We start from the raw sequence: 144179 nt of genomic DNA, 5'->3' as shown, positions 1-144179 counted from the left end.
AAGTGATTTAGCGTTCGAGTACGACGCCACGTAGAAGCTGTCAGAGGTATGGGTAGATCTCTTCAATAGTAACTACTCTCAAGGTCTAGAGTATTGTAGAGACTTCCAGACCAAAGACCTGAGCTACTGCATTCAGCGTCTGAATGCAATTTCTAAACATTCTGATATAATATAAGAGAAACAGGTTATAACTATCTAAGAAGCTTAACTATACTAGCCTTTCTTGATAATAATTATAATTTAATAATTATTATAATTTACCTGTTCTTTAATTAATGTAAATACATTTGATTATTAAGCTTAGAACAATTAGATATGGTTAATATATTTTATATAACATTTTATAAACAAACCATACATAATTTAATATAAATAAGTTGAGAAATGCGTTTTCTATCCTCATTTCTAATTTGTTTGTTGGTAAATAGTACTCATCAAGAAAGGCTGTACTATAAATATCAAAAAAAAATCTACACACGAAGTATAAGACAATGTAACTACAATCTTATAAAGTAAAAGGTTGTCAACCCACCGCATTAATAAAGACTGACTTGAGTCCAAATACCCCGTACCCCGTACTATTATCATTCAAATCATGATAAGTTCCCAGACAGGACTGGGACTTTGCAAATGTCAGCAATTAGACAGGTAGAGTCGGCAAAAATAATGACAAGTATTTTTAATTTATTTTACGTCGAGAAGGCATTTGAGATTTAGTAAAATCCGAGTAATAAGACAAGGCACCGTCAGATAAAACAGTAAAAGCAAATAACTAAAGAGAAAAGAGAAATATTCCATTGGTATTCAAGATTGTTTCCAAAGATATAAACGATATTTTTATCGTTGATATTTCTTTCCTATAATAATAATTATGCGACAAAAATATTATTTTAGAACCAAGATAGAAGAGAATACTGTCGGAAGAAAAAGTAACATAATTCAGGTTCAAAGAAAAATTAATCAACAGACTACAAAAGAAAATATTCACCACGAATTTAAATATTTATATAATAGAAAATGTTTTAATTGAAAACTAGTCTTTGAACAAATTATTTTTTTGTATAGTACAAGACTTTTTGTTTCAAAATATATATACATTTATTTATTTTTTTATTTATTTTATTTATTTATTTAGGAAGACCAACCGCAGAACATTGTATCGTGTATACATATTGATTACATACGTTGTGCCCAATGGTGAATGTTCAACTTATTACAGATCTACACAACGTTTACAATATTTAAAAAAATATAATACAGCATAATTTAGCAGACTCAGAAGTGGATTACAAAAAAATAAGAAAACTAATGTCGAACAAAGGCCACTATTTCCTACAATATAAAATATATTATTTCAATCTATTTGTGTTTAATTTCTCCAAAATTGGTTCAGCGGTTAAACCGCAAATTAGTAACAATAAGACTTACTTTCTATATGACAAACACAATACCACTCGTATGCTTCTATATGACTAAGCAAAATAGAAGGTCAGTAAGAATTTAATTCATCATCATCATCATCATCATCATCATCATCATCATCATCATCAGACATATCCACGGCAGGACATAGGCCTCTTTTAAGTAGCGCCAGCCGGCTCTTTAGAATTTAATTAGGTATGTATATTAAGTTTCACTAAATCTCCTAAATTTTTGAACTTTTATTTGCGTCTAATTTTAGGCTTCTGTGGCTTTAACAGAGTTCAATTATTTTTTGTAAAAGTATAAAAAATAAATAAAGTTAATGAAAATTGGCCTAAGGCTTATGTTTACGTTTGAAATCAGTAGCCCAATTACTTGATTCATGTATTGTTAGTGGAAAACATTTATATTCTATCGGTACAACACCGTTAATTATACGTCTGGATTAACGAAGTACAACGATGTAGGATCTTTATATCGAGGCGTATGTGTAAAGTTCATAGCACACTATCAACCCAGACATAGATCGTAATCGCCTTGGTCTACAATGCAACTAACGATGTATCTCTTGTAGAGAAACAGACAAATGTCGACCAATGGCAGCGAAGCTATTTCAGTCCCATCTCTTTCACCCCTATGCAATGAAAGAGATAGCGATATTTCCTAAAGCGGCTCGGCGAACGCAGGTTGTCGGCGAGGTGATACTCGGGAGGGCTGACAAGGGCAAGCGTTGTAGAAGTGACGTGGGAGCAACGTAAAGGCACGAGTAGCGAACTGTCAGCGCGGCGAAGTCGAGCCTGAATACACTGTAATCTTTGGTCGAGCCGTGCGCATTGATGGTGAGCCATAAGCTTGTCCCGAGACGACCTGTGTGCCTAGTGGCAGTTTCCGATGTTTTCATACTGTGACTATCGCATTTGCAGTAGTGCCAATAGATGGCGCTGTTTCAATTCCTTAGATATTTGCGTTTACTGTTACGCGATTGTCACAGTATGAAAACATTGAAAACTGTCATTAGGCCAACTGATTGCTGTGCGCTGCAAAAACTGGAGATTCGAATATAAACAGTGCCGATTTCTTTCCGAGTTAATGTGTGTGCTATGACCCTTATCCATTTATCGACTATCGATCGATGTATGCTTTTGTCTTATGAAATATGAACGCGTATCGTATCGAGCCTATTTTGTGTTCTATTTTGACGATGAATTGTTCGAACAGATACCAAATAAGTCATGAGTTGTGCTTTGTGTTTTCTGTTTGTGTGAATAATCTGCAGCGGTAATTCAACGTTGTTTCCGTAATAGCACGCTTAGAATTCGTCCTACCTAATATGCTGAATACCTAAGTCTATGACCACTGCCTTTAATTCGAAGGGAGAAGGTTTGAATCAAGTCTAGAGCATGCACCATTGCACCACCAACTTTTCAGTTATGTGAATTTTAAGAAATTAAATATCGCGTGTCTACAACGGTGAAAGAACACTTAAGAAGAAAACATGTATAACGAACATTTTCTTAATTTTCTACGTGTCTGAAATTTTCCAATCCGCATAGGTCCAGCATGGTGGACTTAGCCGAACTCCTATAATTTTGGCAGGAGATTCGTGCTCTACAGAGAGCCGAATATGCGTTAATGATGATGATGACATAAAGTTGACGGCCTCCATGGCGCAGTGGTATGCGCGGTGGATTTACAAAACGGAGGTCCTGGGTTCGATCCCCGGCTGGGCAGATTGAGATTTTCTTAATTGGTCCAGGTCTGGCTGGTGGAAGGCCGTGGCTAGTTACCACCCTACCGGAAAGACGTATCGCCAAGCGATTTAGCGTTTCGGTACGATGCCGTGTAGAAACCGAAAGGGGTGTGGATATTCATCCTGCTCCTTACAAGTTAGCCCGCTTCCATCTAAGACTACATCATCAATTACCATCAGGTGAGAATGTAGTCAAGGGCTAACTTGTTAACAATAAAAAAAAAAGTTACCTCAGGCCTAGCTGTTAAAAGTAATTGTTGTACACTCCTAAATTATTATCTTGACTGATAGACGACACTATACAATTGTCACTTTGGTTATAATTTCTGCGTTCAATTCCCAGGCCAGTTCAAGTTAAGACTTCATCACCTTTTGATGATCGCTTTGATGCAGTTGGTAAGACTGCGTTCTACACCTACGCCTTGCGTTCGAAGGCAAACTACGATCAGCATATTAAAAAAAAAATAAACGACTATGCAACTAAAGACAAAATTTAAGTGGAACTCAAACTATTCGCTATCTTTTCAAACAATTCCGACCCCCGCTTACTTATAAGACGGTTGCAATTTAATTGACGTTTCGATTAAATCTCCAACTCCGTGCCAGACGCTGGCATTCCTGCCTCAAGCTATTTGACGTTCAGATGAAATATTGAGGCACCCGATAATTCATCCACTATTTTGAGGTTTGAAGAAATTTTATAGCTGGCTTTATAGGCAATTTTATACTATAGATAGTTTACGTGCCTACAAAATCACCGCAAAAAGTAATCCGAATACTTAATTAGCATATAATTAGCTACAGCACTGAGTGCGCAGATGTACAATTTTGTCTTTATTTCCATTATATAATTATGTATAAATAGTTTATACACTTCTTGGACACACAATTGGACATTGTAGACGATATTTAGATATTATTTGTTTTAATAACGTTCGTTATTACGCGACTAAATGAAATTAAGACAATTATACACATTTGTCCGCCTCAGTTTTGATGCGCCAGTGTATCTCTAGTATAAAATATCATTGTTTATAGGCTTTAGCTTAGGTTTCATCTCTATCAGATGTCAATGATGCAAAGTATCAGACTAATTCATTAATTTTGACATTTGCTAGTGGACATAATAAATACGAAATTTAGACAACTAGCTACTCTTAGTGATTCATAAGTCACGTGATTCCGTATTCACTATTATTCAATTGACCACAGAAACAATTTTCGGGTACTTACTAATTTAAGGCTGATCCCTTTACAGGTTAAAGTGAAAGAAGGATCTTCATACTTAGAAACAGGGAAATTGAATTTTTTAAAAAATATATATATTTTCATCGCTATGAAACCTAACCATTACTTAACCTTACCATGAGTAGGCGTTTATTCTTTAAAATTCAAAAAAATTAAACGTGTTACTGAGAAACAAGGGTCTTGATAGACCGACATAGAAAAATTTGGATTTATTAATTTAGATTCCGACTCAGAACCCTAAAAATAAACAAGAAGTCATAAACATTTTTTAAACATAAAGCTTTTTACAATGACAATAAAAAGCAAATTAGTGACCCCTGACAAGCCAGTGGTCGCAAAGCGAAACCTCCGCATTATTTTATTACATATTACAAGAGCCTGCGATAGCCAGACACATCTCATTATACAGAGTGCTGGAGTATTTCCCATAAATCTGGGGTTTTATTCTTTACCGAAAACTAATTAAAAATGTTCAAAAAACATGTGTTCTAAAATTAATATTTTCGGAGTAATATTTATATATAGATATTTCATAGATCGTAAAATTTATCCTATACACGCATCCTTATAATTCCGACGTAGCCAAACTTTAAAATTTTAAAACACAAGGATAGATAAAGGCGTGTGTTACATGGATAGACGGAATTATTTGAATTACTTTGTATGAAAACATAAAAAGTTTTTATTATTTAGTTAAAAAAAATATTAGATATGCAGTTCGGCTCCTATAAGTGGACTTCTCAACCCCTTGAAGTTATGCGAAATATTCCCAAGCACCCTGTATAATATGAAGGCTGAGAGATTTTCAGCCCATGCTCCTACCATTACCTTACCTTACCAGGTAAGTATCTACGGTAACAGGCTATGGAGTTTGACCCTGATGGCTTTGGTGGGCTTAGGACCAACTTCAGGTTTTCATAAAATGAAGTATGTCTGTCTGCTATAGGCCTTCTGTACATTACTCGAAGTAATCTCAAATAAATAGCAATTTCAAAAATCTCATCCAAATTTAATTTGATCGGCGGTAGGTCGCCTCACGCCAGTAATACCTTGATATTAAAAATTGCTTACGCAATAACATTTTATTATTTTATATTTTTTTGTTCTGTTTCTGCGGGTTTAGAGGAAGTAATTGGTTTTAGACGTCGAAAAATTATATTTGAAAAATGACAATATTTAATTCAAACTAATTTTTTACTATTTGATTTATTGTCTACGCCGAAAATAAGATTTGCCTATTAGAATAAAAAAAAAAACAAAACTAAAACCTCAGTATTTTATTTTTTATCTGTAGTTTTGGTTGGCCTGGCTGTATTTCAGTAGATAAATTGAAAAACACGATTGTCCTGCTTATGATCTTAACACACTCACCTGAGTTTCATAGTAACTAGAGGATGGTAAGATGAATGTAGAATTGCATTGTCTTCAGGTCTTTTGTTTAACTTGTTTTCTTTAAAAAAAAAAAACTAAAACTAAAACTCAAAAATTGCGTTTAAGATTAAGCATTCACCCTAAACTCATCTGAAAAAGGATTAAAAACTAAATAGTCTTAACTAGTTAAATACTTTTACCAGTACTCTAAGAAAAGCTAATTTACTAAAAGCATCTTAGTTTAAAAATAAAAATGAAAGAAAGAAGAATTGCTAAATGAACTAGACGAACCTAAGTTAAGCTGTCTTACCATCAATTCTGAGGAAATTAAAAACTATTATTCGAACACTCCTAAAAAGAAGGCATTTCTGTGTTCCACTATTGTGTAGAAATCTTTTTTATGTAGGGATGATCACAGATTTCTCCATCAATTTTGGAAAGATTATCGAAGTCTGATCAATTAGGAAAATTGAATTTGTTTAGATCACCATCTAAACCAATCTTGAGAGTGAGCTTCGGACCTTAAGTTTCCTATCAATAAAACATACCGCCAAGTGACCTGCGTTATGGTACGATGCTAGTATAATAGTATATTGTGGTAAGTATCTATTATATATATCTATAGTTTATTTAATCTCCTTTAAGAGTAGGTACTTCAAAAATATTTTTTTAATTGTAAACACAAAATATTATCAAGATTAATTCTACTAACAAAAACATTCAACTAATCCAGAAACAACCAAAATTCCAAGTCTGGTGAAAACTCAGCCTAAGATAACAGAACAAATTGTTACAAAGAAAACAATTGTACAAAATAATTCCACAACTGGAGGTAAACAGCAGTAACTGTGATCAAATTGTGGATATAGAGGGGAAGGGTGAAAAAAAGAGAAGGGAGAAGTTTTCTCATTCCGAATTCATTTCTCAACCGTGATTAAATTACTTGATCTGTGTTATCTGGTACCGTGATCGCTTTTCAAAGGGTTGTTTTGTCTGGCAACTTGATTATTTACCACAGTCAAAGTCAAATTAAGTTATCTTATTATAAACATTATGTACGCATTTTTATAAGCGTTATGTTAGGCTGAAGACACACGATGCGTTGCGGCGCCGCATCGCAAAGATTTCACCGTATCAGCGGGCACACGAGCGGTGCAGCGCCGCAACCTTGTTATGTCGCAGCAGCGCCGTAGCAGCGTTGGACAGTCTGTAAATCCTTGTGAAGTTGTGACGCATAAACAACTGAGCGGTGCCGCTCCGACGTCGCAACGCATTCACCCCTCCCCGCATCGTCTCGGTGATTGCAAGTCCGGTGCGGCGCCGGAGCGCATCGTGTAACATGCCACAGATACTTCTATGTAAGACTTCTATGTAAGACGACGCAGCGACGCCGCTCCGACGCCGCACCGCCGCTGCAACCCCCCCTTGTCGTCGTGTGATCGTGTGACCCCGCTCTTATGTAGCAAACTGAGTTTTTCAAACTCAGAATATGCCTGAGAAGAGCTCACAAGTAATTCAGCCAGGGTTTTCTAGTGACTTTTTTACAATATTATTTGACAGACAATTGGCCCACTTGAAGGTAAGTGGAAAAAATCAACTATACGAGTAAGTAGAGCAACACGTCCCAGGACATTCAAAGAACACGTCCTACAAGTGTCGCCTCGTGTCCATCAACCTGAGATGTACTCGTAGTTTTTAATAAGCCGAGTGTGCTTGTACCAGCTAGCATAGCCTTCAGAAATAAACAAAGTAACGCTGCTTGCTAGCAGAACTATAGGTGGCAGTAGTACGTCCTGAACGATACTATCACAAAAAGCTTTACCACTATACTTACAGTGGACAATTTCACGCAAAAAGAAACCCCCAAAGTAGCACGGTAACCCATAAACGCCGAAGTAAATCTAACTAACGCACTAATGGATCATTAATATTAATAAAAGCATCCGTATATGAACCATTTCCCACTCACCCCCACCGCACCTTCGTATCCCTTCTCACGGCTGACTGTTATACAGACGTCGGAATAATTTATCTTAACTCGGGTATTCCCCCCGAGGTATAGCCAAAGTGAAGCCACGTCTTTTAAATGCGTCGCGTCGCCAACGTTTGCGCTTGTGTTTAATTTCTGACTTAAATACGTCTGGTGGGGTTTGGTGTGTGCATCGCATTTGTTATACTGCGCGCATGATAAGGGGGCCCTACCAATTTTATACATTTTTTTAGCAAACTCAGAAGTGATTACAAAAATAAGAAAACTAATGTCGAACAAAGGTTATGATTCACAACATTTGTCAGGACAACTTAATTAACAAATCAAACTGTAACCAAAATAAGACCCTAGAATGGCAGAGAATGACCTTGAGTGAAGTCACGCACTTGTAAACTTTGTGTGTAGGGTTAAAGGATCCTTTGACTGTTAACAAACACTCCCCTTTTCCACTCAAGTCACTCTCCCCGCCTATCCCAAGTAACCCATAAAGAATTACACAACAAGAGATGTGGACGACTCGAACGCCACGATCACACTGAACTGAAGCCGTCCGTACGACGGGCGCCTTATATCGCAAGTCGTTGCAACGCGGCGATAACTACTTTTTTATTTTACCTACCGAAGCAAAGTCTACTGTAACTAGTTTGAACGCTAGAGGGTTTGACTTTGTTTGGTCATGTGATATGAAGACCAGATGACCATGTCGTAAAAAAGTGCCTTTCCATGGATACTGAGAAGTGGGGGAAAGGGAGACCACCAATAACGTGGTTACCGAAGGTCTGTAAGGTCCTGTCAGACAATGACTCAAAGGAGCGTAGCAAATGGCGCCACATGATTGGGAAAGCCGACCTTATAAATGGGACAAGGCGAGGTCGAAGAAGAAGAAGAAGTGACGGGTAGCAGCGACAGTGAGTGTACCATAATTTCGTAGTAGAGGTAACACCTCGAGGTCTCTGTTCTAAAGGGATTCCTTAAATCTACGCTTGTGCGTATGCTAAGTCGGTGTCGTGTTAATCTAAACCGTTACTATTAATGAAAGAACTGCCTGAAAAACCAAAATTTTTATGACATTTCTAAACGGCTTTTATTAGTACATAACCGAGTTAGCACGGCCTCCAAACTGATCAGCTGGTAGTTTTCTACCTATGGGTACGTTATTATGCTTTTGAAATCGGTTGAATTTTTTTCTCTAAAAGTTTGTTTTTGGGTGTTGATGATATGTAATCCACCATTATCCACTGGGCTATGGAGGGTTAATTGCATTCTCAAAGTCTTGCCAATTAACGTGAAAATTAGCCCTTATTTTCGGGATAACATTATACAAAGTCATTAATATTAATCACCACTATTTCCTACATCATCCCACATCGCGTACAGGCAGGTCCCCAGTCGGTACATCTTATCTTAACACGGGGATCCCGCAGGGACGTGGGAACTTGGAGCCACTTGTTTTGTTTATACATGGGTCTTGTCATATCGCGTTTCGCACGTTTAGTTTAAAATGACAATAAAATATCGCTCACGTTTTGCGATAGGAATATTATTTTGTGTAAGTAGGTATTGTGTGTCAGTAAATGTGTAATATTGTGTTGCTATTGTTTATTTATTGTATACATACAATACTCAATTGTGTAATAAAATATAAATAACTGTCTTGTTGACTTCGATTCCGTTGAATTGCCTTGAGTTGGAAAAGGTTGGGTTCAATTGAGGCTATAAGATACCGAGCTCAATTTTTTTCTATGAAATTTTAAATTAAGTTCTCTGGTATTACAACTGCCTTCGAGACGTATTGGACCTGATCATTATTATACTGATTATTACCATATTGATAGTGGTTATAAGGTTATTTTAGGCTGGTGGGAGGCTTCGGCCGTCGCTAGTTACCACCCCACCGGCAAAGACGTACCGCTAAGCGATTTAGCGTTCCGGTACGATGCCGTGTAGAAACCGAAAGGGGTGTGGATTTTCATCTTCCTCCTAACAAGTTAGCCCGCATCCATCTAAGACTACATCATCACTTACCATCAGGTGAGATTGTAGTCAAGGGCTAACTTGTAAAGAATAAAAAAAAAATGCTAACTTGCATTTGTCTGGACTTCATATACACTCACCTATAAGGAGGGAGGCCTGACCCTGTAGTAGATAAAAAACTTATAAAGCAAACACACGAGTGTGTTATATTATGTATCATATACCATCCATTAACCAAGAAATCCGAAAACAATCACCAACTAAAATAAAGGGAACACGAAATCATTAATCACAACGGAGGCGGCGTTAAAGAGCACGCAATAAGGCGCGGTGGAATTAATAAATCCATTATTACTCTGCTCTAACTACGGGGTTCTTTTTCTGTCAGTGACAACCCTGGATTTATTGTAGCAAGTGGTTAAGTAAGGAAGCTAATGCACCACGCGACCACAAACACGACCAGTGGCTGCATTATCAGGTTAACTAAAGAAACCATATGATTATCTGGTGGAAAAAATAACGAAATACTGGACAAGATACCGTTCTGGCGCAGGGTGGCCACCGTACCAGCACGAGATAAACTACCGGATATGACATCGCTCCAGCGAACAAGCAAACTCGACTAAGATGCCTCAGCCCTGAACGGGGCTGGAAGACATCACCGTGACAGCAAAGTTCCCCGCGCCTTACTCATATAATACAAGGAGGCCAAGTCTTGAGACCTGTATCCCTACCCGACACTCTCGGTAGGAGATAACCTACTGCATGAACATCGCATTGGCCTGGTCGCCTAACCTTTGCGACCAAGGTGTTTTGACCAAGGTTGTTTGGTGTTCTATAAATAATAAATAAATAAAAACCTTTTATTTCGACTCACAAAAGGAGTACTAGTGGTACTATGAGCGTTCACGCATTAGTAAATCAATTTTATCTGTATACCAAAAGTTCATCCATATCCGTGAAAGTTAACAGACAGACGTACAGTCGTACGTATTTATTATTAGTATTTATGGCTTATTAAATACATGTCGCAGTCAAGCGTTAACTTGTTTTTTTCTTTAAGCACTTTAGTGTGCATCTAAGTGAAAAATAGTGTAGAATAATAAATATATAGGGAAGTAATGTAAGTGCAAGAATTTACAAAGCGACCCAGTTCAGTCTCAGTCACTATTTCCGTGGCATCGCGGTGCGCGACCACAGAGTAGCTTCCTTGAGAGAAAACATATAATAGCAAAGTCAAAGTCACAAAAATACATAACTCAATCAAAATTATTTTTACTTTGGTCATTAAACTATTTACACTTAAGGTAACAGCTTATTAGTAGTAAAATGGTAAAAAATAATTAAAGTCAAAATATAACAGTACATCAGGTTACAATACTTATAATAGAATCGATTGCAGATGAGCAACAATGCAGTATAAGATCTAAAAAAGAAGATAAAATACATTATTTGCAGTAGGGTTATGTAATAATACTTACAGTTAATATATTAATAGTTGGTATATAATACTTTTTTGGTATTTAATATAATAGAGACAATAGACATTTAAAACAAAATCCTTTTATACTACGGCAATATTTCAGTATATTTTTAATTATATTTCAGTGCATGAAACGCTAAATAAATAAATGTATGTAATGTATATTGGTGTTTTTTTTTTTTTTTTTACGTTATAGATTTTTTTTTTACGTTGTAGATTATAATTCCCACTCATAATGTTTGAAACAGTAAATGACGGTAGATTCTCAAATTTTCAAAATTCAAAATTCATTTATTTCAAGTAGGGTCAGTTTACAAGCACTTTTGATACGTCAGTTGACTATTTGTAAAGATTCTACCACCGGTTCGGAAGGCAGATTCTGCTGAGAAGAAACCGGCAAGAAACTCAACAGTTGCTCTTTTAAAAAAATCATACAATAATATTATAATTTAAAATTGATGACAACATTACAATTTCTTATAGTTTTACTTCCTGTGTGAAGGTGGAAGCTGATCCAACGGCCTCCAAGCATCTTTATCATTAAGGAACTCATCAATGGTGTAGTAACCTCGAAAGCAAAGCAAATGTTTTTTAACACATTGCTTAAAGCTATGCATTGGCAGGTCCATCACAGTCTTGGGAATCTTGTTATAGAAGAGGACACCCAAACCTACAAAAGATTTTTTTACTCTTTGGAGACGATATGCAGAAATAACTAACTTATGCCCGTGTCTGGTAAGACGTGGGTTTAAATCTCTTTTTCGTTTGTACAAATTAATATTTTGTGTTACATAGATATCATTATGAGGTGTCTGTCCAACAGCTATTCTATGTAAATGCTTTGAAATGACTCTATGTTAGTGATATTTAAAATTCAAAGGAAGTACAACGTCATTTAGCATTACGTTGTGGGCAGGAACGGAATATACTTTGAAATATTATTATCATTACTTTTATTAGAATTTAAACTAAACTAGTGTTGTCCATATTTATTTATCATAACTTAATAAATATAATATTAACTCGAAGAAAATGTTATGTACCAGAAAAAATTTAATAGTAAAAGGAAAATAGGTAATAAGACACTGGGAACTTTTAAAAGTCGTTTATTCAAATATTACTTGTCTAGTTGTAATTTGTAGTTTCTATATAATTATTACTCATACACAGGTATTACAGTACATGTTTATTTTATATATATTTATTTATTTTATTTTATATTACAATATAATGAAAACATATTTATTATTTATATTTTATATTTATACATGTAGTATATATATAAATATACCTTTTTTTCTTTTGTTGCACTATCCCGCATTTAATTACATTAATTCCTTTATTCAAAGGTTGTCTGGCAGATATTTCTATAAGCAATAAGGCCTTTGCACATACTTGTTTTCTATGTTTTTTTTGTTTTCTCTATTGTTGTTTTTGTTTTGTGCAATAAAGTATTAATAAATAAAATAAATAGGTACTCTATCATTTGCTTCAAACTTAAAGTAAAACATTATAATCATAATTTGGAACCCTTTCCAAAGTTTTTCCAAAGTTTCCTAGTTACGCATATAAATAACTGATTGAAATGGTTTACAAAATGATTGTCAATTTACTTGCTATCCATGCACCCATCTACGAGTATTTGTTTGAGTCGTCTCGTTTTCGAGAGGATAAATATTCTATTATACCATAACTGTTTATGGTCATTTTGTTACATATACGGTAAATAAACGTAAGCTAATAATGCTATATTTCATGCTACCTATATTGTATTGAATTTTATTCATATCCATCCATTCCAGTGTACGTATCCTCAGGGATCTGGGCTGTTTCGTGTATGTCCCAATTATTTGTACGGACGTTTATTTGTATGGCCGAACACGTTTCATATTGCTTTCGAGTAAGTAAAGTTTCGTTTATCTGCAACATTTTACTAGATCATGTATTTTCAAAATACGAATATTTTTTAGTTTGAATAATTCAAAATATTAAACAGAAATCAAATTTGAAAATGTCTTTATTTACAAAATACATGATTCTACTGAAAAGAACTGGCATAGAACTTAGAATTGACTCCTGTTGTATCAATCTATACTATTATTATACAGCTGTAAAGTTCGTTCGTTCGTTCGTTCGTCCGTCCGTCCATCCGTCCGTTCGTTCGTTCGTTGGTTGGTTGGTTGGTTGGTTGCACGCTCTAATCTCAGGAACTTCTGGTCCGATTTGAAAATTTCTTTCAGTGTTAGAAAGCCCATTTAGAGAAAGGTTATATACCTACTATCACCGTATTCTTATGGGAACGGAAACCACGCGGGGGAAACTGCGCGGCATCAGCTAGTCTTAACATATAAATGCGAAAGTTCATCACGAAATCTCGGAAACCGCTTGATTTACAATGCTGAAATTTGGTAAACTACCACTACCTGTCGGTAGGGCCGGATTAAACGGGTCTAAGGGCGGACGAAGTCGCGGGCATCCGCTAGTATAATATAACGAAGCTATTACCCATTCCATACAGAAGTTTGGAAGAGGTCCATGTCCACTGTCCAGCAGTGGACGTCCATCGGCTGTCCACGATGATGATGATCAGCTGTACTTATTAATTTAGATACCTATTATACTTAAACTGGTACTCGTATACAAGACTCTTTGTCTTCAAGACATATTTAGGAATTAACAATTACTTCGTCCTTGCGGTATTTCAACAAAGTTTTTGTGGTAACAATAAAAGAGCGATTGTGAGACAGAGAAAGTTATTCATAGGCGGCAGTTATCACTTACTATAAACTGACGTGTTTGCATGTTTTCCTTATTTTTTTTTATAAAAATCTATTTCTTAATATAGGGAAAGGTATATTAACAAGAAATATCGAAAACAACTGGACGTACGAAGTTGACAAAGACGCACCGCCAAGCGATTTAGCGTTCCGGTACGATGTCCTTTAGAAACCGAAAAGGGGTGTGGATTTTCATCCTCCTCCTTACAAGTTAGCCCGCTTCCATCTAGACTGGCATCATCACTTACCATCAGGTGAGATTGTCAAGGGCGAACTTGAATTAAATAAAAATTTTAATAAAAAAAATTCAACCGACTTCCAACTCAAAAATAACCTAAACTAAAAAGCAAAAAATAACATCTTACGTATGTGCTACCTTCTGATCAGTTTGAAGGCGGTGCCAAGCCAGTGATGTTTCAATTCAAGCCGTTTAAATTACGTAATTTCTGTAGTTCTTTCAGAAATGGCTTTAATTAAAACACTGGATTGGCACCGCCTTCAAACTGATCAGAAGGTAGCACATAGGTAAGATGTTATTTTTTGCTTTTTAGTTTAGGTTATTTTTGAGTTGGAAGTCGGTTGAATTTTTTTTATTAAAATTTTTATTTTTTCATTTTTAGTGTTAGCATACCTATGGAGTGTGAACAAAAATTAATAAGCAATTAGCTGAAACGTTATTTTTTATGATAAGTCCCTAAAACCTACAACCCCAATTTTGAGAATACTACCTAAATTCATTTACAAAATTTCACTCCCCTTTTATATCCACTCGTATATATACTTTTATATCCTTCGTCTTCATCACTAGACCCTTAATACACTGACAACCCATCTAGGTGGAAAGTTCTCATCAATACTAATTTATCAAGTCCAAACACAAGGTAGCTACTGTGAACCGTCGAGGAGTTCTCTTCACTCTCGTTCGTCTTCATCACCAGACCCCTAATACAGTCACAAACCATCTAGGTGAAATGTTCTCATCAATACAAATTTATCAAGTCCAAACACAAGGTAGCTACTGTGAACCGTCGAGGAGTTCCCTTCACTGTCCTTCGTCTTCATCACCAGACCCCTAATACAATCACAAACCATCTAGGTGGAATGTTCTCATCAATACAAATTTATCAAGTCCAAACACAAGGTAGATACTGTGAACCGCCGAGGAGTTCTCTTCACTGGCCTTCGTCTTCATCACCAGACCCTTAATACAGTCACAACCCATCTAGGTGGAAAGATCTCATCAATACAAATTTATCAAGTCCAAACACAAGGTAGCTACTGTGAACCGTCGAGGAGTACTCTTCACTCGCCTTCGGCTCCATCATCAGACCAACTCCAGGCCTTCATAAAATTGTAGTGGTTTAAAATACCTTATGGAAACACTAACAAACGCACTAGCCGTCTCTACAATTTTCGAAAGTTCCCCTCGATTTCTCCAGGATGCCATCATCAGATCCTGACATGAAAAAAATGGGACCACCCTGGAATTAAACCCTTCAAAACAAAAAAAGAATTTTCAAAATCGGCCTATAAATGACGGAATTATCGCTGGACATACATAAAAAAAAAAAAAAAAAAAAAAAAAAAAAAAAAAAAAAAAAAAAAAAAAAAAACAAGACAAAGTCATGAGCGTCTACTTGTTTTATATAAAAGTTTAAACACATTGTCCGAAAATTGAAATTCCGAAATTGTATGTCCTCATACCATAGCGAGCGAAACTTAATTTGCATCCACGCCAATCATATTTGTTCTCCTACGTTGCGAATAACTTCGCATTTATGGCAAAAAACACTCAACGGTGCTCGTTATTTTTATTTTACGCACTCATATCGCCCTAGGTGCGCGATAACACTGCGAACTTGAGCGATACCCGATTCTGAGGTGCTATTACTGCATCGGTGTGTGATATACGCAAACCCAAACTAATCACACTAATATCACACTATCACACTAATATTATAAAGCCGAAAGTTTGTGTGTAAGTGTGTAGGTATGTTTGTTCCTCTTTTACGCTGCGGCTACAGAAGTGATTTGGCTGAAATTTGGAATGGAAATAGATTTTACTCTGGATTAACACATAGGCTACTTTTCATTCCGGAAAAATACAAGGTTCCCGCGGGATTTGTGAAAAACTGAATTCCACGCGGACGAAGTCGCGGGCGTGCACTAGTATTAAATAAAGTTTAAAAACTATAACCCGACTACGTAAAAAGGGGTCTAAAAAGAACGAATAAATATTTTAGATCGAAATAGAGAAATGCATAGATATAAAAATGGTCATGTGAGAGCCGTAAAATTTATATATGTCACCCGGGCTATTATTACGAATCTTTTGACACCTCATTTATTAAAATTGGTTCAGTAGTTTAGGCGCTACGATGGAAAATACATAGATACATACATACTTACATACATACATAAACTGCCAAAATCAATTGCCCTTTGTTTTGGGTAAAAAAAATGCGAATGAAAGTAATTCTGTCTAATGACTTTTGATTTAGTGGTAAATGGAACATAGGGGCAAAACCTAGGTTTTGACACTAAAATAAAAATGCGAGTGAAATATTATTTAAAAGTTTTTTTTTTATTATAAATAGACTTGCATTTGACTACAAACATGCCTGGTGTAAAGCAATGATGAGCTATAGGTTGGAGCGCGTTTGCCTATTCACTCTTTCCATGAAAGTGTACAAATCGTAAGCGAAAGATCGTTTTATGAAAGTCTGTTATATTGGAAGTACGAGACTATCGTTTCGTTAAACGTAACTGGGTTAATATGTTTTCGTCGTGTTCTTACAATTACTATTCTAATTGTTAGTATATGTTCTAATTTCAAAGTGTCTAATTCTACAAATGCTATAAATTTTCCTCACTCATGTCACCGTGAGTGCGATTACGCAGTAAACATGAGTGATACCGGATTCCGAGACGCCATTACCATATCGGTGTGTCTATCGCACTTGAAGAAGCGTTCTACGAGTATCTTCATGTGAGAAAAAAGCATTTATTTACAAAGAGTGAAGCTGTGATAGCCCAGTGGATATGACCTCTGCTTCCGATTCCGGAGGGTGTGGGTTCGAATCCGGTCCGGGGCATGCACCTCCAACTTTTCAGTTGTGTGCATTTTAAGAAATTAAATATCACGTGTCTCAATCGGTGAAGGAAAACATCGTGAGGAAACCTGCATACGAGAGAATTATCTTCATTCTCTGCGTGTGTGAAGTCTGCCAATCCGCATTGGGCCAGCGTGGTGGACTATTGGCCTAACCCCTCTCATTCTGAGAGGAGACTCGAGCTCAGCAGTGAGCCGAATATGGGTTGATGACGTTACAAAGAGTTTTAAATTTTTTAAGTGTATAAATGTTTAGATAATAATTATTATTGTAAAAAGTATATATTATAATTTTTTTTTAAGAATATTTGCCATATCTATTAAATATGACCAATATTCCCACTCCTTTCCAACTGGTCGGGAAAAACAGTATTAGGAGGAGGATATAATTCTATATACACTTAGAGTTTTAAGCTAAACCTACTTTTAATAAATTACTGTACGTAACGTAAACAATGCAATACCGCAATTTACTGTTAACGTAAGAACTTAATGCGAGTTATTATCGAAAAAATTAAATACCAAAAGTAAAGAATAAAATTTAAAATATATCGCACGACATCAGAATAGGAGCCGAATAATAAAGTAGGCATAAAAACTGACACGATTATACTGGTCAAGTGCTACGCGAGATGGTTTACGAGCCGAGTGAAAATTACATTCAGTTTACGATTGAGCCGGATCGTTGTACGGCGATGACATCAGTTTGGGGAATTGGCTTATATTTTCCATGGAAAGAATGAATGAACCATTGATAGTCATTAATTCTTGCTTCAAACATTTAACTTTTTAACTGCTACGTGAGATGTATTACACTCTAAACGGTTTTCAAGTGAGTCGAAACGTATGGTTATGACATCAGTTTGAAGAATTGGTCTTTATTTTCCATAGAAGAAATGAATGATAAAAAGGATGAACCGTTCATAATCATTCATTCTTGCTTCAAACATTTTGCTTTTTAATTGCTACGCGAGATGTATTACACATATGGTTATGACATCAGTTTGGAGAATTGGTCTTTATTTTCATAGAAGGAATGAATGACAATCAATAATTCTTGCTTCAATTATTTTACTTTTTAACTGCTGCAGCTACGCCAGATGCTACTCTACTCGAGTCAAAACGTATGATTGATATTATCAGTTCGGGGAATTGACCTATACTTTCCATGGAAGAATTGAATGACAGAATGAATAAATTCATCATCATTCATTGTTGCTTCAAAAAATTTGCTTTTTTACTACTACGCCAGAAGTTCTACGTAGCTGCTCAGTGATAAGATAGATGTAGATGAGTGTTTAATATGTTTTACTGTTATCTCAAAAAAAAACGTAATATTCTGATTGACTGTCTGTCGCTCTGTCTATATATCTGTCAAGCCATTAATTTTAAAAGTATTTTGTAAATCGGGTCGGTAGTGACATCCATTTATATTTTAAATAAAACAATGAAAATATATAACAATCAAACAGTTCATTAAAATAAAAGAAATATTTCTTTTCTTTTGAAAAGAATTAAGTCACAACATTTACCTACATTATGTTTTCACTACGACACGAGCAAAAAACAATGGTTGTCTTCACAAAAAGCGAACATAAACAGAAACAAATAAGGGTTCCGTTTTTGTACTACGGAACCCTAAAAACAACAGTTACGCATACAAAATTGTCGCCAACCCGCCAGGCCGTGGAAGACCAGGAGCGGGAACGAAAAGTCAACAAATTGCAATTTGTATGATAATGAAATGATAACACATGCCGTGACGCGCTCATATTTGGAGAATTGTTTCTTTTTAAACCGTCTACTGTCACGCTGTAATGACTTTATCAAGAACTAGCTGACGCCACGCGGTTTTACCCGCGTGGTTCCCGTTCCCGTAGTAATACGGAGATAATATATAGCCTAAAGCCTTTCTCGATATATAGGCTATCTTACACAGAAAGAGTTTTTCAAAGCGGACCAGTAGTTCCTGAGATTAGCGCGTTCAATCAAACAAACAAACTCTTCAGCTTTATAATATTAGTATAGATTCTCGTCTTGTTATAGACGCAATAATACTATTACTACCACTTTCATCATTAACAACCCATATTCGCTCACTGTTGAGCACGAGTCGCCTCTCAGTATAAGAGGGGTTAGGCCTTAGTCTACCACGTCACCGTTTGAGACAGGTGATACTTAATTTCTTAAAATGTACATAACTGAAAAGCTGGAGGTTGGACCGGATTTTAACCTACGCCCACCGAATCGAAGGCAGAGGTCATATCCACTGAGCTATCACGTCTTCACCACCTTCTCACATCTGTATTAAATACAGATGGGAGAAGGTTTTATTAGGTGTAAACTGTTTTAAATCCTTAATAATAGTTAATAATGGTTATTAATAGTTTTACCAGGATTTACCAGGCAATCTCCTCGCCTTACAAATCCCTGTTGTTAGTCTCTTTTCGTTCAGTATCTTTATGGTCTAACTTTAAAAAAAATATAATAGCCCACTACACATCGCACATTATAGTGTTGAACATTGTTTGTACAATTCAGTAGTGTGAGGGTTTATCTTGTACTTTTATAGCTTTTTAATATAAAAGAGTCTAAGTTTATAACCACCTACAACTAGAAATTCTCGGCAAGCGAGTTCAAACATAGGCTGCATATCCCACCCTACACATACCATCAAGCGTGATTACACCCAATTAAATATTCTATACAATATATATTTGTAAATATTGTACTTTTTTTTCTTTACAAGTTAACCCTTGACTACAATCTCACCTGATGGTAAGTGATGATACAATCTAAGATGGAAGCGGGCTAACTTGTTAGGAGGAGCATGAAAATTCACACTCCTTTCGGTTTCTACACGACATCGTACCGGAAAGCTAAATCGCTTGGCGGTACGTCTTTGCCGGTAGGGTGGTAACTAGCCACGGCCGAAGCCTCCCACCAGCTAGACCTGGACGATCAAACCCAGGACCTCCGTCTTGTAAATCCACCGCTGCGCCACTGAGGCCGTCAACATATTATTGTATAGAAAAGGATATAACTTTAATCTCATTCATTAATTAATCCCCATTTATTGCAGTTCTAAAACGGTTAAAAAAGGTTATGAGAAAGCAACCTATTTACTCGTAGGATTTATTTTTTAAAACTTTTTAGAAAAATAATTTATTTTATAATTAATAAAATAAGCACCCATGGGCAAGGTACCCAATATGCTGGCTATTACCTCTTTGGATGGCAAGGCTTATCCTTTGGGCCAAATAAGCGCCAGGTCTTAGGTTACCTGACTGAATAAAATTGTCAGACATAGAATTGAAAAATGGTTTGGTATCTGATGACCATGGGTCTAAGGTCTCAAAAGCAAGCGCCGCTAATACATGGTCATTATATTTATAACTGACTATTTACGACTCTTACAAAATTGAGCATATTTAGCAGTTGCGCCAGGCGTTTGGGAAGTGCGCCAGATTTTATCTATACTTATAATAAAACTGGTCGAACTCTATACGTTTGTTCGCAATTTGAGATTTTACTTAAACCATTTGTAACAACGTTAGCGTGGCATAAAGGACGACAGCGCCATCTAGAATTTATACTTATAATACCAATTCAGTACATTTTGTACATTCTGTACATTGAAGATATTTTAAAAATTTTTGTTGAGAGTCATTATAATCGATACTGAAGCTAAAAATACATTTTTTTTAATTTTTTGTCTGTCTGTCTGTCTGTCTGTCCGTGTTTTTTGTTATTCGGGCATCTCGCTGAAACTAGAGAATGAATTAAAATGAACTTGGCACGGTTTAAGACCATAATACGGAGACGGTTTTAGGATACTTTTTATTGCGAAAATAAAATAAGAACGGGTGAATTAGGGGTTGAAAGTTTGTATGGAAAGTCCTTTATTTTTAGAGTTACAGTTTTAAAAATTGGTTCATAAATCATAAAAAAAAGAAATATAATGTAATTCAATTTTTTTTTAATTCAACCCTTAAAGTGGTGAAATAGGGCTTGAAAGTTTACATTGTTTTCACGCGGATGAAATCGTGGACGTCCGCTAGTTAATTATTAATTTAATATGCTGTGAATTCTCAGATTTAATTTATTTTATTAAAACAGTTTGAGCATTTTAACAAAGTAGCACGGAACAAACCGTGTCTGTTTACTGCACGTATGACGTCATATTGTGTTTGCGCAGAAGTTCGGAATCGACTGGGGACTGGCAAAGTAAATGCAAGTCGCAGGCAAACAAACAAATAAGCGACATGCAACTCTGGGAACACTTTGATCGTTATTAGTTCCGGTGAAAGTGCCTTGCAGGACTGAAATAAGTTGTGTTTCTGGAAAGCAGACTTGTGAATTAATTAAATTAGAAATTATATTCTGATAATGATATAACCTTTCCACTGGAAAAAAGTGAAATATAATTTGGTAAAGATATTAAATACATAATATTTATAGGAAAAATATATTTTTTTTAATATTTGCCATGTTATCTTTTTGGAACGAAGTTCCTTATCGCGCTTTGGGAAAGGGAGCTAGACGGAAAAAATTAAGACCAAAATGTTGTAACGACACTTTTTACCCGACTGCGTAAGTAGGAGGGCAATGTTTTTGCTGTTTTTGCTATATTTGTAAGCCGTGACCTGAAGACAGCTGGAATGAGTTCCAGGGCCCTCAAAAGGCCCTCCGACCCCAAAAGGCCTCCCGACCCCAAAAGACCACCCCGAGCCCAAAAAACCCCCAAACCTATAAATATAAAATCCTAAACTTAGCCGTGCTTCAACTACTTACGCCAATGAGGTCGTTACAGCTTGGCGAATTTGTTCGTAACACACTCGATGGTCCGTGCGGGCCGGGAGCGTGTAGCGATGAACGAAAAACCCACAACTGATGCACCTCACTTCCCCGCACCCACGATTTCAAACCCACACAGTCTTTCCCCCCCGTCGCCCGCATATCATCAACGAACTTGCCAGAGTATAAAAGCCTTCATTCAATATTAGATTGACCATCTACTTCACCAGTGTACTATTAACCTGCTATAAAAAAAAAACGGTGCTACTCTATTCAAATGTCCCATTTCAACAAAAGGTTTAAACACGTTCAGTATGTCAACACGAGTGTACGTTCGCGTAAAAGCCTTGGACGAGGCGGATATTGGCCGGGTCGACCTTTGCGAATACTTCCTGTGGCTCATATGTACCCGTGTTTGCATTGACGGGGAAATATCTCTCTATACGACGAGATACATTTAAATTGTGGCTTAGGAAGCAGCCATACTTGGCCCTGTGGACATGTGGTAAGTCGATTCTCTTTCTACAATCGCAAACGCTTCGAAAATTAAAAAAAAATTTAAGACATTTGCTATCTTCAGGTCACGTGACCATGTTATCGATCGGATCTTTCATTCCCGTACATTATTTCGAAACGTTAGCGTGTGTAGAGAGCCGTTTAAATTACACAATTTCTGTGGTTCTTTCAGAAACGGCTTTAATTAAAACATGACACTGGATTGGCACCGCCTTCAAACTGATCAGAAGGTAGCACATAGGTAAGATGTTATTTTTTGCTTTTTAGTTTAGGTTAATTTTTGAGTTGGAAGTCGGTTCAATTTTTTTTTATTAAAATTTTTATATTGCTCTAGCTATAAGCTATATATTTAGAATTGAATATTGTAGTGTGTGACACTGCCTAAAAATAAAGATATTTCTTTCTTTCTTTTCTTCTTTCTTTAATTCTTTGGATTAACAAGCTCCGTTTCCAGAAATATAAATATTTTGACAGTGTTTTAATACCTAAATCAGTTAAACATTAAAAAAAGTTCTTTACATAGTGTCACTATGGTCACTTGAACACCTAATAACTATGTAAGCATGAGAAAAATAAAATTAATGTTTAACGAAGGTCATTTTGACCTCATTTCTCTTCGATGAACAATATCATTACAGCGTGTCACGAAAATGGACAACTTAAAGGAACAAATTTCTTTAAATATGACCTCGTCACGGCATGGGTGTTTTCATTTCATTATCATACAAATTGCGAACGGTCAATTTTCCTTGTTTATTATCTATTATACTTACCTACTAATTATTATTATTAAAAAGCAAAAAGTCTAGTTTATTCTCAACTGATAATAAACTAGTTTATGTTTTTCATATGTTTTTCCATACTTATTATCTTCCAGTGAAAGTTCCAATAAAATCAGTTCAGCCGTTCCAGACATTAACACTCTGGACAAACAGAAAGACAAACTATAAGCACTTGAAAAACACATTATTTTTAAATCACAAACAAACATTTTAACTTAATTTATATGTAAACAAAAAATAATAATATTTCCTCTTTATTTTGAAAGTTGAAAATAAAAAAAGCACAAATCAAAGTGCTAAACTAAATCATGCTTGATTTAGTTTAGCACTTTGATTTGTCAAACAGTATATCAGATGAGCTAAGACACAAATAACGCGCCGAATTAATTAGGAAAAGTATACTAAATATTCCTTTCGAGGTTATAAGTTCCTAAAAGAAATTGAACGACTACAAAGAGCATTTTAATAATGTCAAAAGGGATTCCTGATAACCGCTTGAAGGTTTCTTGTCTGAAAACTCATTCCATCTCTTAATTCGTTCTAGATTGGATTAGACGCGTTTAATGCGGCTTAGCAAAGATCTAACGCTGCTAGACGCGACTGGAACAATGTTTATGTATTTAATAGACGACGCTAAGATATGAAATATAAAAAAATCCTTTCTGCACTGTGTCAATATAAAGAAAATATATATTGAATATTTTCCTGCAATATTCAACATCTATTTACTGTATGTAAGTACACTGGTACATGTTGAATAGATAACCTCTATTTTAGAGTCGCTTAGAAATGAGTTTTAGTGAAAACCTGACATGCAAAGGAGCTACGAGCATGCAAACACGGAATGTGATCCACATTAACGTGTCACGCTGGTATAATTTATTGTTAAATTATGGTTAATTTGATGTAATGAATAATAGGTAAATAATTTCTTTACACCATTGTCACATATTTAGTTATTGAAAAACAACATTCGTCAAGGCTGCATAAATGTCACGCTGTCGGCGTACTGTTCAATAATATAAGTATAAAACAATCATAAAAATAGTTGAACAAAATGATTGTGTGAACTTGCTTTAACCGTTAAAGCAAAATGAAATGCATGTCGATCAAGTGTGCGCGCTTATTGAGTAATCAAGAAAGTCCCAACTGAGCTATAGTGAAAACAGTGCACGCAGCGGAGCTGAGAGCAAGCAAACACGCGATCACCGCTAGCGTGTTTGCTATCACGCTATAATAATTTAGTGTTAACTTTATAATTATAGTGTCTTTGAGTCAGTAAATTATGGTTAGTTCATTTTATTCGATTTAATATTGTCAAATACTTTGAGTAGGTAATTATATAAAAATGAAAGTCCACCAAGAATGCATATTATGCCATGCTGTTGATAAATAGTATAGTTGTAACGCAAAAATAATATAATTTACTTAAAAATAATCAAAAAAGACGGTTCCAGCGAGGTAAAATCAACGTCAATCGCGTGTGCGCGCTTATTGAGCACTCAAGAAAGCCCCAACTGAGCTGTAGTGAAAACAGCGCACGCAACGGAGCCGAGAGCACGCGAACACGCGATCACCGCTGGCGTGTTCGCCGTCACGCTGTAATAATGTATTGTGGGAATTGTTGATCAATGACGCGTGAAATCGGGGCATCGATGTTTCACCTCATTTCGTATTCATTTTAATTTAAACGGATATTTTTGTATTATTCCATACCGATTACGGTAAATAATGTTATGCATTATTGGGAAATATTTTGGCTATACTAATCGAATTTTCGAAACGCAAAAAATATTTTAAACGCTTTTGTTTGTTTTAGAATTAAAAAATATTTGCATTTTAATTTTTTTGCAGAGGTTTTTGTGATAGTGCTCGTTACTTCTGCTGCAAAGCAGCATTGCTGTGTTTTCATTTATTGAACGGTAATGCACTTCAGATTAGAGCTTTGTTTGTGTCCATCAACCTGAGGCGTAGGTGTTAAGCCTGTAATCACACCTAACTGCAGGCGCTAGGTGTTGTGCCTGTAATTAGGTGTAATACTCGTCGTCTCAAGTTAGTGGACGTAAGGTGAAACTTTGTAAGACATATACTTGTGTATACCACTACATTCAAAACCATACTCCTCTTCTGAAATTAAGAAGACTATACAAGATACCTAATTGAAATAAAGTGAAATAAATATGATAAATTGAAATGACGTTTGTTAACTCGAAAGCCAGTTTGGGCAATGCCCTTTTACTTCAGTTTTCTGAATTTATTATTATCATAGACATATTTTTAGTGAGTATTTTAAACATTAAACAGTTTATGGTTATCACTGAGAGATCGTTTTGTTTGGAAGTCCATGCAAGAGGCCTATGTCCAGCAGTGGACGTCCATCGGTTGTTAATGATGAAGTCCTTTAAATAATATTTAATAATATAGTAATAATAATAATTTACATAAAGATAGAGAGCCCTGATAGACCAGTGTGGATATGACCTCTGCCTTCGATTCGGGGGCGTAGATCCGCATCCGGTCCAGGACTTTTCTGTTACACGCATTATAAGAAATTAAATATCACCTGTCTCAAACGGTAAAGCAAAAACATCGTTAGGAAACCTGCATACCTGAATTTACTTAATTCTCTGCGTGTGTGAAGTCTGCCAATCCGCATTGGGCCAGCGTGGTGAAATTAGCCTAAACACTCTCATTCTGAGAGGAGACTCGTAGTTGACAGCGAGCTGATAAGGTGATGATAGTGATTTAATATAAATAAAATAAGTAGGCAGAAGGTTATACATAAAACTTCATTATGTTTACAGTAGAATACCTTCATTATTATTTTACCTTAGAAATAGCATTGAAAGGCTTGAGTTAATGAGATGCGAATCCTACGCTAAAACTATTTATAAATGAAAGCTTAGTTTTCGCAGACTAATCTGCGATCGCGTGGAAGCCTTTAAACGGATTTGCAAAGAGGGATGATTTCTATCTGAAATATATTTTCCATTAAAGTTAAGACAAGATAAATGTAGGGGCAATTTGCTATCGATTTAAGGTTAGATTGAAAAGGTAATCTTAAAGACAGACAGGTAATAAACGGTATTAAATTTGTAATTAGCGTGTTTTGTTCTTCTAAGAAACTTCGGCCATTTATTACTATTGTAATAGCATCACTGAGTCCTGTCAACAACATGACGTGTTAGTAAGGCCTCATTCGCACAGGAGTTTTTTTTACGGACGTTGAAAAAGCGTTCAAATATAGTATGAAGTTAAATGGTAGGTATTTTTCCAACGCCCAAAATTGAAAATACAACACTGCTCGAAAAAAAAACGTTGTATTTTAAAAACGATGTCTTGTGAAAATATACTTGGGAATGCATTTATTGTATTTGATCGGTTTTTTAACATCCGTTAAAAAAACTCTAGTGTGAATGAGGGCTAAGTGAATATTAATTAGTGAGGTTTATATCACTTTTGATTTGACATCCTGTTCGCCGCGATAACTTAGAAGATACAGAAAGTCTTTATTGCACAGGATATACGTACCTACTCATACATACCCACTACAGGGTTAGGCTTCCCACTTTGTATGAGATGCTTTATTAGACCCACCACGCCTTTCATTTTAAATTATTTAACGACCACTAACAGATATATATATCTTAATACATAAATGCGAAAGGTTTCATTGATTGAAAACCGCTTGATGTACAAAGCTGAAATTTGGCAGGGAGGTAGTTTATAGTTAGAAGGTATCTACTAAGAACGGATTTTGGGATAGGGCTGGATTAAAGTCGCGGGCTAAACGTACTTTACTTACTCTGGGGCATGTAACATCACACTCTTCCCAACTTTTAATTCGTTTAGACTACAGATGTAAGCCTTACCTTAGACAATTGTATACGAGCCAAAATAAAAAACTAAGTGTATCTATTATATTATGATATATGTATTTTGTAATTATTTATCAATATAAATGTGAAAACTTGCTTATTGACAAAAACAAGATAAGTTTAATTTTAAGTAATAATATTATGTAAAGCTGTTTGCTTTCCTTAATAAAAAAAATTAAAAAAAACTCTGGTCAGAGAAGGTTTTAGTCTTAGTTTTGTTTTTCAACCACGAACACCGTCACACAAGATTCTTACATGATTAACTATAACAGTTTTTATCCAATAATTAAACCCAAATAAGGCAAATATCACAGGGTCCACTAGGCAAAAGGAGAGTTGGCAGACCTCAGAAGCGCTGGACAGATGACATTGCTCAAGTGGCTGGTAGGGATTGGATGAGGTCAGGACGGGACAGAGGAAAGTGGAAACTGCTGGAGGAGGCCTATACCCAAGACAATGGGATTCATGCAAACGTAATATAAAAAGAAAAAAAAATCTATTAAAAAATTGTATTACTAATTTGTATGAAATTAATAAAGACTTTATTATTATTATTAAGGCAAATATCAATTATTCAACGCCTCTCCTGCCTTTAATGTCAGTGGAAAACGAGCCTTATAATTATTTTGTAGCTGATTAGTACCTTCTCTCGCTCAAAGGAATCTGCTTAGCAAGTTGTAAATCTTCCCCTAAAAGTCCACCGTATAATATTTTACTTTGCACAGTATAAAGTAAACTCGTTTTATTTACGAGGCAATAACAGTAAGTTTGGCCCTTACGCAGGCATTGTATTTGCTTTGGCTATGTATTATAGAAGGTTAGAAGGTAAAGATGTTATCCCACTGTACATATTAGTGGAACTAAGGAGAGAAAGTTTTATATTTAGTGTATTTTTTTTTAATGACATGACAGGTTTTAACGTCGTTTATATTTCTCAAATTTTAGTGTTTAAATTTTATTATACGTCGATCTATATAGATATCTATACTTATAATAAAACTGTAAGAGGTCAAATTCAGTACATTGAAGATATTTCGAAAATTTTTGTTGAAGGGCATGATATAATCGATACTGAAGCCAAAAATATTTTATTTCGATTTTTTGCCGTCTTTCTGTGTTTCTGTCCATGATTTTCTTGGTCTGGCATCTCGCTGAAACTACTGAATGAATTCAAATGAAACTTGGCACGGTTTGAGACCTTAATAAAAAAAAGTCAATGGATACTTTTTATTGGGAGTTACAGTTTTAAGAATTTGTTCATAAATCATTAAAAAAAATACGATATGTGATTCAAAAATTTTTAAAATTCAACCATCTTCTTCTTTCTTCTTCATTATTCTGGGCCGTTTCCGCACTTAGCCATTTGATTGGCCGTTGTGCGTGGGTCCCTCCGGTGTAGGTTCCCGCTGGATTTATTCCATCCAGCCGAGCTCGCTCCAGAAGCTTAGCAGGCCGCCCAGGTCGCCGATAGCCTCATGGAGTGTCGCTGAGGAGCCAATGTAGGTTGCTCGTTGTTCCGTTACGCCTCTGCAACTGAGCATAACGTGTAGCGGTGTCTCGTCCTCCTCCATGCAGGCTCTGCACAGAGGACTGTCTGTCATACCTAGAATTGAAAGGTGTTTGTTTAGTGGGCAATGACCTGTTATGAGGCCAACTACTGTTCTCAACTTATCTCGTGGAAGGTTCATAAGTTTCTTTGTTAACCTTGGGTCGGGGCTTGGAAGTGCCTCCTTTGTATGTCTACATGTGGTTATACTGCCCCATAGTTCAGCGTGGGTTCTGATGGTTTGTTTGTGCAACCATGTTTTGTATTCACTGAATGGTATGGGTACTATTGGTTAAAAAAAAAAATAAATAAATAAAAAAAAAAAAAAAAAATTCAACAATTCAAAAGTGGTGAAATATGGCTTGAAAGAACTGAGAACGTCCTTTGTCTTTGGTTAAAAAGTACATAATCTGTTATGTTTAACATAACAGATTATGTATGTATCAATGTATTCAGTTCGTCGTTTTACGCACCGTGCGAAACAACCCTAAGGCTTTTCATTTCATTACTGTATCCGCGGGTACCTGGCGCGATTTGTAGAGCCTTTTGATGCGATTAAAAGATTAGCCCTTTGTTTTAATTATGAAACAAGAAATTAAGCTTTTCCGGCCATTTTATACTAAGAGCTGTGTCATGACGACCAAATTTGTATTTGAATTATGAATCAAATGTAAAAATTAATGTTTGGTTTTCACGAACCAAAAACATTTGCTTACAAAAATATACAACATGAGGAAAGACAAAAATATACGCAGTTTAGTGAATTACAAAACATTCTGAAAAAACATTGAAAAAAATTAAATGTCACGTGTCTCAAACGGTGAAGGAAAACATCGTGAGGAAACCTGCATACCAGAGAATTTTCTTTATTCTCTGCCAATCCGCATTGGGCCGGCGTGGTGGACTATTGGCCTAACCCCCTCTCATTTTGAGTTCTAAAATGAATATTTTCGGAGTTAAAAATATTTCTTTTGTAAATTGACCTTAAATTGTGTGTTGTATCGCATCCTTATATTATGACCTACAAGTAGATTATAACTTCTTTCGTTGATAAATATCATGAAGTAGCTTACTAGTGAAGTGTAGAGTGTCAGTTGCAATAAATCTCCTCGATATCGACACTACGATTATGTATTTTAAAATGCAAGAATAAATTAAGGCAATACATGGATAGTCGGAATTATTTGAATTACTATATAAATGAAAAAATATTTTTTTTTTTTTAGAAAAAAGATTAGATTTGTACAATGGCTCCTATAAGTAGACTTGGGCAACACCTTGAGGTTATGGTAAATACTCCGCAACACCTGTATATAAGCGGGTAAAAACTCTGTTTGTCGCCTCTATTGTTTGCTTGTATAGCATGAAGGTTTTAAACCAGTTGATAACCGTAATGTAAAGCATGTAGTCAAAATCCCTGATTTAATTAATTTTCTATTTGGTAAACATAATCCCCAAAGTAACAGGGTTCTCAAAGTATTAATATCTTTTACACAGAAAAAAAGCTTTTTACGGGGAAAATATTAAAAAATTTAATGTCCATTTTTCCGTTCTCGGGCGAGGATGGTGATAATATCATTATAAAGAGGGTACACTTTATCGAGTTATTATAATTACATTTGTTTTTATAAAGTAGAACGAGCGAGATATTAGAATACTAGTACATTTCCTCAACGTTTTTTTTTTTATTTATTACAAGTTAGCCCTTGACTACAATCTCACCTGATGGTAAGTGATGATGCAGTCTAAGATGGAAGCGGACTAACTTGTTAGGAGGAGGAAATCCACACCCCTTTCGGTTTCTACACAACATCGTACCGGAACGCTAAATCGCTTGGTGGTAGGTAGGGTGTAACTAGCCACGGCCGAAGCCTCCCACCAGTTAGACCTGGACCAATTAAGAAAACCTCAATCGGTCCAGCCGGGGATCGAACCCAGGACCTCCGTCTTGTAAGTCCACTGTGCACACCACTGCGCCACTAGGACTACGAACCTAAGTCAGACCTAGGATCAGAATCCAAGAGCTCGTAATCTGAAGCGACTTTAGGTAACTACTGGGTCTACAAGACAGGTCAATGAACTTTAATATTACTAAAACACATGACATAATTTATATAGATAGAGCTAAATACGTACATATAATAAAGTTGGTCGTGTGGTATACGAGTAGGTCAAGACACGCGCTACGACAAACACCAAGTTAACTTCGGGTTCTGGCCTTTATGTAACGGTACAAGTGTCCCGAATAAACATCGATCTTGTACACTATTTGTTTTACTCCGAGCGCTGCAAATAAACCCTTGGTTCGACGTACACGAGCGGTTTTTAAAACGCGCAACTACATTTTTTTGGAGTTTACTCCTTAAGAATCAATTTTTCATTTAAAGCCCACGGTATGAAAAAAGTATAGGCAGTAAATATCGTTGAACGAATGACAGCGTGCGCAACCTATTATTTCCTATACCTTTCACTTTCAGGCATAGGTATAGAGACGTACATAGTGTATGCTGCGGGGCAACATACATCTATTTAGACAGTCGATCTGAAAGAGTAAACTCCATTCGTATTCGTATAACTGGGTTACCAGGTAATAAAAATTTCTGAGGTTATTAAAAGTTGTTACTAATCAGCTGTTTTCTTACTGATGCTTATTTATTAGTGAGAAGAATCAAGATGAACCTATTCACGCAAAATTAACTTGATAGTAATCAATTGTAAAAATTTTCCACGGTTCCTGGGCTAATACGCCCTGTAGAAGAAAACTTCTGATAACGTTAAAATGATTCTTCTCAGTTTCCTTCACTAACGTCAAAATTATAATAATAATTTCTCATGACATCTCATCTATAGCGATAAGGCCGCCAATTGTAAATTAGTTTTTAAGTTAATTTCTTGCCTGTTATTATTATTTTTGATGTACAATAAAGTATATTTCATTCATTCATTCATTCATCTATGACACAAAATGAAACTTAAATGCTTTTAACTTGTTTTCAGTTTCTGAAGATTAAGAGGGAGTTGAAAATTACAGTCAATTTGCTGGTAACTAACGTATTTAAATTGTAAATGATTTTAATGAGTAGGTATAGTTAGTTATCTTAAATATGCCATCACAGATTGTTTGATATATGAAATAGGAATATTCATACATTCATCGTTTTTCCATGTTTCAACAGGAAAAAACAGCGTATTCAAAGGATTCCAGATGGTTTGTATTTTTTCGTCACCTCTAATAACCATCAAATCCTTGACAAATTAAACACCTAAACTTACATAGGTACATAATTTTTGCGTAACCTTAACAGTTTACGCATCACACTTTTCGGAAGCTCACATAAGTTTCACACACATAGGTTTTTCCGTTTTTGCCACATTTTTCATTGACGTTCCACTCCTATATTTTACAGTACCGTAATGTTAAAGAGCTAATAAATAGTCGTTAATGTAACGAATATTTTTTTATTTTATTATTAAACTTTGAAACGCAGGCAAGCGCTTAAATAAACGCCCGTCAGCGCAAACCAAGTACTAAACTCAACACACGCCGATCAAACAACCATTCCTCAACTAACAATATTGCGCACAGCCACTTAATCTGCCGTCGGAGACTCGTAGCTGATATATGTACGAATTCTTTGTTCATCCAGTTTATTCAAATCTACTCTAACTAAATTCAGATCTATTTTTTAAAGTTTTCTACAATGTTCATCACCGTGATCGGGCTTACATCTTAACATACGAATTTGACATAATATTTTGAAAATTTTGAAAAAAAATTCAAGGTTATGAAATTAACTAAAATAACGACTTTTATGCTATATATATTATGTTCTCTTGGGAAAGGAATGCCAAATTCCTTTTAACATACAAAGACATAGATTTGACATATTTTGAAAAAAAAAAGTCGTTATTCTAGTTAAATTTTCCAGTTCCAAGCTTGAATTTTTTTCAAAAATTCAAGCTTGGGAAATTAACTAGAATAACGACTTTTATGCCAAAAATTGCTTCCATTATAACAGAAAAATTTAAATGGTGTTGCAATATTGTGAGCTGGATCAAAGAAAATTATTTATAATATATATAATGCACAGCCAGACAAAGATTGACGTCATAATTATTACACCTCTCTATTTGAGTCGGTTGTTAAAAATCATTTTAGTAAAGACCTGATACTCTTACACTCATCACCATTAACAGCCGATGGACGCCACTGCTGGACATAGGTCCCTTGCATGGACTGCCAAACAAAACGGTCTCGACCCGCGAGCATCAACCTGCTTCCTGCAACCCGCTTGATATCCTCGGTCCACCTAGCGGTGGGTCAACCAACATTGCGCTTCCCAGTGCGGGATCGCCATTCCAGCACCTTGGGACCCCAACGTCTTTACTCTTACACTGCTGAGCCTTTATTAACCAAACATGGCTAATAACCATAGCAAGGAAACTGACTTTCAAATGAGAAAAACCACATTGAAATCGGTCAATTTCACAAACAGATATCGACGTCAAACTACCTTTTTTTGCTTCGGTTGTCAAAAACACTCATAACTTACATATTTTCACTCCAATACCGAAGCGTGGTCATTTTTGGTCGAAGTTTGGTCATTTTGAAGTAATTTTCATGAAGATTTATGAAAATGACTTCAAAATTACCAAATTAGCTTGTACGTGATTTGATATTTCCGTTTAAGTTAATATCTTCGGGTCCGGCATTGGATACCATAAAGCTTAGCGTCTGGCACCGTGATGTTTTATACTTGGTTGCTTGAACATCTGTGTTATGTGTAACTGCAACCTCCGCCACCACCACCAACATGAAAGCCTGCTACTTACTTATGGTAAGAGCATTACCAGACATATTTTCAGATTTATAAAAGTACTAGCTGATGCCTCGCGGTTTCACCCGCCTGGTTTCAGTTCCCGTAGCATTACAGAGATAATATATAGCCTTCCTTCATAAATGGGCTATCTAACACTGAAATAATTTTTCATATCGGACCAGACCTGAGATTAGCGCGTTCATCCAAACAAACAAACTCTTCAGTGTTAAAATATTAGTATAGATTTTAAAACAATTCAAAATTTAAAATTAGTGCATATTTAAAACGTGAAGGTGACAAGTTGTAAAGACTCTACCACCGATTTAGAAAGCAGGTTCTGCTGAGAAGAGCTGGCAAGAACTCAACAGTTGCTCTTTTTTTAAAAAAAAAAAAAGTAAAGTTAGTCTGGACATCACAGTCACTGGCATTGTATAGCTAAGTAGACAATGAGAACTTTTCTTATATTCACAAGAATTTGGAATTTATTGAAGACGTCGAGGCTTTACTCAAGTTAATAACAAAGCAAGCCGAGGTGCGTGCTAGTTAGGTACAATTGTCCACAATGCAGCGCCCAACGCAATCTCTATGAATTATGGATCGCTCATTGAAAGTAGTATCTGAAGCTACCGGGTACAGTAAGCCTATCAGCGTTGTGATTGCGAATTCCATTACATACCTCCGTTGAACTACTACTATTGGAATACGAATGAATAGTGAATAGAAAACAACATTTTTAAGCCTTAATACCTCAACGGTAAGCGTGCTGGACTCACACTGAGTGGTCGTGGGTTTGGTTCCCACTAAACTTTTGTCGTACCCGTCCTTTTGTCGTACACAGTTTTTCCGACTTATCGGAGGGGAATGAGAATATTGGTCGTCGTCATCAACCCATATTCGGCTCACTGCTGAGCTCGAGTCCCCTCTCAGAATGAGAGGGGTTAGGCCAATAGTCCACCACGCTGGCCCAATGCAGATTGGCAGACTTCACACACGCAGAGAATTAAGATAATTCTCTGGTATGCAGGTTTCCTCACGACGTTTTCCTTCACCGATTGAGACACGTGATATTTAATAACTTAAAATGCACACAACTGAAAAGTTGGAGGTGCATGCCCCGGACCGGATTCGAACCCACACCCGCCGGAATCGGAAGCAGAGGTCATATCCACTGGGCTATCACTGCTCTCGAATAGAGATTATTGGTCAAAATATTAAAAAATATGGCTAATATTAAAAGAAATAATGAAATTTTTAGTCCATAATTCGAGGAACATTTGTGTACGTAGTGAACGCCCTTGACTTTATCCGAGTGGAAATCTTATAGGATAGACATATTACCACCATATTATAACCATATAAAGAGAAACAATTCCATCGTATCGTTTACGCAGCGCAAGCTCTCCAAAGGAATAATATTTCCCATTTTGGTACATTTTTCACTGTTCCTATAAACATACATAATAGATACGCCAAACAATACTGTTTCTTGGCAATCAGCTAATAAATATCCCTTAAATATCGTTCTTGAGGCACATTTTTTAAACACTTCGAAAAATGATTTCAAATCAGTACGAAAGAAAATTCATTTGTGAAGCGGCTCTTCAAAGCAATAATTAAGTTAAGGTTAAATCTTTAACAAAACAATATTTTAACAACGTGTTTTATTCCCTACATTACACCCTGCTAACGAGGGTGGGTCGAATTGACCAAAAGTTAACGATTATCATTAGGCGTTAGTTATAGTATCGACCCACACACTTAACTGGAGGAAAAGCAAAGGGTTTATTTAGTATCGCCTTGTCGGGTCATTTATTTTATTAATGACTCGGGCTAGCTATATTCAATCGCTGTAGATCACTGTGTAACTTACTATTAAATAGAAATATACTTACAAAGTAAGTAGAAGTATACTACTATATAGATTAAACTTTAAAGGTTTCTTATTTAATGATTTATTTATTTTGCTATTATCCGCGAAAAGTCGGCGAACCAAGGTCGAAAACGACACTTTGCAATTGCACGTTGTATAGTCAACATCTCCTGAGGATGCTCCGGTTTCGGGGTGAAACATACGTAGAGAGTATTTTGTCGGTCCTGGGTGACGTTGTCGCATGGGTTCGTCGACTTTTCGCGGATGATAGCAAAATAAATAAATCATTATATAATCATGATGAACTTCCGCAAAGTAACGCCTGCTTCTATCCAATATTTAAAGGTTTCAAGCACAGAGTAGTCATGAAACTAAATGTCTGAAGATTTAATATATAAATCAATGCCACTTTCCGTTATAATTTTATAGCTCAAGAATGGGCTCTCCTATCCAAACCAAATGTTGAGGCTTTATTCGAACTATTGACTGTGGACCTGGCTGTCGAACTCGTCAAGCCATTATTCTTGCCATTATTCCGCATTGGCATGATTAGTATAGTTATTAGGATAAGTTAGCATAAGTTACCATTGTATTAGTTCTCAATAAAAAAATATTTGATTTTAAATAACTATACTTCGATTTACAAGAGTAAGGGAGAGCGACGTTGCGATTTTCATTGACAAAATTGCAGTTGAATTTTGCAACTGACACAGCAACGAGATGTATCTACCATCGGTATTTAGCGGTTCCGGTGCCCTTTGAAGATGAATTTTGTATTAACCTAAACCGAGGATTGGGGCGACGAACTGACCAACTTTGATTGGATCCATAAATCTCTGTACTAGAGCACGCCGGCCTAGAAATGTATGATAGGATCCAATTTACGTATAGGTAATATTCAACGGGCCAAATACTGATGTTTAAAAGCTTAGAACTGGATTGAGAACGTTGTTCTGAACCGTTCTGTTTAAATTTTTACTCAATCTTTTTGGTAAAATTGACTTGAGCTAGACTACAATCATGCCTGATTAAAAACTATAACGTGGTGTAAGCTATAACGCATTTGAAAATGTCTCATTCGCAACTTATTATTATTAAAATTTAACTCAAATTACAAATAAGTACAACGTTGGGACCCAAGGTGCTGGAATGGTGACCCCGCACCGTAAAACGCAGTGTTGGTCGAGCCCCCACTAGGTGGAGCGAGGATATCAAGCGGGTTGCAGGGAGCTGCTGAATGCTGACGGCTTGAGACCGTTGTGTTTGGAGGTTCATGCAAGAGGCTTATGTCCAGCTGTGGACGCCTATCGGCTGTTAAGGTAAGGTAACAAATAAGTATAGACACGGAGTACATACACGAGAGAATGCGCTGCATTTTGCTTTACAGCCGTTCTTAATGCTTATTATATATTTATTATTGCATAAATATCTTTTGTGTTAAGCGTAGTGCAGTGACACAAGACGTTCTTCTAGCATAGCCTGCAAATATTTCTGTCATAGTTAATGAATTTTCACTTAATAAAAGCTTTTATTAATCAACGAAACACCATCTAAGGCGACAACAAAATTACCTCTACAACTCGGTCTTTTAGCCATTTGTGTAAATATAATATACATAAAAATATGAACTGTCCCTATATTTCTGATATATTTTTGATGACGAAGGGTCTGTCAGTAAATTGACGGAATTTTCTCGAAGGGTATTGGGAGCCCGCTTGAATACACAATGCCCGCACCGCTGACGACTTTAGCATATTTTCCGTCTAGTCACTCAATTGTGTTCAATAAACCTATTACCTACGCGTTACCATGCCGTGACGAGAATGGAATAGTTTTTTTTATTATTTTACATTCAATCTAGTGGACGCCCGCGACTTTATCCGTGAGTACAAAACCATTAATTCTTTTTCCTTTCTCTCAGTATTCTTAGCCTTGAGTGGAATGCATCGGAAAGCACTCAAGCTGTGCGTATATACATTCTCACGTAATGGTGAATGTTACAGAATCAAAAGTCATCCCTTGAGTCCTTTTGACGGCCTCCGTGGCGCAGTGGTATACGCGGTGGATTTACAAGACGGAAGTCCTGGGTTCGATCCCCGACTGGACCCATTGAGGCTTTCTTAATTGGTTAATTAGTCTGGCTGGTGGGAGGCTTCGGCCGTGGATAGTTAGTCAAAGACGTACCGCCAAGCGGCTTTCCGGTACATCGTGGAGAAACCGATAGGGATGTGGATTTCCATCCTCCTCCTAAAAAGTTAAACCGCTTCCATCTTAGATTGCATCATCACTTACCATCAGGTGAGATTGTAGTTCTTGACTAACTAACTAACTAACTAGCTAACTTGTATAGATTAAAAAAAAAACTCGTTGCAATTCTCTCATACATGTAGATGTCGCACAACTCACAAGGCACCACGTGACGATGTTGAGACATCATTTTCAATACACGTCACTCGCAATTCCTCAGCGAACAAGCGTAGTTTCGGTACATTATGGGTTTTGTATAGGCCTTCCCCGACGTATTGACGAATGAACGAAGAAGATTGATCGTCGGCATGACAAACGACCATAGCCGGCGCACGCACGCCGCCGCCATTAGGCTTTGTATCTACCCAATGCAATTAGCTAGGCTATACTATGCACACTGCATAATGCGAAGCGATTGAGATTGTGCTTTATACGTAACAATTTAAAAAAAGTTTTTCTATTTTCAGTTCATTAAGCAGTCGCACACCCCCCGTCCTTTTTTTCATTCACGGGCGCTATTTTGAATATTTATATAACCCATGTCAATACCACAATTCTAACAAACTCAATGACACCTCATATGTCAAAATCCGTTCAGCCGTTTTGGCTGTAGGGCTTGCCAAAGAAATGGACATACATACACACACACACTAAAAACATACAAACATACACACATTCATACGCTCAAAAAACATTACTTTTCTTCTGGCGCAGTCGAGTAAAAACGGGATAGTTATTATTTTGCGCTAATACGATCTTTATTATCATTAATTTGTTAACTTCAGATAAGTACCTCTATACATCATTGTTTTACGCTTATACGATCATCATCATTAACAACCCATATTCGGCTCACTGTTGAGTACGAGTCTCCTCTCAGTCAGGCTAACAGTCCGCCGTACTGGACCAATACGGGTTGGCAGACTTCACAAACTTACAAAGAGAATTAAGAAAGTTCTCAGCTATGTTGGATTCATCAAGTGTTTCCTTCACCTTTTGAAACACGTAATATTTAATTTCTTAAGACTTAACTAAACTTATCTTATCGGATTCGCTGGATGCAGGTGGCTCAGTATCGTGATGTTTGGAAGTCCTTACAAAAGGCCTATGTCCTGCAGTGGACGTCCATCGGCTGATATGATGATGATGATGATGATGAAACTTATCTGATATCCTCTGAGCTAGCACGAATGAGCACACTGCGCATGTGAAGAAATATAAATAAGTTATCTTCAAATATTTTATTAACATCTTTAAGAAATAATACCTACTTATATTATTGGTAACCCGTTTTTCTTGAGCCATTGGAAAGCTTCATTATCAGTGTGTAAAATAAGCTATGTTTTTATAACCATATTTTCACGGGAACTAGAACAGGACCCGCTAGTATATTTATCGCTTCTCCTACTTCAGTGTATCGCATACCTTATACTATTCCTATATCTATGTATAAGCGAAAACGTATTAAATACATGGCTACATATGTTTTTACCAGTGTATTGGAAAACCTGACAACTTCCTCTTATGAGCATTTTTTTCCCTCGGGAAAACATTTTTGTCAATATACATTTAATATATTTGCTTGCAAATTGGCTCTAACTTTATTTCATTCGGAATAGGTTTTTTTTTATTTTTACCTGATGTTAAGTGATAATGCAGTCTAAGATGAAAGCGGGCTTACTTAGGAGAGGTTTTTTTTATTAATTTATTCTTTAAAAGTTAGCCCTTGACTGCAACCTCACACGATGTTAAGTGATGTGGCGTCTTTGTCGGTAACTAGCCACGGCCGGAGCCTCCCACCAGCCAGACCTAGACCAATTAAGAAAACCTCAATCAGTCCAGCCGGGGATCGAATCCAGGACCTCCGTTTTGTAAATCCACCGCGCTTACCACTGCGCCACGGAGGCCGTCACAAAACACGGTGATGTTCTGTTTCTAAAAATGCACATAACTGAAAAGTTGCAGGTGCATGCCCGGACCGGGTTCGAACCTACGCCCTCCAAATGGAAGGCAGAAGGACCTTTCTACTATAACCACTGGGCTATCACAGCTTCACATTAAGTTCACTTGACCTAAATAAGTATTTAACTGTTTTGTCTATAAACTTACTTAAGCAAGTTTTACGCAGTCAAATGCCACTGTGGCGCTTTTCCAAAACTTTGGAAAGCTAATATCACGGGAAATGAAGGAAATGAGGCGAAACTTTACTCTCTAGTTTTGTATTTTGAGTTTGTAATGATCTGGCTAACTGTAGTATACAAAAACTCGACTTAACTCGACAGATGCGTTGTCTTAACCGATCCTTGGTTTACTTAATTAATAACTAACTGACACCGCGCGGTTTTTCCCGCATGGTTTCCGTTCCCGTAAGAAAACGGGGATAAAATATAACCTATAGCCTTCCTCGATAAATGGGCTATCTAATACTGAAAGAATTTTAAAAATCAGACAAGTAGTTCCTGAGATTAGCGTGTTCAACCAAACAAACAAACTCTTTAGCTTTATAATATAAGTATAGGAGTATAGATTCATTAATTATCTTAACAACCTACAAAACCAGGCCTCCCTCCTTATAGGAGAGGGGATATGGGACTTAGACCCACCACGCTGCTGCATAGCGGGTTGGTGGGCTCAGTGATAAAGTTAACTTTTTAACGACCACTATCAGATGTTAATGATAGTGACCAGAATCGAGGCTTCACGTGGCTTTCTCGGAGGCACGGCACCACAAACATCCCAACTCCGAGCTGAGAAATTTAACTGAAAATTTCGTAGAACAAAAAAAAGATTTTGATGGCCTCCGTGGCGCAGTGGTATGCGCGGTGGATTTACAAGACAGATATCCTGGGTTCGATCCCTGGCTGTGCTGATTGAGGATTTCTTAATTGGTCTAGGTCTGGCTGGTGGGAGGCTTCTGCCTTGGCTAGTTACCACCCTACTGGCAAAAACGTACCGCCAAGCGATTTAGCGTTCCTATACGATGACGTGTAGAAACCGAAAGGGGTGTGGATTTTCATCCTCCTCCTGACAAGTTAGCCCGCTTCCATCTTAGATTGAATTATCACTTACCATCAGGTGATATTGTCGTCGAGGGCTAACTTGTAAAGAATAAAAAATAAAAATATATCGTTTAAATAACTGTATGCACTTGAGAAAACACTTATCTTGGAATTGCAGACAGACGATTCAATTTTATTTTTATGTATTGATATACTGAAGTCATTAATACGAGCTCTGACATCAAGATCTCATTATGTCTAGAATTTGTACGGAAAATTAATGAGATACCTACTTGTATGAAGGTAAATCATTATTCGAATTTAAAAATGTGTGGTTTTAAATCATTAATGTTTATTTTCATTCCATGAGTGATGGCATTCATAGAATTAAAATAAACATTTTTAATTCGAATTCATAGATCATTATAAAAAGTATTTTATTCCTTCTGTGGATCATCAATGCTTTGATACGGATTTTATATTATGTTTTAGTTTTTTTTTTTTATTCTTTACAAGTTAGCCCTTGACTACAATCTCACCTGATGGTAAGTGATGATGCAGTCTAAGATGGAAGCGGGCTAACTTGTTAGGAGGAGGATGAAAATCCACACCCCTTTCGGTTTCTACACGGTATCGTACCGGAACGCTAAATCGCTTGGCGGTACGTCTTTGCCGGTAGGGTGGTAACTAGCCACGGCCGAAGCCTCCCACCAGCCAGACCTGGACAATTTAAGTTCCTGCAGGTGTCATTTGTGAATTTATATATGTTGTACTTAAGGCGTGTCCACACATAGCGCGGCAAGTTCGCGCCAGCAACACGCGGCAATCGCGACATGCAACACTTGGTATTTGTGCGCGTCGGTCCTCCAAACACAGCGCTGTAGCACTATTCTGTAACGATGTTTCGAATTCACCTCTATCTCTCTCTGTTTGAAACGATACTAAAGACTGAGAAAGACTACAACACTAGAGGTGATTTCGAAACTCGCACTTGCGAGGTAAACAAAACATAGGTACAAAATAGCACAGCTGTAAACGCGCGCGGCGTGCCACTCACGATTTCCGCGCCATGTTTGGACACGCCCTAACTGTATGTGTATGTGTATATTATATAACCTAAACTATTTAACGAATTTCTACTTGAAAACAGTAACTATAATAATCAATCTTTTTATATATTATATAATGTATAAATTAACAGTCCACTAAAGGGACAAGCAAACTTCTTTATAGAAGAGGGGATATACTTGTAGAGCTTAGACACACCACGCCGCCCCAGCGCGGATTGTATAAGGGTACTTCTTTTTTCTTCTTTCCTTGGACTTTTCCACACTTGGCCACTGAGGTTGGCCATTGTACGTAGTTCCATTAAGTTCTGGTCCCCACTGGAGTCACTCCAGCCAAGCGAGCTCGCTCCACTCCATGACCGGTTTTGCCGGACCTGATCATTTTTATTTCTAAACATGATCTCTGAAGCACAGACGTACTTACTTAAAACACCAGGCTGAGAATTTCTCGGAAGAAGAAAAGATTATTGTTTCACTGCTTGACCCAGGACTTGAAATGGCCTCCTTATCTGAAGCTATTGTAACAACGATGCAGTTACCTAAATAATATTCTTAATCTTACCTGTTGTTATAAGAATATTATTACTTTTAATCAAATGTCTGGAAACCTAGAAATTATTCCTTGAACCGAGCAAGCAATTCTAAATTGAGTTTTTGTAGGTATCAGGCTTCAGTGTCTAATTATACCTTTGAGAGAATGTTCTTCTCCGAAAATACCCAGGCTCTTTAGCCATGTGGCACACCAATTCTCTTTCTACAATCGCAAGCGCTTTGAAAATTAAAAATTGTATGGTAATGACATTTGCTATCGAAAGATCGCGTGATCAAGCTATCGATCGGATCTGTCATCCCCATACATTTTTTTTGGTTTTTGAGGCGTTTGTAGAAGGAGAATTGATGTGACACATAGAAACAGGCCCTTGCATACTCTCCCCTACATTTTTTTTTTTAAGTAGCCCTCGACTACAATGTCACCTGATGGTAAGTGATGATGCAGTCTAAGATGGAAGCGGGCTAACTTGTTAAGAGGAGGATGAAAATCCACACCCCTTTCGGTTTCTACACGGCATCGTACCAAAACGCTAAATCACTTGGCGGTACGTCTTTGCCGGTAGGGTGGTAACTAGCCACGGCCGAAGTCTCCCACCAGCCAAACCTGGACCAATTAAGAAAATCTCAATCAGTCCAGCTGGGGATCGAACCCAGGATCTCCGTTTTGTAAATTCACCGCGCATACCACTGCGCCACGGAGGCCGTCAAAAATAAAAAATAAAATCATCAAAATTAGTGTTACAAAAAAGGGTACAACTGTTCTTCCTTAAAGGCCTCAATAAAGAAATACAAATTGGTGATAATATTGAAACATTAAATAGCATATCCATATCCGCGGCGACGCACGCTCCGTCATAATGATAGATTACCGCCGCGCTTGACTGACGACTGTTTATTGAGCCATTTGGTAATACATTATTCAATATTACTGAAAATATTACCATAATACATCAATACATCACACTACTACCCTGTTGATCCTGTGGTAAACTTGTGCGGCTCTGGATTGTGAGGTTTTAAATAGTAATCTTAGGTTGGGTTTTAATTACTCGGTTATTTTCATCAAGGTATTATTGGTGGTTTGTGCTTTATCCATATTAAGGTTTAATGCCCGTAAAATGACCACGCTGGGCATGCGGGTTGGTCATTCGCAGGGCTGGATTTTTCCGCACCGGTGTCGCTGCTGCCCGACTGTTGTCATTTATAAAAATCCAGCTACTTAGGAATGGTTACACCGCCATTAATCGGTCGCCAGAGCGAATCGCGAAGCTGAAGTGGCAATGGGCAGGCCACATAGTTCGAAGAGCCGATGGACGTTGGGGTCCCAAGGTACTGGAATGGCGACCCTGCACCGGAAAGCGTATAGTAAAGTAGGTATTACCGTAAAACCGCCAGCCAGCTTCGAAGCAACATGGTGGTCTAAGTCTCATTTTCATCATAAAAGGCCTGGCTCTGCTGTGGTTCATAAAAAAGGGCCAGAAAAATAATTGTCAAATCTATACTGGGTATAACTATTCGTATGTTAGAGCTATTATTATTAAAAAGTTCCTGGTTCGAAATGAAAGAAATCCTGTTAGACAGCCAAGTAATTTACAAAGTAAGTTTATAATTTTAAGTAAGCGAAACCGAACGACACAGTTTGTCAAGTTAAATAACAGAACTATTTAGACTTGGAACAGGAACGTCCATACTAACAACAGTGGGTAGGTGAAATGTGCAAACGCTGCAAGATCCCAAGATGGCAGCTGCAAGTGACGTCACAGGTCAACTCTGCACAATAATCCCAACTGTTTCAGCGACGCTCTACTGTGCCTCGACCGCAGTGTGCTGTTGCTGCACTATCCGTGCACTTCTGTTAAGGACGAATGGTTTAAACTTTAGGAATATATATATATGGATTACTGTTCGTCGTATACACACAATTAAATCTAGCCAGTCGTTGATAGGCGAAAGAAAATAAAATGGGACTACATGTTTAAGTATGTTTAAAAAATATATAAACACGAAAATTTATATATTCTTAAAAAATATTAATTACTTTAAAAAGCTTGGAAAAATACTACAAGCTCCCAATAGTAATAACTTATTATATCAAATTCTAGCACATTCTCTAAGTATTAACAATAATAAGGAATCTAAAAATTTTACTTAATAATAATAATTATAATAATAATAATTGTTTATTTGCAAGAATACAACATTCCACTAAATTAATAGTGTGCAAATATAAAAAAATACAAATAGTCACAATTACCAAATTAAATGAAATGAGATTAAGAAAAAGATAAATACAGTCACAATTACTAAATTAAATTAAATGAAATTACAAATAAAAAAGAAAAAATAACACCAATAGTCATAATTACCAAATTAAATTAAAAATGAAAATAAAATAAAGTTACACTTGCAATACAATATACAAAATTCATTATTTTTACAATTAACATTTTTACAATTATTATTTTAATAGTTCTTCGACATTATAGTAGGTTTTACTTATCAACCAGTCGTATAATTTTCTTTTAAATTGTGCCATAGGTAAGAATTTAATTAAGATGAAAGAAACCACAGAAGTGTGGTCAGAATTTTACTAATCATTTATGTTTACACAAGCAATTTAAGAATGCTTCAGAAGCGCTTTCTTCTGTAACAATGTTTTATAGCATTACCTGACATGAAACTCACATAGTTTTCATTTAAATTTCATTTATCTTTTCCTATTATAAGGTAAAAAACAGATATAGATAAAGGCAAATTTGACGCTCACACTATCAAGTTGTTAAAACATCGAAACAGAATACCGCAATAGGCTATAGTGTTTCATGTGGTGTACAGAGGGCCAATACTCAGAGGAGTGGATGTCAACCGGTGGATGGTAATAAAATTAATGAAGAAACAACCTATCTAAAATACGAGTACAATACTCGGTTGTATCTAATGCGACGACATTACCTGGAAGATTCAAGCTGAGTTGATACTAACGACGTGGCGAGTACATTTTGTATAGCATCGCTCCATTCCTGACATTTTGAACGTAATTGAAGATACCACCAAGGTAAATATTAGTAGAAAACTTACGATGCATATAAAGCAGAGAACCACTGAGGTTATCATTAGTTTAGTGGTTAACTAAGTAATTAGTTATATTGGTTATAGCCCAGTGGATATACCTCTGCCTCCGATTCCGGAGGGCGTAGGATCGGATCCGGCCTTGGGCATGCACCTCCATCTTTTCAGTTGTGTGCATTTTAAGAAATTAAATATCACGTGTCTCAAACGGTGATGGAAAACATCGTGAGGAAACCTGCACAATAGAGAATGTTCTTAATTCTCTACGTGTGTGAAGTCTGCCAATCCGCATTGGGCCAGCGTGGTGGACTATTGGCCTAACCACTCTCATTCTGAGAGGAGACTCGAGCTCAGCAATGAGCCGAATATGGGTTGATAATGAGGATCACTATGACCCCCTTCATATATGATATTTTTTTATTTATTTTTTTATTCTTTGCAAGTTAGCCCTTGACTACAATCTCACCTAATGGTAAGTGATAATGCAATCTAAGATGGAATTTCCTTTCGAATTCTACACGACATCGTACCGGAACGCTAAATCACTTGGCGGTACGTCTTTGCCGGTAGGGTGGTAACTCGCCACGGCTGAAGCCTTCCATCAGCCTGATCTGGACCAATTAAGAAAACCTGAATCGGCCCAGCCGAAAATCGAACCCAGGACCTCCGTCTTATTAATCCACCGCATACCGCTACGCCACGGAGACCGTCCTGATACCACGTTTCATCACGCTAAACAGATCCAGATCAGAATGTTGGGTCCAAGCTCCATTTTTTCTAAATAATTACGCATGTACCCTTAAAATAGGCAAAATGAAAATACAAACATACAAAATATTGTTTATTATACATAAGAAGATATAATTTTCCTTATTAAAAAGTTCCGAGACAAACGAACGGAGCAACTTTAGCTTGTCAACGTAAAATAACATATGACACCATAAATTTATTACAGAACTTTATACGTCGCTTGTCTTAATTGTTTATTCTGGTAATTTATTGTGCCATTATAAATATTAAGGTGTACTCCCACATACCTTTTCTTGTTTGCATCTTATAAGAGACTAGCGGACGCCCGCGACTTCGTCCGCGTTTATATCAATGTAAACTTCAACCCCTATTTTACCACTTTGAGGGTTTAATTTTAAAAATTCTTTATTCATTATATTTCGTATTTTAGTTACGATTTATGATCGTAACTAAAATACGAAAGGATAATAAGGACACTTTCAACCCCCTCTTCTATTTTTATTTAGAGTCAAAGAGTACCCTATGTTTGCTCCTTGGTCCCATTTAGCATTGCACCAAAATTCATCTTAATCGGTTCAGCTGTTTAGCCGTGAAAAGGTAACAAACAGACATACAGACAGACTTACTTTCGCATTTATAACATTCATTTCAGAGCTTAGATTTTTTTAGCTTTTATGTAAGTAAACTAAAAACAAAGCTTAGACTCGAAATAAAAATACTGCTGCTGCTATTTAAATCGGCGGGCTTAAGCTTTAAAATCGTCTACTGTGTATAATATTGTATATATATTACTACTGTATATATAAAAAATAGGCAAAATAATACTCATGACCGCTGGCGCAACGTACTCTACGAGGCACGGGGTCGCAACACCTTCAACTTCCCAGTTAGGCACTGACACTAAAAGCATATCGAAAAAACATGCTCTATATACGAATAGACTCAACATAATGGGGTCGTAATAAATAGTTTTATATATTTTATTATGTTAGTATACACGTCCAGGACACGTCTATGAGAGATTGACATACCTATTATCTAATAACAGCGGGTATCTTGGGCCTACAGAAAACCACAGGCCTAAGCTAGTTAACATTTACCTATAAATATGATGATAAGTGCGCGTCAACCCTTACTTTATACAGTTCGTACGACAGTTCATTCATTTTCCACACACGTCAAGTTAATTTGGAAGTTTTGCTAAAACAAGACAGAGCTGATATCAAACAGAGATCGTCGGGTGGAATATTAAGTTACGTTTTGTTAATGTTTATGATTGAAGTACAGACAATTTTTTATCTTCTTTTTATCTTTCAAAGGGCTTAGAAATTGTATAATGCTTCGTATATTAGGTACGTGATGCTGCCCGTCATTTTGCTTCTTCATTTTGATTTTTTTTTATTCTTTACAAGTTAGCCCTTGACTACAATCTCACCTGATGGTAAGTAATCTAAGATGGAAGCGGGCTAACTTGTTAGGAGGAGGATGAAAATCCACGCTCGTTTCGGTTTCTACACGACATCGTACCGGAACGCTAAATCGCTTGGCGGTACGTCTGTGTCAGTAGGGTGGTAACTAGCCACGGCCGAAGCCTACCACCAGCTAGACCTGGACCAATTAAGAAAACCTCAATCGGCCCAGCCGGGGATCGAACCCAGGACCTCCGTCATTAAATCCACCGCGCATACCACTGCGCTACGGAGGCCGTCATTATAGCCATTAGCCTTTTTGAATGACTCTCTACTGTTAGGCCTTACATAAGAGGGGATAATATGAAACTTAGACCCACCACACTGCAACAACGCGTGTTAGTGGGCTAAAAGTAACTATGTTAAATACTTTAACAGCCACTATCAGTTGTTAATGATGGTGACCAGCAGCCTAATTCACTATATTTGACGTATGCTAGTTGACTTATACGAAATTGAGATTCTATGTAAAAATGTCATTCGGTGCTTACTGGTGGATATCACACAGTAGGTAAATGATAGGTTGATAATAAAGACCAAAATAGTGAATAGGCCTGCAGAATCGACGGCAACAACCATCTTCCCAACGTAAGGCTGAGAAAATTTACTGATTATTTCTCAGAAGCAAGGCGCAAGATATGAACCTCGGACGTCACTTTCGGTTTCCCACTTCATCATCAAAATCAGAGTCAAAGTCATCAATAGTGGTTTCCCACTTACAACTATAGAGAAAATTAAAAAAAATTGTTAGTCGCATTTTAATGGGTATATATTAGTATTCGTCCCATTAGAAATGAAATCTATTCACTAAAACTGGGTACCGTCACGTTTCATTTGCATCGAGAAATTGCACTGTACTGCAAATATTTTAATTAATTTCAAAAAAAATGTGATATTTAATAGACTTACCACAGCAATGAGATAGATCACAGCATCACACCTACCAGATTTATGAGCGAATGTATATTTATTCAACGGATATCGGATTCAAACCACCAGGGCTGGGCCCGGACGTATAAATCGCCGCCGCCTGCAATAGATAACCTCCTTGCCGACATAAATTCCCGGTAAATAATCTTTGTTATTAGTACTGAGTCTGAGGTTATATCTTGAATTTGGGGCTACTGATGCATTAGTAATACAAGACCTAGTACTCCTGCGCTACCTCATCTTCATAATTTTATTAAGGCTAAAAGATTTTCGGCCCACAACTTAATGTAAAGCAATCAAACCAATAAAAACCGATGGACGTCCACTGCTCGACATAGGCCTCTTGTACGGACTTCCAAATAAAGCAAACTCGAACCGCGAGCATCCAGCGGCTCCCTGCAACCCGCTTGACTTGACTACTTGCTTTGCAATGGAAGTCGATAAATAATTATGAAATTGCATTGTAAAACTGAAAGATATCTTAGAAAGGAAGCGCCTTACAATACCATTATAGTTTTAGGATTTTATAATTTCTAAATTGGCTCAGGTCAGGCTGTAGCTAGTCGCGTAGAAACGTCTACTCTCTTAGATCTTCCATCTTAGACTGCATCATCACTTAGCACATGTGTGATCGCAGTCTAGGGCTAACTTGTCAAAATAACGTTCATATTTTTTTCCAACTCGCCACGAACATCACAAATTTTGATCAGCAGGTCAGCTATAAATATCACAGAGTTTGAGCAGCAGGTCATGAATTAATATTTTGTTTCTGGGTCCAAAAACTATAACCATACTAACCGGACGCCCGCGAATTCCTCGCGAATCCCTCGGGAATCATGATTTTTTCCGAGATAATAAGTGCCTATGTGTTAACTCAGACTATAATCTTATCTTTACTTTAAATTTCAGGTGACGGTTCAGTAGCCGAGGCGTTAAAGAGTAACAAACATTCATACCGTCAAAATCATCAGGTATTCGCAAATCTCAGGAATCCATGGGTTTTTTTCGGGATAATAAGTAGCTTAAGTGTTAATTCAGAAAAAAAAATAACCAAATCGCATTAGTAATAGTGGCGATACAGAGTAACAAACATCCAAACAAACATACATCTATAACTTTCGCAGGATAGCATGATCATCAACGCAGTTCAGTTCGAGCTAGCATCAAAGAATGTCGTTTGTTAAATTAATGTTCTCTATTTCGAAATATAATCTTACATAACTATAATTCTTTGTGACCTGACCGCGAAATTTAATTTAGCAAATGTATATGCGACCTTTGGGGAACAAAGGCTTTCCTTTATCAAATTAGTTCCATTCAATTTAATATGGCACGCATCGGCATTGGTTTCTTTAATACAAAAAGAGCCTTTCACAATTATTTCGTACTAGCGGACGCCATATGGTATTACGGGGATAAAATATAGCTAATGTTTATCGCTGATAATGTAGCTGATAATGTAGTGATATGATAATCTAATTTGGCAAAAGAATTTCTTAAATTGGTCTTAATTTTACCTGTATTACTTATCAAAATGTGGAAGAAGTTGGTACATTACAGCATCATACGAGGTCACTAGAAAGGAGAATTTATTAAACTTATACGGTTAGAAAACGCATCACATTATGTAAAATATAAAAAGAATCGTATAGATCAAGTATTAACCCAATTACTTTTTAGATTAGTTCATAAAATACGAGTAGGTACACCTCTATGGTATGAGTTTAAGCGGTATGCAACAAAGTGTAACAAGTCAGAAAAATATTTTTTTTGAGATGGATATTATTTTCTATGGGGGTCAAAAATAGTTTACAATTTACAACAAAGTTTAATTTGATATTTCTTCCGTACATGTAAAATTATTTAAATACAGAGCCATAGAGTCGTTTAATACTCATAAAAAATATTCTTATCAAAAACTAAGTTGTTATTTATTCTTGTACATTCAAATCAAATTAATATATATATTTTTTTTAATTTTATAAAAAAATAAACTTTGTATTTCTACCGATGTCAATATTTTTACTACCTACTGTACGATATCGCTACAAGGATAATCGGTAATTGCTGTCCCTTTTTTTCACGTAAACGCAAATAATTCACTTATGACCCTTTAAATCAGGGGCCCACATTAGCATAAGAGACGTGGGACCGTCTTCCATGTATACCTCCTGAATAAATTCTGCTAAGCTTAATCTAAAATATTGAAGGTTCGCCTCGAACGTTGCTATTCCAAATTATATTAGTTTTTGTTCCAATAACATTAGATAGGTAACAGAAATTGAGCGCATATTTTATACGTTTCTGAATAAAATTGAAATTATTAGAAATGTAAATGACCGAGTGCATTTTATTTTTATGCTTTTCCAGATTATATTGGTGTTCTAGTTTTGTATCTAGTTGTTGCTAGCGATTTCACACGCAGCATATTCTCATAATTTCTCATCATCTTCAGCCTTTTTTGTGCCCTAATTGCTAGTCTAACCTATTTCATTTCCTATTATTATTATAAACGTAAATGTTTGTATGGGTGTTTGTTACTATTTAACGCCACAATTACTGGACCGATTTAGCTGAAAGGAGATCATTCACGCTCCATACATTTCTGGGCTCTTTTTTGAAAGTGCCGGCCAACAAAAAAAAATGGCACGACTCGTTAGAATTAGCCATTTGGAGCAATAGCTAATATGACATAAAAGTTGTAGAAGGGCTCTGAACCAAGTTATACAGGTTCGACGATTCGTTATTTCCATACATTTTGTCGATTTTTAAAAGTGCCCGCCAAGAAAAAAAACTGATGCGTATCGTAAGAACTGCCCATTTGGAGCAATAGTTAGTATGGCACAAAGATTGTATTTCTAGTTTTTTTTTCTTAGCGGGCACTTTTAAAAGTTGACAAAATGTATGGAAATAACGAATCATCGAACCTGTATAATTTGGTTCAGATCCACCTGACAACTTTTATGCCATATTAGCTATTAATTCAAATGATTAGTTCTAACGATTAGTGCCATTTTTTTTCGTTGGCCGGCACTTTAAAAAAGGGCCCAAACTGAATGATCTCCTTTAAAACGAAGATTGATAAAAAGTAGCCTATTTGTTAATCCAGGGTATTAACCCTGGATTAACAAATAGGCTACTTTTTATTCAGGAAAAATCTATGGTTCACGCGGGATTATAAATGTTTTAATGTCAGCTTCTGCTTAGATAAATAATTATTGTAATGGACCATGGCAGATTTTTTTTTCTAATAGTGTAAGTTTTGCAGGTTCTTAATGGGAACTTCATCAATTCACCGAGGGTTAATAAGGTGACTTTATAGGCAGATTTACTAGGTCTAGATGATCAATTGTCCAATGCAGTTTCTTCTAATTTTTTACGGTAGTCTAAGACCATAACAAGACAAGAAATGTGTAATGAAATTCAAGAACCAAATAGCGGCGTTATCTCGCTAATAACTACAGAAGGTATTTATATTCATTACCTTGTACATACATTCGATTCGGTAATTAAAATATTTAAATTAGCAATACGGCGTGTTAACAGTGGTACCGCAGATATGAAATTAGCATTCATATTGGTAACGCGTCTATCGCTTAATTTATTCTATGACACGATGAATATTATGCAATAGCCAATTTGTTAGATCGCTAATAGTAACAGATAATGACTTTTCATTTTTAATTATATTTTTATACAGTCACATAAAATAATTATGTATTTTATACAATCCACGAGCATTCACTAGTAAAATTATTAGGTACTAGCTGATGCCGCGCGGTTTCGCCCGCGTGGTTCCCGTTACCGTAGGAATACGGAGATAATATATAGTGTTAGATAGCCCCTTTCTCGATAAATAGGCTATCTAACACTGAAAGAATTTTTCAAATCGGACCCGTAGTTCCTGAGATTAGCGCGTTCAATCAAACAAACAAACTCTTCAGCTTTATAATATTACTATAGATTGTCTTACTCTCATTTCTGTCTTACTCTCAGTTGGATATAACATGAGTAAGTAAGTAGGAATAAGAAAAGTATACAAACAAATGTGCTAGTATGCCCTAAACTAATATGCGGAATATAATAATTTGCCTTTGCAATCATAACGGCTCGTAGAAGCTTTTACTAGCTTTTACTTTTATTTACTTGACTTTTATTTTTTGATGTATTTAACACTCATTCGCACAAGATTTTTTTTTAATTTTTAACGGACGTTAAAAATTTACTTCAAGGTGTTGACGAGTCCATTTATAGGAGCCGAAATGCATAACTAATATTTTTAGAACTAAAACAAAAAACTTTTTATGTTTTCATACTAAGTAATCCAAATAATTCCGACTATCCTGTGATTGTATATCCGACTGTGTTACATACACACGCCTTCATTAATCCTTGCATTTAAAAATACGTAAAACTTGGCTACGTCATAATTATAAGAATCGTATAAGGGACACAAATTAAGACCACACAAATTTAGTCCGAAAATATTCATTTTAGAACACATGTTCCACAATGTGTTATTTAATTTTCTTTGAAGAATATAACCCTAGACTTATGGGAAATACTCCCAAGCACCCTGTATATGATCCTCGAGCTGTATTTAATGGCTCTGTTATCGTATCACAAGTACAACTATTGTGGTCATGCAGTCCAGTTTTGGTACGCTTCTGTATACAGGCGGCGCCGAATTAGCAAGTTCCTGTGAGCCAATCAGCGGTGTCGTGGACAGTAACGAGGAAACTTGTGTAGTTTGCGTGTTCGCTGTTCCGGATATAAATTCGGACTCTACGTAACTAGAGTTTTTGTTCTCGTGTTGGTTTTTAACTGGCTCGTAAAAAATGTTTTCAATTTATTGCGTGTATTTTTTGGTGCGTGTTTTTATACAGGACTATGATAATGAAAAGCTGAAAACAAAGTATTCGACCCCTCGATAGGTGGAACGATGACATCAAACGCATGACAGGGAGCTACTGGATGGTGGCAGCTTAAGACCGTGGTGTGTGGATACCTTACAAGAGGCCAATGTGCAGCAGTGGACATCTGTCTGATGATGATGATGATGACGATGGTGATGATGATGATGATGATGATAATGATAATATTGCTAAATTGAGTCTGCGTTCGTTAACGTTAAGTTCATCACCATTTTAGTAGTATCTAGTAGAGCTTTTCGTGAGAAAACTCTTTCTCAAAAGTACTACGGCCATGCATTCTAAAGCCGACATTGTCATAATCCAGTCTGAAGGCTATGATATAAGTAGGAAGCACCTTGCGCGTTCCAGGCCCTGCGTATTGTTACTCTGCTTTTATACGTAGGTTTTTTACTGGCCTTCAAGTGGGTCTTCTGTTTGTTCCTTCAACTGTCACAGTAAATAGACCTGAAAACAGCGCCCCAACCAACCTATTTACCGACCGACAATTGGATGATTAATTGTTGTCTACATAATCCAAGCTTATTTTAATATTTGATCGCAAGTTAACCCTTAACTACGACTGTGATCTAACCTGGTGTTTACTGACTTTATAACTTTTCGGCGATGTTTAGTGACTTAAAAATAAAGTTCACTTGGAAGAGGTACAAAGTTATAGCTCTGGCTCCGGCGTAGCATCGTGCTACGTTAACACTAGGCGCTTGGTGGTAAGTCTTACCCGGTTAGGTTTCTAGCGGTTTCTACACGACATCATACCGAAACGCTAAATCGTTTGGTCTATGTCTATGCCTATGTCAGTAGGGTCCCATTCCACCAGCCAGACCTGGAATAATTAAGGAAACCTCAATCGGTCCAGCTGGGGATCAAATCCAAGACCTCCATCTGGTACATCCATTGCGCATACCACTGCGCCGTGGAGGCCGTCAAAAACATAAACTCTATGGATCCATAATTACAATCTCGCCATGAAACTCACGAAGCAATATACCTAATTACCAGTATATTTGTCATCTCCTGTTTTGTTATACGAACAAAGTTTTAATACCTGCTTACAGCGAACTCGGCGTTATAACTAACATTAGCAGCGTGCTGTACTGTGGAGGTATTATATGAACTTCTCTTTGAACCTGACACCGGTAATTACATTTCCTTTGTCAAAAGTTTGCTTTTTATTTCCTTTTGCCGTATCCTTTGTGGGACTGTAATGAAAGTGTGGAGAGTTCTTTAGTTTTTTTATGTAGAGGTATTAACTGCTTTATTATTCCTTACCTTACCTTACTTACCTTATCAGCCGATAGACGTCCTGGAGTGCTGGACATAGGCCACTACGATCTAAAGCCGCCAGCATCCAGCGGCTCCCTGCAACCAGCAGGGGGGTCGACGAATACTGCGTTTCCGGTGCGGGGTCGCCATTCCAGCACCTTGGGACCCCAACTTCTTCCATCGGTTCTTCGAACTATGTGGCCTACCCATTGCCACTTCAGCTTCGCGACTCACAGAGCTATGTTGCATATCAATGACTTTGGTTGGTCTGCGAATCTCCTCATTCCTGATTCGATCATGCAAAGACACTCCAAGTATAGCTCGCTCTATCGACCGCTGAGTGACTTTGAGCCTTCTAATAAGGCCCATAGTCAGAGACAAAGATCCGTAGGTCATCACTGGCAACACGCACTGTTCGAAGACTTTCCTCTCGTTAGTCCAGTGGTTTGAATCCTGGGTCTGGCTATAGAGATACTGAATTCGTTTTAGAAAAATTCAGTACACAGCCTGAAGTTCGGAATATTGTGAAATTACACTACTGTGCCTCGGAGACCACGTTAAACCTGGTCCCAGTTACTATCATTAACATCTGATATGATAATTAAAGATTTAACATTATCACCCTTAGCCCACAATCCCGCAATCCCGCATTGACGCAGCGTGGTGGATCTAAGTTTCAAATCATCACTCATGTAGGGAGAAAGGCCTGGCTCTGTAGTGAGCTATTAAAATACGCTAATAATAATGATAAGTAAGGGTGCAATATACAACCCAGCTACGTTGCCTGCCTGGTTAAAAATATTGGATGCAAAAAACTTAAAATGAGCATACGTTAGGTACTTAGATAAAACTTAGACTATAAGACTGCTAAGCTGAAAGATGGACAACGATCAGCGATCAGATTCTTCGGGTAGCTAATAAATAAAGTAAGTTCAAAGAAAATTCATAATATCGCCTTACCACGAAACTCAAATATTCTAAACTTGCTGCCCCACATTCATGATATACGAATCACGGTGCAGGAGATAGCGGTTTCCATCTCTTTTATTAAAGTACACACAATTCTTCACTAACAACCCACATTTGGTTGTTGAGGCTCGTCCTTATCATATACATAATACTTTCCATGAACCTTATTTAGATTACACTTTGGACTTTTCGATCGATCTTAAGTGAAAATAATATTAATATCTTCTGTTGAAAAATCATTTAAAAGCTTTTAGCCAACGATAACAACCTAAAGGAATAAAATATTTTTTTTTTAATGGAACCATTTTCGGTTCTATTAGTGTATTCCATATGGCGCGCAGTTTTTATATAAAACTGCTCCAGTGATTTATATATATATTCACTGTACCAATAAAAAATACCATTCCGGTTATTTATATTTATAGAGACAAAGGCCGTATATTCGCATGAAAAGCCTTGTGAACCCAGCCTTCTTCTTACATTGAAGTTGATTTTCGTCGTAAGTATTAAAAAACATAGTAGCGATTGCAGAAATTCTCCTATACTCTCTGTTATCCTAATACTTTTTGATGCTTTTGCGTTAGGTGACGATTTCTGTTTGTTCACTCTATAGACCAGCGACTTTGCTCGAAAAATGTCTTTAGTTTCTGACGTACCACAATGTAAAACTGGTATCAAAATGACTGTTGTGATAAACTACACATGATATAATACATTTTTTCGGATTTGACAGCTACTAAGCCGAATAAAAAAAACGTCGTTCCAAAAAAATATTAAAGAATAATTCGACCCGCGTCCACTCGCACAGTGCGCTAAGCTTGCGGTCTAAGCTTCTTTACTAGCTATGCTCGTGTTCAGCGAGGAGGGTTGTTTGCGCCGCTATTATGCGATGTTTGCTCCTACTTTTGTCGAAACTACCCACGTGTACAATGTAGGTTTTTGTAGCTTTTCGCGTCAATGCGTGGCTTTTGTTCCCGTTAGTGAGAGCCAAGACAAGTGTCTTTTAAAATACATGGCTAACTTTAAGCGTTAATAACTCAACATTTCTTCAAGCTAAATTTCTCGTGGTCTAAGGTAAAATCCTCATTTTCAAAATACAAAGGGAAATATTATTCTAAACGCAAATTTCCATAAATAAAAATGTTTATTAGACTTACTTCCGAGGTTACCTATTAAATTCCCGCGTTTTTTAATTATTAATTTATTTTTCTTTTCAAGTTAAATTTCGAATCTAAAGAGTAAGCTCCTTAATAGTCTAGCTATCTATATTCACTACAGGCCGTAGTGAATCCAGGATATTTAACCTTCATAGCAGCTCCATAAACATGATGCATTTGTCAAAACTATTGAACATTCCATCAAAGTTAACTCAATTAATAATACTTACGAGTAGGTGTAAGTAGGTATGTGAATACGCTATGCTTCACTCTAACTCGCTCGATTCCTAAACCTACGCACATCGCGCATTGCCGCAGAGTGAAAAATAAAACACTCGCACACTAGAACTAAAAGTGCCTGCTTAAACCCTAGTCTAACTAGATGTGATATGAATAAACTATATATAGCTAAGAGTTATCTGAAATAAAACAAACAAAAGATGAAACTTATCCTATCTGACAATACGGCCTTTTAACTATATCCTTTGGGATTCGATAAGAAAAGGATCAACCGATGCTTTCGCTGTTTATCAGTCGACCTAACTCAATAGAGTCAGTCAAGCTTTCTTCGTGTAAACGCAGGTCAATGTGCTGTTATAATCGCTGACTTTTTTTTTAATCGCTCACTCGATGTAGTTTGAAAGATAAAATCAATTAAAAGGTAAAAGAGATAAGTGGGAGACCGTTCGCGGTCGTCTTGAAAAACCACAGCTTTCAATGTTTCATTACTTACTCCTTAAATATTCCTGTGCTAATCGAGCCGTCAGGAATAAGTCGGGATGATGGACTTTTTTTTAAGTTTTTTTTTATTGTTTACAAGTTAGACCTTGACTGAAATCTTACCTGATGGTAGGTAAGTGATGATGCAATCTAAGATGGAAGCGGGCTAACTTCTTAGGAGGAGGATGAAAATCCACACCCTTTTCGGTTTCTACCCAACATCGTACCGGAACGCTAAATCGCTTGACGGTACCCCGTTGCCGGTAGGGAGGTAACCAGCCACGGCCGAAGTCTCCCACTAGCCAGACTTGGACCAATCGGCCCAGCCGGGGATCGAACACAGGACCTATTAAATCCACCACGCATATCTCTGCGCCACAGCGACCGTTAGGTCAAGTGTTAGTATAAAGCAACGCCATCTTTCATAAATAGTACAAATTACGTAATGATTACAAAGAATGAACAGTGTAGCATACACAGCGCTATTCCGGGTAACAATATTGAAGTTGTTGCCTCTTCCTACAGATGTCGCCAGTTCCTCAAGTGGTCCGAAAAAAAAACGTCATATTGTGGAGAACCACAGAACAAACTACGCTAGAAGCTAACGCTTGTGCGGAGGACAAAGGAACTAATTTACCAAGAAGGAAATAACGTAGCCATCGTCCTTTTGGAAGTGATACTCTTAATATCAAATAAGAAATAAAATAGCAGCGAAATATCGTGTATTACTTTTTTTTTCCAAAGATGTCACATATCAGTACATTATTTTCAAACATAGCAGTAATTGCATGTAGACAAAGCTTTTCTAATTTGTTACAAAACGACTTTAAACCACGATACTAATAAATTAAACTTTTCATGTTGGACGATTACGATGACTTTTCCATCAAAGTACAACATTGTCATCCGACATTATGCCTCAGCGTTAAATGGCTGATCGGCTAAAAGCTAGTGTGCGCCTGTCTTTAAAAAAGGCTTTAAATTATTAAATTTGTAAAAATTGTAAGAGTAGATACCCCGCGGTTTAACCCGCGTGGTTCCCTTTCCCATGGGTATACGAAGATAAAATATAGGCTAATAGCTAATAGGCTATCTATTAGTAAAAGTTATCACCTAGTACCACCCTACCGGCAAAAACGTACTGCCAAGCGATTTAGCGTTCCGGTACGATGTCACGTAGAAACCTTAACGGGTGTGGTTTCTATCCTCCTCCTAACAAGTTAGCCCGCTTCCATCTTAGATTGCATCATCACTTACCATCAGGAGATATTGTAATCAATGGCGAACGTGTAAAAAAAAAAGTTTTCATAATGGGTTCCATAGATCCAGAATATAACCTCCCAAATGCACACACATATGAATAGGTTGGTCCTTAAATGAAGATAGCTGAAATGAAACACTAGTCCTCAGAAGTATAAGTTATAATAAAAGTTCATATAAGTAAATTACAGCATTTTTAATAGATATATAAACTAGCACAGTGTTCGAAATATATAATATCAGATTGTGAGCATAGTTATTCATTTTAAAAATACAAATAGCTTACTTCTTCGTATTTACGACTTGCATTATCCGAAGATGGGAGTGATTTACTGTATACGTACGGATCATACATCAATTCTTCCCCTAATTGCTGTGCGACCCGTACTAAAATGACGATGATTTTTTTTTAATTAATATGCTTTTAATGAAAGATTACAAGTTATTACGTAATAGATCTTCTAATTACACGCTTGTGCGCATTCCGCGAAGTTCGTTGGTCTAAGCTTCAACAGTGCAGAGAAGCCTTACCACTAATGTGTGTAAATTTCCCCGATTTTACACATCACTTTACATTAGTAAGGAAACACTAAGGAAACAAACGAAAGAAACCTTAAAATCGATTCACAACTCTCTCTCATAGAAATGGTATTACGAAAAGCTAACCTTCATTCGGATTAAAGCTAATATTCGAAAGTCTTAAATGTACTCAAAGCGGCATCGAAGCTTTCCATCTATTAATTATTTAATTTTTCATCCATCCTAAATCAAAAATTCAGAACACTCCCGTCGAAGGAGGTGGTCCCCGTAAATAAGTTTTAGATCTAATTGTTTCGCTTACTTTAGAACTGTGACCTACTCGTAATTAAACATCTAAGGCAGGGAATCACAAATCTAGCACTCTTACAAGGATATTCGAAAAAAGAAGACCAATTAATTAACGCTCTAAAACTTAGTTTAAAACTAGACTTTAAACTATCGACCTACGAAATGCTGAAAAGCATTATCCATTGCCAAAAAAGCTAAAATTCTTCACTCGTTTTTTTATTTCATATTCTAATTCATATAACTCTAAGAATATCGTTGAATTTAAGTGCTCTATACTTATAATTATAATATAAATCGTGTCTAATTTTTGAATCAAGAGTAAAGACTATCTGTAGATAAACTGTTATTATAAATCTATTGTGTTTAATATATTATTATTATTTCTTTTAATTTACTCACTTATATATTAATGTATGACTGACAAATTTCACGCATTTCAATTAGAGGCACTTCTTATGTGGCTGAAGATAATTTAATACACATACAAGAGTGCACAAACTTATTGCTATATAAATGGCAAAAAGTCTTAATTTTTGTATTTTTTAATATAAGCTTAATATAATGTCGAAGTTTATCACAAACATTGTAAGCTGTTGGACTGAAATTTGTTTCATAACAATGCGTGGATTTTCCAGTCACGTTTTATTTTTAAAAATGATTTTATACATTTCTTTGCCTTAATCTTTAATTTTACCCAAAGCATTTGTCTCTTTTTATTATACTTAAATATATATTTTGGTTGACGATTTGTCACTTTTTGTTGGAACTATCGCTTAAGCTAGCGCCTAAGACTCAGGAGCACGTATTTCAACAGTCACTGATGTTGGTCCTTGTGCTGTGGGAGATCTTAATGTAGCAGATCTCAAGGATGTCGCAGAATGGCCACTACTTGCTCTCGATCCACGCCTTGATCCTAAAGTAGAAGGAGAAGTTAAACAAACACATAAAAATAACATTGTAATTCAAACACATGCTCAGCTGGAAACCTTGTGACTAGACATGCTTCAAAATGTTAATATGAGAAGATTTCCTACTAAAACCTCAAACCAAACTTTTTGATGAACGGGTTGAAACTATCTACAAGTTAGTCAATCATAAGCTATTCCAGCTAATCAGGTATAAAATGCGGTCCTAATAGTATTAGTATAATAATATATAGAAAACTATTCTTATTTACATGGGGTTTTTAAAGTTCGTGTATTTTAGAGTGAAAACTTTTCATCTATTCTATCTTTTATATAAATAAGCTAGTAGTTACGCTTTTAATAATATAATTTAAAGAGATTCATGCTTCTGCAGGTAAATAACTACTTATCTTTGGTTCTTTTGCCGTTTAAAAAGAAGTGAAAGCAAACCTTGCGTAAGTTGTAAATTAAGTTTTGTCATCATTTTCTTTGGGCAATCAGAAGTTGACTTTGAACTAAAAAATAAAATTGAGCAAGACAAATTATAATGTTAATAGCATTCTTAATGAAAATCATTGTATTTGATTATATTATTGCATATATTGGAATTACATGCATAAAAATTGTATTTCGGTCAAACGCAAACAATGCAAAAATAAAATATAATCCAAGTAACCTGAAGGTTTTCGGTGTATCTGATGGCTTTGGTGGGGTCGTGCTGTCGATAGATGAAAAATGTATGAGTAAAGGTGATATATTACAAAATAGCGAACACAACGACATATATAGTGATAAAAGAGATAACAGAGATCAAGAGAGTAGGAGAGAAACTCATATAAACAAAAAAATAAGACACTTATTTAAAAAGAGATTGAAAAACATTATATTTTTAAATAATTTGAAATTTAATTTGTATATTTAATTAAATTTACTGTAAAATATATTACAAATAATTTAAATATCATATTTTGATCATAATATAAAAACATAAATAAAAGCACAGCAATATAGGCAATATGAAGCCAATACAAAAGGAATTCAGTAAACAAAATCATAAATTCATGAGCAACATTTAGAGATAGAATAAAATGAAGTTTTAAGTATGAAAAACGAAGAGAAAGTAAGAGACAATATAGAAGGTGAATACCAGGGCTCGGAGAATGTGGTCTCAGCTCCTGTTGACTCGCCTGCCTTGATGGTGGACGCATGCTTACGCGAGATCCACGACGATCCTGTAAATTTAATACAAACGTGATATTGTAGAAAATATATTAACTTCTTTCTTAATATATAAATGCAAAAGGTTTGAAATTTGTCAGGGAGGTAGTTTATAGTTAGTAAGTATCCACTAAGAACGGATTTTTGATAGGGCTGGAGGTCTAAGGGCGGACGAAGTCGCTAGCGTCCGCTAGTTAAAAATAAATGAAAGGGAAAAAAATCAATGGATGATAGTGAAAATATAGTTAATCCTCAACCAGTAATGGAAATACAGACTCAGAGCATGATTCAAATAATGATAGAGAATCAGAGATTGAAAAATTAACAAATATGTCCTGAACATTCGTGTTCACATATTTTTTTAACATGGATGAACATTACCCCGATACCAGGATCTTGTCCTTTGTCGTGTTACTTCATGTTTGTGTGTGTAGACTATAAATGCAAGATGCATTTTTTTGTGTGACGTAGTAACAACAATCAAATGTTTCACCTGTCGAGATAATGGAAAACCGTCGTCTATAACATACACAGTGCATAATTTGTACAATTTGTTCTATTATACGAAAAAATTGTACAATAGGGTAGACAGTAATGCATAGTTAAAACTTGTAGACAGTACTGAGCACGACCTTTAAACATAAATCATGAAAAAAAGAGAGAAAGAAAAAAACATTTATTTCTAAAATTATGCCACATTTTACACCTTAACACTATTGTAGTGCCTGATACCTAAACCACTTAGGCAAGTCATAAACCAAAAGTAGTCTAAGCATCACATTTGGCATTTTGGCAACCTCAGTAAAGGATCCAGGCATTGTGCTGCATGTAGCAAGCAAATATTGGACATACAGCGTTGATAACCTTGAACCAGGTGACACCACGGAAATGCGTAGTTATATAGCGACATAAACCTATTAAGAGTCATATGCCATTAATTATACTGGTAACCAAACCTTTCTGACGGTAAAACGGCCATGATCTTGGTAAGTAAATAAATTTTTAGGGTACCTGAGAATGCAGAAGCTTAGAATCTCGCAGCAACGACACGTTCATGAGGCGAGGGTTGGGCGTGTTGAAGATTGTACGGTTCTCCCTCCATCTCGCTCTGAAGTGTAACAAGATTAACTTCATTACTACAATTAAAAGTTAAAGAAATGAAAAAATACAAGGCTTGCTTTTCATTTTAAGATAAATCTAATTACACCTAATCATCATCATCAACCAATACAGGTACTTCTTATAAGAGGACATGCCGTTGAAAATGCACCTAACTGCTTCAATGCAAGGACAATGTTTAAATCAATATGGATAATTCACTATCAGATGGTAATGATACTAACCGACACCAAAAGCTTTAACCTGTTCAAAATTTTATGGAGAATTTCATAGAAAAAAGAAAAGCTCACATCAGGACCTCGTAATCCAAAACTTCACCATTAGACCAAAGTAGAAGGTTTCGCCCAGCTTGAGGTTAAATTGTGGTACTTGCTAGGTACCATTAGAAGTTTTTTCATAATATTTTTTTCCATGGTATGCTTATAAGGTTGACGCCTTAAGACTTATTGACTGGGCTATTGTGTGGTATACTTTAAAGTAAGCAATTTAACTTACTTGCTAAACAAACGGAGCACGACGCATATAATGACGAACATCAAGGCCATGCCGACCAACACTCCGATCATCGCCGGGTCCAAAGTCCTTATAGGTTCATCGATCTGCTTTACCGCTGGAAACAAAATTCACAAAACCAATCAAAAATCATATATTTTGTTAAATGAGCAAGATTCGTTGTTAAACGAAGGAAACTACTCATGGTCACAGACAGAAACATCTACGACAGTGACTACCTCAAAAAGACATACGTAACGCTCTGCACTCAGTCTAGTCAGATTGTCCATTAAATTATCAAGTTTTGTTGTAAACAAAGTAGAATACTTACGATGTCATACGAATTGACGACATCGATTATCTCTTGGAAGCATACGGCGCGCTCATGCTCTTTCCTGCACTCAATCATCTGCATAGCTTCGTCACATTTTTCGTTTCGTTAAATAAGCAAATTTCGTTGACAAACAAGGGTTTCGTTGACGAACCCTCCGTCGACGCTCAGTTTAGCGACACACGCGTCTAGAGGCACACGCAGCGTTCGTTCCTGAACTAAGTCTAGTCGAATTGTTCGCTAAATGAGCAAGTTTCATTGATAAAAGAAGGAGAATACTCACGGTTACAGACGAACCCTCCGTCGACGCTCAGTTCAGCGACCATTTCGTAGAGACACACGCACCGCTCGTTCCTGCACTCAGTCATCCGCACAGCCTCGTCGCATTGTTCGTTAAATGAGCAAGTTTCGTTGATGTTAGCCGCTGAAAACAAAGCACGAAACTTAGAAACTGTTGTAGGTTAACCACCAACATAACTAGCTACGACATTTTTATTTGTAACTAGCGACACGTCGTCCTCCTGAAATTCTAATTTTCAAAAATCCCGCCGGTATGATTCGATTCAGGTTTTCCGATATAAAGAATACGTTTAGAGATAGACATAGAGATGTTTTTTTTATTCTTGGCAAGTTAGCCCTTGACTACAATCTCACCTGATTGTAAGTGATGATGAAGTCTAAGATGGAAGCGGGCTAACTTGTTAGGAGGAGGATGAAAATCCACACCCCTTTCGGTTTCTACACGACATAGTACCGGAACGCTAAATTGCTTGGCGGTACGTCTTTGTCAGTAGGGTGGTAACTAGCCACGGCCGCAGCCTCCCACCAGCCAGACCTGGACCAATTAAGAAAATCTCAATCGGCCCAGCTGGGGTTCGACCCAGGACCTCCGTCTTGTAAACCGACCGCGCATACCACTGTGCCACGGAGGCCGTCAAAACCCAATAACGTCCTCAATCTTCCAGTGAAAGTGTCATCAAAATCATTAAAATCAATTGTTTGTGTTTATCACAGTCATTTTAAATCCACAGAAAGAATCTTCAATTTTATTTATATGTATTGATATCTACTGCCTACTTCTTACTATTAAAATATTAGACAAACTTTTACAAACAGAAGTTGTCCTTCAAAATACCTTCTGTAAATAGTAAACGATACAATAGAGTTCAACGACATTTAATAATTGTAAATGCATTTGGGTATGGTATGGCAGCAGTCAATGACTTCTTTTCGCGGAAACTCCGATATTTTCTATTATTTCTTTTGATAACTTTGTACGTAATTACACTTGATTGTCTGTGTAATTATCTACAATACAAAAGAGTGTTCACTGTGTACGTATTAAAACTTGAAATTATTTAGTATTCTTGATTGAGCCAGCGTGGTGGATTATTAGCCAAACCCCTCTCATTCTGAGAGGAGGTCAGGCTCAATAGTGAGCCGGAAATGGGTTGCTAATGATTATTCTTGATAATGATGTTCATGTTATAAATTAGTAGAGATAATAGTGATAAATAACATAGTACTTTACCCGCTTACCGTATAACTTGGTTGTATGTCCAAATCTAAAATAAATGAATTAAAAACCGTGGCAAACTTTCAAGAGTAAAATGTACTGTCACCCGCACCTTGCTACAGCACACGAGCTATAATTTAACTAATTACAATCATCATGGCCTGAGCAAGAACAGTTCATTTAGGAAATTTCTGTGCTCGCTACGCCCTCATTTTGTTTTTCTATAAAATTTCCTGTTTTTTTTGTGTGTACACACTTTCTTACTTTTCAAGTAAACATGATTCTCGTTTTTCAAATGTGTCATATTTTTTTAATTTGCCAAAGCCTCAGCCTTCAGCTTTTTGGTATGGACGAGAATAGTTCGTAAATTATCATTCACCCTCCCCCTCAAACCTCGCTCTCTATCTTTATAATTGCAATTTGATAATTTTTGTTTGAAGGAAATTTATACGGAACTAGCTGACGCCGCGTGGTTTTAACCGCGTGGTACCCATTCCCGTAGGAATACGGGGATAAAATATAGCCTTTCTCGATAAATGGGCTATCTAACACTGAAAGAATTTTTTAAATCGGACCAGTAGTTTCTGAGATTAGCGCGTTCAACCAAACAAACTCTTCAGCTATATAATATTAATATAGATATCAACATTTTTCTGTTCAACTAGGTTATCCAATGTAAAATCATAGATTGCACAGCGCTTCAACCGGTGACGTGAGAAACTACAACCGGTGCAAGTAATAACAGGTTTATTATCATTAAATAATTGTCATGTAGACACTATAATGGTATAAAATGCCGTAGTATATTATGTATAACCCGCAGTGGACACGCGACGTTCCACTTTGAACGCTGCATCGATCCGGTGCATTTTTAGTGTCCTACTCTATTTTAATACACGGCTAAACCGGGACATATGAACTGAATAAAATTGTTCATTAATATCGTTCGTTCTAGCCACAAATTATCAATAATAGGCAGATACGTACGGAATACGACGGTGTCTTAGCCGCTCCAAATATAAAATTCAAAAACGAATACTTTCTCTAGTCAGTACGACAGGAAGCGTCGCATTAACTTTCAATAATATCCAAGAAAAATGGCGTCTTATGTTGTTAAATATTTTAAAAACTGTTCACAAAAACTTAAGAAATCTATATAATAACCACAGGTACATAATAAAGAAGCCTGCCTTGGGTCGAGAGATCGTGGTTTCAATAAGCAATCCCTAACCACTGGATCACGATCGTACCCAGCAACTATTAACACAGTTTTTTCTACTAATTGAAGGGAAACGGGAATAAATATAATAAAAAACGGCAAAAAATAATAATAACAATATACTGTCGACTAAAAAAAGATTTTTGAAAATTCAAAACCTTGTTTGGTTCTTCTTTTGAATTTTCAGAGCTTTGTGTAAATTTCTACGTTTTAATTTAATATATAGTTTGACAACACAAAAAGCAATTCAAATTCATCGTAGTTTTTGTACAGATAGATAAAACCAAAGTTGCATTGACTTTGGTTGGTTGGTCGGTAATGTGTATTTTTATAATGAATAAATGCATGGCTATAAACATAATGATGGCAGAATGAAGGACACAGGCCTCATTTCTCTTACAAGACGGCAATTCGAATCTATAACGAATGCGTGTAGACGTACTTAGAGTAAGTAATCCGTAGCCTAGACCCCTTAAAGTAGGTGTAGTGTTCGTGTATATATACACCGGTAGTGGGGTAGTGTTCGTGTATATATACACGAACACTACAGTAGGGTTCCGTAAAATAGGATTAAAACTGGACGCATTTTTTAGAATTGATCATAATCCTCAATTAAAGTAAACATTTAAATTAAGATGCCTCTTATAATATCCTCCAAATAATCCATTACATTATTTCCAAATTAATATTTAAAACCACGTTTTCCCTAACAATCAACCTTTTACGCTTCAAAGAGTCGGCTCAATTTTGTTGAAATGATCGTTTTGTTCATCCCCTAAGAACACTGTAAGAGGAAAACCAATTTAAATTCAGATTTAATGTTTCGAGCCGACTTTGAACAATCAACGTCTTACTGTTTTGATGTGATGTAATTTGAGTGAGCTGGTACAGTGTTAAAATCGACGGATCATGAAGTTTTGGGTTCGATTCCTGTGTTGGGCTATAAATATAATAAAGAAAATAAAAAAAACGTCATTATCAACACATATTCGGCTCACTGCTGAGCTCGAGTCTCCTCTCAGAATGAGAGGGGTTAGGCCGATAGTCTACCCAATGCGGATTGGCAGACTTCACACACGCAGAGAATTAAGAAAATTCGATGTTATTCGTTCACCGGTTGAGACACGTGATATTTAATTTTTAAAATGCACACAAATGAAAAGTTGAAGGTGCATGCCCCGGACAAGATTCGAACCCACACCCTCTACGGAATCAGAGGCAGAGGTTATAATCGGTCAAATAAAAATATTGCTGGTAATAAAATTACGTCCAAAATTCCTCAGTGCCTGAAGACGAAAGTCTTCGAATAGTGTGTGTTGCCAGTGATGACCTACGGATTCGAGATTTGGTCGCTAACTGTGGGCCTTATTACGGGTTTAGAAGGCTCAAAGTCACTCAGCGGGTGATGTAACGAGTTATGCTTGGAGTTTCTCTGCGTGATCGAATCCTAAATGAGGAAATCCGCAGACGAACTAAAGTCACTGATATAGCTCAGCGAGTTGCGAAGCTTAAGTGAGTAGGTCACATAGTTCGAAGAGCCGATGGACGTTGGGGTCCAAAGGTGCTGGAATGGACCCCGTACTAGAAAGCGCATTTCTGTCTATTCCGCAATTCTGTGGATCTTCTCATTTCTGATTCGATCATGCAGAGATACTCTGAGTTCCAACGCCCGTTGTGCGACTCTGAGCTTTCCTATGAGACCCATAGTCAGCCACGAGTCGTAAATCATCACTGGCAACACGTACCTACTGTTTGAACCTCATTTTATAAGGGCTGAAAATTTGAAAGAGCCTTAAAAATGGCTCTCATTTTATTCTATTTTCGTACATACTCATACATAACTAAAATTAAACTCCCATTTTCTGCACTTAAATTCACTGCTACTAGTAGTTCTTACAATAAAAAGGCTACGATAAAAATTAAACAAAAATTGAAAGCTGTGCGGGAATCAACTTTTACGACGGCTTAATTGAATTAAGCTGCATTTTATAGCATTTCGCTTGTGCGATACTATTTTCATTATTAATTTGAAAATGAGTTTATTAAAAAGTTTTACACACTCGGTGTAGAGAGTATTTTCTGTTTTAAAATTGTAAATGACGATACAGAAACTACCTTGCCTTGTACGTACTCTACAGGACGTATAATTCTGTAGGTACATGACAAATGTGCAATTTAAATAAAAAGTTAGCTAATAAATAAATGCAATTGAAAATTTTGAAAAACCGTCATGAAAATATTAATTATATTCTAGATCAAGTCATCAATATTTTATTTAAGTGCGCTTTAATTTGAGACCTACACGAGTATATTTGCAGACTTTCGGTTATTTTTCCCCACTTTTAAACTTCAAAATTTTTTATCAAACTTTAAGAATACTCGCACATAAGTCACATATAATACAACATATGTGGCTTATGCGCGAGTTGCATAATACAGAGAGAGTTTGCATAAAACAAAAAAAAACTAAATTAAAATCGTTTCATCTTCGGAAGCTATGTTGCCACAGACAGACAGACAAGTCAAACTTATAACACCCCTCTTTTTGTGTCGGGAGTCACAAATACAAAACGGGACGCATATTACCTATATTTAGGTACAATGACTCACGTATACTTAAGTTAATTCTAAAACATTAGATGATTTGTTACTGTATTTTTTTCATCAATTTTCATTTTATATCAAACTACTTACAACTGACATATACTTATTTGCACTTTAGATAATATTTCAATAACTAGATACATAACTTTTATATGCTACAAACGGGCTTCTTATTATGTCCCTGATATACTCGTAGAACCCAATACAAAATCTCTCGGAATTCTTTATCTTTAAAATATTTCCTTCCTTCAAAGATACATCATTCAAAGCTTTATAAATGTCCATAGCCTTTTCGTAACATAAAAGCCATATGAAAGGAGCTTATATCTATCTCGTACGGGTACGTCTAAATAATGATCGACGATTTTAAAAGCTTTCCAAAATTCGTTATGCATTTAACTAACAGCTTTCAAAAAGTACTAAAATAAGAGAAACCAGTAAGATTTAGACGACTTCTTTGGCGTTGGTAGCGTTGTGGTTCTCAATCGCTCAATCAATCAATCAATCAATCCAATCAATTTATATGCAGATAAATGCATGATATTATATATACAGGTGGTCGGTAGATGTAGATGGTAAATGTATCTTGCCAATTTGGCATGCAAATTATTTATTAAGTATGTATTATTAAATTAATTCAAATGACAATTAAATCTCAACAAAGAGATCCACGTTAATCCCGTCAACGTTTTTGTAAACAGTTTTTGCAATATTTAAAAATATATTTAACGGACTACAAAAAAGGAGGTGGTTCTCAATTTGACGCGTATGTTTTTTTTTTTTTTGGTGATTAATATTGAATATAGTATTATATAGTATTGAAAGTTACTGATGCGACGCTTCGTGTCGTACTGACTCGTGAATGTATTCGTTTTTGAATTTTGTATTCGGAGCGGCTACGACACCGTCGTGTTCTCTCTATTTGCCTATTATTCTTTATTTTGTGTAAGAAGCTTCTAGATAGACACTCACGTTTGCCACACTTGTCGACGTGGTTGGTGGCCTGGTGGTCAGGGTGGCAGCGGCAGGTCTTCAGCACCTGGTCGCACACCGACCCCGCGAACCCGCAGTCCAGCACCGTGGAGCACGTGTCCCCGTACATCATGGCGCCGCGCTTTGATGGATCTGCATACATTATTTTTTTTTATTTATTTATTTATTTGTAATGCCAACAATGACAGCAGAAAACATTATATATAAGTGAGTTAGAAAATTCTTACTACTGCAGCCATCTTTTACAGGCATTCACAGCACTGCAGAGTCCGGTTAAAAACTTAAAGTAAAAGATTAACCTACAATCTAAAATAATTTACCAAAAATTTACAATAGTAATAAAAATAAAATAAAATAATTAAAATGTCAAAATCAAGAAAGTTTATAATATTACTTAAAATGTCAAAATGTCATTACATTACATTACCAGTAACAATGCTTTAACTGTCTTGTTTGACTTTCATTCACAGAAACTATTGTAGGTACGTATAGATATAGTTGCTATGTCAATTTGAAGCACAACATATATGTAACAAATATGTAACGCAGAGGAAGTGGTGACTTCCAACTCGGATGATCAGGGCCCGAACGCGAAAAACATCCGGCTCGTACGTCGCTCACACATACGTGTAACATGCCAGCAGAGATACTGCTTAAAATATAAAATAAACCAAACACCAAAGTTTTATGTTCTGCGGTCTCAATCTTAACGTGATGAGCTCAACAACGCGTACACCAACACATATTATATGGTGTAAAAATAACGTAATCATTACATTAAACATCAAATCATTGCCAGCCTATATTTTTGAAACAGCCAACACTTAAGAAAAAAAGAAAACTGGGTACCTGAAGCGGCGCCAACTACCAACGCGACAAGGGTCGCGTTGGTAATGCGACCAACGTCCCGATCATCTTTTCCTGATAATTCAACACCGACTAAACGCACCGGAGGTGGTGACTTCGAGCTCGGCGCGAGCGCGAGTAGTTCTATGAACGTGGCTAACACCCAGCTCGTATGACGTTCACACACACGCGTAACATGCCGCAGACATACTGTATGCTACGTAACACATACCAAACGCAGCGGAGGTGGTGACTTCGAGCTCGGCCGAGCAGGGCCCGAGCGCGAGCAGCTCTGTGAGCGTGGCTAACACCCAGTTCGTATGCCGCTCACTGACACGCGTAATATGCCAGCAGACATACTGTATGCTACGTAACACCTACCAAACGCAGCGGAGGTGGTGACTTCAAGTTCGGTCAAGCAAGGCCCGAGCGCGAGCAGCTCTGTGAGCATGGCTAACACCCAGCTCGTATGACGCTCACACACACACGTAACATGCCAGCAAACATACTTTATGCTACGTAACACTTACCAAACGCAGCGGAGGTGGTAACTTCGAGCTCGGCCGAGCAGGGCCCGAGCGCGAGCAGCGCCGCGAGCGCGGCGAGCGCCGCCCGCCTCGAGCGCCCGGCCCGCATGCCGCTCACACGCCCGCGTCACATGCCAACAGAGAACCTGGAAAATAATAGAAATACAATGTAAAACCTTATTTTAGTACCTGTTGTTTTGCTTAGCAAAAGACACATGTACTAAATGTACATACTCCGCGGCAGGTAATGTAGCAAGATGTGCTCGAAGTATTTTTGCATGATCGAATCGGAGATGAGGAGATCCGCAGAAGAACCAAAGCCATCGAAATACTCGTAGCTCAACGAGTCGTGAAGCTAAAGTGCGAAAATGAGCGAGGCATATAGTTCGAAGAACTAAATGACGCTAGAGTCCCAATATGCTGGAAAAACAAGTCATTTCCAGATACCGAGGATTTGGTCAACAACTAGGTGTATGCGGCTAAAGACTATGTTTGGTCCTGCAAGAGGCCTTGTAATGGACGACCATCAATAAAACAAAATATTTTTTACATAAACGAATCCATTAAATAAAATTAATCCATAAAGTTTCGATATAATTTTATATTTCGTTTTAATTTATCTTTATAATATTATTAGATAGTCAATTTAGTTAGGTAAATAAATAATATTTAAAAAATTCTTGAATCACATTATATTTTGTATTTTTTCTATGTTTTATGAACAAATTATTAAAACTGTGACATTAATTGTGTTTTGTCCAAATTAAAGTTTCTGTTATGTCATTGATATCTTACTATAATGATTGATGTTCATACCCTCGCATTCCGTCGAGTCACGTACTAAATTGTAAATTACGGTAATTATTCTGTTCTCATTTCAGCATTTTACAATTAAGAACCACTTACACCGTAGATATTATATTTTCTCCTTATTCAAGCTAAAGACAAGCTGTGATCTATATAAAGCTTGCTCGTCGAGCAAATTCAGCATTTTTAAAAATGAAATAGCTCGGCTGGAAGTGTTTAAGACGCTTAACCACCCGTGCCGGTAGCTTTTAGCATTCATGGAACGTTCAAAGTTAAGAGGCTTAGCAAGCTAAGTGGGCGGAATGACGACGAAACGAGCTATACACCCGTTGCTCTGATTTAGATTCGAGAGAAGGCTTCTCGGACTTTTCCGTCATCAAGCGCCTATACATCAATTTGATCAATGTTGATCACTCAAAAAAAATATGCAGGCATACTGTTACTATCGCGTTTACGTTAACGCGATAGTAACAGTATGAACATATTGAAAACTCCCACTAGTCACTCAGATCGTAGTGATACCGGTGATATTTTAATTATTTTTACGTGTAGACGCAGTGTTCGATTAATTTTTTCAAATAAATATTGTTTATGGTGAATTTCATTTGTCACAACGAAAAATGCAAGGTCCAGCCGGATTTTAATTTGCATGACAGTGTGAATGACCCAAAAACTTAGTCTGTTTGTACGATGCTCACTTTCTACTACAAACCGAACAAGTTGTCATATTTGATTTTATGATACTCGTACTTATAGTTTGCAAAGTTACTAAAGTTATCTTAGGATTGAGATAATAAACCCACACCCATATTTTCGGAAAACTTAAACAACTTCCAACAGTCCTAAATAAACCTTCTTCGAGAGTTTCGAAAACTTTGATTACCTGAGATTTACTTTTACTTGCTTGCACGCTGTGACTTCATCCCAATAGATTTATTTTTTAAGATCTCATGGGAATTCTGATATCTGAGATTAATAATATCATATTATAATTTATATAACGTTGATCTGCAGGATATAAATGTGCCAAATTTCGTCAACAACAGAAAAAGAGGTTACAAATAAACGAACAAAAAACATTATACGCGACTGGTAAAGAAGATACAAAATATTCTCGGATATAAAGCAAGGCAACTTAACTAATATTGCAAATGCGAGAGTGAATTCGTTTGTTTCACACTAAACCACAAATCAAATCTAAAAAAATATTTTACTAATGGAAATCTATGTTACCAGCGAGTCACATTAGCTACATATTTTTCTTATCTTCGTATACCATTAACGGGAATAAGGTCAATTAAGTGAGTCAAACCACGTAATACTAGCAGAACGCCGCGGTTTCACCCGCGTAGCATCCATTGCCGTACTCGGAATACGGGGAAAAATTATAATCTTACTCGCTGATAATACAGCTTTCCATTGCTGAAATTTTAAAATCGTTCCGGTAGTTTCGGATCCTATTCGTAACAAACAAACGAACAGTCAAATCTACCTCTTTATATTATAAGCTTAGGTAAAACATATATAAACAGAGGTATCCAATATTAAATATTAAAACACTAAAGAGAGATTCTCCGTCCATAAAACACATCAATAAAGTTTCGTTTATGAAGTTTGTTCAACCCTGGTAACAGGGGCGTAAAATTTTATAGCAAATTCATCTATTTCCCATTCGAGATGAAGTTGTAAATTTTTATTTTAATAACTGGCGGACGCCCATGACTTCGTTTTTATTTTTATATTATAAAAAATAACATATTTTTTGAGCAGTGATTACATCATCATCATCAGTCAGCCGATGGACGTCCACTGCTGGACATAGGCCTCTTGAATGGACTTCCAAACAAAACGGCCTCGAGCCGCCAGCATCCAGCGGCTCCCTGCAACCCGCTTGATGTCTTCGGTCCACCTAGTGGGGGGTCGACCAACACTGCGCTTTCCGGTGATTACATTTACACAATATTTTAGTTTTTACATACGAGCCAAATGAGCTTTAGACAAAAATGTTAGTTAACAATTTATTTAAAATATTGGAGTTAATTGTTTAGTACGTCAACTAACATTATGATGTCACAAAATGGACGACAGCGCTTTTGACGTTTGGAAAATTTTAAAATAGACAAGATTTTTAAATAAGGTTTTTTAAGAAATCCTTAACTTTTATTAATTGATATCGATATTTTTCAGACCCTTATTCTATAGCGACCAATCTGGAAATATCGTCATCAACCCATATTCGGCTCACTGCTGAGCTCGAGTCTCCTCTCAGAATGAGAGGGGTTAGGCCAATAGTCCACCACGCTGGCCCAATGCGGATTGGCAGACTTCACACACGCAGAGAATTAAGATAATTCTCTGGTATGCAGGTTTCCTCACGATGTTTTCCTTCACCGTTTGAGACACGTGACATTTAATTTCTTATAATTTCTTAAAATGCACACAACTGAAAAGCTGGAGGTGCATACTCAGGACCGGATTCGAACCTACACCCTCCAGAATCGGAGGCAGAGGTCATATCCACTGGGCTATCACGGCTCTCTCTCTCTGGAAATCTGGAAATATACTATTTCAAAAAAAAAACAATTATTAAAATTGGTTAAGAAATGACGAAGTAATGCGGTAACATACATAAAAAAAACATACGCGTCGAATTGAGAACCTCCTCCTTTTTTTGAGTCGGTTAAAAAACTAAATTTCACGCTAACGAAGTCGCAAGCGTCCACTAGTACATAACATGTATCTAGTTAGCATTGAACTGCTGACTCAGCGTATAAGAATTACGAGTAGGTACTTGTTTATTGAAAACTCTGTTACCTTTTGTCTGATGTCTGAACAATCGCGACTAACTGCCCCTAACGACCTGATTTCGTCGATGCAAGTCACGGTTTTTCAAACAAATTGTTTTTCACTGTCAGAAAGTTACACATTTTTTTCTCATTCAAAATGATTGATTAGTCAATTACGAACGGCTCAGCGATTTAAGACTGAGCTAGAGATATTGAGATTAGAGAGATAAATTGAGAAACAAAGTATTTTCATTAAATTACTAAAATAGTAAAGTAATTTTACTACAATTAATTACAAAATGGACAAACTTAATTAAGTATATAGTTTATTTCAAACAATGCATTTTATTTGATTTAATTATTTTATTAATTCAAGTTTGTGACTTTTTTTTTTTAAATAAACTTATTTACAACAAAAAAATAATAATTGTGCAATTTAAAGGAATGCCTTGAGGCAAGACTGAATTTATGACCCAGAGATGCATTGTACGAAATTTCAAAAATGCACTGCCCTTTATTGAAGAAGATTATTTTTATTTTGTTCAATTTGCACAAATTTTGCCTACTCTAGTCAGACACCTAATGCACGCCAATGTAGTGGTCACAACAGTTTGTAGGAACCACAGTCGGCCAACAAGACCCCGCCTTACCCCAGCATTGATTAGCAGGGGTTTCCCGAGCGTGACACACGCACGTTTCAATTATTTTTATTATACCAACTGTTAAGGCGCGTCTACACTTACGAGTCGAGCTCGTACAGAGCACAGGCCAAGCATATTCGTGCATTGTGGACTGACTTACGAGCGTCAAGCGAGCATGTGCCGAGCGTGTGGCATACTCAAGTGTGTTCCGCAAATGTGACGAACAAATACATAGTAGACGTTTTTAGTGTCAGACTCTTCACTCGAACCAAACATCATAAAACGTGGTTTGAAGCAGATATGATAAGAAATATAACATAGCAGCAGCTGCAATAGCAAATTCTTCAAAATATGGTTACGAGGAGCGAGCACACTGCAGAAAGCGACATCTGAGGACAGAATCACTGAAGACTTTATACGTTATACGGTCACAGATGACTCTGGCTACGTTCGTGCTGTAATCATAAGTGTAGACGTGCCTTTAAAGACTAACCGAGTTCGAGTTGGATCAAACAGCCGCGGTTAATGGTCAATAGGTAGCAAAGGAAAGCTTCTTTCTCTTACAAGCTTTTAGCTTTATAGGGGTGCTTAGTTTTAGGAGATTGACCGATTATAGCGACGGGGGTTACTATATTTTTACCACATTAAGTTGTAATTCCCGTGATAGCCCTTTGGCCTCTGCCGATTCCGGAGGGTGTAGGTTCGAATCTAGACCTAGGCATGCACCTCTAACGTTTCAGTTATGTGCATTTTGAGAAATATCTCGTGTATCAAACGGTGAAGGAAAAACATCGTGAGAAAACCTGCATACCTGAGAGTTTTCTTAATTTTCTGCGTGTGTGAAGTCTGCCAATCTGCATTGAGCCCGCGTAGTAGACTATTTGACCTAACCCTTCTCATTCTGAGAGCCGTATATGGGTTGACAATGATGAAGTTGTATTTCAAGTCAGTTCAAGAAAGCACTTTTTATTGGAGATTGGTTCTATTTTCATTTCTTACAACTAGTATAGAATGGTCTATGGCCAATTGCTAACCAGAAAGGGTAAAGAATCAGCTGGTTAGTAAAAAATTTGGATGACTCGCCTCCGCCCAACGTGTATCGATAATGAGATATGTCAGCTGCTTTTATATCTGTAATTTAAGAGCCTTATAGCATATCTATACCAATATTATAAAGAAGTTAAGTTTGAGATGTCCTACAACATCTCAAACTTAACTTCTTTATAATATTGGTAGTCCCTGGATCTAATTTTGAAAATTTCACTAATACTATATTTTATGTGGGTGAAACCGCGGGGAGTGGGCTAGTCAATAATAGGAGTATAAAAGAAGACGTAGTGCCTAAAAATGTTTATAAGAAAGTTTTTCTAAAGAAAATATTTGTGCAATAAAATGCAAAAACTACACTAACCTCCCAGCACCTAAAGCAAAGATAAAGGGAAAACAAAAACATTCTCACCTAGCCGCTATAATTATGTACATACAAAGTAAAAGAGGGTATACACAAGGCATTGTTCCCACCTACAATCAAATATGGCCTTGGCTGAAATAATTTTCCAAGTGAGTTTTGAAATGTGTTATTATTCACTCCGAGTTACGCTTGACACACAAATAAAATGCGCAAGCAACCGGGTTGAAATAATTAGCCCTGATACAAATAAACTTGCTAAGTAACTATGCCTTCGTGTTGTTACGAAATATAAGAAATAACTGCCATACTTTGACTAGTATAATCATTGACCTCTTATAATAAAACGACGCACAATCATGTAGAAAATTTCACTTAAAACTTTAGAATTATTGGTAAAGAAAATTATACCAAAAGGCATTTAAATATAGTCTAATATTCAATAAAATTCCGAATTCAGAGCAAATTCAACCCTAAGTATAAGTTTAAATTTGCAAATGCGACTACTTGAATTGAGTGCCAAGATGTTGTGTTTGGTACTCATTGAGAGGGGACGGTTTTTGGTCGCTGATTGTGCATCCACTTTTTAACAGGAGGTCGATGAGGGTAATATAATAATTGACAGGTATACGAAGCGGCTTGTAAGTTAAATACCTTGTCGCTTTGTTGTCAGCCCTTCTTTATCATTTGGCTGACGCTCTCCGCGCATCTCAACTATATTACTTTGGTTTTTTTACTATGTGCACTGTGGCATGGCGCGGGTGACAGTTGCCTTATGACGTTCTTAATACGTACTAATATTGCGAATTGCAACAAACTTTCAAGAGTAAAACGAACTGTCACCCGCACCAAGCGCACGAATGGTAGGTTTTAGTGACGTACGATAATATGTCTCACAAGTAGCCATAGCAACACGTTCAATCCATTACAATAGCCTATGAAACGGTTTTGCCCATCCCCGTCCATGGCCTACCGTAACCATCCGGCAATTTACTTATAAAAAAAAAACTTGATAATTCTACTGCAGTAATGAAAACATTACAAAAAAAGATAGCTACAACATTTTGCGACATTTTTAATTTTTCTCCATTGGGGACAGGCAAAGATCGTTGACCATACAGCCTGAGTGATGAAAAAAGTGTTCTTTTCTTCAAGAAATATACTTTTCAAACAAATTACCTATTTATCAAGATTATTTATACATCCTAGGGCCTACGTTGTATTAGCCGGAGGGCATTCCCCTTTTACGGAGCACTTTTGTTTATAGCTGTGCATACAACTGTCATTTTGATTCAACTAACCTGGGTATCTCCTCTTGTGATATACTCTTCAGATTGAATAAGATTTGATTTGATTATAAATTGGTAAGAAAATGGTTGAGTAGTATGAACTTCTAAAGTCATGTCAAACTCGAATATCTTGTGACAAGCACGCCAATCATTTGTCTATTTATTTCTCTGTCTACGCTTCAAATATACTAGACCTGCCTGTCAGTTCCAGTTACTATGAAAGCCTTCCGATTGATGTCAGCAATAGTAAATCAAGTTAGTTCAAACACTAATATTATAAACGCGAAAGTTTGTGTGTATATTTGTTCATCTTTTACGTTGTGGCTACTGAAGCGAATTGGCTGAAATTAAGAATGGAAATAGATTTTACTCTGTATTATTACATAGGCTACTTTTCATCACGGAGGTTCCCGCGGTATTTGTGAAAAACTAAATTCCACGCTGACGAAGTCGCGAACGTCCGCTAGTTTGTAATAAAATGGTTCAGTATTATGAACTCTAGCAGTCATATCAAAGTCGAATATCTTTTGACAGGCACGCCAATCATTTGTCTATATACTTCTCTGTCTACGCTTCAAATATTCTAGACCTGCCTGTCAGTTCCAGCGACTATCGAAGCCTTCCGATTGACGTCAGCAATCGTAAATCAAGTAAGTTTTAATTAATAAATCAAACATCACACAACATTGTACCTCGGGCAACTCATGCATTATAAACACTGGATCACGAAACAAGCCTAACCAAATACCTAGTGTTAGTACGTCACACAAAGTTACTGTACGTTTGTACATCAAGATTGAACCGTTGAATAAATAATAGACTATATTTAGCTAATGACATTTTACTTAATGTGGAAGAAAATTGTTGTTACTTTATTAAATTAGAGGGTATCGGGTAGGCAAACCACGAAAGACAGAGCTATATTTTAACCGCTATTGGTCGACAATTTATGTATTTCTCTTTACGAGATCGGAAGTATCAACTACTGAAATGTGTGTTTATGCCAGCAAGCAATTTTGCTGTGTTTCGATCAGATTAAATTAAATTATTACATAATCCTGACCATTCAAAAGTGCTTGTAAACTAAACCTAATTGAAATAAATGAATTTTGAATTTTTTTGAAGGGTATGCCTCTTTCTGTATATTAGGCTTAACACATATTTTTCAGGTTGAAGGACATGGAACTTTGAAGGACGTGAACCTTACATATCTAATACCTTAGTTTTATTGTTTATACGCTATGATTTTCCAACGTCCGTCAATCTTATAAATCTACAAAAACGAAAGGTCATGAAATATCGAAAACTTGACGTACAGAGATGCAAGGCAGGGAGGTAGTTTGTAGTAGTAAAGTTGCAAGTTTGCGAGAGAGCCGGATTAAGGGGGTCTAAAGGAGCTCGTGGGCTTGAGCTAGTTATTATAAAATACAATAGCTAATTTCAATTCCGGGCTTCTGCGGAACAGTTCTTGAAAAGAAAAACCATTTTTGATCGGGTCAATAGGTTAGGTAAACGGATGTTTGGTGGGCAGTCTATCTAGATGCGTCATGAGTTACGTTTCATATATGATGTAACGTACGCTGGCCGAATGCCTGAGCTGGGCGGAGCTTGTGATGCACGTGGCAACAGTGGGCGGGTCGCATCCATGCCGGCGGTCAAGGATAAGCTAGACCAGAGGTTCCCAAACTTTTAAAAACAAACTTGCATTTAAACATGCGCATGAGGCTTTACACCCATGCCCAGAGTTTGTAGCCAAGTAGCACGTCGATTCTATTTCTACAAACGTTAACGCTTGGAATACTAATAAATTGTTTAAAATGCAAATAGATTTTATTCTGGATTAACACATAGGTTACTTTCATACCATACAAAAATCCATGGTTCCCGAGGGATTTGTGAAAAACTAAATTCCACGCGGACGAAGTTGCGGTCGTCCGCTAGTTAGTAATAATTAACACACCAAGAAGCCGACGTGCTTATGCGATCGAAATATACCTGTTTATAGTAATATAAATATGTATATATGTCGTCCACATGAGGCTTTATCATGTTAATTTTCCTCCTTGGTAATTGCTTTCAGGATAGATGCTTAAATGCGTTTGCCCGGAGATAGCTTTAAGCACGAAGCTTAAAATTTCAACCAAGCGAAAGAACAGTACTTAGAGTAGAAACAACAATAGTCGAACGGGCAATTGTTGAACTTAAAAGCTCTCGAATTTGAATCCAGCTTCTGAGCTGTGAAGCTTTTGAAACTTTGAAAATCTATAAGTTGGGCTTTAATATCTGACAATTGATAGTCACACCACTCTTTAATTAATATTTATTCAGTTATATCCAAATTGACCATGTTTAATGTTTATAATATTTACATAGGGATCATTTATTAAATTTTTAGGCTTTAATTACTTCATTATTAAATTGTTTTAATCACTTCGTTTACAATTTACAATACTTAATCAAAATGCGTGATAGCCCAGTGGATATGACCTCTGCTTCCGATTCCGGAGGTTGTGGGTTCGAATCCGCCCGGGGCATGTACCTCCAACTTTTCAGTTGTATGCATTTTTAAAAATTAAATATCACGTGTCTCAAACGGTGAAGAAAAATATCGTGAGGAAATCTGCATACCAGAGAATTTTCTTAATTCTCTGCGTGTGTGAAGTCTGCCAATCCGCATTGGGCCAGTGTGTTGGACTTGGTTTGATTGGCCTGACCCCTCTCATTCTGAGAGCAGATTTGAGTTCAGCAGTGAGCCGAATATAGGTTGATAACGAATCAAAATATTTTATTGACGATAGGTACTTTATGGATTTTATTAAATACTATAACAAAACCCTGTGGTTTCACCAAAGTAGCTCCTATTCTCTTGGGAATTCGGGTATCAAATATCTATTCGCTGAAAGTGTAGCTACATATTGGTAAATCATTTTTTCAAATTGTTTAAGTAACTATAGTTTTAGAGCCCAATCAATGCAAACAATCAAATCTTGGTCGCTAACTAATATGGGCCATATAAAAAGGCTCAAAGTCACTCAGCGGGCAATGGAGCGAGTTATGCTTGGAGTTTCTCTGCGTGATCAAATCAGAAATGAAGTGATCCGCAGACGAACCAAAGTCACTGGACAAAGCTCAGCTAGTCGCGAAGCTGAAGTGGCAATGGGCAGGCCACATAGTTCGAAGAGCCGATGGACGTTGGGGTCCCAAGGTACTGGAATGTCGACTCCGCCCAAGGAGGCGCAGTGTTGGTCGACCTCCCACTAGGTAGACTGAGGACATCAAGCGGGTTGCAAGAAACCGCTGGATGCTGGCGGCTTGATACCGTCGGGTTTGGAAGTCTATGCAAGAGGCCTATGTCCGGCAGCGGACGTCCATCGGCTGATAATGATGATTATAATGAATCATCATCATTATTAAACAACTTTACTCTTTGCATTATAAGTATAGATTTTTTTTTAATTTTGACTTTTATTTAAATTAGCTATGGTGTAAATGTAGCAGGTACTTTGAAAAAATGTTGATAAAGTTACGTGAGTTTTACAAACATTTTTTGTTTCTCCAATGTCGTTTGTGACTGCATGACGCAGTATTCATGACGTCACAACGTGACGAGTGGCAGAAGTTTCCCGTGACACGGGAGAGAACAAAAGCTCGCAACTAACAAAGTGTTTAGAGTGCTACCAATTTATCCCGAAAACAGAGAAAGCGTGGCAGAGAGTTTCATCTAACTATTTTTTAACCGAATTGAAAAAAGGAGGAGGTTCTCTACTCGACGCGTATGTTTTTTTTAATGTTTGTTACCTCATAACTTCGTCACTAATTTTGAAAATTCCCATTTCATGTTTATGAAAATTAGTTAATTAATTATATGTTAAAACTAGCTGACGACGCGCGGTTTCACCCGTGTGGTTCCTGTTCCCGTAAGAATACGGAGATATTATATAGCCTATAGACTTCCTCGATAAATGGGCTATCTAACACTGAAAGAATTTTTCAAATCGGACCAGTAGTTCCTGTGATTAGCGTGTTAAATCAAACAAACAAAAAACTCTTTAGCTTTATAATATTAGTATAGATGAAAATAACGAAATTGTCCGTACAGTGGCGCTTTCGTTCACTATGCTAGGACACCCAGACAAAACAGAAGAATAAAACCTTTTTAACCAAATAATTTAACATTAATTTAACAATTATTTTAGTAAACCCCAATGTCCCTACACAGTCAGTTCAGTAGAATAATAAACTTGAAAAAACAAAAATAAATTAGCCAATATCCAAAAATCCTGGAAAAAAAAACCCTGACTGAGTTCTAATTGATATCATCAAAGTATTCAAAAATCAAAACTAAACACTGAAAAATGTTGAAACCATTAAATAAATTACATTTTTTAAATTTCGGTTTAAAAATTCTACGTAAACAGTAAGTAGTAAAGGGGTATTAGGAAAATTACCAACACCATTATCACTCCCCTGGGTATCCAGTTTATTGGGTATTACCATTCATATCCATTAACTTAATTTACAAAATAATGCTAATCACCTAAGCACCGATTTGTGTTTAATTTATGAAACAATTAGCGGTGGTCGCCCATGACTTCAATTTAAATCAATGTAAACTTTCAACCCCTATTTCACCACTTTAGGGGTTGAATTTTAAAAATTCTTGAATCACATTATTTTTCGTGTTTTTATATGATTTATGAACAAATTATTAAAACTGTAACTCTACAAATGAAGGACTTTGCCATACCAGCTGTCAACCTCTATTTCACCCCTTCTATTTTTGTTTTAGGTTCGAAAAGTACCCTATATTTTGCTTCAAGATCCCATCTACCATTGTACCAAAATTAATCTCAATCGATTCAGCCGTTTAGCCGTGAAAAGATAACAGACAGACAGAATTACTTTCGCATTTATAAATATATATTAACTGACTTCGAATCATAACTTCCCGGGTTTGTGTCCTGTAGTGCTATTATTTACTGACTTTTTTATTTTCTAACTCAACAGTGTGAGTCTCGAGCTTATCTCTTTCTTTCTGTTTAACAACATTCTAAAGATAGATAGAGAGACAGGCGAATTGGAACCTCAGACTGTCAGTACTGTCGGATATGAAATAATGGGATGTTGTTGTTGCCGGTCACTGTCATTAAAAAAGATATATTTTTTTTAATATTTGCCAATTTTTTTTAAATAAAATCAACCAATATTCCCGTTATCCTTCAATAAGTCGGCAAAGACTGTGTTAGGAGTGGATACGACAAATAGACCAGCGGACCGGGATCGAACATTCGACCTCTCGGTGTTAATCCCGGCCCCTTTACCGTGGAGTTATTTAGACTTGGACTTGGTGCTGTGCACAAGGTGTTTAATTAGGGTAGGCACTATACGTAGAAATGTGTACAAAATGGAAAGCTCCACCAATGTAGGTCCGTAATGAGTCCTCAGGGTATGCAGTGAATTTTTGGATCTATGACTGTTTTGAGTAGTGTGGTGGATTCCAAACCAAACCTCCTCTCATATAACGACATTATATTTATTAGGCCTTTATTAGACTTAAAATAAACTGATGATAATGATTTTTTTAATTTGACGGTGAAGGAAAAACATCGTGAGGAAACCTGCATACCAGAGAATTTTCTTGATTGACGAGTGTGAAGTCTGCCAATCCGCATTGGGCCAGCGTGGTGGACTATTGGCCTAACCCCTCTCATTCTGAGAGGAGACTCGATCTCAGCAATGAGCCGAATATGGGTTGATAATGATGAATGTTTCTTTAATATCCTTAGTCCTTAGTTAGGTTGTATCAAAAATGTATGTCGTCTTGAGACCCTGATTGCGTTCATTATTAATGAGGGTTAAATTGCACCACTGGATGCGGAGTTGGCTAGAGACGGGAACAAAAGGGAAAAGTTAATGGCTTTTCTTTAGAAGATAACAAACACAGACAGAGAGACCTGCTTAGGATATAACAAAAGAGACTGGAACATAAATAGTATTATGAACTGTGACGTTGCTGTCTGCACTATTAGTTCACATTCGCACGAGAGTTTTTTTAACGGACGTTAAAAAAGCGTTTAAATATAGCATAAAGTTAAATGACGGTCTATTTCCAACGCCCAAAATTGAAAATGCAACACTGCTCGAAAAAAAGTGTCGTGTTTTAAAAACACTATCGTGTGAATGTATAGTTAGGAATGCATTTGTTGTATTTGAACGCTTTTTTAACATCCGTTAAAAAAACTCTCGTGCGAATGAGGGCTTAGATTTAGAATTGTATATTTAATGACCTCTCTAGCACCTGGTAGTTCTGTGGTTCTAAACATTCAGGTTTTTTTACTTTAGAAGTTAATTTTCAAATTTTAATCATATTTTAAACAATCTTACTGATTTTCAGCTTAGTGGGGATTTATGTGGCGTTGAATGTCTAAATTGACCGGACTACATATACCTACATGCGACTCCGAGCGTGTAAAGGAAAGTCCTGTATGAACAACGTACAGTTTTGCCCATGATACGTAACAATCAACATTAATCGTCGCTGGGTCAGTTTTTCGGATAAACTACAAAGGAAGTTGTAACACAATGACCCCTTCTGTGATAATCCAACATGAAACATGTAGAGCCATTCAGCCACCTTTTTTCTCTAGCTAGCAAAATATAACGTCTTTAAAAAACAAGGCCTGAAGTAAAAATATACGTGACATTACGTATATTTTGAGAAGCAAATTAAAATTTAAAATCCAATGCAAATGTGTTTTTTTTACGCTCATATCATAGGCAACACACGCATATACTCGTAAAAGAAGCTTTTCTTAAAATTGGTGGAATACAAAATTGTAATTCTGCACGTTGCCACACGACGAATAAAATATCAATGTTTTACCATACAACTCTTCCATGCAAATTGTAAGTGTAGATGGAAGAGTTATGAGTTTTTTCACTGCAAGAAGGGTCGTTTTTCGCGCGTATCTTGTTCAATATATTATCTAGCCAGAGCCACTGCTGACCGACAAACTTGTTTCTTGCTTCAAACTGCCATCCAAATTGCCATCCAAAATGCCATCGGGCTTATTTCCCATAACTTCAAGTTGACAAGACCACTTAAAGAAGCCGAACTGCATAACTATTTTTTTTTAACTAAAAAGAAACGTTTTGTGTTTTCATACAAAGTTATTGAAATAATTCCGATTGTAAATGTAACACACGCCTTTATCTATCCTTGCATTTTAAAAAACGTAATCGTAGTGGTAAAACTATCGATATCGACGAGATATTGCAAGTGGCATTCCGCACTTCACTAGTAAGACTTCCATGATATTTATCAATGAATAAGTTTGGCTACGTCATAATAAAAGTATGCGATATACATGACACATTTTAAGATCTTACAAATGAAATATTCATTTTAAAACACATGTTTCTTAAACAGTTTTAATTAATTTTCCTTAAAGAATATAACCATAAAGCTATGGTAAATACTCCCGTGCATCCTGTATAAATATTATATCTTTGAACATGGCTGCCAGAAAAATCATAAACATGAAATTAAAAGTACTCGGTCTGGAAGTGATTGGTCTCTATAACTATAATACCGCCTTTGCACAATATTAAAAAAAATCAGAAAAAATTACAACTTTTTTATTAGTTACGCTTAAATTAACAAAATATGAATGTGTTCTTACATTGCTAGTGCGATGATTGTTAAATATAAATCTGAGATTTTTACTTTTTTGGAGTTCTTGGAAGCTTCAAAATATATCCCTAGAAAAACATCAAAATACTAATTGCTCTCGTTAAACAATATTATACTATACGTATACGTATAGTATAATATAGTTACTTAGGTACCTCTCTTGAGTCACTCATATATTATAATGATTATAAATATAAATTATGAATAATTCTGATTATAAATATATATAATGTTATATGTTAATAGTTTAATAGTACGAGTAAGTCTACAGACGACGGGGCGACGTTGTTATGTACTGTGTTAATATGATTCTGTAGACATTATGTAAATCTATTTAATTGTAGGCTTCTCAAATTGAATTCGTTGGGAATCTTCAAAGCCTTTTCAATTTTTCAAAAACGACATTAATTATATTACTCAAAAATAATGTAAAAAGTAATTATATTAATATGAATAATGTAAAGGCAATAAAAAAATACGTATGACACTCGGGGATTGCCGATTCAACTCTCAACTCAATAGCTCAACGGTAAGAGCAGTCGGACTCATCACCGAGGGGTGGTGGTTCGATCCCCGCCCCGTTGGTCTATTGTCGTACCCACTCCTAATACAGTCTTTCCCGACCATTAGGAGGGAAATGGGAATATTGGTCATATTAAAAAGATATGGCAAATATTCCTTTAAAAAAGAAAAAAAAATATTTACATAATAGTAAGAAGGTTTTTATGATTTATTTTTAATTTTTTTTTTGTCATTGTTCCAGGCATGGTTGGAGCACCCGATGTCATCAAGCCCTCTGAGAAAGTCGAATCATACTCGCCTCACGTCAACGGCAATCCTATATTCACTATCAGCGGTGAGTGATCACCACAATACATAAGCTAAGCCGTGATAGCCCAGTGGATATGACCTCTGCCTTGCGATTCGGCCCGCAGGATGCACGGATTTGTCATCATATTATTTAGATTATGTGTTTCTTTTTTTTAATATTTTTGTTTATTCTTTAGGACTTCAATTCCGTGTGTGTATTAAATAATCTAAACATTTATTATAAAGATGTAAAATTTGATTGTTTGTAACGAATAAGCTTTGAAACAACTAGACTGGATTTAAAAATTATTTCACCGATTGATAACTAAATTATTAGCACGCTCAAAAAATATATTCTAACCACTATATACCTTTATTAATATTGTACTGTTTTAATTAAGGTTTTCAGATAATTACAATAGTACAAACCCGATATTTGCGCGAGTTAAACATTGATTTAGGAAGGTATACATGAGTATTGAGTATGTGATTGACCTTAGAGACTCAAACTTAATTATCACACATCAACATCCTTTCATGACCCGTATAGTATACAAGCGGACGCCCGCGACCTCGTCCACCTTTAGACCTCCTTAATCCGGTCCTATCATAAAATCAGTCCTTAGTGGACGGATACTATCTAATAACTACCTCCCTAGCAAATTTCAACTTTGTACGTCAAGCGGTTATCGAGATATCGTGATGAAATGATCTTTCGCATTTATATATTGACTTTAAGCCTGTCTTTACCCCAGGTTTGAATCTGGGGTATGATGGGGGTAAGTCACCAACAAAACCTGAAGGTATGCCAACATGGGATGGAAAGGAGCATGTTGCATATAAAGCTAATGGAGTATAAGGAAAATCCGGAAAGCCACTGATTTAGCAGACGTTTTTAAAAAGTTAAAAAGGCTGAAGTGCCGCTGGACGGGACATGTACTGAGATTCACAAAAGGAAAATGGTCCAAAGAGGTCATGCAATGGTACCCCAGAGATGGGAAAACGAGGCAAGGACTACCACACAAAAGATGGGAGGACGACCTGCCGAAAGTATGTCGAGGAAAGGCCAGAGACCGAGTAGAGTCGCAAAGTCTGAAGGAGGCTTATGTCGCAGGACAACCTGACTGCTCTGGTGTATAAATTAAGTAAGTAATAGTTGTAAATATAACATATGTATTCAGTAGTCAGAGAATATAGGCTATTTTTATAAGTATAACTTTATACCTAATCCTAGAAAATCATTACTTTCCTGATATAAGGTAGTCCTTTAGGCTGAAGAAATTTTTGCCTTTGAAATTCTAAATCTAACATGCAAAAATTAACATAAAAATGTACAGGTATTTGAAGCTAAACTCAGAATATCTCAATACCATTTGTGTACCCTAGCTTGCGTGTTGCATTACATGATGAATTTGAATTGCATCATTCTGTCACACTCTAACATATTTCATTTTTACATGTGTGAAAGAGACGTATATTTACCAAGTCGCATCCAATCAAGTTTTAAATTCAAAGCTCATTTATGAATAGAGTATACGTATAAAAAGATATACGGGTATATATGAAAGCTTTTACCACGACCTATTTAATCTATCTAAAAAGGAGATGCCTAGAATAAAAAGTAGGCTTTTCTGAATGACAAGTAGTGCAGGCGATGGAGGTAGTTTTTTATGCAAAACATGATAGAGTGCTGTTATTTTAAGTATAGACCAAAAATTTACAATACGGATTTAGTCTATTTTTAGGACATTTGTATGTCAGATATACTGCCCCGTGCCATTTTGGGTCATAAAACATTCTTCTAGCATTTTTTGGGTTCGAATGCACTAGTGTATTTTTTTTCAAACTAGTAAGGAACGGCTTAGAAGTCGTCCGCTAGAAAACGAAATCAAAATCAAGGAAACACATTTTCATGAAAAATCATCTTGAATAAAACTCTCGACCACTTTTTAATTTTTAGGCATGGAATTTCAAAGTATCTATTATCACATTATTACATCTATCAGACAACAGAAAAATGATTCCGAGAAAGAGAAGATAGAGAAAGAAGTCCGAGAAGAGTTTTTCTCGGAATTCTTTATTTTTTTTTTATTTTTTCTCTTTGACGGTGGTGAATCCATGGAATGCTAAGAAGTTTAGCTCTCTAATTCTCATCTCGTAAAGAACTTTCATACAAACGTTTGACCCCTGTTTCAACGCCTGTTATCTAAGTTTTGCGACTAAAAGAAGGCCCATGTTTTTCTTCGAGGTCCCATTTATCATCAATGTAATATAATATTTAGGGATTTATTTCACCTTGCAGGATCACATCATAAATATATACAAAATTCAATAACCATACGTCCATACCATTCGAACTTAAATAGGTACAAACGTTTATTCTGCTAGGCTTAAATAAAAAAGCTTAATTTAAATCTTACTACTTAAAATAATCAAGCCCTCCTAACAAAACTTTGCAGAAGCATTGTATATATCAAAGTATCCAACATAACAATTTCTGCAACTTCAAAGTCACATAAAACAGCCATACACAAATGCATCAAGTTATTTGCACATTAAAATTGGTTCAAACGTTGGCTCCAAGTTGGTCAAACGTTTGCTATAACGTCACAACTTTTTTAGTTTAATGGGGTAACCTCACGCTTCTACACGTCTTCTAGGCGCCGCGCACTGCGGTAATGGAACCACGCATGCGTAGTTTTCAAAATGGAATTTAAACTCTAATGTCATGGTATTTAGGTTGGTTTTAGATTACGGTGCAATCGAATAACATGTCACTGAGGGAAATTCCGGGAAGAAAAGCACTTGATTGAATGCAGTCTCGTGTTTGGGGTCGTTTACGCCTGAAATTTTGTTTGAAACTAATCTAAATAATCTTGGTATTATATTATGTTAATAAATTTTAGAACGGTTCAAGGATAAGATTAAGTTCAAATTAGCTTTTGTAGTTTGAAACAAAGTTTGAAGATAAATTTTTATTTGTGTTGCTAAAATTTATAAACTATAAAGATGCTCATAACAAAACTGAAGTTAAAACTTATTTTCCTTTTCCGGCAATATTTCCGTTTAGTCTATATTCTCTGAACTGAAACTTTTGAGTTAGTAAATTTGAACTACACACGAATTTCAAGAAACAAGAAATAATAGATTTTATTTTGTCGCAGAGTGAAAGAGAAATATAGTATACTAAGTAAGTAAATATTTTTCGTCGGTCCTTAAGGTGCGTGCGTTAAATATTGCCAGGTCTAGTTGTCGGGGTTGGCAGCGGAATCTCCCACCGGAGATTTTGGACACCCCTTGCCCCGCCGTTACCACGACCGCTACCAGAGCCAGAAATAGTGAGGCCACCGGGGACTAGGGGCTGTTTGTTTTAGGCTGTATCCATAAAAGGTTGATGCCCAAAGAATGACCACGCTGGGCATGCGGGTTGGTCATTCGCAGTTCTAGACTTCTCGCACCGGTGTCGCTGCTGCCCGACACCGGTCTGTGATACTTATGAAGTCTAGTTGAATTGAAATGGTTATACCGCCATTTTTCGGTCACCAGAGCCTCGTCGGTCCATCTGCAGGGTACACCACGAGCAGATGAGCACAACTAAATATATTAATTGGTGATAAGAAATATATGATAGACTAGCGGACGCCCGCCCCTAAAATAAGCTTTTATAATTGACATATTAGACGACTAAATAACTGATGAGTGTGCAGGCAACCTTTACTTTTGGGGAAGCAGATAAAAAAAAATATAGTAAGTATTTAATACTATCCAACCTGCAATTTGACTAAGTATAGTATACGCAGTGCGTCAATGTGAATATTTTCTATTATTTATTTATTATTAATGTTATTTAAACGGGTACATACCACGATAAAACGACGAGATTTTTATTGTCGATATTTCGACCCAGTTGCATGGATCGTGGTCACGACGTAGTGAAGTCAGCTGTTAGGCGCAGAATCGATCTACCCTCTTTCTTGTTCTTTGTTGTTATTTAATATCCTCATTTAATATCAGATGAGGGGATATATTTCTTTTGCTGGATCTCGTACGAATCTTGGGGATCGAACTTAGGACCTCCGACTTGTAAATCAACCACCACTTTTTTTTTATTATTTACAAATTAGCCCTTGACTACAATCTCACGATGTGATAAGTAATGATGCAGTCTAAGATGGAAGCGGGCTAATTTGTTAGGAGAAGGATGACAATTCACACTTCTTTTGGTTTCTACACGACATCGTACCGGAACGCTAAATCGCTTGGCGGTACGTCTTGGTCGGTAGGGTGGTAACTAGCCGCGGTCGAAGCCTCCAGCCAGACCTGGACCAATTAGGAAAATCGAAGTAGGCTTAGTTTACAAGCACTTTAGAGCTTTGTAACTCGGTCAGAGAGGCATAATTGTGCCACTTACCGGTTTTAGATTTTTGTGCCGTGACTCCCAGTCTTGATTATAATTCTTATAGCATTCGAAATTTAACAAAAAAACACATTAAATCTATTCACGATAACTGGATTCCGAGGCCTAATTGCACTCCACTAATGCTGTATTAGCTAAGAAGTAATTTCCCCTCTAATTGATTAAAGTGCGCTAACTAGGTAAGGGGTAAGTTTATTATCCCTAATCAGATTCTATATACGGCTTCCTATCTGTATGCATCCTCAATTATATGGCTTTGCTTATAAAGCTGAGCTAAGTAGTTAAGTACATAATTAAATTGATTACTTGTATAGGTAAAAAATGAATTTCTAGAGAATACAGTCGTTATCAACCCATATTCGGCTCACTGCTGAGCTCGAGTCTCCTCTCAGAATTAGAGAGGTTAGGCAGAAAGTCCACCACGCTGGCCCAATGCGGATTGGCAAACTTCACGCAGAGAATTAAGAAAATTCTCTGGTATGCAGGTTTCCTCACGATGTTTTTCTTCACCGTTTGAGACACGTGATATATCTTAAATCTTATCTGAAAAGTTAGAGGTGCATGCCCCAGACCGGATTCGAACCCACACCCTCCGGAATCGGAGGCAGAGGTCATATCCACTGAGAGAACACAGTGAACTGTTCGAAATAAGTCCATGTACTTTTTCTAATAACAATTAAAACGTGCTCGAAGGAAGAAAATTTGCTTCTTATACCGTTTTTTTTCAATATTTTGTATTTTTAACCGACTTCCAAAAAGGAAGAGGTTCTACGTTCGGCTGTATGTATGTTTTTTATCGTTTTTTATTTGTTAAAGTAAATGAAAAATAATGAGTTAATACGTTTCAAACTTGTATCCGTTTATTGTTCTTTAGAAGCGAGACGACTTTACGGGAGTTTAAGTTTTATTTTTATGGATCTACTTGCACTTATTTTAGTTCAATTTAGTACTATCATGTGCTGAAAAATAACTTGAGCGTTGATTTTATAAAAAAAAAATTCAAAATTCATTTATTTCAATTAGGCTTAGTTTACAAGCACTTTTGAAATGTCAAAATTATGTCATAATTTAATTTATTGTAATGGTGGTAATAATAGTGAAAAACTTAAAATTAAAGATACGAGGGTTCCAAACGTGCCTTGGTCCGAGAAGCACTCACAACAAACTCAGCCAAGGTTTATTATATTATTATACTTAATAAATACACCGTAAAATTTCAGCTAACTTATTATATTGCGATAATTTAGTAGGCCTTGATGTCAGCTGTCACCATGGAGTATGTCGAACTATTTACTGAACACCCTGTATAGATAACACCCGGGACCGACGGCTTATTGCTCTTTGAGGCACAGAAGTTCGACGGCCTCTGTGGCGCATTGGTATGCGCAGAGGACTTACAAGACGGAGGTCCTGGGTTCGATCCCCGGCTGGGCTGATTGAGGTTTTTTAATTGGTCCAGGTCTGGCTGGTGGGAGGCTTCGGCCGTGGTTAGTTACCACCCTACCGACAAAGACGTACCACCAAGCAATTTAGCGTTCCGGTACGATGGGAAACCGATAGTGGTGAATTTTCATGCTCCTCCTAAAAAGTTTGCCCGCTTCCATCTTAGACTGCATCATGACTTACCATCAGGTGAGATTGTAGTCAAGGGCTAACTTGTAAAAAAAAAAATTTTCAACGCTTTTTGTCGTCTAGGTTATCCTTTACATTGTAAAATGATTCTTGAATAAGCTTGGGTCTATTAGTTCATTTTCTGCTATACATTTGATATTCAGAATCCATATCTAATAACTATTACTGTTATTCTAAACTGGTAATGTTATTCAAACACAGTTTCATATCCATACTCTACTGAAGCAACCGAACACCTTAATGGATAGTGTACCCGGGACACCCCTGTCACCAAAATTGACCGGGAAAGTAAACTTTTCCCTGTCTATTTGGAATTCAGGCCGCAAACTTGATACATATCGGTTAGTATATTAAGTTTACAGTTCATAGCAACTTTTAAAAAGCACTTTGTTAAAGTAAACATTCCACAATAAGTTTTGTTTCATAAGGTTAGGGTTAGGGAAGTTTGTGTAAAGCTTATCTAACAATTGTTTAATAACTGGTCCAATTGTTTACCTATGTGGTTTAGGTCCTGAATTCGAGTCCTGGGCCAACCTTGATCTTTTTCTTATGTTAAGAAAATATCATTAAACATTTATCGTGAGAAAACCTGCATACCTGAGAATTTTCTTAATTTTCTGTGTGTGTGAAGTCTGCCAATCTGCATTTGGACAGCGTGGTAGACTAAGGCCTAACCCCTCTCATTCTGAGAGGAGACTCATGCTCAATAGTGAACCGAATATGGGTTGTTAATGATGATGATTTATCAGTCCGGTGTGGGGCAGTTGGTGTATACACCAGTGCCTCGGAGAGCACTATAAGCCCTCTCTCTATATTTGTCGTTATCATAAAAATCTGATAGTGATACTCATTAAAGTAGCATGGTGGGTCTAAGCTCCATTTTCCCTCTCCTATAAACCTGCCTGGACTGAGTGGGTCATTAATACTATAGGCTACTTATGATGACGTATTCGTAACAGATAACTCGTATATTATAAAAGCTCTCTGAAAGGAACCCATTGAGGTTGACGTAGGTGAAAAAGTTACCGAAAAAATATCCAATTTTACGCTGAAGAAGTAGCGGATATCCGCTATTATAAGAAAAAATCGGCTTTGAAAATACAGACTTTAGTATATTAGTGTCACGGTTTTGGTTTTTGTTGAACAAAGCGGACTTACAGTTAGGTATAAGGCGTGCCAGGTCAAGCACAGCTTCTTAATGTTGCTTAAAATTGGCTGAATTCCATATTTTAGATAAATAACTTCATCTCTACCTACTGGAATATTTTTCTAGAATCTCGAACCAATATGTTGTTTTCAAGTAAAACTATCTAGGTTTGATTACCTGTTATGAGAAATTTCGGATATACATAGATTTCGATACATACATTCGATGGTTCTGGGGCGTTTCTTACTCTTTCACTCAGAACGGATTAACAGATTGTGATGAAATTTGGTATACAGACATACAGCTTTAGGATAGTATGTTTACAAACTGTTATTTTTGTCAAAAATAAAAATATTTCTAACATTGTATATATTCCGTTTTTCTAATATTACTTACTTAAGGCCTCGGTAGCTCGTTGTAGGAACTCGACCTTTTATGCTAAGTAAAAAGTACATTGTTTCCAAAATACTTGTTTACTTATAAAACTAAATTAAAAATCATAATATCTAATATATTGTGCAATACAGTTGCTGTTCACTTAATAAATAAATTGAAAAAAAAACTATTTTCTATGCAAAGTTATCGTGTGAAACGCTAGTACGATGTGAATCATTAAGCTATTAAATTATAACGATTATTATATGAATCGTTAGAACTCGGATAATAATAGTTTGCAAACTTATGTTCGTGAAACGCGACCGAGGAGCAAACATGAGTAATGGATTCACAGAACTAGGTACCATATTTATTACAACCAGTGGCGGACTTACCCTAAAGCCCAGTAGGCCCGGACCTAAGACGGCCAGATGTTAGGGTCGGCCTTTTGTGACTAAAAATATGGGAATAAGCAATGAATAAGTCACAGTAATTTCTTTATTGCCACAACACGTTGAGATTAAATAACATGTCAGCCACGACACGAATTTCGCTAATTAGTCTTTCTATGATAGCCACAACGCGTCGTGCTCGTTTTCATTAGAGCCATAACACGAATTTCGCCATGTGGATTTTTTACTAACCACAATGCGTAGTGAATGTCTATCTAATATTTGGGCAAGAATGTTACAGAAATCTTCAACCAGAAACACCGACATAGTATACGAAAAGTAGTGAAATAAAAGCTACTAGAAATACTTGGTCGCGTTAAGTTTTGAAGAGCTTTCGTTTCTCCAGACAATAGTGAGGAGAGCCAGCCAATCGAAATCGATACAAATCGACACGCTCGACTACTACCAATGTAGACACGTTTCAAAGGTCGAATGAGCTTTTCATGAAACCTGACCTATTGCAGAGTGACTTTGATCTTTTTTTTAAATTGGCGCATTGTTTTTGCAACTTAAGAGAAGTGTTTGAAAAGGGGAATGTTTGTTTTAAATTAGTAATTTTTTTTTTTTTGTGAATACATAAGAAAACAAAACATTTTGGAAAACTGCAGTAAAACCAGAATTGAGCCCAAGTCTTATACAGTGGAATTCATAGACGTTGTAGGGGCACCCCAAGGGGATCATTCACCCGCTGAGTGTCAAATTCTCAAACAAATACAGGTTAAATTCAACACTCAGCAGCAGAATGATTCTCTGGGGGTACCCCTACAACGTCTATGAATTCCACTGTTAAACCGTGCGTCCCCTGTAATTCTGACTTTTTTTTTAATTCGTTACAAGTTAGCCCTTGACTACAATCTCATCTGATGGTAAGTGATGATGCAGTTTAAGATGAAAGCGGTCTGACTTGCTAGGAGGAGGACGAAAATCCACACTCTTTTCGGTTTCTACACGGTAAGGTGGTAACTTCCGGACTTTGACACCAATCATAAGCCCGTTTGAAGAGTGTGTTTAAGGGTTATCCGTTAATTAGGTTATCTGGTGTCACCACCCCATCGTATTGCAAGACAAGACGAATTTTCATCTCTACGAGTATGCCTTCCAATTATCTAAGACTCGTAAGTATTTAAGAGCGAATGTGTCTTATTTTGTTACATACTTAGTTTTTAAGATTTAAAATATATAAAAATATTTAAAACATATAAAAGAAGATAATTTGTGGTATAATATATATATATCTTAAACCACTTATATCAATTTAGTTGCCTTATATTTTAATCTGATGTGTATTCTGTCTAATAATATATATCCTATAATATTATAAAGTAATTATTTAATGCATTCTCTATGTATTTTCATAAGCTTAAGTAACATCGCATCTCGCGTTTTAGCGCGAAAATTTAAATTGTTAATTAGGATGCATTTCAATGACACCTGCAAATGCATTTAAAGCTACCTGCAGGTCTATTCACTAATTTGACATTTATTAACAATCTATTAAAACTAACATTAAATCAATTGAGAAATGTCATCTTCCTAATGTATGATATCTACGAAGTAGGCATCGAATGACATTTGTTTCATAGAATCTCAATTTCGTACTAACGTACGTTAGCGAAATAGCCTGCTGGTAATAAAAATCATTAAAGAAACATGATTTTATGGTCAATAAGTTGATTCTCCACCTCTCGTCTCCAATAAGAGGAAAAGTACATTTTTTTATCACTCTTCTAGTGCAAGATACCGATATATGTTACTTCGCTGGTGTACCAAAGCGGCGAAGTAACATTTGGGGCCGTTATTTTTTTCTGTAACCAACAAGCTTAACAAACAAGAAAACGGAAAAGCAAACCAATTATAAGTCTTCAAAAAATATCATAAAACTCAGGCTGTATGGTCAACGATTAAAAATGTCGTAAAACGTTATAGCAAACTTTTTTTTATAATGTAATAATCTATACTAATATTATAAAGCTGAAGAGTTTGTACGTTTCTTTGTTTAATTGAACGTGCTAATCTCAGGAACTACTGGTCCGATTTAAAAAATTCGTTGAGTTTTAGATAGTCCATTTATCGTGGAAGGCTATAGGCTATATATTATTCCCGTATTCCTACGGGGACGGGAACCACGCGGGTGAAACCGTGCGGCGTCAGCTAGTTTCATTATTAAAGTAGAATTATCAAGTATTTTTTAGATATAAGAAAATTTTCGGGTGGTAAGGATAAGTCTGGGCCGGTGATGAGAATTCCCCTTTATCAAAAGTTTCATCACAAAGCTTACTTTTTTTTGAAACTTTACAAGTTAGCCCTTGACTACAATCTCACCTAATGTTAAGTGATGCAATCTAAGATGGAAGCGGGCTAACTTGTTATGAAAATCCACACCCCTTACGGTTTCTACACGACATCGTACCGGAACGCTAAATCGCTTACATACCACGGAGGTCGTCAAAACTTACTTACAGCGTAACTGTAGGTACTTGTGAATACATCTCGTGACTGGTGTAAAGTGAAGATATCTATCGATTGCGCCTCATGCCCCTAACGACGCGCCGCAGCTAAACGATACTAATACATAAAAGACGAGCATTTCCAATATACTTTGAATATCATGTTTGACAGACGAATCGCATTTACTTTTATTTTGTTTCATACACATTGCAATATGACATCTCATTTATTTAAAAGAACAATTCTTGTACATAAAATGTTACTTTTTGTATTTTTATATATACAGGGTGTAATTAATGGATAATACGCAAATGGTAGATACACTAGCTAATTATCTAAGACCAATTTGAATAGTTTTCCAAAAATTTAGAGAAAAAATTAAAAAAAAATTGCTGCATATGCCCTGACAAAATTTATCATGCCTCATGTGCTAGGAATTTCACCAGCAACCTCAAACACACAGCAATGCTTCTTAGACACAAATACAAGAATGGCGGCACTTTTCCGAATGACGTCACAAAACTACGAAAAACTTACAACAAATTTAATTGAACAGCACATTAATCTATTATATACTAATCTATTATATATAAATCTATACTAATAATATAAACAGGTAAACTTTGTAAGGGGTAATCTCTAGAGCTACTGAATCGATTTTGAAAATTCTTTTAGCACTCGAAAGCCACGTTATTTGTAAATGTCATAGGCTATATTTCATCACCATATTCTTACAGAAACGGAAACTGTGCGAGTGAAACCGACGTCAGCAAGCAATTAAAAGTTTGTTAAAGCAAAATGAAGTGAAATACAACTGTACAAGATGTTTTGACATTTGTCAGTTGGTGCTGGCGTAATCATTAGCATAATATTAAATTCTCTTCGGGCATAACACAAAAAGGTCGCTTCGTAATAGAGGCACGTTTATACTTTATTTTTATTCTTGTAGGTAGGTATTATAAACTCCTGGAAATATTTTGGCACTAAATTTACACCGTTAGATCATCTGCAAAGAAGCAAGTTACGTGTACCTACTCTATGAAATCGATTAGATTTTAAATTGCCTTTTCTCATTTAACATCAAGTTACCATTTAAATGAAAACAGTTAGAGACAGAGTATATTTGATAAAAAAAAACATACATACAGCCGAATGTAGAACCTCCTCCTTTTTGGAACTCGGTTAAAAAAGTAGTTTTCAACCTATATAGGTCATAGATTAGCAACCCATATTCGTCTTTCTGTTGAGCACAAGTCTCCTCTCAGAATGAGAGGTATTAGGCTGATAGTCCACCACGCTGACCCAATGCGGATTGGTACACTTCACACACGTAGAGAAATAAGAAAATTCTCTGGTATGCAGGTTCGTCACGATGTTTTTCTTTCATCGTTTGAGATACCTACGTGATATTTGATTTCTTAAAAAAAAAATTGATTCCGACGTTGATAATCTCCTTCTTTTTTGAAGTCGTTTAAAAATGCACATAACTGGAAAGTTTGAGATGCATGCCCCGGACTGAATTCGAACCTACGCCCTCCGAATCGAAGGCAGAGATCATAACCCCTGAGCTATCACGGCTCATACATTACTTACTGTAGGTACTACTGTACTACTGTAGGTATAGTCTGGCAAGTTCGTTTATAACACTCCCATGATATGCGGGCGACAGGGGGAAAACTGCGCGGGTGTAAAATTGTGCGTGACGTGCATCAGTCGTGGGTTTTACATTCATCGCTACACGCCCCCCGGCCCGCGCGCAACATCGGGAGTGTTACGAACGAACTTGCCAAGCCATAGGTACTGAAACGCTAAATGTCTTCGAAAGTGTAATAACACACCAAAACCGAAAACACCACCAGACTTGACCTAAACCATTTTAGAAGAAAGTAAAAAACGTACGTATAGACGATTAATTATCAAATTAGACTATTTTTTGTTTTAGGTAAAAAATATTATACAATTTGCTAAATAAAAGATGGTAATAACAACAGTGGAAGACTTAATCCTTATTATTATTAAGTCTTCAATTTACGTCATAAATATTTACAGCATCTAATATAGTTACTTAGGCAGAATGTATTTATAAAATTTTGGCATTTTACCAGTTTGTATACGAAAAGATTTTTTTACCTGGCTTCTCGGCCTTTGGGAATAAAATTAGCATTTATATGGACCTAAATACTTATGATAACAAACGCTCATGTTGGAAAATTAAGCGATGAGGGTAATTTGTTGAATATTAATATAATTGTCTCACAGATTAAAAAGTAAAGTTTCAAATGACGGAATCACAGTAGGTACGCCAAACAACTCGAGGACTCAGTTAATATTAAACACCAGCCGAAACGCCGCGGTTTTACCCGCATAGTTCACGTTCGCGTGAGAATACGGGGATACAATATAGCCTATGACATTAAGAAATAACGTAGCTTTCTATTGGTAATCAATTTTTCAAAATCGGTTAAGTAATTCCAGAGATTAACCTCCTACAACTTCACAAACTCACAAACTTTACCTCATATAATATAGGATATAGATTAATATTAAATATCAAAATTGCATTGGAGTAGCATAAAAGATATAATCCTCTCTCCTACAAGACCTATAAAGGTCCATTAAAAATAGGCTCACCTATTTATTCAGGTCCATCAAATATAGGTCACAATACGGGGATACAATATAGCCAATGACATTCACAAATAACGTAGCTTTCTATTTATTGGGAAACAATTTTTCAAAATCGTTTTCGTAGATCCAGAGATTAACCCCCTACAACTTCACAAACTTTACCTCTCAAAAAATTAGTAAATCAAATTGCATTGCTGTAGCATATTAGATATAAGTCTTCTCTCCTACAAGACCTTTTCCCCGATAAGGTCTTAAGGACTTGAATTAAAATTTTATAGACTTGAATGAATAGGTGAGCCTGTAACCTTTATTTAATAGAGGTTTACACCAATACCATCGTAAACATTTATTTAATAAAGGTTTACACCAATACCATAGTAACCCTTGATTTAGTAAAGGTTTACACCAATACCATGACAGGTTTTTCTCTTCTTTTCTAACTTAAATATTTTGCAATGTCGTTGAAAGCCCTGAAGCGCCCTATATTTGAGAGTAAACAAAGTTGGCCAACATCAGAGCCCTATCGGCCCATCAACATGTCGAAGTGCGAACCTCTAATTAGAGTGGAGCGATCGTCGAGGAGCGATAGCGCAGTTTCCGCTGCTCAATCAATACATCCGCTGACTACCCAAAACACTTTCGATATTTTTAGATACACTAATAGCCGCTGGCTTTTGTTATTGGCTATTCAAAATAATATAGCTTCGATAGCTCTACACTTAAGACGCTGGACTCAAAGGAGCCCACTCTTGTACCCCGTATAATTAAAATTTTAAAAATACAAGGGTTTTATTGAAATTTATTAAAGTGAATAAATCTAACTAAATAAAAAGAAATAAATAAAATTAAAACCCAAGTTAGTGAAATATATCAAGATGGCGCCCTTAAAGCAACTACAAACGTCAAATCGATCATTGCATTGAAAACGTCATCAATCTGCCATTATTACTTACCTACAGTAGTGTTGCGTTTCTTGGGAAGAATGAATATTATTTCGAAAGAATTCAAAGATCAAAAGAAAAGAAATCAAAAATAGTTTAAAAAAAAAATTTCTTTTATTTCAGCCAGGGTATGACTGATCCTGGGCTACATACAATTTTGGACCACCTTTGAGTGGGTTCGATGTATGTTGGACTATTGCTGTACGTCTGCTCAATCAATTCATCTGCTGATAATTCAATCATTTCGAGAGATAGGTTCAATACATGTTGGACTGTTGTCGTACCTACTCAATCAATCCATCTGCTAATCATTCAAAGGAATTCAAGTTGTTGTACCGGCTCAATCAAGAATTATATCCACTGATTATTATTTTAAGCAATTTAATAGAACATTATGAGAAATCCGCGGATTATATTTAATTAGTACATAATGTCATATTATTACCGTATCATCTATATAATTATAGTACCTATGCATATATTTTTATACAATTATGTGTTTATATTTTTGAATTCCCGTTCTACTCCAATTACTCGTAAAGACTGCGTTAGAAGTGGGTACGACAATAGTCCAGTGAACTACCCCTCTAATGTGGAGCTATTAAGGCATAAGTAAAATCATTGTATTGTATAATACGGTGTATGAAAATAGGTAAAGGTACCCGTAGTCATGTAAAATACAACTTGTCAAGTCAAGTCAAATTAAAGTTGAAGCGAACTTGCTAAGCTACTCTAAAATTTACTATCACAACTGCCATCGTCTGCATTTTAACATAAACAAAATGGCTGCCTGTGGCAATAATTAAATTGTCATAACACAGGTAAGGGGGGTTTTAGCGCCTGGCAGTGACTGGCACGGTTGGGAGCTCGATACAACTTATCTACAAAATGCGGGGGCGACACCTAACTTGCTGTCGTTATCCTTGGAATGGGACTCGTGTACAAAATATTCTTCTGTTTAAAATGTTTACCATGTTTGGTGACGATCAAGTCACACAGCGAGCGATGGAAGGAGCTATGCTCGGAGTATCTCTGGGTGATCGAATCAGAAATGAGAAGATCCGTGATGTTCGGAAGTCCTTACAAAAGGCATATGTCCTGCAGTGGACGTCTACCGGCTAATATAATGATGATGAAGTTAAGCGATTATGGCTGCGACAGATGACGTCTACCTAATGAGTGTGACCAAAAATTGATAGTGATACCCAGGTATTGGGTATACTACACCCATGCATCTTCCATATGTATGTATGTTGGCAACTATAGAGTTTAAAGTAAGGTGTATTTATGGCAGACGTCCACTGATCCCCATCGTACGTGTTGGACTGGACGCATTGCATCAAAACTCAAAAGGATTTTTAATTTTACGGTAAATTTAATCCGTTGCGTACGAGATATAAGGTGAGGAGATTCCAATCGCCCAAAGAGAAATTTACAGTTGAAAAAGAAGATTACAAAAACAAATACTTTTTTAGTTTTGTAATAGAATGAATTATACAAAACCATACAATGGTTAAAATGTAAAACTATTTTGTAATCGAAATTACTTTGTTATTTGGGCTTTATTTTTATATTTAATTATTTTAATTTTAATTATTTAATAAACAAATATGACAATGTGACAGGTAAAAAAAATTAAGATTATAATTAAACTAGCTGACCGCGCGCGGTTTCACCAGCGTAGTTCCCGTTTCCTTAGTAATGTAGGGATAAAATATAGCATATAGCCTTCCTCGATAAATGGGCTATCCAACACTGAAAGAATTTTTCAAATCGGACCAGTAGTTCCTGAGATTAGCGCGTTCTATCAAACAAACAAAAAAACAAACTCTTCAGCTTTATAATATTAGTATAGATTAATTTCAAGCAAAAATACTTGAAAGTAACTTAATTTAAAAACAAAATATTTTACTTAATCTCTTGATATTCTTCCGTATCAGAAGATAAATATTTTTTCAACATAAAACTTCTTGAAGACCGGCGATCTTTGTTTCATCGTGCCATTTTATAAACTTTTCGTTGAATAAACTTTTTATTACTTAGCTGAGCTTTTCGAGGTCGAGCTTACTGAATAGCTGGAGGGTAAATAAAAGTGTTTCTTGGATTATAATATTTCCGGGTACAGCTAGTTATTTAAAAATATACAAATATATCAACATAAATCTGTATAAAGGTAGGTGATGTCCGAAAACTTATTAAATTTTATATTTTTATATGAGTAGGTACTTCTATACATATATAAAATAGTGTAGTATTTTCGGAGGAACTTGTAATATGTTCGGCTGTATATTGTTTACCGATGTCTCTGTTAATTGAAGACCAATTCTTTTTTATGTGTTAACTACTAAAAAAATAATCCTAATGTTTTGCTAATTATCAAGGTAGAGTCCAACGTATTAGATACGAAATATAGTAAAATATGGGTACAAAATTATTTCAAAACGTAAATTATCACTAGCTGACGCCGCGCGGTTTCACCCGCGTGGTTTCTGTTCCCGTTAGAATACGGGGATAATATATAGCCTATAGCCTTCCTCAATCAATAAGCTATCTGACACTGAAAGAATTTTTAAAATCGGACCAGTAGTTCGCGCGTTCAATCAAACAAACAAACAGACAAAAAAACAAACAAACAAAGCAACAAACAAACAAACACTTCAGCTTTATAATATTAGTGTAGATGAAAATTTCCGGCACTTTCGGAATAACTAAAATAGGGGGTTCTACATTTATGTTAATTTGACTTACAACCACTCATATAAAAAGTTAACACAGAAGCCTAAAAAAAAGAGACATACACTCTCGCACAAGTTCATTTTGGACACCCGCGGTTCATTTAAGGTCCTTAAGAAAAGACAATCACAAACAAAAATAGGTACAGATACTCAAAAAGACTAACAAGTAAACACAGGTGAGATATCAAACTAAACTGCTAAAAAAAAACTACAAAAAATATGTTCTCATATTTATACGTCCGACAAAATTGTATCCATTTCATATATCATCCACGAACTCTCGGGACCGAATGCCTTACATCGTAGATATGATTTACTCCCGCAGGAGGAATGTCTAAACGTGTATGCGAAGTCATTTTGCAAAAGTGCGGTATACATTCCTGAATGTTTCTCCCAACCTGCGTCGACTATTGGTTGGAAGGAAAACTTGTATCACAAGCAATTTCAAGCAAGTGTTTGCAGCAATTTAGGGGAACGACTTTTGCTTGTCAATTTATGAAAAGATCATGTTTTGATAAGTTGGATTTATTGTATACCTGATGGCTTTTTGCTTTCGTTTTGGGGTACACCTCCAAATCCTGTTTCCTATAAAGCCTGGCCCAGAAGTGGATATTAAAAGCTGAGTATATCAGCCCAGACCCCCCTGTAACCCACGTCCCTATGTCATAAAATTCACTGTATGGACCAGACTCGTAAATCTATGGTATGGACCAGTGGCCAAGGATGTAATTTAAATGAAGGTAAGCCGCAAAACATGCAAAAGAAAATGAAATAACATGAAGCGTGATACAAACTCCGGTTTCTCATATATCTAGATGGATTTTAAAGGTAACCCTGTGGGAATCGGTTTGCGTGAACTCTTTGCCGCTGGTATGGACAAATTTGGCAACTAAAAATGTCATGGCTAACTTAAAAATTACTTTCCAGGGCCAGTACCCCTGTCAGTGAAACATCAATTCTCTTTAGCTACAAACGCTAACTCTTCGAGAACTCATTGTTTATAGGTCACAAAATCTGATATGGTATTTTCAATATTCGAATCTTTAGCGTCTGTAGTAAGAGAATTTATATGTAACTTGGCTACAGGTTCTGATTAGAAACCTGTTCAGATTTTACACTGGTTCCTTCATACGTAATGTGCATTTTGAGATTAGGCCGAATAGACACAAAAACGCGGTTAAAGATGTGAACAATAACTACTAGAACTGATATGCTCTTGAATACGTTGAACAGAGGAATGCCAAGTAAAATTAAATATAAATATAATTGCTCATCATCCAATCGCCCAATTAGCTTTGGAGTAAATAAAGGCTTCGTAAGTGACATAACCAAGAGCAGAAATATGACACACAAATTGCCACACTAAAGTGGCTGTAAGCTTTACGAGGGCTTTGACATGTCACACTCATTTATAACTGGGAACGAGCTAACGACTTTACTGCCCGGAGTGTTTGGGACAGAAGTTATAACAGCGCTTCCAAACTTGCTCTTTACGTGGTAATGCCTTCTGCAATATCAGCGTGCTAATTTTAGTTATCCAATTTTTAGTTTAGCTGGTGGGAGGCTTCGGCTAGTTACCACCTTCCGACTAAGACGTACCGCCAAGCGATTTAGAATTCCGGTACGATGAAGTAGAAACCGAAAGGGGTGTGGATTTATCCTCCTCCTAACAAGTTAGCTCGCTTCCATCTTAGATTGAATCGTCACATAACATCAGGTGGGATTGTAGTTATGGGGTAACTTGTAAAGAATAAAAAAAAACCCAGATAAGCCGTTCGTTTGGTAGTAAGTATGCTGGTATGTAATATTTATCATCCTTAGAGAGTTTCGCACACTCTTTATTTCAATAATGATAGTGACTTTTCTGAAGTGGGTGTTTAGCTCCGACCATCCATCATACTGCTTTAACGTAGATTGGCAGATTTAAAATGATAATATTTTGACTCTATAGCGATCGTTAGCGATGTTAATAATAATGACGTTTTCCGCCAACCCGTATTAGAAAGCAGGAGCGGGTCCAACCCCCATATATCTTCTCCTATAAGGAGAGAGGCCTGCCCATCTAGTGGGTCGTTAAAATAGGCCGATATACGCTTATATAGGCTGTTAATGATGATGATGATGATGATGATGAAAATGTCCATTAGGCCAATCAGAGTATAGCGCGAACTATGCAAAGAAAAACATTTTCATAAATAATGAGATATTCAAAAGATTTTCAACAGATTTGCTCTTGAAGCTTCAGTTAATAGCTTTATTTACTCGCTACGGAATACAAACGAGGGTCGTTAGGTGTCATAGCTTTTAACTCTGGCGGAGGCGAAACTTTGTAATTAACTGGGATGTGTAACTAAACTAGATTTAAGTTTAACTTTAAATCGAATATTAAATTAACTGAAACTACGATGATAGAGATGCAAAATGGATACCAGAACTGTACACTAGTATAATAATAACATGTTTGGTGTTATTCTAGTATGTGTGTCTAAGAGCCGTGATAGCCTCTAGGATTTGACCTCTGCCTTCTGGAGGGTGTGGGTTCGAATCCATACAGTCCGGGGCATACACCTCCAACTTTTCAGTTGTGTGCATTAAAAAAAAAATACGTGTCTCAAACGGTGAAGGAAAACATCATGAGGAAACCTACATTTCGAAATTTCTTAATTCTCTGCGTGTGTGAAGTCTGCCAATCCGCATTGGGCCAGCGTGGTGGACTATTGGCCTAACCATCCTAAGAGGAGACTCGAGCTCAGCACTGAGCCGAATATGGGTTGGGTTAACGACGATGTGTATCTGTTGGACCAAGGGTTGGATACAGAAGACAGTTATTCTTGAGAAGAGAAGGTTCTCTCGGCACTCTGGAGCCCTGACCACCGGTTGCTTGGGCACTCAAATGTCCCGCAGCGGGAGAGTGATTTTTTTTATAAGTTTTTAATAGTGTTTTATTTTTTTAAATATTAATAACATAGTTAAAAAATATGTTTGTAAATAATCTTTATACTGTTTCAATAATAACACTATTACAGAGATGATGATAGTTTTTTTAATTATACATAAATTAAAAGTATGCTAATAGTAAAGCAATTTTGTGGAAGTAACAGGGTATCTGCGATCACTACTTTCGGATCTACAGGGATTAAAAAAAGTCAATTTTGCAGCGCTGATGCATGGATCGCTAAAAACGCCCCATACTAAATGAGACTAAAGAATGACGTCGTCGCTGAAAGAGATCGTTAAATTTGTATAGGCGTTCAAACAAAATTACAAATATCAAACTATGAAAAATGTTACATTGTATGTAAGGAAGCTAAAAATGTATGAATTTTCACCTTAATACGTTAAAAGGTTATTAATTAATTTTGAAATTTTATAATCTATTGTATTTTATATACATCCAGACAATCTTAGTTTTTTATGTATTTATTAGTTAATATTGACCTTATTTACCCCAATGTCTCAATCAATATATTGAAACACTGTCTACATCCCTATTCAATAGGTACCACCACTATTTCTCATAATTGGGAAATTTAGAGATGGTTTATAAGGTTCCGTGACTCAAAAGGAAAAAAAACAGATCCCCAAGGTCACTATATTCTCTGTCTCTCTGTCTGTCAAGACGCTTTTCGGAAATGCTGGAGGTATCACGTTTAAAGTTTAAAGAGGTATCCTCAGGTCTACGATCCCATGAAGTTGTGAAAAAATCAAACTTTGTACTTATTAAATTTACGAAAAATAAGATATGGCTGTTTATACAAAAAAAAACGCATTTTCGACACTCTCAAGTAAATCAAAACTTATAGTTTACTTCCCTATGAAATTCAGGAATTTAATTTGATTTTTCTTATACTCAAATTTCTTAATAAAGTAAAAATTAAAAAATTTTGTCAACGTAACACAATCCATTTTAAGCTGCTCTGTTTTCCGAATATAAATGTATTCAGAATCAAGACTAATTGCTTTTTCTTGTAAGTCTGTTCGGAGTTAAAGCTTTTTATGCTGTTCTGGTATATTTTGTGCTATTGTTAATTCAGAAAACCATTTCTCATTAATTGTTTTCGAGCAAAAGTGTTGTTTACTTACTTTTCTAGATTCTCTAGAGTTAATATTTTTGAACAAAATATTAAATAATTGTTTTTCGCAGAAATAATAAATAATAATAATTTAACAAATTTTACAGCTATTAAAGACAAAAAACCAGGTAATTGGTAAAATGGTAACGGTGGCACGATCTCAAATACTCGTCCCTTTGCACACTCTCCGAAATATTGACAAAACTTCCGGTGGTGGTCAACACTTGGAAATTTTACCAAAAGGGTGTCTTGCAGAGCATTGGTAAAATGGTGGTAAGATCTCAAATAGTTAATTTGCAGTCCGAAAAATATCCAAAAACTAACAATCTTCCGACTGTGTCAAAACTGGGAAGTTTTACCAAAAGTAAGTAATCCCTATATCAGTGACCTTTTTAAGTAATTATCAATGAGAAATTCTGTAGCCGTACGTAATACGTAAGTTAACAGCACTCCAACATTATAGACGTAGAGTCAGCGACAGCCAGACCTTCGTCATTTTATAAAAGCTGAAAGTTTGTCAGCTCATGCTCTTATTATAGTTGTGTACCGTAACCAACTATGGAATTTAGACCTATGGGAGATAGCAGGTTTCAAGGATCCAGACCCTCAACCGCCTAAGTTTAAAGTATATTTTTTATATTTTTATCATTTATCGGCATAATATAAAGAAGAAAGAAAGAAAGAAAATAAATTTATTCAAATCTAAAAGTTACAGACAGTCAGTACCCTATCCTTATGACAGCATGTCTGTCTGTAACCCTTAAAAAGAAAGGGTGTACAGCTCAGCATAAGCCGTGCACTACATACAAGCATAATACACGGCGCTGATTTTCAGCTGAGACCCGTGTGACGTCACAGCTTATAATTGTACAAATAAATTGACATTAACTAAATTAAATTAAAATAAGCAGCAAATATGTGTTACATTTTAAAAATATATAATTACTAATTAAACTACAGATATAATGTGATACTAGTATGTAATGGAAAACGACAATGCAATTTATATATATACATTTATAATGTTATGAAGTGTATGTATTTATTTATTGAGAAATGATATCCAAACACTTGGCTTAGTTGCAACCTTTCGCTAGAGACCCTTGAAGTTTCAAATTAAATAGTGTTTTTTCGGAAGGTTGCCGCAAAGCTAAGTGATCGGCGACTGGGAATATAATTTCTCTTATTATAGATAGATAGATAGATATTCTTTATTGCTCACCACAAAAACAAATACAAGTGAAATAAAAACATAATATGAAGAGATCAGCATACAAACGACGGCCTTATCGCTAAGTAGCGATTTCTTCCAGGCAACCTTCGGTTTAGGAAAACTTAAGGACATCAGCAGGTGGCGTAAACAAAAGTAACCATAGTATTAGTAATACACATACATACAAATAATTTACATCCTAATACATAAACAATATAACACAAATACCTACAATAATGAATATAATACATATCAAAATATACTATGCTATAATATAATATATTATGCCGAGTAAAACATAAAATAATGACACCTTATACTTAGACGGTTGAGAGTCAGAACCTGCTACCTCCCAAAGCCAATACGATCCAAACTCGATAATTGGCTACCGTACTTACTTATGATAGGAGCATGAGCTGACAATCTTTCAGCTTTTATAAAATGACGAAGGTCTGGGGTTCACAGGCTCTTAGGCTATTACATGTACACTTTCCGAAAAGGTAAAGCCCAATGTACGTGACGTGACTACACATGGCTTATAACTACGGCATGTTTGTTGGAAAACTCCTATCCCTGGAAAGGCTTTTCCGTTTTTCCTGTTTTTAGAATCACTCCAATTTTCAGATGTGACTTTTATCATCATTTTTTTTCAACCCCTGACGTAAAAAAGAAGGGTGTTATAATTTTGACATATTTGTCTATCTATACTAATATTATAAATGTGAAAGTGTGTGTATCTGTCTGTTTGTTTGTCCGTCTTTTATGGCAAAACGGAAAGACGGAGATAGTTAAAAGGATGGATTAGGGTAGAGTAGGAGTAGATTAGGGTAGGAGTAAGGTAGGGTAGTTAGTAACGTTAGTCAAAGCGAAACTTGAGCGGGTCCGTTAATGTATCTATGTGTCTACGTCATCGTAGTTTCTAAACATTAAAAATTTCGGTTTTTTTTCTATAATATGACGTAATTATATCTAAATAAAAATTGAAATTATACTTAAATAGACTTACGAGCACTTTTAAAAAGTCAAGTATGACTACGTGTACAGATTCTACCACCGGCACTGGTTCAAAAGACCTTCTAAAGTTTTTCTAAACAACTTAACTCTTAACTACTGCAAGGCAAAAGTCTTTTTACTGCTACAACAGAGGAGGATTTCAAGCTTGACAATACTTCAATACGGGTTAGCGGATTTAGGGCACCTTCGCACTAATGCAGTCAGCCGCAACCCGCACTATCCGCGTAGTGTGTAAATCAGGCCGCAGGGCTCAGAACTACTGGAGCGGTCAGTCGGCAGCCCAATTCATTATCATCTTCATACAAATTAAAAAGTTCACCAAATCTTTCTGTGTTTATTTATTTCAAATCATAAACACCTAACATTGCAGCATCGGACTGTCTAGTAAAACACCAAATCGTCGTCCATAGTTTGCCACACCTGTAATACGTCATGCCGCTACGAAAGGTCGCGCTCACTGTGGCCACCCCATGCCCCGCTTGTCGCGCCCGCCTTAGGCCCTTAGACACCGCGCATTCAGAGTGGACGCACAAGTACCCATATTAGATTACAGTCAGCCGCACGGCTGGCCGCATTCCGGCTAACCGCATAGTGCGTAGGTACCCTTAGGGTGGTAATGTTTGACTCTCTGACGATCACTATCAGATGTTTATGATAATGACTGCGACCGACGGCTTTGCGAGCCAAAGGTCTGAGCTCTAAATTACCTCTCCTACAGGAAAGAGAAACCCTATTCATTTAAGGGATATAAAGAAAAATATATGATGATTATTACATATTGTAGGTGTCAGCTGTGCTTAGGTTAGGTTAGGGTGTTACTTGAACTGTCAACGGGTTTGAATAATAAATTACTTGTGTGAGCACGAGACCGTTGATTACACGGAATTATGAATACTCTGAAATTCACTGGTGTCATTATAATTATAAAGTTGTTTATTCTTTACAAATACATTATTTTTTATTGACACAGATATAAAGCGACTCGGAATACAAAAGCGAAATTCTTCTTCTTCTCTTCTTCTAGCGAAAAGTCCCATTTGACACTGGTGATTTTCTAGAAAATCTAATTTATATTAAGAGAAAATATATTTTAATAGAAGTCTTGTTAAGTGCTGTAGTATAGACTACAGTACTATAGTACTAACTAAAGATTACTCTATGTAACCATTAATAAAGTCCATTTTCTTATAATAGAAACGCATTAGAGTACATCTTCATGTATGAGGATACGCGGACGCCGCCCCCTTGGTTTTATATTGCTAAAGCGCTAAAGGCGTTCTATGTTATGTTATGTTTTTTAGTATCAATAATCAATATATATAAGTTATTAACAACAAAATCTAAACAATAGCTGACGTTTTAACACATTTATTTTTACATTAGTTTCAGCAAATGATTCTACAGACACAATATTTTCTAGTTAAGATACACCTTTAGCAATACCGTTTATAATTTAAGAAGTAAACTTCTTAAAAAGGGAACATCCACTATTCATACACACATATATATTGGCTGCAATTTCATCCATGATCGATTTTCTACCTAAACCTAATAAAAATCCCAAGTAAAATTAAGTAGACACGTGTCATAGTAGTTTAGTTAGCAGTTGAAAAAGATTAACCTAGAAAAATAAAAGTAAAACGAAGTTAAGTTACTACTAACAAAGGCACTTATTTAGTACTTAACATGAAATGTCGTGAACGAAGAACTACATGCATTCCTTTTGTCCTTCGATGTAGTCATCTTTTTTTTATTCAATGACAAATTAGCAGTTATATCACTTTTTTTTTTTCTACCATAGTGGTGGTTTCTCGCGGTATCGTAATAGACAAAGATTTTGTACTATAGACATGTACGTAACATGTAGTAAAATCTTTGCGTACAAAATCACCTCAAAAAGTGACCCGAATTTAGTTACTCCACTAAGCGCACACAATGCACAATATTGTGTTTGGTTACATTATATGTTCATATTTAAATAGTCTTTACACTTCCTGAACTCTGAGCCTTCTTATGAGTCTCAGAATTATAAGAATTCATAAGAAGGCTCAGAGTCACACAGCGGGCGATGGAACGAGCTATGTTAGGAGTATCTCTGCGTGATTGAATCAGAAATGAGGAGATCCGCTGAAGAACCAAAGTCATCGACATAGCTCAACGAGTTGCGAAGCTCAAGTGGCAATGGGCGGGACACATAGTTCGAAGAGCCGATGGACGTTGGGGTCCCAAAGTGCTGGAATGGCGACCCCACACTAGTAAGCGCAGTGTTGGCCGACCCCCCACCAGGTGACAACATCAAGCGAGTCGCAGGGATTCGCTGGATGCAGGTGGCTCAGTATCGTGATGTTTGGAAGTCCTACAAAAGGCCTATGTCCTGCAGTGGACGTCCATCGGCTGACATGATGATGATGATGATGACTTCCTGAACACACAACTCTACATTGTAGACAATATTTAGGTAATATTTGTTGAATTAACTTACGTTGTTTACAATGGGACTAAATGAAATTGAGATAATTAACCACTTTTGTCCGCCTCAGTTTCGACGCGCTAGTGATATATCTAAATAGTAGTAGTAGTACTAGATAGTAAATAAACTTTGATACCGGAATACTAAATCACTTGGCGTGTGTCTTTACTAACTAACTGAAAAAAGTAGCCACTAGAGCGGACCAAAACTAATTTAGAAAAAAAACTAAATTAGATAAAATCTAAACTTTACTCTGGCTTGGAATGAAGCCCAGGCGATCTGTATTTAATACCACAGTATTACGAACCACGCCAGAGTTAGTCAAACATCTTCATCAATTTCATTGTCAGTCAAAATTGCGTGATAAATAACCACTTACTTTAACTAACAATCTTGGTCACTTCACGTGATTTGATTATTTATTGTCTGTGCTTTATATTTATAAGCCACTTTATTTTATATCTTTTTATTTATGTAATTTATTATTATGCTAAAGTTGTTATAAAATAATATCACAAAGTATATCTACCTACTACTAAATCATAGCCACATCGATCTAATCGTAAAATCTCCGCGCCACAAAACAAGTCCGTAGACGCGGCGCTTATGTCTTATTGGCGCTCATTGTCATTTGGTAAGGGCGGTTTTATTGTCATTTGTGTAAGACGCTGTCAATTTTAGTTCAGGTTTAAGCCGGTCTTCTTTCGTGACGCGGAGTCTATCTTTTTAATAAAGTAATTTCTTTGTATGTGAAGGTTGTTCTAAAATAATGTCACAAATTATACCTACCTACTTATCTTGATTACCAAATCATAGCCACATCGATGTAGAATAGGTAAGATATAGAATAAGCACAATCAATGTAGGGCCTGTAGCCAGGTCACAGTGAGGGTGACATTCGTTATCGGCGACAATCAACCTATCAATCAGATAAGTCATTCTCTTACATCTTTGGTTTTGTACAAACGCTACGTTTGTAGAAAGAAAAGAAAGAAAGAAGAAGAAAGAAAAAAGCTTTATTAGTGAATTATGCCACACAACACAATTTGTTCTTTAACGATATCCTGCGATGTGTGGCACAACCCAGTAAATCCAACTCAGCATAATGCTAAATACTCTTTAAATAAAAAGAGCATGCAGCGCTGGTTTTTAGTTGGAGCCGTTGACCAGATGCCGCCACAAACACAGCACACAACAACCTTATTAACTAAAATAAACAATAATAATAACTTAAACTTAAAATAATACATTACAATTAAATAAAATAAAAAGAGAATTGGATATATAACTTGGATCCAGGCCTAGAATAGAAATAGGTCTATGGTCTATATTATTTTCTATTCTTTAGAAGCCAATTATAGAAATAATCTATTTGTATCGATTTTCATTTTAAAATGAAATGTTTTAATCGATGCATTTTTAGCTTTATGATATTCTCCATCGGATGACATTTGTTACATAGAATCTAATTTCGTATATGTCACAGGCCTTAATTGGCCTGCTGGCCCTATAATAGTAAAGCTACTAAAAAAAAAGAAAGTGAGACAAAGACAACAAAATCACAAAATTCACGCTTGACGAAAATCAATGAAGTCGACTTATATACGGTGCTTATTTGTTTTACTTATCTTGTTAAATGTTATATGTTTCACACAGTTTCCCAGATTTTCCACTCATTACTACTACGTTTTATATTAAAACAAACAAACTTTCCCGTCGTGTTCATTATATGTAAATACGAAGAGAGAACTTCGAATTCCTTTAGCACATTGCGCGCTCGAGGAAGTGCGAAATTTTGCAATTTAACTTTATATGAAGAAGCTCTCCATTTCATATAAACTTTAACAAAGACAAATCTTTATGAAATAGGGATTAAAAGATTTATTTTAATATTCTCCGCCAAAAATTGACGAATCCAAACGACAATATGACAATGCCAGATAAAACGAAAATAATCGACGTACGTTTCCCTCTGAAATTAGAACGTCCTATGAAGATTATGACTCTACAATGTTCAATTGCGTTTGCAATTCGCAATTGACATAATGAGCTTGGAGTCATCGGATAATCAAAGAATAACGAAATAAATCAATTATTGCCTATTCGTATTGAACTTCTACAAAGCTAAGTTTGATTCTGTTATATTATTTATGTAATTTATATGATTTGCAACTTATGTTTCATATTATCTGCTTCTTTTTTATGGTTCATTAAAGACTACAGGACTGTAAGAAAGGCCTATCTTAATATATAAATGCAAAAGTTCATTCATCACAAAATCTCAAAAACCGTTTGACGTACAAAGATGGCAGGGAGGTAGTTTATAGATAATAGAAGTCCATTTAGAAATGATTTTGCTAGAGTTTCGGATTAAGGAAGCCTAAGGGCGGACGAAGTCGCCGGCGTCTGCTATTTTTGTATAAAAATGTAAATTTCTATCCAATTTTGTCACCCATTTATGTTGGCTATTAGTCACTCCAGAAGTACTAGTAATGCGTTGCGGGCCTTTGAGAGATTTTTTATGGCTTAAGCCAAGACATGTGTCATAATATTTTAAAAGTATAAATTAGCGTTGCACCATTTTAATTTTATTGCATCATCCTTAGCTCCTGCGGATGGTTTGCCTAAAGTTGCTTGGCAGGAGACTTCGTGCCGCCTGCCAAATGGAAAAAATGTATGAGTGCGACGTTCAAACAATACTGAGACGTTTTTTGGTGTGTGAAATAGTATATTGGTTAGGATATACAATATACATGTATATTCACGAAGTTTACATGTATATTTTACATTGTAGGCGCCATAGATTTTTTTTCGAGATAATAATAGTGAAAATCCAAGAAATAATCTATCTCCATTCAAAATTTCAGTCAAATCCGTTTAATGTCTGCGGCAATGATAATTTTATATTATAGATTGGTTACGTCCCTACAAAATTACCACTAAAAGTGATCCTAATAATAGGCTACAACACTGAGCACACACATGCACAACTTTGTCTTTAATTCCATTATATATTTATGTATTCTATAGTTTTTACACTTCCTAAACACACAACTCGACATTGTAGATATTTAGGTATTATTTGTTTAAATAACATTATGTTGTTGACCACAGTAACATTGAGTTGACTCTAAATTTTCTCTTTTGAGCGCCTCATTTTTCATGCGCTAGTAACACATCTAACCGTATTTAATATCATTGGTCTGCGGCGTGACAGAACAATAAACTGTACACACTTGCACATAAACTTTTTTTATTGTGATATATAAATGTGATTTAAACATCATAGAGACGACGGAAATAGATTAGGCATACTGTACAAAAATCGTAATTTCTTATCAATACATAACATTTAATGGTTTATATTAACTATAAAAATTTGCCAGAACGGAATAGAGAGAAGTACTAGGAGTTATTCGAAAAGACCAAATAAAATTAAAATACATTAAAGGCAAAACTAAATTCAAAAATGCATACGCAACTTACAAACAACTAAAGTGGAGATGGACAGGGCATATGGTAAGAGAAAAGAAAGTTAAATGAACCAGGACATTAACGGAATGGTACCCGAGAGACAGTCGGAGAAACAGAGGCAGACAGATAAAAGGTGGGAAGATGATATTAGGAGCATAGCGGGGCCATTATGGTCTCGTATAGCAAGAAATAGAATAGAATGGAAAACTTTAGAGCAGACCTTTGTCGGAAGACAAGCTGCAGACTAACGACCGTTTGCCGATAGTAATTTTTATTATTATTTATTAAAATAGTTGTCTGTAAAGTCGGTTTACTGACGATAGTTGAACGTACAACGTCATAAGAAAATACTGATGGAATGATTGCATTTTCAAAAGAAAATGTTCGTTTTTCTAAAATACTGTTTAATAATCTTCATGGACCAGATTATACTTTATTTCTTGTAAAAGGTATCTTCTTCGAAATCTTTTTTCGAGTGTGCAACCGGCTCCATTGAATTATAAGACGTAGTCACGTCAAAAAAAGTTATCTTATTATAAGATTTGTATAATATATATTTGAACTAATTTGGCACGTTTTTAAATGTACTCACACTGTAAACAAAACTCAGCAATAAAAGCTTTTATTTATTTATTAATTATTAACTACTACATTATTCACCTATTATCTTTATCCGGCCTGATTGCAAACACAAAATAATTAGCATTAAACATGTTCGTTCATGTAACTTGTTAAATATACGTCTTGTACGGTGGCCTAGTTCACAAGCCAGTGTAATGCCAGTTGGCGTTATGCCAATGGCCAATGGAAGGGATGCAGTTACTTCCATAAACGTCATTTGGGGATGGTCATTAATTTAGTACAATCTGTGTGTTCACAATTTGTGGTTTTTTATTGTCTTTATGGCGAAAATCTCTTCTTGTTTAAATATCGAACTTACTGTTCCAAAAAAAACAGGCCTTCTTTGTCTTTACTAGGATCATGGACTTTTTTATTTTAATTTTGTTATTCTTTAAATTGATATTCTTAATTTATTTTAATTTAATTAATATTCTCAAAATAACTCAATATATTTCACCACAATATTTCCCTATTAAAAAAAATTAGATGGTCATCATCAGTTGCCTTCCGCAAGTTCAAGTTTGGCGGTCTGACAGAAGAAGCTCTTTCAGTCCCCCTGTATTTTTTTTTCTGACTTAAGCTTGATCCACTTCTTGACATCACCATTTAATTTCGTGGACCAAGGATATCAAGCAGGTTGCAGAGAGCCGCTGGATGTTGGCGGCTCGCGACCGTTGTACTCGGAAGCCATGCAAGAGGCCTTTGTCCAGCAGTGGATGCCTATCGGCTGATAATGATGATGATGTATATTAATTGCTAGACCACGCTCCCCATAGCTCAGTCTATCTTATCGATTCCCCTAGTGGGGAGTCGATCAACACTGCGCTTTCCGGTGGCAGGTCGCTATTCAAGCATTGAATTATCAGTACAAGAATAATACGTACGTAAATATAAATTACACAAATGCAAAAACATAATCGACAAAAAGCACATAGTTTTATGTGGTTTTTAAAGATAAAAGTTAAACGTAAATATTAGCGAAGGCAATCGCATCGTTTCCGCAGTGGAGTCGCACGCCACTGCTGTAAACATTTTCAAAGCGGCCGGTTTAATATTTAACATTGAGATACGAGTGATAACTGTTGGCTGTTTTTTGAGGTTGAAAGTTTTTTGAGGGCCTCCGTGGCGCAGTTGTATGCGCGGTGGATTTACAAGACGGAGGTCCTGGGTTCGATCCCCGGCTGGGCAGATTGAAATTTTCTTAATTTGTCCAGGTCTGGCTGGTGGGAGGCTTCGGCCGCGGCTAGTTACCACCCTACCGGCAAAGACGTACCGCCAAGCGATTTAGCGTTCCGGTATGATGCCGTGTAGAAACCGAAAGGGGTGTGGATTTTCATCCTCCTTCTAACAAGTTAGCCCGCTTTTATCTTAGACTGCATCATCACTTACCATCAGGTGAGATTGTAGTCAAGGGCTAACTTGTAAAGAATAAAAAAAAAATGGTACTTACTTTAATGATGAAAACATTAATATCAAAACAACTTTGCTACAACGTTTCACGACATTTTTAATTCGTCTTTAATTTCCCCTTAACGGACAGGCAAAGATCGTTGATTACATCCTGAGTTTTGCGACTTTTTTGAAGATTTATTGGTTGGTTTGGTTACGTGGTGGTTGGGCCCAACTCCTGCAGTCCTGAGTCGTTCACAGCAAATCATCCTTAGCACCAAAACTCTTTGATCCGAATCGTCATCATCATTAGCAGCCGGTGTTTGTCCACTGACATGGAGCTCTTATTCAGAAGTGCCTGTGAACTAAGCCCTAATAGGCATGAAATCTTTTTGAGAGACCTTGAAATAAAGTATGTAGTCAAATGAAGTGCTATTTCCAACGCCCAAAATTGAAAATGCAACACTGCTCAAAAGAAAGCGTCGTGTTTTAAAAACGCTGTCATGTAAACATATACTTGGGAGTCCGTTTGTTTTATTTAAACGCTTTTTTAACGTCCGTTAAGAAACTCTCAAGCGAATGAAAGCTAAGCATGATTGAAATAAATTAATTTTTACTTTGAGTTTGACCTATATATGCACTTCTTAATACCACGGTATCGTACTGCTAGCGTCCTGCGTCTCCCTGTAACCCGCTTGATGTCGTCAGACCACCTAGAGGGAGATCGACTCAGTGTCGGTCACACTTTTCGGTGTGGAGTTGCCGTTCCAGCACCCCTTGAGCCAAATATTCATTGGAAGTTTTATTATACTTCATAACATGGATTTATAAGAACGAAATCAAGTCTTTTGTTGGAAGATATGCCCGTAATATAAAAACTCGTATGATATAGGTATTGACATCATCGCAGGAAACGTTCAATTTCCTGCATAAGTATACAAGTGTTTGTGTTGACATGTAAGTATGTATATTGAGCCAAATAACATAATGGCGTCCTTCGTAACTGTTACCTTCTTTATAATCTAACTTAGCGGATCGATTTCAGCTTTCCAAACTTCAAAATAAGAAAACCTTCAAAAAACAAACAGTAAAATATCTTGAAAGAAAAATCAAGGGACTTTTATACAAACATGTATTTACTGAGCGGTACGAAAGCGGTGCCACGCCAAATTCTGTGTTTTTATAATCAATATCAATAATGTTCCTTTTGATAAATCAATTCTTTTTTTTGCTACATTAATGTAAAGTTAAAGTACTTGATTGTTATTTGATTATCATATTTTTTTTTCGAAATCGTCAATTTTAAGTAGGTTGCCAGTTTATTATAGCGTTAACCACTGATTCGGATGTTTAATTTTTGTTGTTATTCCAAAAATCATTTTCATAATATTATTATGTGTTTTAACGTTCATTAAAGCAGATCCGGTTTCTTAATAGTTATCTTGGAATTCCAAGGTATTTTTCATTAATTAATGAATTCATAAATCGTATCCAATATAATCGTATCCACTTCTAAATAATATAATATTGCATACCAAGTAAAGTGTAGTGTTTGTTAAAATTAAGTTCTTTTAAAAATTGTTAATATGTAACGTAATAAAATACAAAAACGGACATAAAGTATGTGTATATTTTATGTGATCGTTTTTTATTGGACATTTAGATTCGTCAACAGCTGTTGCTAAAAACTTATGTTTTCAAGAAGTCTCTCCGTCTTCCTTTTTTATTTTACATTAAACCCTTTCCCTAAAACTGTAATAAAAAATAGTAGTGGATAGAAGCAGGCGTTACTTTGCACTGAACAGAAACTGCACGTTGCAATTGCAATTTTTGCAATTGCACGTTGTAGAGTCAACATCTCCTGAGGATGCTCCGGTTTCGGGGTGAAACGTACGTAGAGAGTATTTTGCCGGACCTGGGTGACGTTGTCGCATGGGTTCGTCGACTTTTCGCGGATGATAGCAAAATAAATAAATCATTATATAAAAAATAGTAGTTTTCGCGGATCGCGGATATAAATTTAAATACGAAAGGGTCGAACATAGAAGCTAAACCTTTTGAAATAATTTCATGAAACCGATTAAAGAATTCTCTAGAACAATCTAGACTCTTGTGTGGGAGGTATCAACTTTGGAAGAATCATAATTTGTAAATTGCAAACATAGACTTAAAAGGAAACTGCAATGAGAGTTAAAAAGGAAGCGACAATAAACTCGGTCTGTTTTGTTTCTACATAAAATCTTTGTAGTACTAATAAAGCAGTTATGGAATTATAAAGAACTGTAATTTAATTAAATTATTAAATTAAAACTTAGAGTATCGTGTTTTACATAAATAGCGGACGTCCATGACTCCGTACAAGTGAAATTCTATTTTTCACAAATGCTGCAGGAACTGGGGGTATTTCCAGTATACAAGTAGCCTCTGATCTGCTTTTTTATTTTTAATGACAACTATATCTATACTTTATAATAAATCTTTATAAAGGTCAATTCTGTACATGAAATATTTCCAAAATAACTATCAGGGGGTGATTAGTGATCGATACTGATGCCAAAAATGCAATCAGTAAAATTTCTGTCTGTCTGTCCGTATGTCTGTATGTTCGTTATAGAAACAAAAATTACTCGACGGATTTTAACGAAAGTTGGTACAATTATTCATTATACTCCTGGGCAGGTTATAGTATACTCTTCATCACACTACGATCAATAGGAGCAGAGCAGTGAAGGGAAATTTTGGGAAAACGAGAGAATTTACTCTATTTTTACAGCGATCTTATTTTAAAGAGGTCTAAGGGTGGACGAAGTCGCGGGCGTCCGCTAAGGCGGTAAGTTGAATTTTTCGGGCATCTGCAAAGAGTTCTATTTTATGTTTCCTAGTCTTTTCCTAGAAGGCAAGATGAACCTAGAGGTTTGAACCTGATGATGATGATGATCATCTGTATCAAAATGTATCTAAATTGGTTTAGTGGTTTAGCTGTGAAAATGTTACAGACAGACTTTCGCATATTATATTATTAGTACGCATTGCATATTAAAACAGCACTATCAGTACTCATTAAACATAGTATGTATGTGATTTCAAAATAACTGGGTTTGCTTAAATGCTTGTAGTTATTTACATGATACTAAAATACAAACAAACTTTTTAAAATTTTTGTCCAAGCTCTCTCTGAAATGGTCAACCGATTTTAGAGGTACTTTCACAAAAATATGGAGGAGTTTATTGTGCAATATATAGGTTTTTGTATATCGGAAAATCCATAGCACCCGCAGGATTAATGAAAAACTGAATTTCACATGGACGAGATCGCGGGCTTCTGCCAATCTGATTCTGTTGTCATATGCTTTTGTAAAGTAGGTTGCCTCTGTGCCAGTTGATTATGATGTCTAAAATTCGAGTCCTGAATAAGAAAATATAATACTTTCCAGAAATTATTAATAACATCTTCAAATTAAGAAAATATGTATCGTGACATAGCCTCAAATGTAAGCTCGTCTAATTAAATTGTGAAAATTTTAAGTAGATTTTGTAATAAAACAGGACAATTTAAAAGAAATTTATCACAATGTATAAAATTGCAGCTTTCTATAGACATTCGACAAAAAAATAAACGTAGGTAGGTGCTCGTAGCTTTTGGAAATATCTCTTACGCTATGCAATAAATAAAGTTTAATTGAATAAGGTAGTAAATATAAGAATATCCAAATAAATACATTAACTAATCAAAACTGGAGTACCTTTTTTATATCTAGTAGAAGTGGCTTATTGGATACAAAAAGTCTAATAATAGGTACCACTTAAAAGCTTAAAGTGTATAGATGTTGTATGATAAAATAATTACTCTAGTACCCTCGGTTTACAAACAACAAACAAAAAAAGGAGAAAATACTAGGTACTTACCCTATCATTTCGTCGCACAAAGGGAAACGAACTACCCAGGCTTATGCCACGCTGTGTCGAACCGTATTCCCTTGTGCCACATGTGTCAAAATCCCCTGCACCTATTGCCACACTGTCACTATGAGGTGAATTTTACTCATTTATATTTGAAAATGCAAAAAATGTATAAACACGGGCGCGGTTTACGAGCTCTGGCCGCGGACTACGCGCTATAGAGAATAGGGATGCGAAAACGTTGCGTCGATATCGGGGTTAATGGTACAGGAGGTTCTTTGTTGGCAAGATGCATTGTGTTTGAAGCTTCGACACATAACTGCATTGACTAGACTGAATCAGGCTAATAGGGAAGTAAAGACATCCTTATAGAAATATTTTTATAATAATAGTATAACGATGATATTTTAAATATTGGATTTTAGGTAGTAACTTTAAAAATATACACTAAAATGGATTTAAATACGTCTTAACAATCCTGAGATATTTCTAATTTACTGCGGATTCCTGGCAAAAACATTATAAAATTTAAAAGCACTGTTAAACAAGCAAAGTCATTTAAAATTGACGTTGAGAATAAAACATGCAGAGTTTTGCTCTTATGCTTTACAATTCTGATTTGAGGAAATACTGCCACCATTGTTATTTCTTCGACTAAATAACTTGTATTCAGATTTAGATAGTACTAACCAGTGTAATAAAAGTATGAGACTCAACATACCTACATATTAAATTGCAAGGCAAAGTACTGTTGTAGAATGTATTTCTTCCGTACCCTGCGAAAAGTTGCTCTGTTAAATAAAGGCTTTCCACTTAAAAATCAGAAGGATTAACTCAAAGAGATTATACATAGTGGTTTACTTATCCTAACAACGACGACTATAAATATATTTTTATCGATAAAAGTTTACTGCATCGATAAAACTATCAACATAACCGCATCACTAACAAACGGAATAAAGCATGCGCAGTGCACCCAGACTTACTCCCCAAATAACGTCTCAACGCTTTGCGGTAAATTATACATTTGGCCAGAACTATAGGTTATAGGGAAATTTATAATTTAGACAAGTTTGCGTTTTACATAGTTTAACGTTCTCTGTTTCCGAGAGCTTTGTAACTTAATCGGGTCTAAGCCGTACTTAGTTGTTCTGTAAGAGCTACTTAATGTTTGATTTACTGTATTGTCTATGCTGTGGTGTGGTGAAGTGTATTTTTAACTTTAATAACTTTACGTCAACTTTTGGATTTACTGATGTTTTTTACTGGATAACAACAAAGGACGGTAAGTTTAGAATGTAGGTACTTACTTGGTTATGTTTATTTGATAATGCGACAAATTTTCATCATGTTTGCTATAATAGTAGCATGCTAAGCCAGTGATAGTAAAACTTTATGTATAACTTTATGAATGAGTTTTTACATTTGAATTTATTTACAAGGAAAGCTCTTATACAATAATATATCCATTCTTGACATATTCTCATATTTAAGCTACTTATTTTATCCGCAAAAATGGCCGAGTTACCGAGTACTTTTACAAGTAAGTTCTTGGCTGTGGCGGCCAGTTTCACTGTTCAAAAAATATTTTATTTTAATAATTGATTACACCTCCTCTCAAATTATAGTGTTTTTCAGATATCGTGGGTATGGTGACAGTTGCCTTATGCCGTTCATAATACTTACTATTATCCTGCTGATGTCCTTAAGTTTTCCTAAACCGAAGGTTGCCTGGAAGAAATCACTACTTAGCGATAAGGCCGCCTTTTGTATGCTGATCTCTTCTTAATATGTTTTTATTTCACTTGTATTTGTCTTTGTGGTGTGCAAATAAAGTATATCTATCTATTATCATGAATCGCGGCAAATTTTCAATAGTGAAACGAACTGTTATCGTACCCATGCTATTTGAAAGCACCATACCTCTTAAATCTCCTCATGGGGATATCCTAGTGGGGGAGGAGTTATGTTAGGTATATGGGATTTCTTCAGTAAAACATCTCCTAAAATACCGACATTAAGCCTATGATAGTAAAACTTTGTTTTGAATGTAGTTTAATCTCAAAAATTAAAAAGAGTTAGACGGTAAGATTTCTTTTAACTTTAAATTTTTACTTTAATTTACGGAGCAAAATTTTGAACTTTACTGTAGGAAATTAACAAGAACACGACTAAATATTTGTATTTTAACAAGACTTATTTATTGAAGCCACAATGGCTTCACGGTTATGAGGTTAAAGGTTCGATACTTATAAAACTAAAAAAATGAAATAAGCAATAATTATAACAACAAATGTGCAATTAATATAGAACTGACTTTCGGAGGCTATACGTTATATACTTGTAATTTAGCCTTGATTGGCTGATCATCATCATCATCAAGATAATCATCGTAGCTTACGACCAAGGCAACTACTAGTCATGATAATGGCTTTCCAATGCGTGAGCTATCTAATGCGGGCCTTAAATTTTAACAACACAGTTTTAATTGTACAGTTTTATTTAAAATATATTGCAATCAAAATCATTAGAAAAACTGTACGTTTTCAGTTTTGCTTACACACGAACGTTTTAATTGATCAGTTCGACTGTGCTGTTAAAACTGCAGGTTAAGCCCGCGTTAGAAAGGTCAACAGACAAACTTTTTAAAATTTAATGTATCCAGACAAGTTGTCTAACTTTAATGAAACATTCTACTGAGGTGGGAATTACTTGCAACCCAACTTTGGACTCGAATGAAGCGCATTCTATTACAGAGTGAGTGGTGTCAGGTGAGGCTTTAATATTTTGGAGGGGCTTAATTCGAATCCCAGGCGTGTGATATTTAGTTTATACATAGGAATTTGGTAAAACTGTCGGTATTTGGGCGGTGTATTAGTGAAGAAAATCAAAATACTAACTTAACTTATCCCAGATTAGGATAGGGAAGAGATTGACTTTTTTTTAATTTTTAATTAATTAATTTCCAAGTTCGCCCTTGACTACAATCTCACCTGATGGTAAGTGAGGAGGAGGATGAAAATCCACACCCCTTTCGGTTTCTACACGACATCGTACCGGAACGCTAAATCACTTATCGGTACGTCTTTGTCATTGGTGGTAACTAGCCACGGCCGAAGCCTCCCACCAGCAAAAAATTAAAAAAAAATTCGAAAAGGCAATTTGCGAGGAGGATTATTAAAATAAATATTTTTTTATCGGCGAAACTGGCCGCCGCAACCCAGTCTTATTGGTTAGTAAAATTTTGCAGAGATAAAAAGTAGTTTAAATATCCGACTATGAAAGGAATGACTATGTAAGCTTCCCTTGCACATAAATTCCAAAAATAAAAACTCATTCATATACAGAATTTTATATAAAGTAAATAGCCCATTATTAGAGAAAGGCTATAGGCTATATGTATATTATCCCCGTATTCCTGTACATGGATTTGTTCTATTTCAAGCAAAATATTAAAACAAATTTTCATATTGAACTTTTGGAAAGTCACAGCATATATGAGCACGTTTACAAAACACCTTAAAAGTTCTAAAAATATTCAAACGGTTTCAGTCAGTCAAACATGTAACATTTCTATTATTCAATATTTGTATTTTCAAGTAAACATTGGAAACAGTATGAAAGTGAAACAAAACGCTGACATACAAAGCCCCGGCAGGCTTCGGGAAATGTTTTTCCGTTTAGATCCCGCATATCTGCTGCGGCTTCCAAAAATGTTTGGCTAGTTTTATTCGGTTCAAAAGATAAAGCAAAATTTCAAATACCTTTAAGGCTCAGTCCAGAAAGGGTGAATTTGCCGCGATTCTCTCGCGCGTATTTCGCACGACCGTTACGTCTACAAGGTGAGTACCAACGTGCGAGCATTTGGGGAGGAATTCAGTACGAAACAACGAGTTCGCTCTAAGAGTTCGCGCGTTAACTGGACGCAACAAAACGTCCCTAGTATCTCGACTCACGCGCAATACGCGTAAATCAAGCGCGCGTCGAGAGTCTGGCGTAGTGCACACGATTTACGCGCGTATTTAGTATTCGCGCGACGCTTGTGGATGCGATGTATTAATGTCTAGTACTTCGACAACGCGCGTATGAATTCGCGCGATACGATTCGCGACGAATTCGCCCCTTCTGGACAAGGACTTAATGTTTCATGATTTTTTATAGGTAAATGTTGAAATACAGATAGCCGACTTGAAGTTCTGTATGCGAAAAGTTATTTCCATAAAAAAGGTTTATCTGGACTATCACTTGAATATCAATCATACTGTTGTCATCATCATGATCAGCCTATTTGAATGAACAAACCTGTGGCAGTGTTCATCATCATCATTATCTATACTAATATTATAAATCTGAAGAGTTTGTTTCTTTGTTAAGTTAAGTTAAGTTTCCTTGTTGCGCTAATCTTAGGAAGTAACTGGTCCTATTTAGAAAATTATTTTAGAGTTAGGTAGCCCATTTATCGAAGAAGGCTATAGGCTATGTATTATCTCCGTATTCCCACGGGAACGGGAACCACGCGTGATAGCGCGTGATAGCGCGTGATAGCGCGTGGCGTCAGCTAGTCAACCCATATTCGGCTTACTGCTGAGCCTGAGGGTTAGGCCAATAGGCTACGACGCTGACCCAATGCAGATTGGCAGACTTCACATACGTAGAGAATTAAGAAAATGTTCTGGTATGCAGGTTTCCTCACGACGTTTTTCTTTCACCGTTTGAGACACATGATATTTAATTTCTTGAAATGCACATAACTGAAAAGTTGGAGCTGAAAACCGGAATCGGAGGCAGAGGTCATTTCCACTGGGCTATGATGGCTCATATGGCTCATATACAGGGTTAGGTGTCCCTAATTTACAGCCTACAGGAGAGGAAATATGTAACTAGGCCCACGGTACATCAATGCGAACCGAAATTAATGATATCATTAGCTGGCTTATGTTGATTATGTCTTAGTCTTATCACGATCACTATCAGATGTCAACGATAATGCCGGGGATCAACAGCTTAACCCGCTTTTCGAGGCTTAGCACAACCACCTTCTTATCCCCGGAATGAGAATTTTCACTTCAAAATAAATATATTTTAAATATATAGAAATTAAATTTTGAAAACGCCCCGCATTTTTGCTTTTAAGAATTCATCATAATCTCAATATCATCATAAAAGAAAAGCGCGATTTCTTCAGTCTGACTTATCGGTTCTTCATTGAACATTCATGTAAATTTTAAATCGTGAAATTGTCATTTGAATTAATTTAATAACACATACTTAATAAATAATTTGCATGCCAAATTGGCAAGATACATTTACCATCTACATCTACCGACCACCTGTATATATAATGCATGTATCTGCAAATAAATAAATTGATTGATTGATTGATTGATCACATCCATCATACAGCCATCTCGTCAACTTTCAAACGTCCATATCAATCAGTCAATTCGCTTAGAAACTACAATGTCATTGGAAATAGTATGAAAATTTTTTAACACTTCACTTTTTCGTCAAGGGTGAAAATCCACCTCGCTATACCGACTAAGCCGGGTTAGTCTATTTGAGCGAAATAATATTTTGCAAGCTACTTTCGTGTTCCTAGCGTATGTGCGGAAAAAACCAATTTTAGTCTTATTAAGAGGCGACCTACCTCCCTAACGTATCATATAGACCTAGCTTATTTTGTAGGTCACGAAAAATAGTTATCTGGTACTCTTACAAATTACGGGCGGCTAGACAATTTTGAAACATAACAGGTAAAATGTATGGATAATTATGATTTTTTCCTGTCATCATTTTTGACAAATACAAAAATGGTATTGGAATCAGGGCCGTGAAGTCGTGGATACGAGTCTTAGGTCGGGTAATGAAGTATTTAAGGTAAGGGATTTTCTGTTTAGTGAGTGAGTTAAGAAGTTATATCCTTGCACCCTTATGAGCATGGAAAGTCGTCGTATGTATAACTATAATAACTATAGTAAGAGAGTAAAGGCGAAACTCATACTGACCACGTATAATAAAATGTCGTTACGAATAGTACTAATAGTATTGTTACAAAGGGAAAAGTTACAGCTAAGTCCACCAATCCGCAATGAAACGACATGGTAGCACGAAGCTCTAAATTCTGTTGCAGTAGAGAGGCTGATGCGACCTCTTGTGACCCACTTTTAACATCAACAACATCTTAATATTGTTGATTATTATGTCGCTTGCTACATTTTAAACTTGCTCAGTCGACTAAGAACTAGCTATGACAATTTTTAGGTCTTCACATTAATAATAATAATAACAATTTATTTATTCATCAGAAAGCAGGTTTACAAAGATCACTTAAATATAATAAGACCCTGATACTCTCTACCATAATTTGGTGTATGAAAAATTTAAATAGACTATGTATAATCCTAATTTAAAAGCAAACAATTACAAAAGAAAACATATGTAATAGCTTATATAATTTAACATTTTAAGATTCAATTATTATGACAAATGTAACTCAAAACTACTGTGACAGATAAATTTTTTTTTTAAATTTGTTTTATAATGCCACAAACTTGTCTTGCCCGGGGGTCAAAACTGGAACTAACGTCACAGTGGTCGCCATGTTATCAAAACATTATATTAAAAACATAAATAAGGTTCTAAAAACGTGACAATAGGGACCCCCCTTACCAGGCGAGATAGATTTATGGCGCTATAATTTAATTTTTATTCATGTCACTTGCTACGTTTTTACTTGCTCAGTCAACTAACAACTAGTCGGGCAATCCACGTCCCCTGAAGTATGTAGCATTCCTACAATCGATATCAACTGCTGCAATACGCAATAATCGTTGTGCGCTGCTTAGGATTCCGTAGTGCATGCAAAAGCCTCTAAGGTACGAGAGAAACGTATGCATACTAATGAAACATGCATTGCATGCATCTATTACATGCAAGCATGTAATAGACATTGTGGTTTTATTACTACTTCAAAAAATAAGTAAGTAGGTACTGTAGGTAGTTACCGATATGTACTACTTTGAATTTCTGCAAAAAGACAAATCAGTAGCGCTACTTAGGCTGAGGCTTATACTGAAATAAAAACTTCTTGATTGAAAGAAAATAGAAAAATAAAATAGGTTAATTTGTTAATTTTAAGTTTTCAATTTTAGTTATCACCATTATCTGGCGTTTCAAAAGTGCTTGTGAGCTTACTTAAAATAATTTAATTTAGACTTTTCTTTTTTTTATTCTTTACAAGTTAGCCCTTGACTACAATCTCACCTGATGGTAAGTGATGATGCAATCTAAGATGGAAGCGGGAAAACTTTTTAGGAGGAGCATGAAAATTCACCCCTTTCGGTTTCTACACGGAACGCTAAATCGCTTGGCGGTACGTCTTTGCCAGTAGGGTCGTAACTAGCAACGGCCGAAGCCTCCCACCAGCCCTACTTAGCCACTTAGGACCCAAGACTTCATACAGCGTATGCTAAGGCTATGGGTTATGCTATACTATAAGTACAATGGGGCAATCGAGAGAGAAGATAAATTATTATTATCGTGCATCAATAGCTTGCGGTTAACCGCGGGGGCAGCCAACCGCGCGGCTAGCCGTGTGTCCAATTTAATATGTAACCGCTTAAAACCCCGCGGTTAACCACTAGTGCGTTACAGCGCTAAAACTGAATTGAAAACCGAAGCTCTAGATTCAGACGTTACTATTAATGAACTATTATAAGCACAGGCTTTTCAATTACTTGTAGAGAAAAGGATATAATCATCATCATCATATCAGCCGATGGACGTCCACTGCAGAACATTGCCTTTTGTGGGGACTTTCAAACATCACGATACTGAGCCACCTGCATCCAGCGAATCTCTGCGACTCGCTTGATGTCGTCAGTCCACCTGGTGGGTGGTCGACCAACACTGCGCTTACTAGTGCGGGGTCGCCATTCCAGCACTTTGGGACCCCAACGTCCATCGGCTCTTCCAACTATGTGCCCAGCCCATTGCCACTTCAGCTTCGCAACTCGTTGAGCTATTGACTCGGTGACTTTGGTTCTTCTGTGGATCTCCTCATTTTTGATTCGATCACGCAGAGAATCCTAACATAGCTCGTTCCATCGCTCGCTGTCGCTGAAAAGGATATAATATCTAATTCAAAATATAAAATACTCGTATATCTAGAACCAAAGTTCGCGCTTGGTTAGTCCTTCTGAATATTTAACGAAATAGCAACGTATTTCCCATGGGAATTTGAACACAAAGCATTGCGTTGCTATACCTTCGTTAATACGTCAGATTAAAGAAATTGCTTTTACCAGCCTATATTGCCTATATTATACAGCCTATATTATAACGGCTTACTACAGAACCAGGCCTCCCTCTTTTAAGGGGTTTTGTTTTTCCGGGAGGAAAAAGTCCCTTCGGACGTCTGCCGTTAGGTAAGGCATATCCGACTGCACGGGCCAAAATAACCTTCCCAACTCCTCGGTTAGCACGGAACCACCTACCATTACTTCGTGCTGACCGATACAGGCTGCTCTGGAGTATTTCCCATAACTCTAGGGTTATATTCTCTCAAAGAACATGTTGTGTTCTAAAATGAATATTTTCGGAGTAAATAATATTTCTTTTGTAAATAGATCTTAAAATACGTCCCTTATAATATTGATGTACCAATATTTTAAAATGCAAATTGACATAAACGTTGAAATAAACGCAACTTTGTTACCTAAAGGCGTGTGTTACATGGATAGGCGGTATTGTTATTGTTTTACTATCTTTGTACGAGAATATTTTTTTTTTGAAGATAATGAAATATTTATGCAGTTCGGTTCCTATACTGTACTCCCAGCACCCTGTATAGTTTCTCACGCTCTCCGTTCTCCAACCATTCTCTTATTTCTCTCCGAACCATTATTATGCGGAACATGCATTTTTCTCACTCGTCTTTGCACGATAATATGCGAGCAACTAAAATTTTCGCATTCAACTAGGAGAGGGAATATGGAACTTAAACCAACCACGGTGCTCTAATGGTGATTGGTGGGCTTAGGATGATAATGTTAAACTCTTACACGATTACTATGAGATGTTAATGATAATGACATAATGATACTTAACGTCATCTCCGAAGAACGAGGTCGTATAACACAACTTCCCTATTATAGGGATATCCATATTCTCCTATGATTATAATATGAGAATTTTCAGTAAAAATTCTCATAGGAGAAAGAATTGCTATATATTTCACAGAAAAATATATGGGAATCACAGATCTTGATCACGTGACCTGTCCATAGCAATTATCATTCCCATACATTTTTCTAATTTTCGAAGCGTTAGCAATCGTAGAAAGAGAATCGACGCGCCACTTGGCTACAGAGCTTGTCTGTTGGGAGGCATTTACCTAAACTTATTAGGCTGATGGGTACGTAAAGCGATAAGCTTTTAAGGCTCTGACATTTGACATTTCCACCCTACGCAACAAGTTCTAAATATACTGAAAACTATTACACCGCTCAAAATAGTCCCTTTACGAGGGCAATTGAAGCGAGAACACAACTGACCCGGTTAGCGGCGGTCAAGCGTGATTAACCGCAACTGAAAAACTAACGGGCTTGCATGCATGCATTATTAACTTGATTAAATTAAGCATCAGCTTTGTAGGGACTAAGTTAATCTAAACAGAAAAACATCCGTTTATTAATTACTATAGTACGCGCGTTAACAACTGAGTCTTAGGGCCATAAATCATTTCTCTATATCTATCTCGCTTGCACTTATGGGTCTTATGGAGCCGTCTAGTGAAGGGTGTAACAATGAAAGACATATTATCGATAAGTAAAGTTTATTATCGTATCTTGTTCACAAAATTAAAAAAATTAACAATATTTGATTTAATATAATACATATTTCATATTATATAATTATTAACTAAATAAAATTAATCTTCATCTGAGTCTTCATCATCAGAATCTTCGTCTTCTGCCAAATTTATTATAAGCGGCGCGTGATCTCTAATTAGAGCTTTTTGTAAATCTTTGTTTTGAAGTTCTTCGGCATGCCTAACACATTTGGCCCAGTCTTCTCGTGTGACATTTTCTATGGCTCGGTGGAGGTGATTTTCGACATCTGCTATCTTGAAGGTATTATTATTCTTCGCAACTTCTCCCTTTACTTGTGCCCAAATTAATTCTATTGGGTTATATTGACAGTGATATGGAGGGAGCCTTATTACTTCATGACCTCGTTCATTTGCCAGATGGTCTAAAGCGTAGACCTTCTGCGGGTTACTGGCTTTTACTTTTCTTATTAATTCTTCAATAATTTCGTTGCTGGAATATGGAATCTTTTTCTTTGTCAACCATTCTTGAATTTCAGCTTTCCTCGTGTTTCTTGTGGGTATCTTTTCCAACTGTATCGAATGATAGCTTGCGTTATCGACAATTATAACTGAGGGCTCTTCAAGTAGATTCAGGAATTCGGAAAACCATGCCATATATGTTTCGCCATCCATTTCTGTGTGGTAATCAGCATCCTTTGATTTCACCGCTTTAAATATTAGCTTCGCATCTGGAACGAAGCCAGTCCTTGCAGAACCCGCATGGCAAACTATTAATCTTTGGCCTTTTCCCACAGGCTGATTCTTGAAACCTCCTTCATCGTTGCTTCCAAGCCACATCCTCTTTCTTGCATGGTTTTGATTAATCCATGTTTCGTCTAGATAGAAACGTGGTCGCTGATCGTTAGTTCTTCTAAGTAAATCCAATTTCCTTAAAAAGTCCATTCTAGCACAAACAATATCAGTTCTTTCCATTAAATATTTACGTCCTTCGCTATTTTTCTTATACTGGAACCCAACCTCCTTCAGTAGTATTCTCATTGAAGTGTTGCCGCATTTAAAATCGGGTAATTGTTCACGGAATTTTTCTAAAATTTTCGCCACGGATGGATACTCTCCATTCTCATAAAATGAAGCTACAGTTCGCTTCAACACACTTTTATCAAAATCGTCAATATTAGTGACGGTTTGTGGTTTCTTAAAATTTGTTCTTGGTATACAGGTACTGCCTGATTGTGATACTTCCGTCTTGATTCGGTCCACTGTCGCTCTGCTCACACCACAAACAAATGCGGCCATTTCACGTGGTTTGTTGAAATTTAGAGAAGCCACTTTATTCGGATCACTTTTCAATTCATTGAGAAACAGGAATACGTTGTGAATCAGTGTTCGAGCTTGAGGGCTAATATCGCCATGTAATTTCTTCAGATCAACGTTAGAAAATAAAGTATCCATAGTGCGCAACGAGTAACACATGAATGTATTTATTTAATTGCAGTAAACACATTTATAGCAAAAAAAATACGCAATGCAATTACATTAGAAACCGACCAATCAGAATCGTCCAAATCATTATTGACTCATCATTAGCACGTGCGCAGGTAGCCGTTTATCGATAATTAGGGTGCGCAGGTAGGCGCGCTGCACATTCCTATCTTTTTTGACTTTTATGACCGGACGACTCAGATGATAACGCGCATACTATAGCTGACGCTAAGCGGTTTCACCCCTTCCCAGGAATACTGGAATAAAATATTCTTACCTTACCTTACCTTATTAGACGATAGACGTCCACTGCTGCACATAGGCCTCTTGCATGGACCTCCAAGCACAACGATCTCGAGCCGCCAGCATCCAGCGGCTCCCTGCAACCCGCTTGATATAACCGGTAATCCCCCTAATGGGGGGTCGCCCAACATTCCGCTTTTCGGTGCGGGGTCGCCATTCAAGTACCTTGGGACCCCAACGTCCTTCGGCTCTTCGAACTATGTGGCCCGCTCATTGCCACTTCAGCTTCGCGAAGGAAATGCATACTCATCTGAGAATTTCCTCAATTCTCTACCAATCCGGCAAACCAATTAGGCTAGCGTGGTGGACTAATTAGCCTAACCCCTCTCATTCGGAGAGAAGACTCGTGCTCAACAGTGAGCCGAATATGGGTTGGTAATGATGAAATGACTGATTTCCGTGAAATTTTCATGGGTAGATGAAATTCATTGTAATGCGAAGTATAACTAGAAGTAGCTAGTAGCGTGCTTTCTGTTCTGTGGTCATTGGCGTATCTAGATAACTTCCTGGGGTGGGCCCACATATTACTGAACAGAGTCGACACTCAATAAAAAATTTCGTTAACAATATTTGTGGACGCAAAACTCTGATATGACTCGACTTATTTTATTATCTAGGGTAGGTATGAAAAGGTCAAAATATATTTTTCAAAATCTATATTATTGGGTTTTCTTTATTATAAGTTGTAATGGTTATTATTTGATATTTGAAATGATATTTTGTGTAAAATTATTAGTATTTCCGCGTCCATCATAGAATTTCAAATCGGTAGCCCAGTATCCTAGGTTGGGCATTGGACCATTCTTGGGTGGGCCCGTTCCACCCGCTATATACGCCTATGTATGTGGTGCTGCTAAGTCAGAGCATAACGTCAATTACTGCCCGATCTTCGACTTCATCTTTGTCAGGAACTTTTTCACGAAATTGGTATTGAATGAATTTTTAGCGACACCTGCCAGAAAATCTTTGAATCTTTTCATAACTGGTGTAAAACATTGTTCATTAATGGTTCGGTACTTTGTATTATTTAGAACGTAGTTTAGTGTACTTACAGTAGATGGCGCTATAGATAGCAAGAATTAAACACTTACACAATATGCTTTAGATGGCGCTGCTAGTGCGTAATGCAGAATAATTGAAGCAGCAATGAAGTGATAAAATTATTATAGACCGAGAGCCTGCGATAGCCAAACATACCTCTTTTTTTATATTCTTTACAAGTAAGCCCTTGACTACAATCTCACCTGATGGTAAGTGATGATGCAGTCTAAGATGGAAGAGGGCTAACTTGTTAGGAGGATGAAAATCCACACTCCTTTCGGTTTCTACACGATATCGTACTGGAACGCTAAACCTGGACCAATTAAGAAAACCTCAATCTGCCCAACCGGGGATCGAACCCAGGACCTCCGTCCTGTAAATCCACCGCTCATACCACTGCGCCACGGAGCCTGTCATACCTCATTTTATAAAGGCGGAAAGTTTGTTATAGTACGATAGCCAAGTTGTATGAAATTAGGTCTGTGATGGCTTTGTATAGAGTGACGGGTTGCAGCGATAGTGATGGTACCATTATTTTGTGGTAGAGGAAACATCTCGAGCAGGTCCCAGGACCTGTGACCTTGGATGTAGGGTGGAGGTCCCTTTAGAATGTATAATCACTCACATCTCCAATTTGCGATCATTGAATACAAAAAGCAATTCGTAATCAATAATTACAACATAAAACATTATTGATATTACAACAAAATTACTAACGCGACTAGCAGCGCGACGGTGTCCACGCTGTCTCACAAACAACTGAGCTTACGATGGTTTGGCGACAGGAAATAAAACATTACGTATTATACTTGGACAATTGAAGATCTAGCCTGAATACCTGTTACCTTCATCATTATCATCTAATAATACGGTCAAATGTAAAGATTCTACATCCAGAATCCTACGTAGGTATACTTACTGCGCAAATTGTAATTTCGAATAGGTATTCGAATAGGTATTGTTTTCTTAGAAAAGAAAAAACACGTAAGTACCTAAGTATAACAGTGTAGGCACAATGTAATAATAAATAAAAAGTAGATAGATAAAAGATAAACCGCAAAATAAGATAACGAACAGGAAGTTGTTTTTATATAATTTCATTAGGTATTATTAATTATTATACCTACTTTATCATTATTATATAATTATTTGTAGATAAGTTGATACTGCGGATCTTCTCATTTCTGATTCGATCACGCAAAGATACTCGATCGCCCGCTGTGTGACTCTGAGCCTTTTTATGAGGTTCATAGCAGAGTAAAGATACTCACTTTACTGTGCCCAGGGCCGGACCGTCCATACGGCGAAAGGAGTGGTCGCTCCAGGCGCCAAATCCTAGGGGGCGCCGAAATGGTAAAGACAAGATCGAAAAGAAATTTATGTGATGAATTTACGTGCGCGAAAGGCGCCATAATTGGATCTCGCTCCATTCTAAAATTTACCTCGGTCCGGCGATGACTGTGCCCATGGTTAGCGACCAATTCTCAGAACCATAGGTCATCACTGGCAACACGCACTGTTCGAAAACATTTGTCTTCAGGTCAACTGAGGAATTTCGAACGAAAATATATCGCGAAGCTTCCTGAAAGCGAAGATAAATGACTCATAGATCTAGACGTAGTTAACTTGCTCGGCTACAGCGTGAGGTGCTGGAGGAGGTGAGGTTCGAGTGAACAAAAGTTTGAGATACCGTTACTCATTAATACCGATACTTAAGCCGTCAGTCCTGGTCAAAACATCTTCTGATCAATACCTAGTGATCGTCGAGTCGAAAACGTATAGGTACGGAAAAAAAGTACAGAGTTCAGTAACTAAGTTAGGAGACCAGAAGTTTGTAACGAGTTGGTAACAAGTTACCAACGGTAACGAACGCCAGTAACAAGTGTTTGCAAGTTTTTTGTCGCAGGCAACAGCGCGCGATCTATCACTCGCCAGACGCTGCGGTTTCCACAAACTAACGAGTTTTAATGGTCATGTAATACTCGAAGTACCTAGCTACGTAATCGTTCTATGACGTCATCATTATCAACCCATATTCGGCTCACTGCTGAGCTCTCCTCTCAGAATGAAAGGGATCAGGCCAATAGTCCACTACGCTGGCCCAATGCGGATCGGCAGACTTCACAAACGCAGAGAATTAAGAAAATTCTCTGGTATGCAGGTTTCCTCACGAAGTTTTACCTTCACCGTTTGAGACACGTGATATTTAATTGCTTATAACGCACACAATTCAAAAGTTGGAGGTGAATGCCCGGGCTGTATTCGAACCCACACCCTCCGGAATCGGAGACAGAGGTCATATCCACATATCACGGCTCTAGCAATGCAACACGATTTCACATGTTTTTCAGAGGGTTTTAAATATTTTCTTCTTCATTGATATAATATTGCCCCGTTAGACGTGATGCCTTAATCATTGCTTAAATAGCTTATAGGACATAGGATATCTAAAGACCTTAAAGGATATCCAGGACTGTGGGCCCTGAAGTCGCAGTACTCAAATATTTCTAAGAAATACTTCATCGCTGCTAATTGTTTTGAGTGGTGACACAATGGCTGGCCCATTTTTCCTTGGAAAGGATCATCCTGGCTGCAACCAGCATTCTTACCACCATTCCACGAAGGCATGATTGTTGATTTGTATAGTTAATAGAATAAGTTACTTTAAGTTTCTTATTGTATTTTTTTAAACATGTATTTTTTAAATTCCATGTAAAGAACTAAAGAGTCTGAGTAGCTCTTAGGAGTAGTGTACATGAATAAATTTTAATTGGCTATTTTAAAAAAAATTGTTATTTGTTTTGAGATATAATTTATTGTTTTTAATCAGATGCACAATTAAAACTCTGGGGTTATCTTCCAGCCTCTTAGTGAGTTCATTCAACGAATATTTTGTTACTAGGAAATACTGTAGGCATTGTTAAAATACTGAGATAAATACTATTGGTGTCGCTAGTAGCTACATAATATACTAAGATAGAAAGTATATTGCCAACCGCTATAGCACAGCTAAGAAAGCAGATAGTACGGACATCGAAGAAAGTGGATAGATGATGTCAAGCAAAAGACCGGAATAGTTTTCTACACATGACCGCCGAGACGGAAGAAGGTACCCAGTGATAATGGTACGGAAGAACTCAGCTTTCGATTCCAAGATTATTCTTGGAAGAGAAACTACTGGGCAGGAGAGTAATCGGTATCAATGGACTTATGAGATTGGACCGGATTGTCCTCAGTTGAAGCGAATTGAAGACAGAAAAATATATCGTATACTTACTGTCGGAACACCAAATGGGCGTCCTCTACCTCGTAAGATACAAATGGCCATATCTGAAGGTGCAGGCACTGTTGGCGACGATGGAGACGACAGTTTAGATGACACAAGCAACGGATACGACATTGCTGTTCTGCGATACGATCGCAGTTGGCGCGGGGCGCAATACTGGACAAAGCACCGTCCCGGTGCAGGGTTGCCAACGAATCGCTAGCCTAACCAGCACAAGACAAATTTCCGCACATGCTGGATAGCGAGGAATCGAAGTCCGAGCAGGGATAGTCAACAAGCCAACTTGACCCTTACCTAGATGCCTTAACCTCTCGGGAAGAGATTACCACAGTCGTCGATCGGAATAATGAATATGAGGGAATGACAGCTTCTTACAAATTTAATGAATGTGAGGGGGTGACAGCTTCTTACAAATTTTCAAATAACTTCATTGAATTTTCAACAGTCGTGTCGAACGTCTGACGACTGTCGGAAAAGTCGAAAGTTTTAGAGTAGGTACGTAAATAACTCCATCGATGAGAATGTTCAGAAATGTTGAGAAAACGAATCCGGGTTTTACCGCGGTATGGTAAATAAAATCAAATTAACGCAGATGAAGTAGTAAGTAGTAGAAGTAGTATAACGTACTTAAATATTAAGTTGGTTTCATCATTCAACGCATATTCAGCTCACTGTTGAGCATCTCCTCTTAGAGTAACGATCTCCGTGGCGCAGTGGTACGCGCGGTGGATTTACAAGACGGAGGTCCTGGGTTCAATCCCTGGCTGAGCCGATTGAGGTTTTCTTAATTGGTCCAGGTCTAGCTTCGGTCGTGGCTAGTTACCATTCTACCGGCAAAGACGTACCGCAAAGCGATGTAGCGTTCCGGGACGATGCCATGTAGAAACCGAAAGGAGTGTGGATATTCATCCTCCTCCTAACTAGTTAGTCGGCTTCCATATTAGATTGCATCATCACTTACCATCAGGTGAGATTGTAGTCAAGGGTTAACTTGTAAAAAAAAGAGAGTGGTTAAACTAACAGTCAATCACGCTGGCCCAACGCGGATTGGCACACTTCACATACGAAGAGAATTAAGAAAATACTCAGATAATCATGTTTCCTCACGATCTTTTCCTTCACCATTTGAGACACTTGATATTTAATTTCTTAACATGCACCTAACTGAAAAGTTGGAGGTGCATGCCCCGGAACGTATTCGAATATACGCCCCCCGAATCAAAAGATAGATAGAGATGATAACCACTGGGCTATCACGGCTACACATTTGGTTTAATAGGGACTATGAGACTCTTAGTAATTAAATCTTGTTTAATTTAACAGTTCCTATGGCCATCCTCCGCCTCCATCATCAGACCAGCTCAAAGGTATGGCGTCTTCCTAAAACCATTAATATCCCATATCAAGTAAAATGTATATTTTCGCGTGGACGCCGTGCACCGTATCTTTGCCGGTTCGGCGAAAAAGTATTACACGGCTGGCTTCACGAACTGTGAAAAATGATTTCAAAAATCCGATCAATCATTTTTGCGTGAAACGCCTTAACAGAAATAAATGAACAAAGTAACAATCTCTACAGTACCTTATTCGTCGTAAAAAGCGCAGTGGACTGACTCAAACGGATTTTCGTTTTTGCAAACATCTAAGACTGATTTTTCAATGAAAGAGAGAATAATATCTTAGCATTTCATGGATTCTCCGTGCGGGTACCGGATCCATCGCGTAGTAGAGAGAAAAACTCCGAGCTGAACTTGTGACTACAGGATGTAGGGTTAAGGAATTTCTTGATGATTGATCAACACTCCCCGTTCTCTGCTAGTGTTGTTCTCCCTGCCTAGCCTTTGGTAAGATCCTATAAGTGCAGCTTTGGATACTCGTTCTAATGTAGATCTAGCTGCTTTATTTATGGTAATCCTCTCGCACCTACTTCTACGGCGTAATTATAGTCATTTTACGTAAAGTTACTTTAAAATAGTAGTGGAAGTAACAAGAATTAACTTTATTTTAACAAAAAAAAAGTGTGTGTCAGCTCCGACGCACAAATGGAGTATACTCTTTTAGATCGACTGTCTAAATAGGTGTATGTTGCCCCGCACTCTATGTACGTCTCAATATTTTCGGCTAAAAAGTGAAAGGTGCGCAACCGAGAAGCAGCAGGCCGCGGCGTGCGCACCACCAACAGCGCTCGGTGAAAAGTGCGCAGAATAACTTGCACACAAAAAACGTAACGCTGTCATTCGTGTGAAAAAAATCTCTGGTATGCAGGTTTCCTAACGATGTTTTTCCTTCACCGTTTGAGACACGTGATATTTAATTTCTTAAAATGCACATAACTGAAAAGTTGGAGGTGCATGCTCTGGACCGGATTCGAACCCACACCCTTCGGAATTGGAGGCAGAAGTCATATCCACTGGGCTATCACGGCTCTCAAACTATGTAACTGTTTAATGATCACAAAAACGAAATATTTGAATGGTACTCTGAGATACATAATACGGCCACTGATCGTGTAATTGCCGTAGGGGTCTTTATCGGTGTCACCAGGAATGTCTGTTTGTCAACTATAGCTTGGCAACTTCGTTCGTAACACTCCTGATAGTCGGCGCGGGCCGGGGGGCGTGTAGCGATGAATGAAAACTCCACGAATGATGCACCTCACTTCCCCGCACGCACGATTTCACACCCGCCCGTCGCCCGCATATCATGGGAGTGTCATCAACGGACTTGCCAGACTATAGCTACGCTACCGTACAATTTTATTATAGTTAAATGAATTTAATCTTTGTTGTAATTTGGATTTGTAAGTTTAATTATAATATATACTCATAAATACATATTTAAGTATATTTGTTTGTTTTTTTTATAAAGAAGATTTGCTTTATTCACGTTTTCCACTGTTCGAACCTTCGACGTTTCGATGTAATTCCAGTCTTTTTACCTTGAAGCTATTGAGAGTTTTGAATGTAAAATACAAATTCGGTGAAGGTGTTTTAGAATAAGTAATAACATGGGCTTATTTTACTAATTCATACATTGCATCAACTGTTATTGTTTTGATCTAAATCCATGTAGCACTGTAGGTAACCTTTGTCAGCATTCAGCAAAAAAGTTTTAAGTCAACTAAGTGTTAACAAAAACAAAGTTCAATTTTTTGCCGATATGTTTGCTGTCTTTCAAAAATGGAAAGATAGCCTTTTTGCAAAGGCTTATTTGAAAAGGAACGTGGAATATTAGGCTCATAGCTCATTAGAGCCTGAGACCCAAACCCAATCTGCACCGCCTTTCCTTGTGATAGAGTGCCAGAGATGATTATGTACTCGTAGTTCGTTTATTCGTAGATATTCAAATAAAGAATACTAAGTGCAGGCGAGGCAGTGTTGCGTATTAGTAATGGGTTAGGGTCTTTTCATCATTATCAACCCATATTCAGCTCACTACTGAGCTCGACTCTCCTCTCAGAATGAGAGGGGTTAGGCCAATAGTCCACCACGCTGACCCAATACGGATTGGCAGACTTCATATACGCAGAGAATTAAGAAAATTCTCTGCTATGCAGGTTTCCCAATATACCACGTCCCAAATAATTTATTTCCCTTACCACAATTTCTCAATATCGGAAACTATTATTTCGAAAAAAAAAATAAAAACATAAGGAAATAATAAATAATACTCAAATGATCATTAATATACATAAATTAGCATATTTTGAGTCGCGTAAGAACGTCAACTATTGAGTGAGACTAATACTTAACTATTATTGTTCTAATATTGTAATAAGAAATGATGCAACAGCAAAATCTTCTTGCAGTATGACAGTTGAATAATGAATAATTATTATTATCCACTACTGGCGGTCGCCTGCGACTCCGTTTGCATGAAATTCAGAATTTTATAAAAAATATGGATTTTTAGAATTAAAAGTATCCTATACGTTGCTCGCAAACGTCCTCTATCTTCCAGTGAAATTCCCATTAAAATAAAGAGCCAGGCAAACATGAATTTAAAAACTATACGTACACACTTAAATTACACAGAGAGACTCTTAGAATTCTACTTATATTAAGTACGTAATAATTTCATTTTTTAACAGAATTCTTAAATTTTCACAATTGTGTACCTGACTGCGTCAGAAAGAGGGTAATGTTTTTAGAACGTATATGCATACATATACGCATGCAGGCGGGAGACAAACAATACTTTCTTACCAAGGGCTATGGGCAAAGAATGATCTACCAATGTCACCGCATGCGGCACCATATAGTATTTTATTTGAATTTTATATAGATATTTGTGACACTTGGTATTCTCTTTGCAGTTCATTACGCATAATCAAGTTTTTTGGTTTTATAATTATGTTTTTTTGATGCAAGTGAAAACCAGAATATTTTATTATATTTAATGTAAGTGCAGGAATAACCTGAAGATTATTGAATTTTAATTGCGAAAACAGAAATCTAGACTTTGAAAGAAAATGTAGACTAATTAGTAATTAACATCGAACTTTAAAATAAATAACTACCATAAAAAATTAGTTTTTGAAAACCAAAGGCACGTCTTTTATATTTTTGTTAAATTGTTTGTTTAAGAAATGCAATTCATATTACAGCTATTTTTATATATTATGACTTCAAAACAGCTTATCCTCTAAAATAATAATTAATTACAATAAAATAAAATAGGTCACTTTTTCAACAAAATTTGTGTGAGATAATGAATCCGGTTATTGCCCACAATCGGTCGAGGCTTTATACTAATAGGTCATTGACCTGAAACAAATGACATCTAAGGGTATTCTCCCACGATATGAATATTTATGTATTGATCGCGTCAAGCAAAGAAGTTTATCTGTAATATTAGTTTTTTTTATTCTTTACCCCTTTCGGTATCTACACAACATCGTACCGGAACGCTAAATCGCTTGGCGGTACCTCTTTGTCGGTAGGGTGGTAACTAGCAACGACCGAAGCCACCCACCAGCCAGACCTGGACCAATTAAGAAAACCGCACTCGGCCCAGCCGGGGACCGAACCCAGGACCTCCGTCTTGTAAATCCACCGCGCATACCACTGCGCCACGGAGGCTCTTACGTGAAATTGATGAAAACTGATAAAAACGAACTTTTTACCTGACTGCAGGGAGGTGGGGGGCGAATAGTGGGGACCAATTAAATAATAAAGACTAAATAAAATCATTCTATCCAATATTGGTCCCGCCTGTTTTCTAATTCTTGTTTTCTACACTTAAACTTAAGCAGCCCAGTTTTTTTTACTTAATTTTATTCTTTATCTTCTTAGTGTACTTTGTAATGTAACAGAGAAATGTGTAGTTATCACTGTTTTACAATCACATTTTTTTAATTATACAAATTATTTAGAAACTTTGTAATTTATTGAATTTTTCGTTCATTTAAATTCAAGAACCACCTTTTCAAAGTTGGTTAAAAGTAAACATAGTTACTTAACTATGGTGAGATGTGGGTACATAGATCGTATAGTTAAACAAAGGGCATCGTGGAAATATACTCAGTACCATAAATAATAACTTTAAGTACATAATCGAATAATTTTCCAAACCTGTTATTAAAATCGAATATTATGAAAGGCGTGAGTCGTGTTGCATCATGTGTTGTGATCTACATTTTAATCTATTTACAATGAAAATATAATAAACTAGCAAACGCACGCAATTTCGTCCGCAAGGTAATCAGTGCAAGCTTTCATCTTTTTAATACGTCTCGATGTCCGATAAATCTCATCGTGTGTTAGTCGCAACAGGCATGATTTCATGAATATCGCGATCAACACACTATCAGTTTAATCGGACATCAAGCCGTTAGCGCTGCAGGCATGTGAGATTACTTGATCGTCAGTGGCTGATTACATTTTACCGACAGCCTAGAACACAAGTACGCAAGTGATCGACGATTAATTACCATGATTTTTTTTTTATTTTCTACAAGTTAGCCCTTGACTATAATCTCAATTGGTGGTAAGTGATGATGCAATCTAAGATGGAAGCGGAATAAGTTGTTAGGGGTAAAAATGAAGATTCACACAAAAAAATCAACCCCTTATTTACTTCGGGTATAATTTAAACAAATCCTAAACTAAATGTTTTAAATTGAATTATTTATATACCAACCATTTTTCAAAAAAAAAAATTATCTACGTTTAACTCATTAATATTTTAATTTTAGCAACAAAAAATTGTCTATGCTCTAATTTCTTTGTATTTGTACCAAAATTCATTTAATTATCAATTTAGCCGTGTAAACGTCACAGACAGACAAACTTACTTTCGCATTTACTATATTAGTTTAGATAAATGGATACACAAGGGTTAACGATCTACATAATCGATTGTAAGAAACGATTAATCGCGATTCTGCATCGATTAAGATCACAATAATGTCTGACGAGCGAGTTGCGGTCAAGGTCGCAAACCTCATCAGAGTCTCTCCATGTGGAAGCTATTATACATAGAACGTGCAGTTTTATATATCATTGTTAATATAGAGTAATTATTTAATAATGAATATAATATACAGATTCTTAA

At 36.4% G+C, this 144179-nt stretch overlaps 1 protein-coding gene across 4 annotated transcripts; it reads right to left on the bottom strand.

Annotated features, from left to right (window-relative positions):
• Positions 1-58864: 58864 nt before the first annotated feature.
• On the bottom strand, positions 58865-121924 carry LOC112046254 (uncharacterized). Of its 4 annotated transcripts, XM_052884651.1 has the most exons (10): positions 121687-121922; positions 71321-71463; positions 69924-70076; positions 63896-64036; positions 63285-63399; positions 62682-62778; positions 61600-61684; positions 61129-61170; positions 60903-60967; positions 60321-60460 (listed from the first exon to the last, which is right to left on the bottom strand). In XM_052884651.1, the coding sequence occupies exons 2-9, from the start codon at positions 71424-71426 to the stop codon at positions 60933-60935; spliced, it is 774 nt and encodes a 257-aa protein (XP_052740611.1). In that variant the 5' UTR covers positions 71427-71463; positions 121687-121922; the 3' UTR covers positions 60321-60460; positions 60903-60932. The 4 variants fall into 4 exon arrangements, with proteins under 4 accessions (XP_052740609.1, XP_052740610.1, XP_052740611.1 ...); XM_052884649.1 differs by lacking the exon at positions 60903-60967 and having other exon boundaries at positions 58865-60460; positions 121687-121917; XM_052884652.1 differs by lacking the exon at positions 61129-61170 and having other exon boundaries at positions 121687-121924.
• Between the last annotated feature and the right edge of the window lie 22255 nt (positions 121925-144179).

Source organism: Bicyclus anynana, chromosome 12, assembly GCF_947172395.1.
Source record: "Bicyclus anynana chromosome 12, ilBicAnyn1.1, whole genome shotgun sequence".
Lineage (NCBI taxonomy): Eukaryota > Metazoa > Arthropoda > Insecta > Lepidoptera > Nymphalidae > Bicyclus > Bicyclus anynana.
This window is presented reverse-complemented; position numbering and strand designations above follow the sequence as displayed.

Coding starts and splice junctions, on each gene's coding strand:
- LOC112046254 (XM_052884649.1), bottom strand. CDS start 71,426: ATGCGGGCCGGGCGCTCGAGGCGGGCGGCGCTCGCCGCGCTCGCGGCG. Junction 63,400..63,895: donor CGGAGGGTTCGTCTGTAACC/GTGAGTATTCTC, acceptor TTTTGTTTCCAG/CGGTAAAGCAGATCGATGAA. Junction 60,461..61,128: donor GATACACCGAAAACCTTCAG/GTTACTTGGATT, acceptor CTTCTACTTTAG/GATCAAGGCGTGGATCGAGA.